Source organism: Toxotes jaculatrix, chromosome 5 (assembly GCF_017976425.1).
Source record: "Toxotes jaculatrix isolate fToxJac2 chromosome 5, fToxJac2.pri, whole genome shotgun sequence".
Classification (NCBI taxonomy): domain Eukaryota; kingdom Metazoa; phylum Chordata; class Actinopteri; family Toxotidae; genus Toxotes; species Toxotes jaculatrix.
This window is the reverse complement of record NC_054398.1, coordinates 27,686,191-27,797,616: the sequence shown is the minus strand read 5'-3', so window position 1 is coordinate 27,797,616 and position 111,426 is coordinate 27,686,191. Positions and strand designations below refer to the sequence as shown.

Here is a 111,426-nt window from a genome sequence, read left to right as displayed (position 1 = left end):
AAGGCTTCAAGGCGACTCTTGCTTTTAATGCTGGGGTATCAGCAGGGGCTATCTGGACTCATGGTCCCTTCTTTTTGCTCCTCTTTCTTTCCTTGGTTCCTTTTCCAGTTTTCCTTCTACCATCATATTATATTTTATTATTCCCCGTTTTTATTTCACTCCTTCTTTTTTCCTGCTTCTTTTCCATTTTCTCTTCTTCTTAGATTTATTTCGTTTTTCTTTCCCTCATAACTTTACATTCAAACGTCGACTCTTTTCTCTCAGTTCATTTTCCTCCCGCTTTGATAGTTTGATAGAAATAATATAAATAAATAAATAAATAAATAAATAAATGATTAAATAAAGAAATAAAACAATAAGAAATAATAACAGGTTATTGTGGTGTCTGTAGTATTCGTTGCGGTGTCGTGTGGAGGAAGTGAGGCCGGTGTGGTCGCGGGCTGTGGGCGGTGCACAGCTTCAGTCTGGCGGCTTCCCCTCAGTCAGTCAGTCGGTGTGGAGGAGAGCGGACGGAGAGGAGCGTCGCACCGGGACCCAGGATCTGTACTACACATACACAGCGGCAAGTGCACAACCGACCGACCAACCGACCGACCGATCGGCAGGCAGGAGCGGAACAGAGCGGAGCAGCATGGACCTGTGAGGGCGGAGGGGCCGACCGGGACCTGCTCCCCAAAAAATCACTGATTTGTTTATTATTACCGCGTCTGCGAGCTGTTCCCCCCCAACATGGAGACCAGAGGCTGCTGCTGGCTGCTCCTGGCTGCTCACCTCATCTTCATCTGCCCACAAGGTAAGACTGTCAGTCACACTTTGTCCGCACGGGACACAGAAAGCTTTAAATCTCCTCTGTGGTTCGGATTTTATTCTAACTGCGTGGTTTTCAACTTGCTGCGCCAAGTTGACGGTGATTGCGCAGCAGCGTCAGGTGAGCAGGGAGGTGAGCTGCGCCCGAAACTAACCGAAGCAGGAGAAGAAGCGTGTACTTTGTGTATTTGTGTTTTCGTTAGAATGAAAAACCCTTCTGCTCTGTTGTATCATCAGCAGCAGTGAAGCTGCAGTGCGTAACGCGTTGTGCGTCTTTGGAAACACCGAATCAAACGAACCCAACACGTTTGGTTTTTGAACAGATTTCTGGGGTGGCTCGGATCTCTGTGCTCCCTCTGTGGATGATCACACTCCAGCTCTGGTGGGATCGCAGATTAAAACGTTGAGAGTCGCAGCGCGTCACATATCAGCTCCAAACCCGAGCTGTCAAGCATGAAAAGAGAAGTTTGGACACGGTAGTCTGACTGGCTTATTAAGAGTGTCAGAAGCTCCATATCTGGCAACAACAACAGCAGTAATCCTATAATGCACCTCAGAGACAGAAACTATCCCTGAGAAAACCCATAAACAAACAGACATCTGTTTAATTTCCCCTCCTGAAGCGTTTCATAGAAACTTACAGTGATTCAGGAGAACCATATTAAACAGGTAAAGTTAATGTGACTGTAAACTCAGGCCCTGAGGTCTCTGATCTGATCTCTGATTTGTGATGCTGTTGTGTTGGAGCTCAGTCTGTCAGTCGGATCCCGTGGGAGTAAAATCAGCTTGTTTCAGGTTTAGGTGGTGTCTGTTTGGACTGTGGGGACTGTTCCAACCTGCCTGCTCACAAAAATGAAGGGACGCAGGTTTGAAAGGAAGCTGAAGCTCTCAGCCCAGCCGGGAGTTTTCAGGTCGCAGGTTTTCCTTCCAGCCAGCAAGCCAATGCTCAACATGTCCTGCTGTTCTTCTGGAAAAAAAAAATCAGAATCTGAGTATCTGATCTAAACTTTCAGAAGTTTTTGATTCAGTAAGCAGCTCTGGGGCTGAGCCTGAGCTATAATGGCAGGAAAAGCCACAAGGCGTCCTCAAATTAAAGGTCATTTTCTAAGCATCTAAACACAGTGGGCAGAACTTTTCTAAAACGTGTTGTTGGTGAGATTTCACCATGACATAGAATGTAATGTGATTACTGTGTTACAGTCTAAAATTCAGTATCATTGTAGTTACTAATTCCAGTGACTTTGTGTGATCAGCCTGCTTGTTGTAGGGTCTGATGGTTCAATATCATTGTGGCCTTTCATAGCTTCTACATTAAGGGGAGAAATGATATATTTCATATATAATTTATTACTATTATTTACTTGTAGTGCTCTTAGCTGGCTTTGCTAACACCTGGTGTGTTAATATCAGCGTGGCTAACGTTAACATTGATGGTCAGTAAATCTCTCCAGAATGTAAAGTGGCTGCTTGTTAAACCACAGTGTGAAACCACAGTGACGTGGTGTCTGGATGTGGCTGCTGTGGAGTTTGTTTGACAGATGTGGTTTTGATGGAACCAGTTACTTTCGCTTTTGAGTGATTGTTAAAGTAACATGATCTTTTTTTTTTTTAATAACTTGATCAACGGAGTAAAACTGTGATGATTCATTACTAATGATCTCTGCATCTTATTTAGCTTCTGGCTTTTCTTGTCACTCTGATGCATTATTCCTTTTCTGGACCAGAGAACAGAGCAGATATGATAACTGGTAAATCTTTAAAACAAACTGTGGTAAACTAACGAGCTCATTAACGACTTGTTTGAGAACCAGTGGTTGCCAATCAGGTGCGAATAAGCGGATTTAGGAAATAAAGCGTGTAAGAATTCAGCCACAAAGCAGGAGCTGACCCGTTACCACATGTTCAGAGCACATGCTTCCTCTGGAGTTTCTTAGACGCCTGAATGAGTCGGTGAAACCCGTCTCATAGAAGGTCCATTTAGTAGCTGCTCTGGAGCTGTCAGTCATATCACATGATCTCCTTTAGCAGATGGGGTTTGTCCAGTTAATTTCCGTTTCATTCATTCTGGCTGTTCTGTCAGTGATGTGTTTTTGCAGGTGGACGATGAACAGCTCTGTATCACAGGTAATATTATACCCTGTATCAGCTTCTGTTAACACGTCACTGAAGCTACATGATGCTGCACTGAGGGAAATATCCAAACCTAGGAATGTGTTTTTTTTAAGTTCACTTACTACGTTAAAAACTAGAAATACTCTTCGTGTCTCGTGCATCGTGTCATTTAGCTAAATGCAGCGGACATATTTGGCATCTTTGAAAACGTAGCGATCTCTGCCAGGAAGATGAATTTCAGTGGGATCTGTGAATTTTTTTTTTTTTTTTTGTTTTTTTTTAAATCACACAGTGAAGGTTTGTAATAATGGGCAGGGCTTAGGAGCTTTAAGAAGTCAGTGGAGATGAATCAGGATTTGTCACCATAAGTCTGAGCCCTGGAAGGGGTTTCCAGCTCTTATCCTTTGGTTTGCCCTCCCAGCCGTACGGTACGGTCGCAGCGTGCCAGAGAGGACACTGATCTGCTTGGCTGAATCTTTTCGGGGGGTGAGACATGAAACAAAGATTAGGGGGAGAAGCTGGTCGGAGCCAGTTTTAGAGATGTGAAACCTTTTGTGGCCGGGCCAGTGAGCCTGGATCTGTGCTGGATGGTTCGGTACCTGCAGAAAGCCTCCGGGCTCCCTCACGCCCCCTCCCTTTTCATTTGGGCTGTTTTTAAATGAAGCTTTGATGAAATGTCGCGGCACAAAGGAGGTGCCAGTTCGCTGAGGAGGCAGCACAGGAATGGTTGATGGTGGAAGAAAAGACACATGAGGAGAAAACTCAGCACCATCTGTCCTCCCAAATGATATTTGTGAATGGGCAGTGCCAGCCGTGCCCTGCGCTCCGTCTGGGCTCGTGGAGTCTCCGGGCCTCTTGTTGTCTAACAGGGAGTCTGTGGACAGATGGCTGTCTCAGTCAGGCAGTCTGTCAGTCAAAGACATGCAGGGGGCCACCGTGGATGCGGTGTCCACCAAAACCACCACAGACACTGAGATGCCAAAATGCGACGAATAGTGTTTATTGTCTGTCGTTGTTAAAAGAGAGACACATCTTTTCAAATCCATGTAAAAACAAAGCTCACATGCTCATATGTACACTGGAAGTGTTACTGCTCACTGTAAGTGTTCCAGTAATTCTCTCATAATGAGATTCCAGTGTAAGTTCTAGGGGACAGCACCCATGGTCCTTGTCTTTAAGCAGTTGGAGTCAGAAAAATCCGATGTTTCTTTACACAGGTACAGAATCATCTGCATCAAACTCATACTGGCCGACAGACTGGACTGTATGATGTCAGTGTGATGGTCAGTATGAACAGGAGGAACCTGGTTCAGTGTTCATGTGGACAACATGAAAAAAATTGTGAATCATCTCAGCAGCAGATTTCCATGTACTGTGGACGTTCGTGCTCCTCAGAGGATCAATCCTCATGACTTTAGTAACCTCCTGACTTTTTTCCTACCGTCAGTATCAGGACAAATTTGTACTTGGTTGAAAGAATGGTTGAAAGAGTCAAACGATCACATTTCCTGTCTAAGACCAGACCATGTTCACAGAGTCCAGAGAGCTCATGTTCACCAGGTTAGAGGTGCTTTGGTTTTTACTCTTATAGGTTCCTTTATCTTGCACATTAGAATCATAGGTAACTGCCACAATTTTAAAAGAAGAGTAGAATTATGACTCATGTAAAACCTGCTAGAGTAAGAAAACTATGATGGTTAGAATTTGTTGAAATTATTAATTTATTGTCTGTTTGTTAGTGATTTTATTGATGATGGTTTAGGTGTTTATCGTGTTGGTTTGTGGTTGTATGATGTCGCACATCAATGACCTCAGTGGCCTTCTCTGTGACCGTCGCTGTGTGTGATTTGCAAAGTGAACGTATATTTTCCTCAAACAGCTTCAGCTCTTTGTGTTTGATTCGTGGATTTGTGAGGTGCGAATCATCGGCTTGTTGAAAAGATGTAAAACAAAGATTTGATTTGTGCTGAGGTGGATTGTGACTCTGAGCAGATGTTCAGTGTCAAGTTTCAGATCTCGACAGATTTTAATTCTCAGGGATTCAAACATGTTTCACACCCATCGTACTCTGATCCAGAGAATTAAATACAGTAAATAAAGCTCATTTGGATTCTGTTAGTTGTTTGGGGAAAGACACAAACAAGGCTGTGGTCACCTCAGACAACCTCTTCTTTCCTCAGTCTTTCCTCTCCTTTACATTCATGTCTTTATTTCCTCCTGTTTCCCACCATCCTCTCCCTTTTTGTCTCTTTTCTTTCCTCCACGTTATCCTTCCATCTCCGTCCAAATCAGCTTCAGCCGGGCAGACGTCCCTCGCTGCCCCACTGGTAGTCTGGAAAAAAAAAAAAAAAAAAAGCAGATTTCCAGTCATGGCAGCCGGGGTATTTGATGACCAGATTAGCGGGTATTAGGCTCAACAGCATTCACTCAGGCATACACAGGGGCCACTGGTTTGAATCCTCCAGAGTCGCCCCTCTTTTTCTCTCCGCTGGCCCTCGGCTGAATGCGGGCTGGGGTTACGTGGGGAAACAACCAGCCGGGTCCTCGGCAGAGGTCAGCTAAGGAGGCCCGTCCATCCTGTGCCGCCTCCTCAGGCCCGGCCCGGTGAATTATGCTGTCAGAGGGGAGATTTGTTTTGTAACAGTAGGAAAGGGGGGCAACTACAGAAAGAAGGGAGGTGTAAGGGGGTAGATTGAGGAGGGGAGTGGTGGGGTGGGGTGGGGTGCAGAGCAGCAGAGAAAAGAATAGGGGTGTGGGGTGGATTCAGGGGGAGAGCATTTAAGCGTGACGCATGATGGCACTGCGATTTGTCCCAGTGGCGGCGGCAGTGAGGAGGAGAGGACGCTGTCACACTGTGAAGCTGGAGCAGAAGTGTGGGAGCGCAGTGTGTTGGGGGGTGTACACACACACACACACACACACATTCTTCCTGCGACACCTCGAGGTTGGAGGCCTCACAGAGCGATGGAGCGCAGGTTAAGCAGCACTCCTGCCTTCATTAGTCTTCGTTAACATCCCCAGCCTCGTTACACCCCCACCCCCCACCCTCACCCCCCCGGATCTCACTGTGTCTCCCATCTCTGTTCTCAGGCCTCCGTTCCCCTCAACACTGTAAAAAAACGCCCGTCCTAACAAGTCGTTTGGTCCCAGTTCGTGAGTGAGTCTCTCAGTTTGCTCCACAGCCGATGGATCATGTGAAGCACAAGCTGCCAAACGAGAACGAGAAAAAGGCTAAAACTTAGAAAACTATGACTGAAATCAGGAACTGTCTGGTTTGAAATCTGGCCAACTTTCAGAGACAGCTTTCGGTGCCTGGGAGTTTTCATTACTCTGTTTTAGTTAAGATCAATACAGGTTTGATAACCAGCCCTAAAAAGAACAGAGCAGTTTAAGGTGATTTCCTCATCCACCCATACATCACTGTTCACATCACTTTACAGTAAGTGCAGGAAACACAGATAAATGGTTTTTTTTTTTTTTTAGAAAATAAAAATGTTTCAGACACTCAGCTTTAGCTTTCTGTGAATTCTTAATCTACTGCAGCAGCTTATTTGGATATTTTTCTTATTTTTACTGTTTATGGTAAAGTTTCCAGACTCTTCACATGTCAGTGAGTCTCTAATTGAATGTGTCTTAAATAAAATGAAGCAAAAAAATGTACAAATCCAGGAAACACATCATTTCTTTTTGTTCAAAGAATTTTTTTGGACCAGTTGTCAGAAAATTTGTGGAGCACATTTTCAGAAACAAGTGAAATGAAGTTTTAGGCTGCCTTTCTTTTCCCTCCATTCATTTTCCACTTAATTAAATTTAGACAAAGCATTTAAGCATAAAAAGAAGATGACTGAAATGTTCTGTTTTTTATGGCTGCATAGTTAAATCAGATGCATTTATTCTGGATGTTACTGAAACTACCATTTAAAATCCAGCTCTGCAGGTTTAAACAACATGAGATTGTAAAGATGAAAAAGTTCAGCAGAGTTTAGGAAAATAAGATTTTTAGTTGAACATGTTAAGACTGAGATTTTTTTTGCAGTGCATTTCCTCAGGGCTGGATTTCTTTTCTTTTTTTTTTTTTGTTTCTCACTCTTCAATCTTCTTTAACATTTTTTCTGTCCAGCTCCTTTTTCCTTTTTCTTTCCTCGGCTCTTAATCTCTCATTTTCTCTCGTCCTTTCACAACTCCTGTGTGCTGCTGCTGCACATCTTCCGTCACCCTGTTGTCCCACATCTCTCCCCTTTTAAAGCCTCATGCCTTCATCCTTCTACTGTCTGCCACCCCCCCACCCCACTCTCCTCCTGCAGCTCCCCCTCCTCCTCAACCTCCCTTAATGTTTTTTTTTAAATCCTCCTCCTCATTTGTCTCCCCTCTCGTTTCTGGGCGGGTGAGGGATGAGGGGAGTCGAGGGTGGGTTTTTTGGTTAGCCAACCATCTTGTCTCTGCTGGTGTCCGCCTGGCGCTCTGCCACCACTGTCACCCACCCCTCCTCTTCCTCCTCCTCCTCCTCCTCCTCCTCAGTGCCCACCGCCGCTCTGGACGCTGTAATGGATGACGGGGCAGATCCGGGTGGCCCGCAGTGCCTCTGAAAGGGGGGCCAGTCACACCAGGGCCCATTGCAGTGGAGAACAAGTGGAGCCCCCGCAGAGTAGCTGGTGGAGAGCCATTTGATTTGTCCTCCACTTTTCTCCTTGTTTTCTCCACTCCTCAGCTGCCTGCGAGTGTGTGGTCTCTGTTCGATCCTGGATGTTCGATGGCCCTCGTCTCTCAACCAGCTGAATGTGAAATCCTCAAAAAGTGACGCAGAAAAAGGCCAGCGATAAAAGGCCTGCGTGGAGGACGCGGGTCGGTCAAAGTGCTCTGCAGCAAAAAAGGCCTATTCGCTCTTTTTCTTCCCCATTCACCGGCCGGTGGAGGGGATCTAAGCAGGTGTGGAGGCGCTTTAGGCAGATGTTGTGTGCACAAAAGGATTTGATGGGCCTCAACAAGGCTTTTCAAGTATTTACAGAACATTTACATTTCAGGCATCAGGCTGATCCTCTTATCCAGATCAGCCTCCATTGAGTGCAGGGGGAGAATGAGCTTAAATTCCTCGATCGCCGACATTACAAGCTAACAGTAGCAGGGGGTCGAGCTGGACAGCACCGTGTCACGACTCCAGAGGCTCTAAAGAACAAAAAGAGCTGAGTATAGAAGCAGATATGTTCCTGGGTTTTCTTTTTTTTTTTCATGCTACAATGAGAAAAACTGAACAGGAAAATTTTACACAGCGTTAATTGGTTTTAACTTATCAACCAAGAAAAAAAGAACATAGACTGAAATAAATGATCTGATCACACGTCCTGTAGGCCTTGAGCTGCATGATTGCCCCATCGCAGTCATGTGTTTACCCAATATTCACTCTCCTTTTACTTCCGGTTTGGTCTTCACCAACTCTGCTGCTGCTGCTGGAAACTCTGAGACTGACCCAGACAGTAAATGTGCCAATACAGTCAGACAGAAGAATAACAAGCTGCTGCTCAGAGCGACAGCAAGTTGGACACTGTCCTTTAATCTGCTGTAGAAAAATCCACCATCTCTCCAATATAAAATGAGTTTTTTAAAAATAGTATAGAGGGAGAAAACCACAGGAAAAACACATTTATCATGAAAATCAACTAAACGTCTGTATCAACAAACCTAAATGAAGACGACAGTGTCTAAACAGAAAAGAATCTTCCCTTTGTCTCAGTCTCATCAGGTCTCAGGTGGGTCAGTACTGAAGATAAATACCTGCAGACTCAGCAGAGGTCAGCTGTCAGTTTGACCTGCAGCCTCAGACTCGCTCGGCTCTGAGCAGATGTTTACCCCAGAGGCTCCCGCTCCTCCTCAGCTCCGAGGAAAATCTGGCCTCCTCCTGGTCAGACTGGTTCTGTACCTGTCTGCTCCTCAGACTGAGGCCTCAGGATGTGTTGGCACACCTGAGCCGAGGTTTCGTCTGCAGGGAGAGGCATGTGAAAGTTGTCAAAGGACAATTACAGCAGTTACATCTAAGTGAAAGCAGATAGGAAGTGACTGTTTTTTTTCACACTGTCACCCAACACAGCTGAAATTGATTTGGGATGAAACCAAAGCTGATAACTGCCAGATGTGCAGTTATACCCCCAGATGTTTTCAACAGCCATATTGTTGTTGTTATCCTCCTTTTGAGATAAGTGGTCAGTTAAAAAAAAAATCCAATTGAAAGCCACAGTGATTGTGTGTGTGAGGTGCTGTTCATTGCACTGCCACTGACTGAGGGTGGTGCTGTATGAAAGGCCGGGGTTCATTCTCTGGGGAGCAGGAATGCAATCAGGAATTTTCACTGAAAGTTTGTGTTTGATAGTATTTGTGTAGTTGAAACTTTATTCAGATGGGGGCAGCAAAGGGGACTGATTTTACAGGTCAGGTTGCATTGTGGGTAATGTAGGCGCTGTGTGCTTATTAAACTACATTACTAAAGTGATAAATAAACCATCAGAATAGTTGCTGATTTATTTTCTGTCGATTGATCAGCGATAATCAGTAAATCAGCTTATTGTGAGACTGTTCAGTGAGATTCACAGCCACTGTAATTCCCTCTGTACATGCAGCAGACGGCTGTCTTCCACATCTCTTCGTGTTAGTGTCTGGTTGACTGGTACAGTAGCCCAGGGTGGGTACTGGGGATGCTGGGTGGGAGGTGGTGGGATGGGAGGCAGCTGGTGGTGGTCATGAACAGCGGGAGGTCGGCACGAAACGGCTCCTGCCAAGCTGCTGCATCTGGGCTGACGGGAGCTGATGCAGAGGAGATGTTTGTTAGAGACAAAGTACAGAAACAGTGCATCTCAATAATATGTATTTTTAATAAAACAAAGAAGAGTTTTACTTAAATGTAAAAAAATAAATGCTCTATTTGTTTCTTTCATCCTGTGCTATACAAGTAGTTTGAGTTTTTAGTTTAGAGTAAAAATCAGAAATCTGTGATTTTTATTTTGTGTTTGATGCCTCAACCCACAAGCTATTAAAGATATTCAGATAATGATAAAGGAAACGTCAGCCATCATTAGTTTACACGACTAACAGGGAAAATCCAGCAGAAGTGTGTCAAGGTTAACGAAGGACAAAGTGTAAAATCCATAATTTCCTCTGTGTCCCGCCCCCCTGCTGCTCATTTCAATTAGGTCATTCCTCAAAATAGTCACGCATCCCCAAGGCACCATCACAAAATGTCTGCCTGTTAATGAGCCGCGATCGTGCTGATGGTGTTCGCCTGGCTGCACCGGAGCAGAGCGGTGGACTCACACAGGTGAAAAAGCGATTAGCGTTTGGCTGCAGACGTGCTGAGAGGACAGGTGAAGGGTTGTCTGGACAGAGGACGCACTCTGTCTTCTTACTTATTATCCTCTCGTGGTTCAGAAAACCATTGGTCTCAGTTTATTTCTGCCAATAGGAAAAGAAAAATCTCTTTTCTCTCTGTAACCTCTGCTGCAAAACTCAGCTGTTAACAAATGGAAATCACTGTATTTCACAGACCATCCTGTCACTGCCTCGGACTGATGTCAAAGTTTTATTGATTTGAAATTTGTGATCCGGCTCAGTCGGTGCTGAACCTTGTAAAAGTTCAAGTTCATCTGTCGCTTGAACATGAATCCACACGTGTAACTGAACGAAGCGTCTTCTCTGCGGGGGCCAGTCAGCTTTCATCAGAACGTGACCCTTCAGAAGGGATGTCCCAGTCAGGTTTTTATGGCCTCGATCCGGATCTGAGCCCTTCAGTCTTGGGTATATGTTGATTCTAATCCAATAATTATATTTACCTGAACATTGATTAAATTTGTATCTGATAAACTGAAATATCAGCTGTAGCTAATTGATCTATACAGAGAAGATTAGCATGGCCCCTGCGCAAGGATGACATGCAAATTCGTGAAGTGTTCTTGATGCAATTTCCCCACTGTGGGACTAATAAAGGTATTTTATCTTATCTTACACACCTTATTTTTCTTGATCCACATACTGAAGCTGCACATTTGTGTACAGCAAAAAAGGAATCGGATTTTCTTCAGCTTTTCTCTGCTTCTTTCCTAAGTTTCATTTCTGTGGATGATGAATCGTTCAGGTCTATTCTTCAGTCAAACACAGAGTGTTTTAAACTTTTGGTTCATTCATGGAGATGGTGATATCCGAGTTTGAAGAGTCGCTGTCGAGTCGGCCTGGTGGTCTGAGTGACAGTGAGGAGTCTACATATCAGAAATCTGTTGAAGTACAAGGACCTGGTGGTGGATTGTGTCTGTACCTTCCTGCTCTGCTGCTGGTGTGTGAAAGTCTCTGTGTTCACAGTGAAGGTGACGCTGAGAGCAAGGCCTGCTGGGAAGGCGAGAGCAGTGACGCTCAGCTGAGGCCATGCTCGGCTGTTACTCTCAAGGATTTACAGTAGGTGAAGGTTTGAAACCAGAGCGAGGTCAGGCTGTTTGGAGGGAAGTGGACCGCGTGGGTTCTCACACAGTGAGAGGACGGTGGACGTGATGCAGACACTCAGTTGATTGATGTTGACTTTGCTCAAGTTTGATTTTGTTTGAGTGTTTAGATCTAAAGGTGTCCCCCAAACTTTTCTCTGTGCACTTTCAGACCGGGGTTCAGGAAAAGGATCACGGCTGGTCCTTAATGACTTGTTCTACCAGTCTGAAAATGGTTATTCTCCTTCCAGCAGAGCGTTTCTGTCATTGTGTCTATGGCTGAATGAATCCAGGTCTGTGGCTCTGTGTGAACACTGATGGTGTTTGGATCTGTCTCTGTACATCTCAGCCGTGTTGGCTTTTCACTGATGCAGAATTTAAAAAAAAAAAAAACAATTAAAGAAATGAATCAAAGCAGCAGTGAATAAATCTTAGAGCCAATCAGGCTTGTAACAAAGTAAAGCTGATTCTGGACTGTGTATGTTTGTATTTTTTACTGTTTAGTTAAACAAGCAATTTGAATTCATCTTCTTTGGTTTATGGAAATTATGGTGCATGTCTTTCACCATAGTTTCAGCCCTACAGTTATTGGACTGATGCTGCTTTTACTTCATGTTAGAAAAAGGTAAAGAACCAAACGTTTCTCTAAGCTTTTGTGTTTATAATTTTATGATTTAATAAACTTTCATAAGTTACAAGAAGGAAATCACTTGTAGCTGCATCACAACTGTTTTCCATTTGTTTTCCACCTTTTTGGTTTTTATGTATGAAGTCAAATCATCCATAACCCTGAACGTTATCCATTATAATGCGGTAAAAATTTAAAATGCGAGCTTACACTGCCAGTGTGTGTGGATTTGTTCACTGTTTACTGCCTGTTTTCCCTGTTTGGCAGCTTGTAAATACTACATGACTTGAATGCAGCTCTATAATCCTCAAATTCATTCAGTAAATAGTCTTTTTCTAACCTTAACTCTCACTACACGTTACAGATATCATTCATTCTCATCTTAAGCTAGAGACGAATTGTAAATGCAACTGTAAAAGGTCTGTAATATAAGTAATGGTTCTTTACATACACACACACACACACACACACACACACACACACACTTCCTCTCTCATTGTCCTTCCTGTGGGATACAGCTTTGGCACTCTCCTTCGTCCATTCAGCCCCAGTGTTTAATTAAGTTGTTTTTCTGTTAGAGGAGCTTTTCTCTGGGCCTCTGACAAACTGTTTCGTCACCGTGTGTACGATTAGATTAGAAACACGTCTGCTGGAGCCAAAGCTGCTCCGCTCGGATCAGATGCTTTATGCTTGAGGAAATGTGGGTGAAGAAGGAAACTCGCTGCTGCTCCACGGGTGTTCAGGTATTCACTCTGGTAACCTGCAGAAAAAAACATGTACTGTGTTCACTACACAGCACAACTTCTGGGAATCACCAGAGTCCATAGTATTCTTCCTCTTGGGACCATGAAGGTCTGAACACAATTTGAAACTTTACATTTCTGACCTGTCTTCAGTAGACTGAGGAGGGGAGTCAGAAAGTGCAGGGAGACGGACTCAACCACTGTTGGGTTTTTTGTGGGGGGGCTCAGTGACAAGAAGAAAAATATAGAATAGCATCAAACTAATGTTTCAAAAAGATCCAGTGCAGGGTGTTTGGCTCACTCAGGACCCTGGTGAATAGTTTTGGTAGCTGACCATGACCTTTGACCTCCCTGCGAAGGAGGGAAAAAACAATTTTCTACTGTCACTAAAGAGCATTTTTTCTGCTTCACACACTGGATCCTTGTCATGAAAATCTCTTGTTGTCCACACATTTTAATCTGCTGTGAGACTGAACCTGTTGTTAGTGTTCACAGAGGTTTTGTTAGCTGATGAAACGCTGCAGATTTCCATGTTAAGACCGTGCATGCTGACTTTGTTGTGAGGACTGTCATGCTAGACACTCTGCTGATGTCCAGTTAGTGTGAATGCGTCTGTATCCACAATCACAATGACGACAAAGACTTTTGCGGTGCTGTCAAACAAACTTACCCTTTAACTGATTTCCCTAATAAAGAAAATCAGTAAGTGTCTTTATTGTGTCATGCCTCGAGCAACCATGTTCAGAGTTTAAGCTTCGCTCAGCAGCAAGTCATAGTTAAAGGAGTCTGTGATGTTTCTGTTTCATTGCTGCAATAGGAAATGTTGAGCAGTTAGCAGTAACACAATACAGCTCTGATACGGCTGCAGGAGAGGGAACAGTAACAGTAAGAGGCTGTCAGTGAGATCCAGTGACAGACCCTAACGATGGATTTCATGCTGCCTCCTTTATATGGAGGTAATTAGATGATGGAAAAATATGGGATGGCTATTTTCTTTAAAAACCATAGACAGGTCTGAAGTTTGGGTCAGTACGTGTTATTTATCCATATCTTGGATTTTCAGTGACAGATGAATTTGTTCCTTTTCAGAATGTCTTTTCCTCTTTGAGGTGAAGGATATAATCTGCAGGCTTAAACAGACCAAACACATCTGGACTATTGGTGGTTTGGACATGATTATAGGGAAAGTTTAAAAGGCCACAGGAGGGAGCGTATGTGATTTATAAGAGCTGAGGTTCACCAGTCTCCTCTGAAATACACGCCGCTGCTTTGTTCTCTGATTGATGCAAACATCAGCCACACGCTACAAACATTTAGCACTCCCAAATGTTTTTCTTTAAATTTAATTTGCTGCTGTGCCAAGATATAATAAATCATTATTTATGTTCTGCTCTGCAGAAACATAAGCAGGCTGAGGCTGGCATAGCTCACAGCAAAGGCTTTAAATAAATAAAACCTCTCCGTGATCGCTGTGTTGGAGCCGTCCCTCTCTCAGGTTCCCTTTAAATCTTCCTCTTCCTGTAAACAAGTCGCTGTGAGTGGGAGCTCTTTGTTTAAAAATCCCGGTCGCTCTCTGAGGGTTTGGAGCCGCTGGCTGTGGAGGTGACGGCCGGGCAGACGAACAGAAACAGAGGCAGTTTGAAGGTCTGGGCAGCGAGTTTTGTTTGAGATTGATGCAGCAGCAGAGGCTGGCACACAGTGAACAGTGGGCAGGTACCCAGCAGACATTTAGAGGTTGTTCATACATTTGTCAGGGCTCTGTAGACGGAGCAAAAGTTGAGACAACACCTGCAGTCTTCCAGAGCTGAAATCAGGACATGAACAGTTGTCTGATTAGTTTCCAAAAGATGTTTTAATTTCCTCTCCTGAGGTTTCTGAGCTTTTCCAAATATCTGGTGGACGGCTCAGTTCTGTTCATGTTCCCCAGATGATGAATCCTGTTGACATTGGTGATCCTCTGACTTTCTCTCTAGTGCCACCAGGGGGTCCTTTAGATGTTGTTGTTGTTGTTTTATTTGTAGAAAAATAAGCGAGAAACAGCAAAACTGTGTCTGAGACACTGGAACGACTCTGTTCCATCTGTAGAAATGTTCATATGGATAAATGTGCAGTGTGTTTGTCACTGTGTGTGTTACTAATGCGTGGTAATACAGGAATGACTGATCAATGACTTGATAATAGTGAACATGGGGTTCAGTGTAATGGGTTTGTTGAATCATTTACGAAATACTGATATTTATTCAAGTTGCAATGTATTTATTTTATAATAGTTTTCATTTTTTTCAAATTGTTTAGTATCTGTTTGTATGTTGGACGTGAACAACACACATTGCCATATACATTTGTAAATCTTATCATATTTATTTGTGGATCATGTCTTTACTGAGACTAATTTCTCTCCGTATTTGTCAACTTATTGAAACAACAGCTCTTAAATCAACATGTTCCGTCAATGGACGAGACAAATGTGAAGTTAACTGGTCCGTGTCGACTGAAAGCGATGGGACTGATGTGATACTCGCTGCTGATTGGTCGGAGCAGGAGACGAAACCTGCTGTATTGTTGAGCCGAAGCGGAGCAGACTGTAAACTAACATGGAGGCTCACTGAGAGTTTGGCTGCAGCCCAGAGTGATGGAAACTGTAGACGGTCAGATCCATTATTCATCAGCTCTGCCCCCTGGGACTGATCATTTGTTTCTGACTACAGATACAGGTTACATAGTACACACACACACACACACACAATGCTGAGAGTGTTGTTGAGTCTTATCACAGTTCAGTGCAGTGAAGCTGGTGTTGGAAGATGTTGACCAGAGACATTAAACTGTAGTTGGACATTAATTGTGTTGACTGAGCCCAAGCACAACCTGGTAGACTCACAGCATCAGGCCTATGTTTTATTTTCCCAACACATTAGGGAGCAGGAAGGTGAACAGATGCTTTAGTGCATTAAAAGAGTGAAACCACAAACATTAAGGGGAAAGCTTCAAACCCAGAAATACAACAGATACAAAAGTATATGCAACAAGAGATAAAAATAAAACATCTTTTTTTATGAGGGACAGGAGTGACGGACATCTACAGTGCTCCAGAAACACTTCAAATGCTGTATTGATTGTTCTGAACGGAAATCTGCTGTACTCCTGGAGACCTGACAAAGCTGATGTTCTGTTTTAAGAAATCAGAAAGATCTTTTCCAGATTTCACCAAACAGCAGGAGTGGTTGACTGCAGATGTCTGAAATTAGATCACACTGTTGTAATAAACCGGTTTTCTACTGGGTTTGAATCTAATCAAACTGGAGATTTGTCAGGGCTCTGTGTAAACACTCTCCAGCGCCAACCACCTGCTGGACTCTGCACGGTTAAATACAAATAAATATCTCACATTGCTTTGTTTCTCCTGTTTTAGTTTTGAGGAGAAAAAAATGTTTTAATAATCAGTGATTTACCAAAGAGGATGTTCTTAGTCATATTTTCAGCGGAGTTCCTGGAGTCTGTTTTCCCACCTTCATTCCTGGCGTTCATGTGAAATCATCCCCTCTGCAGCTCTGCTTCTTTCATGCTTCAGCCTTTTAGGGCTGATGGTCTCAGCCTGTAGATAATCCACAGCTTTTGTTCTTTGCCATTTATAGTTAAAAGGGAAAGATGAGAGCGGCTGATCGATGAGGACAACATCAACCCAGACCCCGAGGCCCCTGTTCAGCTGATGAGTTTAGTTCTCCCCTGTGTTAACGCTCACAGCAGCCGTTTGAGGGGATTTTTAGGTAGAGCGGACTTTTCATTTGTCTAATGCCTGCAGCGCTGTGACGAGGCGCTTTGATTTCCTGTTGGTGGTCTTACAGTGGACTTCTCATTTTTTGTGGAGGATCTGCTGTGTGTAAATCTAGCAGGAACACTTTGATGAATCACTATCTGCCGCCTGAGCCTCACAAAGGCCAAACTCAAAGCCAGCTTGGAAATGTAGCTGCAAAAAGCATTTTAGTTGTTTTCAGGCAGGAGATTAGAGGCACATTTACAGAGGCAGAGAGCAGGAACCACAGAAACTGTGAAGAAAAAAGGGTTTGAAGTATGAAGACTCTGTATAAGCTGTAAAACCTTGATTTTATGCCTGTTTGGGCTGATCATCAGTCGCTGTCACAGACCAACATCCTAAAAAAAAGACTGAGATACTGTATGTTATGCTGAGACAATCTAAAAGGGACAGGGAAAACACAAAATACGTTTCTTCTGCTCCCTTTCCATTTGATCAAATGCACAACTTTAATCAATGCAAACAATCTAAATTCATCACTGTATGTGTGACAGAAGTCTGAGAGGGATCAGTCCACGAGTCTGGAGGGTGGACATCTGGATTCAGCCGCACTTTGCTGACCCCGTCCATCCACTTTAATCTCCTCCCTATGAGGTTTTCGCTCTCAGAGAGAACTCTTCCTTTGCTCCTGAAGCAGCTTTTACTCACAGGAAGTTTAAGACAAACTCTAGAGATCATAGATGGATAAAACCCACAGTCCAGCCTTGTTTTTAGCAGCTGATGGAGTCGTGAGTCGTGTTCTGAATGGATCTACAGACTCGACGAGCTGCATCAGTTCTTTGTTCAGATGCTCAGAGGAGATTTACACTTCTTTAACTAATGAGAGGGCCAGAAGTGGACGAAAGGAGGTTTGGACTCGTACAGTAGCTTCAGTGGACATGTTATGACAGCAGTGGTTTTCTGCTCTGTGGTTTTTCTCTCAGTCTGCTGACAGACCAGGCCTGTGGTCAAACCTCTGAAGTGTAAAACACTCCAGCTGTTCAGACTCATCGTCCCATCCACAGGGCCAATGACTGCCCTGAGTTCAGCCTGCCAGGTAGAGCTTACTCCCTCCAACAGTGGTTAAAACCTGTAACGACGCATTTTGCGTAGATCCTTTTGGCTTAAAAGTTTTGCCTGTTAGACTCAACTCAGGTAAAACCACTCTATTCAGGAAAATATAATATTAAACTTAACAAAAACAATCAAGGACCTCAAGGGTGCAGGTTTCAGACAAGTCATAGGTCCCTCGGCTCCTCAGGTTCAACTCAGGTTGTTGGATTTGTATCAAACTTCTTTTTTTCTTGGTGTGAAATGTGGCGTCTGACTCTCTATCATTACATCTCTTTCTGTGGTCTGCTGACCCGTTTTACAGCCTCTTTCACTCTGACAAAGCTTCAGTAACATTTGGCACAAATCCTGTGAGAGTACACACCCGGTCTGTTTTGGAAAATGAATCTCACATCCCTGTAACGCCACACTACTGGTGGCTCTGGAGTCAGTGCACCACTTTGATCCAGATTGAAATATCTCAACAACCATTGGAAGGTTTACCATGAAATTGTTCATGTCCTGGCACGGAATAAATTGTAATGACTTTTCTGATCCTCTGACTTCTCATTTAGCAGCATCATCAGGTCCAGTACTTTCGACCAAATGCCCCCAAACTTTCCACTAACCAGTTAAGGCAAAATGCATCACTCTACCATCAAAACCAGTAATAACCTAACCTCAACACGATGCAGTGATTGTCAGGTTAATAAAGCTTCTGTTCCTGCTGAACATTGGCCTAATCAAACCATGCATATCAGCTCAGAGACCAAAAAGGCGACTAAAGTGTAAAGGATTATCTACCTACAGGAAGATTTAGGTCCCTGCAACCTGATTTCCATAGAAATGAGAAATTAAACCAATGGCTGCCTGGAAGGAAGGAAATTAACTCGCTGTGTCTGGAAAATGTGGAGTTAAAGAGCTAAAACATGCCGGCCTACACTGGTATGGTGCCACCAGAAATGAAAGCCCAGCACATCCACAGATTAACCTGCCGTACCCTTCCAATCTTAATGGTTGGTATTACTTAAACCAGCCCCCACCCTCCTCAGACGCTGGTCTCCCTGGCATCAGGAGAAGCAGGGCAGAGATTCGGGTGGATGTTGGGGGGTGGGGTCGTCACACATTCTGGCATGGGCACCAGTTCTCACCCCCACAGCCTGTGGACGTCCTGGCTCTCCCAGGGCTCGGCTAATCCTCTTATTCAGCGTCCGGCTGGAGGCAGCAGGACTCCCACAGACCGGAGCGCAGAGCCGTCCACTCTCCGCTGAATAAACACACTGACACAGTTGTGGTCTTTTTCTCTCTGTACAGACGCTGAGCAAGAGTTCTCCATAGAATCTATTCTACTCATTCACTCCTTTCCAGTAGAGCATAAGCATGTACCCCCACCCCCACCCCCACCCCCCCTTCTACCCTGAAGACATGAATTACACCCACACCCCTCCTCCTCAATCACCCTCCCATCTTCACTTCCTCCTCTCCGTTGGTCTTAAATCAGCTTTTCTCTCCTTGGCTCTTCTTGTTACTGATTTCACTCCTTTTGCAAAACCTAATTTCTCCAATAAATCAATGCCAGATCATCAACATGACCAAACATTGGCTGCGTCCTGTAGCGTAACGTCATTTGGTGCCCGTGGCACAAAGATTCCCAAACCAAAAGCAGCAGACCGTTAAAGTACCATCAACATACACCGGAGTAAATCTGTGAAGGTCCCTGTCACACCCCCATCAACAATCAATAGATTTCTGATCGAATGAGGGCAGCAAGTGAACAGTGCGGCTTTGGACTTTGGACCGGCCTGAGATCGGAGTCGCCGGTTCGATCCCCTGGTGCTTTACTAGGCAGCCCCCTGCCACAGCGTCTCTAGTGCGTGCTTGCGTGTGTGTTTCGTTCACTAGGTGGGTAAAATGCAGAGAATAATCAATTTCCCCAGTTTCAGGGATAATAAAAGTAATAAACTTAAACTTAAATGTAGGTCAGTTATTAAGATGTAGAAATACGCTGCATGAATAAAGGAAAACAAGCAAATATAACACTAAGATCGTGAAGCCCAGTATGTTTTTAAAACCCAAATAAATAAATACGTGAAAGTAGGTCAGTAGTACAAGAAGTAACCAGTCTGTCATCACAACCTTTGAGCTTTTAGCAGTAAAACATCGAGCAGCTGTTGAGATATTTCACTTTGGATCAAAGTGGTGGACGGACCAGTTGTCATATCTGCAGAGTCAAGCCAGTTGCATGGTTTAAAGCTGCTGGAATTTACAGCATTGAATATTTTTATCATAAGTGAACACACAGTGGCTGGTTGGTATAAAAGTGCTGTGTGTGTGTGACTAGATGGAAGTAATGTGACACTGCAGCCTGCAGGGGACATTTTTATGTAGTTTTCACGTTAACATCTAAGCACAGGTGCTCTGTGTCAGAATGAGCAGGTGTTTTCTTTGTAGTCAGTGTCACAAAAGGTTTCCAGCTCAACTCATGTGTCAGGTATTGTCACGACGCCGGTGTGGTCTGTAACTGAAACCTGCAGCGTTTGATGTGTACATGTCGGAGGAGTCGTGTTTGTCCTGCAGCACAGAGACGAAATGGTGGAGTGAAGCATCACAGAAAACTTTTTTTTTTAAATGTTTTTCAATGTTCAGAAAGTCCAAAATTGCTGGAAAAGTCTCGGAATTTAGTTAAAAAACCAAATGCTGTTGCTCTTAAAGAAAAAAAGGGGTTAAGATCTTCATACTTGCAGTAAAACCAACTTAACACTGGTTGGGTCGTGTACAGCGGAGTCACCTGAAACGTTCACATCGCTGCACATGGTTGACTCTTAAAGAAGCGGCACTGAAGGCGGACGACAGCCGGAGCGTGGAGGGGAAAGATGAGCTCAGGTGATAATCCTGTGAAAACTCAACACTGACACCTGAGTGAGCACAGACACAGATAAAGGATTACAACAACTATGAGGATTTAAACCACAAACTGATCCATTTAGAGAAGAAAAACTGACCAAAACATGCTCACACCAGATGATTTTCCACCACGCACCACTGTGACTGAGCCATGCTGATGTACTGTTCAGGAAGCAGGCAGGTGTTTCATGTCAGAGCTGCTGTTTACACTGGTTTCCATTCCCACCTTAACAGAGACAGAGCTCAGAGCTTCCTGTCTGTCCTGACCCACCTGACTCCAAGCTCCGAGGTCACAGAGCGAGAAACTTCTGCCACTCGTGGTGTTGTTTCACACAGAAACCGCTGCTTTGATCCAGACTGAAACATCTGGATGGACAGATTCATGCTCCCTTCAGGGTGAACCACACACGCTTTAGTGACCCTTTCATTTTTCATGTAGCGCCATCACCAGGTTTTAATTTGTCCAGTAGTTTGATTTATGACCGGATACCTCCACACACAACGAAAACTCCCTTCAGCCTCAGCTTCACTTTACGGGAAGCAGCTGTGAAACAGTGAAATCAGTGGCTGACAAAGAGTTAGTAGAATAACAGAAAGAGAGGATTCACACAGATCAGTAATGTGTTTATCAAGTAAACACAGAGAAAAAGACTTATCCTAACAGAAAGTCTAAACCTAAAATCTTTAGACATGACTGTGCTGCTCTGCTCACCTTTCTAACATTTTCTATAAGAAAATGAACTGGACTGTTAAAATATCTGCTCTAAATCTTTATTGGCATTTCACAATCATACTTTGTACAAAAGTACAACGAAATTATATCTTGCGTAAAAGAGGAAATTACATCCTGATGGTGATGTTAGAAGAAAGGTCACTGGGTCACTAGGATCATTAGAGGTCATCCGTTGACGAACATGAACATGTATTTCATGACAGTCTTTCCAGATATTTTTCTGTGGATCAAAGTGTCTGCGAGAAAGATGAACGACGTCCATCCTGAGGTGTTAACAATGCAGAAACATCCTCACCTCAGAGCGGGGTGGGGGCAATAAAAGCTGCTTGTTACTTGAACTTCTCCCCTTTAACCTTTAAACTAGAGGTCATGACCCTGCCACAGCCTGAGTGTTAGAGGTCAGCGATTAAGTGAAAGCAGCAGAGTGAATAACGCCACCAGAGTCAGGCGACTGCAAAGACACATCAGGACAAGAAAAACGAACGGCCGTATTGTTTCTTTATTGCTGCTTTCTGAAGGAGACGAGCTGCGGCTGGTCGGCAAGAGATGTAACACTGAGCTGGAATGCGTTGCAGTAAATCACATTCATTCTCTTCTTACGGTCATGCAGTGATTCATGGGAAAGTGACAGGGAGCGAGTTTCTGCCTCATCAGGAGGTTTAGTTCCACTTTGGCGCTCTGTCAGTCTTTTATTCCTCAGAAACAGAAGGTTAGAGTCCTCGCTGCTGGGCTTCGATCATGTTTCCACATTTCAGCCTTGTGTAGATTCAGGAATGAAACTTACTGCACTTTAACTAAAATGAAATGGACGACTGAACCGTCCCGAGATGTTCCACTGGACCAGAGGAACAAGAAGAGCTTTATTCTCTCAGAGGACAGACTCCATCTCCATCACTGTAACTCACTGCTACTGAGTGTTATGGTTAGGCCATAAGTGATTTTTCTTTTATTGGTGGAATTATTTTCTGATTATATCATATGACACTGTTGTGTAATTGCAAATTCAACTAACACACTGTGTCCTGTGATGTCTGTTAATGTGGAAAGTCAGTCCATGTGATGTTAATATCCTGCAGGAAGTTTTAAAACTCAATCAAATCCAAACTTTCAAAGTGATTGTGATCTCGTCTCTACTCATAAACACTTAATCTAAAGCAGATAATCTGGTTTTAAAGCAGTCAGATTACTGGCAGCCTGCCAGGAAAACACCTGCTTTACATGAGAATTTTACGTCTTCGTTACCGTAACGCTAACGTCTTCGTACCGAGGAGCTGAACTGAATGAAGTCCCTGTCCTACAGGCAACGTCTTCAATCTGCAGACCGTCAAACATGTAATCCTGGATTAGACCGCTATCATCTTGAGCTCAGAGGGAATAAACACCACACAGCAGGACACCTCATCTCCTAATTTACTGAGGACTAATACTGAACAGACCACAACCAGGTTGGGTCATGGAATTTAATCTGGAAAGGAGGCTGTAAACCCTCAGAGAGATTCTGACAGTATGAATTCCTTGGTTTAATGAAGTTGTGAGTTCATGTGGAGCATTCATGTCTTCCTGAGATTGCGTGGTATGTGTCTTTGTGCATACTGATTTTGTGGATTTTGTTATGATTGTTATAGAACATGACAAAGGACTGATCTTGAAAATTAGCCAGGCCGCTAACACTGGCATTTTTTAAAAAATGTTGATTGTTGTGTGAACATGACAAAAATCTTCATAAAGGAAATGAAAAGTCTCGGCCCCAAATTGTTGATGCAAAGTTGGAAAACACTTTTGTGTTACTGTATGCTGCAGCGTTACAGGAGACCAGACCTCCAGGTCTAGTGGATTATGTTTTGAACTTTGGCAGCTGCCCATAAAACTTAATGCAGAAAGGTGCTTGAGAAAATCTTTACATAAAAACACGCGCTCAGGCGTCTCCACTGTAGTAAAATACGTTTAGTGTACACTGAACATGTTTTGTAATAAATCTCATGCATGAATTCTCAACATTTTTCTCAGCACTGTGACAGCTCATCAACACACACCTCATCATTTCACTTTATTTCCTCTTTGTGTCATGTGACCTCAGCTCGCTGCTCTGTGATGGTAATGAGGTGTTGTGTTCTAACAAATCCACTTCATTAACGTGACAGGTGCCTGGACAGCCGCTCAGGTTAATGATGTCACCTCCTGACTGGATCTCATTACACTCATGACTGAGAGCCAGAGCGGTCCGAGTCAGTGAGCGAGGTCCAGAGGAAGCCAGTCAGGCAGAGGGACTCTGATGATCAGTGAGGTGTACGCTGTGGATATGGCATCAATCCTCTAGACTGTGGAGAAAAACTGATTGTGGCCCCTCTGTAGCCCACCTTGACCCAAATATAGACCCACAAAACATGGACATAAAAGAGGCCAAATGGTGCGAATGGCACCAAATTACAGTTCATCACTGACCCATGAGGGACCCACACAGACATGTTGGCTGTTACAGGAAGCAAGTTTTACAAAATCTGCTTTTAAGCAACTGAGAATTGAAAACATAAGGCTGCTTTATGTATGAGATCCAGCAGTTAAATTTAAAAAAAAATCATTTGCATTTAACACTTTTATTCAATCGACTTAGAAGTGAGGGACGACAAGAGATGGAAGAGATGGGTCTTCAGAGATTCTTGAAGGCAGAGAGGGACGCCTCTGCTCTGATGGCTTTCTGTGGCTCGTTCCATCATCAGAGAACCACAAGCGAGAACAGTCTGGACTGAGACACAGTGGCTGAAAACGAGCACAAGCCTGAATGAGTAGCTGTAGATGGGTACAGACACAGAAGTCACTCTTTGGTTCAGGTATTTGGTTCAGGTATTTTGTAAAAGTGGTGCAAAGATGCAACATGGTCAGAGAAGGACAGATGACAAACAAGGTCACTTTTACAGTTGTGAGTGAATCACTGACCCTCTGCAGCTTCAGGTTTGATCGTCTGAGTGGAACAGAGCCCATGGTGGTTTTCAGCTGCAGGACTGCTGAAAGTACATGTTGGTGCTTGTGGTTTTGTTTGGCAGACGCTCAGTGAAACCTCAGCAATGACTGTGTGTAAAGCGGCAAATCAAATAAAATCTAACCAGTTATAAAAACACTGACAGGCAAATTGTAAAATCCATTAAAGTCCAACCCACTAATGAATCTGTCAGCTCAGGATTTTTGTCTCACAGCATCGATTCTGTAAAACTTTTTACAGCCTCACAGCACTTGAAGCTCTGATCTGTGAACTTCATCTTAAGTAACATAACTGAAATAAGCAGTGAGTCATTGTTGCCTGTATTTATAGAAAAAAAAAGGCTGTGTTGAAGCCAAACTTGGTGCCTTATTTTATGAACCACAGACACTTAGCTCTTCTCTCTCTCTAGACAGACACTAACAGATGAAATTTAAATGAAATATTATGTTGCAGCAGTAAACGGGTTTTGAGGATTTACCCACTAAACATTAGATGTCTGATGTTGGACGTCTAACCACAACCCCACTTGGACGTCAATATGCAGTTCAACATTTGAACGTCGGACTAGGTAACTTTTTTTGGACGTCATGTGGACGTCTAAGAAAGGTGCAGGAAATTGACATTGTTAATTAATGTAATTTTTTAATGACAAATATCAACATTGTTATCAACATGATTAATGAATATGAATATAGATTATTTGTCATTAAACATTATTTGCTATTCTTTATTTATTAAGTACATGATATTTTGTTATTTTACATTTTCTGTTTTTTCCTCTACTGGTTTATTTTATTTTATTTATTTTTAATTAATTAATTAATTAATTTATTTATCTATCTATCTATGGATCTATTCATGTTTTTATTAATTTATTTATTTGGAAATGCAACTTCTAGGCTTCAGAAAATAATTTTATGGTACGTAAAAGCCATGATTTTATTACCTCAAAACACATTCAGTTCAGCACTTTAATTTTTATTGTTTTAAATTTCTGTTGTTGTATATTTGTTGTGGTACAGACCCAAGCAAGGTGGAATGTGTAATTTATGTTATTATTTTTTACATTTATTTTTTTTTTTTTCTATCACTGGTAGATGTTGTCTATCACTGGTAGATGTTGTCTATCACTGGCAGATGTTGACTATCACTTTCATTTAGTTTTGGCAGACAAAAGTAAAGCATGTTGGCTTCAAGTGATGCACAACATTGAAGCAATGTCCACATGCAAGCCATTAAATTCATGTTCCTTGTTTTTACTGGTAGTTGGCAGGAAATTCAACAGAAGTCAAAAGCTGTATTAGTGACATGTTTGTGCCAGTGATTAGCAAAAATAAAGATGGAAATAAATGAGTGGGGATTGAATTGTGATTTATTGTAAACCTCTGTGTATAACTGAAGTCCTATATGTTTCCAGAAGGTGGAGGACCTGTTTCCTGTACCAGTTAATTTTCCTGTAGCTTCGTTGGCTCAGCAGCAGGTTTAAACTTAAAATGCATTACACCTTTGTATGCGTTTCCAGTTGTCACCACCTGCTGAGACAGTCAAATGAAGCTATAGGAAAATGAATTGGAACAATGTGCCGCCTTCTGAAATGGGACTATAGTTATTCACAGTCTAGAAGCAGTATTAAAAATGAGTTTAAATTAGACGTAGAAAAAATGTGCACAACAACCACAATTAGACGTTTGGTAGACGTCGGGAAAAAGACGTCTGGCGTCACAGTCTGCACCTTCAGGGGACCAAAATTGAATGTGTAAAAACGACGTCAAAAAGACGCCATTTGGATGTGTCTTTGCGCAGTGGGTACAGGATTCAGCAGAGAAATTATACACTTTAAGTATAAAGACAACATCTGATGTAACACATAATTTATCATTATCTGTCATTATAAACATGTTTAAATCTTTCTCCCTCTCTTACAGCTGAAGGATATGCTTACAGGAACCAACGCAAGTTCTCAGAAGACATCGACTGGTCGTACGCAGGTGAGTGAAGTTTATCCAAAGCTCTGCAGGCTTTGGCTTTTCAGCAGTGGATTAATCCACATGTGGTGATGTAGGACTCTGTCAAACCTGTGTGTGTGTGTTCAGTTGTTTTTGGAAACAGTGGAGCTCTATGGCTCAGAGGAGTCATTTATCAGGCTGTGATACACATTACAGGTTAATAGGAGACATTCACTGTTGTTTTCAGTCTATTTATGTTGATTCTAAGAAAAATCTGAAATATCACATCGTACAGAGACGTGTCTCTAAAACTTTAAACTAATCTGATAAACCTCCTGACAAATTTATGTTCGAATCAAAAGCATTTTTAACCAACAGGGACAAAGGACATATCTTGATTTCAGCTCAGAGACTACATGGACCTGTGATGCTCAGAATGTGGTTTCAGGACATTGCTGGGCTTCCAGTCTTTCATATCAGACAGTCGATTAACAGGTCGGTGAAGTTGTTGGGCTTCAGAGGAAATTATTACTGTGTGAATCATCCAATTAACAGTTAAAGAAAATAGAACAACTACATGATGTGACTGAAGGAACAGTATTTAACAGAGGTCTCAGAACCCTGGTGGACAACACTTTTCATAGGGAAGTATCAAAGCAGTAACACACACACACAGTGTTGTTACACATTAGGTTCCATCTCACAGTCAGAAAGCTCCTCATGCCTCAGATATTTACTCAGCTTGTGTGTTTGTTGATTCCACTTTCATTCTGCTAACCAGCAGACTAACAGGATCTTGTTTCCTGTTTGCGTGTACATGCATGTGTGAGTGTGTGTGTTTGTGTATTTGAGTGAAATAAGTGTGTGTGTGCTGGAGTGTGATGTGCTGGCTGCAGCTCCACTGATGGTCAGAGAGGACTTTAATGTTTCTGCTTTGATGTGATTCAATAGATGCTGAACTCAGATCTGCAAAAACTACTATGTCAACTGTGTGTGTGTGTGTGTGTGACTGTACTTCAAAGAATAAACTCATTGATTCTGAATGAAAGTGAAGGGGTTCATGAAGCTTTTGAGCATTTACCTACAAGAAAATATGGATGCAGATTATCAACATGACTCGTTTACTATTTCCTTTAATACTGATGCTGATACTGAGTCTGATCCAATACTTATCTTTTCTATCTAAGTGCTGTAGATGCTAAATTAATGGCCCACCTCATAAACTTCATGGAAATCCATCCAGTAGTTGTTGAGATATTTCATTCCAAACTCCAAAATGTAAACTTCATGGAGGAAAAACCAGGAGGTCTGATTTTCTTCTCTGAGCTTTACAGACCCGTGTTTCTCTACTGTGAAATAGCCTGAAACATTTCTCCTGACATGGAGCAGAGGCAGGTTCACAGCAGACTCTGTTCATTCTCCAGTTCTTGTCAGTGGGGAGATGAACTATTTTGCCAAAAGTGTGTGGACACCCTTTAGTGTCTCCTGGTCTGTGTCTGTTTGCTGGTCCAGTGCCAGTGAATGTAAATCTTAGTGCTTAAAGTAAAAGTACAGAAGCATTATCAGTAAAATAAAAGTTCTTTCTTTGCAGTAAACTGTTTCCTCTGACTGAGCTCTGATTCTCTCAGATTTTATCAGATCATTAATCCAGAGTCATTAATGATTCAGCACCATTTCACTGTTGTAACTGCTCCAGGTGGAGCTGGCTAACTATAAACAGGTAGATAGTTTACAGTTGTTCCTAACCTGGGAGTTGTGCTGTGTCCCTCCCATCTTTCTTCAAATTCTTATAATATCATAAATTCTTATATACTCATATACACATATTCTTAATCCAGACTTTGCTCAGACTCATAAAACTTTATTTAAAACTGTAGTGTAGATCACAGATTCCACAGATTCCAAACATGTCAGGCTGAAGTTTGTATAAACTGATGCAGAAAACATGTAAAGGTCTTAGAGTAATAATAATATAAATAACACAGAGCCTCAGTGAATACAGAATCATTTATACTGTTTGTGTTATCTACTGACATAATGTGGAAACTGATTCTAACTTTTTATAGCTGCTTAAGGGGAAAGTGGATGTAAATATTTAGATTTCAAGAGGTAAATGTAACCGCCCAGTTAGCTCAGTTGGACTCAATCTCTCGGGGTTGTGGGTTTAAACCCAACTCTATGGGCCCACCACCTGTGAGAGGTGCTGTAGGACCTCGGTTCATTGTGGACTGGGTGGCAGTTGCCCCTGTGACCTGGGCCTGGACCCAGATAAGTTGGGTAAATGAGGTAGATGAGGTAAATGTACATTTATAAACCTTTTTAAAAGCACAATAAAGAAGAAAGTCATTTAACCTGTGAGTGAGGCATTGTGTGTGTGTGTGTGTGTGTGTGTGTGTGTGTGTGTGTGTGTGTGTGTGTGTGTGTGTGTGTGTGAGTGACTGAGTGCGTGACTCTGTGTGTGTTTTCCATTGACATGCTAATATCCGTCCTGACCCAGAAGCCTGTCTGACCTGGTTGTGCTCTTTGTGCTCTGAAGGAAGATGCTCTTGTAGCCAATCAAGGCGAGAACAGGCGGTCATGTGACCACTGATGTACCTTCTCACAAACACAAACACCAGCTGGCTGAAACAACACCACAACACATAATTATCACGACAGAGTGAATTAGCTGCAAACATCTGCAAGATGACTGAGACAGTTCATCAGTGAACGTGACTTACTTCCTGTTAGAGTCTGTTTCAGAAGAGAAAGAATGTGGATGAAAACTGTTACGGAGCTGGGGTAATAATTGTCCAAGAAATAAATTTATGAAGAAAAACAAAAAGTTTTTATATCATTAAAGATCCACATTGCATCACTTTTCAGGGTTGGGTCAACCTTTATGACTTTCCTGAGAATGGAAACATGGTGTCATGGTAACTTTTTGGGCTCCGTTGTTTTTGTTAAATTTAAATTTTATTGTTTAAAATTAAAAAAATAAAATTAAAATTAAAAATTCCTGAGAATGGAAACGTGGTCTCACCTTTTTGGGCTCCGTTTTTATTAAATGCATCTGAAAAACGTTCACTGTCACTGTATTTCATTGTTTCCCTAAAACAGATAAATCACAATTAGCATTTGAAGTTTCTCACAGTACAGAATTATTCATTTGTTGTTCAGGCCACATATATAACACGCACATAGCAAAATGAAAAGACATTTCAGTAGGCAGGATGATGCTAAAACTCTAACACGACAAATAAATACCACAAAAAAGCAAACAAGATCAAAGTAAAAACCAAATGTTAAAAGTTAAAATCAAAGTTTTAAAAAAGTGCATTGAAAACATGGCTGGTGCAGCACACATGGCCTTTAAATTAAAAAAATATTCTCTCACAGTCACAATCTCCTGAATGTGACTGTCAGTCTCACAGATGTGGAGTGAACTCTGAGCAGATGTGAACAGATCCACACGCTGCAGTCTCGGCAGCTGGATTTGTGAACAGAACGTGGACTGTTTTTGATTGCACTTCACATGCTGCACAGATTATTGCTCCAATAAAAGTGAAACAAAAAGCCTGAGGCTGTAGATCAGTTTGACATGAAAATGAGTTGCTGGATTAAACCTTGGTTCAGTCCGAGGTGCAGCTGACACACTCATGAGTGAATGAATGAATGAACATGTTTGTGGGGGATCATTTGTATTCCTGGCTGTAACACTTACCGTACTGTATTTATGTCATCCATCATGTTGGCCTGTTCTGTGAGTGTGAGCGTACAGAGGAAACCTGATGCTGAACTCTACCTGTGAGCAGCAGTTGTTAGTAGAACGCTGCAGGCTTTTCAGAAAACATCAGCCTGAACACTGAAAAACCTTTGACTTTGACCTCGGAGGAGAAAATGTGAGCTGACATTAGCGTTAAAGTCACCGCGCAGCAGAACAGCTGCAGGTTATTAGCTTGTTAGCTCTTAGCTAGCTCTCCCAGAGCAGCACACCTGTGAGTGGTCATTGCATAATTAGTAAGAGAAGTCTGCACTTTATCAACTTGTCCAACTCATGCAGTCACAATATCATGAGTACTTTAAAACAGCTCTGCTATAAATTCTACCTGTACAAAGTTTATAATGTCAAATGTGTAACTTTAACTATATGTTTATTAAGAGGTCACTGTGCAGGTGTATCTAATAAAGTGGCTTATGGGGGAGGCAAGGGCAAAATTTCCACTGGGAAAATTCTTCTTCTGTTAAAACTCACTGTGCATAAGTATTAACTACAGAAAGGGGATTGTTGAGACATAAAAAGGTGATAAGATAAGGAAGCAGTCGTAAATTATATTATAAAATAAACACAATTATAGTTTGGCGCCTGGAGTCAGGTGATGGATAAGGAGAGCTGTGTTGTCCACAGCAGTATTAGCAGGATGTGGTACAGTTCTTGCATCAGATCAGTGTGAATAACACTTCTCATTTCTTTTTTGCTTCTCAGGAACATTAAACCAAAACAACTGGGCCAAGAAGTTTCCATCCTGCAGCAACGCCAAGCAGTCTCCCATCAACATCGAGGAGAACCTGGCCCAGGTGAAGCTGCAGTACCAAAAGCTGCAGTTTGACGGCTGGGAGAGTCCGACCACCGACGGGACAACCATCAAGAATGACGGCAAGACTGGTGAGAACAAACACCTGTTTCAACGTCTAAATTTCAATTTGCAAAACTAATAACGTGTGACAGCCTCAGCTGTTAGCAAAGGTTTGCATGCCAACATGTTAAACTTTATAGCATCACTATGTTAGCAATGTCACTGTGAGCGTGTTAAGTTTTTTTTGTTTGTTTACATGAACTTCAGGGTTTAAAGAGGAAATTTCGCAACATCATCATGAATTGTCCCTTTTATGTAAAAGTAAAATGAAAAAAGTTTTTTCCTAATATGTGAGTCACTGGACATACGTGCCTACTATATCATAAAAACGTATGATATCGCAGGCATGTATGTCCTTTTAAAAGCTGTTTTTTGAAAGGAGAGAAACATCAGTCCCGACCTCCATCACTCAAACTACAGCCATCTATTTCCTTACTTCCTTATTAACCCCCACCCCTCCCATGACATTTTCTCCCAGACAGACACTGAGGGTCTTTTCTCATACAGTGATGTCCTATTGTACAGGATACAGTTACCAGTTTCTTATTTGACAGGATTGAGAGCCTTTTATATATTTCCTGTCTCTAAGTGGTGTGAAACACAATAACCTACAGTGTGCATTCAGTGTAATTGTTGAGTGAAATTGTAGACAAGAGGGATCCCGCCTCGCCTTTCAAAAAGCTCCAAACAGACGAATCCAATGCTTCTTAGCAACGGGACTCTCAGCGAAATAAGAAGCACTCTGTTGTAGTTGTTGTTCGGCCGCCAGCTGCACCAAAGGCTTTCATTAATGGAGATGTTTGGTGGACAATCTGAGCACGGTTCAGGCCGACAGTACTTAAACCTGTTTTTATCAGCGCACAAATGGGCCCAGTGTAGGTTCAAGGTGCAGACTGCCATCCATACACACTCTTTACAAAGCTCCCGGGCACTCAGGAGCATACTCTGCTGCAAATGGAAGATTTCAATTTTAGAAAAAGAGGTAACGGATGCTGCGTGTGGATCAATTCATGCTTTTGATTCGGTGCAAACAAACTTTTCAGCACAAGTTAATCAGCGACAAGTTGAGTCAATATTTGCCCTCCCTCAAGGGGAAATTAGATTTCAGACGGGGGTTAAAAGAAAACACAATAGAACATAAGACACACACACACAGACCACAGACAAAAAAGAGGACATGAACGAGGCAAACCACACGCAGATCAAAGTGTAAGAAGAGAAGAAAAACCAAGCAAAAGCAAACAGAGTCCTTAAAGTGTGCAGAGCCTTCAGCAGATTGATCAGTGCATTCACATGAAAAATATATATTATCTGTACAAAACAATAGTCGCACGGCCGTTCTGTTTAGAAGGTGGGCTGAGATGTACAGTACAGGTCAGAAGATGAAAGGACCGTATAATGCTCCACGGTTATTACACCATCAAAAAAGGTTTCGATCCTCGAGGGGACCTTTTGTCAAGTCCAACAAAAGCCAGCCTGAAGAAGATCCCCTTAACGACTGATGCTTGACAGTCCTGTAAAGGTGTTGGTGGAGTATTATGTGGTGTAGACTCTCTTATCTTTTGATCTTCTGTACCTTTTATAATCCATCATTTTCTCTGAGAGGTTTGGCTTTGTCGTGTTTGAGTCTTCAAAGCTTTAGCAGCAGTTGACAGATTTGATCTGAGCAGTGAAGTTTGTTTGCAGACGATAAAAAAACAAAACACACAAAGTACATTGCATTTAGTTTCACATACATGATCGTGGTTGTGTCCTTTCTCTTTTCAGTGGCGGTGGATGTGGATGGAGAGTTTTATGTCAGTGGAGGAGGCCTCAGGTCAAAGTTCAAGGTCGGACGCATCACCTTCCACTGGGGGCGCTGCAACGCGTCTTCAGACGGCTCCGAACACAGTCTGGATGGAGTCAAATACCCTCTAGAGGTGAGACATTCAAATCAGTGGTGGAGGAAGTAGAACGTTCTTATACAACACTATAAATATACTTCATTACAAGTAGAAATCCTGCATTACTTAAATATGTCAGTATAATCGCAATAATGTACTTGAAGTAATAAAAGTAAAGTTCAGAGGAACTGCCCTGTAACTGCTGTCATTATTATTATTGTTATGATTATTAATAATCATAACAATAATAACAATAAATATTCTTTGTCTAATTTAACATATTTAAACATTCACATTCACTGTTTTCTCCCACAGATGCAGATCTACTGTTACGAGGCTCATCGGTTTGAGTCTTTAGATGAAACCATCAAGGCCGGAGGCAGAATCACGGCACTCGCTGTGCTGTTTGAGGTGTGTGTGTGAATGTGTGTGAGAGAGAAAGAGACTGTGTGTTATTCTGTGCATAAGATTTGTTTAAAAAGCTCTATTCTGATACTCACTCAGACTTTAAAGTTTGAGAGTTGGTGCTCATTCCACAAAACGTCTGATCTGAGAAGCTTTTCTGCAATTCTAAAAGTTGGCAGAAAATGACTTTATTGATGAGCAGAAGATAAAAACAGTCGGACTGAGGGAATGAATCAAAGTCTTTTGCGTGAAACCACCCGGACGCTGTAGTAGTGCCTCAGCTAGTACCCTGCGTTTGAACAGTCTGATTTATATTTTTGTCTCAGGATCACTGCTGAGCTCTTGTCTGTGTTTTCGTATTCAATGCCAGGGTTCGTACCCAGCGTCGTGCATGCTTTCTGTCTTTCTGCTTTGTGCACTCGCGTTGCCTCCGGCTGCGTTGGCATGTTTGAACCGACAGAGGCCATGTTGGAACGAAGCTCAGAAAAACGTCTGATGTGAAGCTGCAGGCTGGTGTGTGTGTGTTGTCTGTGTGTTTAGGGCTGCAGTTTGGGTGGAGAGCAGGGTGGGAAAACTACAAACCAGCACATAAAAGCTGGTAAATTTTGTTTTTGTGCTCTGCCAGCAGCCATGGCAGGTAACTGGCCCTTTGTTTGGACTTTTTTAACTCTCCAGAATTCATGTTGAGGGTCGTCTGGTGGCCTGATGCCCCTTCTTTTCCCTCTGCACTTTGTCTCTCCTTAAGAAATAAATAAAAACACAAACTTTAAAAAAAAGTTTTACTTTTGTTTTGCTGAACACTGCAGGTATTACAGTCCTTAATCTTCAGCTCTCAGAAATGTTTATGTATCTGGAGAAGTTGAATGCATAGAGCACTCCAATGGATTTCTGAAGTGATTTCTTGTCAGACTGGTTTAGGTGATGAACGCCCACTTTAATGTTTTGGATCTGACATCAAAGTCTGTCACTGTTCCAGTAAAGTATGTTGATTACCTCCGGGCCTGTCATTGTGCCGTTAAAGCCAGTGCGGTGGAATCCACAGGAGCCCACAGCATTTCTGCTACAACCCAAACAAATAATTAGAATGCAGCTTCCTCTAACAACGCAGTGATTCCTACAACCAGGGGTTCTCGAAGTTGCGGTTGTCAGTAGGTCTGTTAAAAGATTGTAGAGTAACTTAAATTAAAAAAAAAAAAAATTAGCAAGCAGTGAGGGCTAAACAGCCAAAAGTAATTAGTTAATCCATCCATGTAAGTTTTACTGCTTATCAGGGTCCAGGTGTCATTAATTTAATACATTTTATCATTAGGAATTCATCATACTTTGATTATTTTAAAATACATTTAATGTTGTATTAAATTTCATTGTTCAGTCATATTTTCCACCAGAGTCAGGTCTGTTTGAAGATTTCTGACCTGCCGATGTTGAACCCGGACTGTCTGTAACTCATTTCATTATGGGTATAGGGCATTTCATTATGAACAGTTTCCATTCATCAATGAAAAAAATAGACTGTATGACATAATTATGTTGATTTTCTCTTCACAGACGACGGTTGAAGACAATGAGAACTACGCAGCCATCATTGACAGTATCAACAGTGTCAGCAGATACGGTAGGTCAGCTTCTTTGTGTCCTGTTTGTTCTCTTGCTTCTTCTTCTTCTTTTGTGTTTATTCACGTTATATTGTCTGCGGTCCAGGAAAGAGCGCTGGGGTTTTGCCCTTCACCCTCCGAGGTCTCCTGCCGAACTACACAGACAAATATTTCATCTACAACGGCTCTCTGACCACGCCGCCCTGCAGCGAGATCGTGGAGTGGATCGTCTTCAAGAACACGGTGGCCATCTCTGACGAACAGGTAAGAAGTGTATTATGTTAGGTATTCATGTTCTAATTTGGACCATTTTGTTTTGCAAAGATTTACTTGGTTTTACTGAAAAATTGGTGTAAATGTAGAGTAAACAGGGGCCATAGAGGATGTTGTGCTCAATCAGTCAGTCACCTGATAAGATCAATGCAGATTTTAGATGACGATTTAAACGTTTACCTCTGTCATTAAAGAAGTGACCCTTCATTTGTGAAGTAGCATCATTATTTCCCCCAAAGCTCAACGATATCTTTAATTAATTAAAATGAAATAATTTCTTCTGATGTTAGTGGAGACGCTCTTCATGACTGACGATGTGGTTAAACTCCTGTAAAATACTGCTGAAAATCCTGAAACGTGTCAGATGAAACACACGTGGGGTCTAAAATGTGAGGCCATAAAAAACGTGTAGGATATTCAGACTTATAAACCAGGGCCGATTGAGCATTCCTAGCAACTGCGTCACCACATGACGAAAAAAATGTTGACAAAGATGGATTACCTGCACAATGTCAAAAAAATCCTCTGCTACATAGAATTAAAACGGGAACCAGAGGCTGCTAAAGCTAAACCTGAAAAACAGTCAGCAGTAATGGAAAGAATATGCACGGACAGAAACCATGCGTGACCACCCGTGTGGTCCTTTGAGAACCAGACGTCAGCTTTAGAGCTTTTGTTCAAGATGAAAAGACAAGAGACACGAATAGAGAAACGTCCGTAAACAACCTTTTAGAAACGTGTTCAAGGAGCTGAAAGGAGGAATTATCATACCAGAGCTCAGGAAACACTCGATGATGGGTGAGGCAGAGAAACAGCAGGCTGCTGTCAGCAATCCTGCAGAGAGTGTGTGTCAGTGTGTGTGTGACTGACTGCCCTCAGGCCAAACATGATTGACAGCCATACAGAGGCAGTCATTACATCAAACAAATATTGGCTCACAAAAGATCTTTACGGTATTTAAGCTGAAACACGCGGAGACACACACACACACACACACACACACACACACACACACACACACTTCAGCAAACATGAAAACACACACAAAAGCTTTTCTACAAAAAGGTTTCCATGTGACGCCCGCTGAGTCTCTGACATGATCTTCAACCACACACACTGACTCTGAACACACAGCTGTCATAAAGAAGGAACCCTCACACATGCACACACACACATTTGTCCTGCTACACTTGTGAAAACCCTTTACATGCAGACAACACACACTTTCTATACAGTTAGAAATGTACAACTTCTGTCATGACACTGTCAAATCAAAGGTGTGAAAACACCGTAACATAAAAGTACACGTTTTCATATTGTTTATTGTTTTTTTGTCTTTTTTATGAATCCTAATTACATGAAATAGGCTCTTCTTTTCTACACTTCCACTCATAAATACATCTATAAAACACATGTAATTCTATCAAAGAAAAAGATTAAGTCATCACAGCTGTGATAATGGAGGCAGATGTCCCTCTTCCACCTTGTATCTTAGCCGTTCCAGGACTTCCAGGGTTTCCAGGTCCCTCCAGACCTCTGTGACATGTCTCAGCCGGTCTACATTCCAGCTCAGCTCCGGCTGCCAGAGCTTAATAGTTTAAAGTCACGACTTTAACAAGCACAAATGGCCTTAATGGACTCGAAGCCTAACTCTGCTGCAGTGTCAACTGTGTGTGAGTCAGTTGATGAGTGTTGTGTAACCAGAGGGAAGTGACTCACCTGAGCAGGTACAGAGGCAGACCATTCACTTCGCCCTGCTCAGAGAACTGCTGTAGAGACGCTGAGAGTCATTCACCCGGACACGTTTGTCAGGTCTGACAGACACGGAGTATGTGTTTTATTTTTTGAAATTAATATCACATATATATGTTTTATATGGAAGTCATCATTTCATGGGAGGCCATGTTCTCAGATACGCACGTTGTAGTTGTCAGTTTATTAGATACACTCACTAAAACTGAAGCAGTCTAATGCAACAGTCCTGGAGAAAAACCTCTTCCATTAAGTTTTTTTTTTTTAATTAAGTAGCTTCAGTAGTTACAGGCAGCTGATTTCAATTCTTTTTTCTGCAGCTTAAAATTCAAGTGTTGTTGATAAAACATATTATTCTTCTTAGCCTTATCAAACGGTTGAGTAAAAAACTCATTTACTGTTTTCAGGACAGAAGCCACTGTAATCGCAACAACACTCACCTCCTCAATTGATAAGTCTAATAATCATTGTGATTGATATCAGGCTGCAGGTCACGTTTAGTTTTAGTTCCCTCAGTCTGACTCACCGCTGTTACTCAGAGTGTTGTTTGTTGACGTTGTTGTGTTATTGTGTCGCTGTGGCTCCTGTGTGCAGCTGGAGATGTTCTGCGAGGTGATGACGATGCAGCAGGCCGGATACGCGATGCTGATGGACTACCTGCAGAACAACTACAGGGAGCAGCAGCAGCAGTTCATGGGACAGGTGTTCTCCTCCTACACTGGCATCGAGGAGGTGCTCACACCAGGTACGTCTCCAAAGTCCTACACTTTTCCTGTCTGTGCTGTGAGTCTGTCACCAGCAACACAGGCTGCTGCCACGCTACAGGCCCCACGAGGCTGTAATGTTCATCAGAAAACAGCTGTGGATGGATGAAAAGTGCTGCATGTGCCCAGTACCCTCAGCCCTTCTTTGATGACATATTTTAACTGCAACAGCTCACAAACATCATGTATTGTGGGTAATGTAGGCAACAGGTTTTTGACAAGGAAGAAGAATGAATGGAATGAAAAAGATGATGTCTCTGCTTCTGCTGCATCGATTTTTATCCTTTCTACATTGAATACATATAAAATAAAAGACAAATACAAATATACAAATGTTAAGAATCGAAAAAATATTTTCATATCTTTTAGTGTAGTATAAATTCTGTTCAGCTCACTTGCTAAACCACCTTATGAACTCCACTGTGAAAAAGTTCTACACAGAGATATTCAGGTGATGAACAGTCTCATGAGCATTTCTGAGTCTCTGCTGTAGGACGACGCTCATTAATGTTCCTCATTAACACCACATCTCACCTGGCTCACCTCAGTTTGACTCCAGTATGAAAATACAGGTTCATGCTAATTAAGTAAAGTCTAAATGGATCAGACAAGTGATGGATAAAAAAAGAGATGAGAATAGAACCAGTGACCTAAATGAAATCTCAGTGACAGAGAGAAAGCGGGTCGACGTGGATAACCATTGATTTTCACGCTGCACGCTAGTTGTACTCGATAATTAGTAATGAAGTGTATTGATCAATGGTTTTTATGGAGGGCGAGTTCTGGTGGTAGAGACAAGGGGATCATTTGCTGTTTGAACTGAAGAGTATTTTAGTCTATAAACAACTCAGATGCTCCACTGTCAAAATTTACCTGCAAATATTGTTTGTAAGCCTGATTTTTATTGTCCCTGGAGACAGTTACAGTTTCAAAAGTTTACAAAAAGCGTATGTTATAGAAAAGTCATTTCTGGGAGTCATGGTTACGGATGCATTAATAGTGGACTGGGATCCCACTGAGAGTGCATGTGTACGAGGTCCATCACCACTGTCCACAGCACGACTTGGAAAAATTATGGTCATTTAATGTTGAAATGAGGAGCTAGATGTTCTGTGTGTTTAGATAAAAGAGGAATCCGAATGTAAAGAACATCTAACAGTGTTGAGGGTTTTTCTGGAGACTGCAGTGCGATTGCCTCTCATGCACTTTTAAATGTGGGTCTGTCTGTGAAGATGAGCTGATGCTTGTTAGTCCAAATGATTTTAATTATGGTTCATTTAACTACAGTCACTCAACGGTACAGTGAAACTGCCCTGAATCAAAGTTTCTGATGGGGTTTGTTCTCCTGGTTCGTTCTGCCCTCTAGTGGTTGAAGCCACCGATGTCACCCTCCTCCTTTAAACCCACTTAGTCTTTGTCAGTGTTAATAGTGGAGAACATGCGCCTCTGATTGCTGGTAAAACTGGTTTGTATATGCATGTTCACCACAGATTTTATTGCCTATATAGCAACTGACACATTACCTGACATTTTCACTCAGAGGATAAAGGTCAAAGGGTGAAGCTGGAGAGAGCAGAGGTTTTAGGTTCAGCTCAGAGATGCGTCGGTGTTTGGAAAGACAGAGCCTCCTCCTGTCTATTGTCATCGTTCCTCAGCCTGTTTTAATCTGTGTTAATCCCAGACCTCTGAGTGTCTGTCATCTGCATTATCTCTGCTCCTGTAATCTCAACTCTGACCCAGAATCACACTCAGGCTGCAGGAGATGACAGACAGGGATAACTTAATGAGCCTCCATCAGCCCCCATTTGACTTCTAACTCTTATTTGTCCTTTTCTAAATGACTGTTAAATAGTTTTCCTTATTAATTTCCTATTTCGGATTTGGATTTCCATGTCTGTGTGGTGTGTGGTAAGTGCAAGACAGGTTTGAGTAAATAGTTCAACAAACCAGAAGAAGCCAGAAAAAAGTCTTTATAGAATTATTTAAGCATTAATAATTTGTTGTTGTGTGTGTGTTTCTGTCAGTCTGCAGCTCAGAGCCCGAGAACATCCAGGCGGCGCCCTACAACCTCAGCAGCCTGCTGGTGACGTGGGAGCGGCCACGGGCGGTGTACGACACCAGCATCGAGAAATATTCTGTCAGCTACCGACTGGCTAACCTGGAAAATTCTGTCCCCTCTGAATACCTGACTGATGGAGACCAGGATGTGGTGAGAGAGAGAGAGTCCACGAGTATCATCTTATCAATAACCATTTCCTCAAAGTCAGCAGTCTACCACCTCTATCAAGCCTGAATTAGCAGCTCTGTCCAAGTTGCTCTCTGAATAGCATCAAGAATTATTGAGAAATACTGCTGGGAAAGCCCTGGAAAAATAATGTAATAGTAAAAAATAGTTCAGTCCTACTGGTTTTCCAACATACTTTCAAATTGTGAATTGTGAAACAGATATTAAACAGTATTCAGTGTAGGATTAAAAAGTCTTAAATTAAAAGTAAAAGTTTTAAATTTAACTCTGGAAATTGAACATCTTCCATTTATCACCATGCATCATCATTGCAATTTGATCTCATGTTTTTCAGTATGCTTTCACTTATTCTAGGTTACCATCACACCCAGTCCTCACCACACCCATGACACCATCCTTTCCATTAATGCTTGTGTCATTCCTTCTCCCACCACCAGGGAGCGATACTCGACGATCTGTTAGCCAACACCAGCTACATGGTCCAGGTGGTGGCAGTCTGCTCCAATGGTCTGTACGGACGTATGAGTGACCTGCTGACAGTCGACATGCCCGCCGACGACCCCGGTAAGAGTGACCGTGCACAAGTCCCGAGTGTAGAGTCCGGCCGATGAACTGAACAGATGTTTCCCACTATGCAGCAGTTGGATTGAAATATGGAGCAATACGACTTTTAAAAAGGATGGAAGCTAGTTCCCAACAGGAAAAAAACAAATCAATTATTGTAAAAAAAACAACAATCAAACAAACTCATGGTTTGTCAAAGTTATCAGTCAGAATTACAACATAGTCAAATTAATGGCGAAATAAGTTAAAATTATGAGATAGAATTTAATAAGTAGAATTTTTAGTGGAAGTGGTGAAGTAGTAACAAACAGTGAATCTTAATTTAGTATTAATTTATGTTAGAATATCTCGTAAATTTAGTTTGTAAAAAAATCTAAATTTTGACTTACTCTCATAATTCTAACTCTAAAGTCATAAATTTGACTTATCTTATTATTATGACTAAATATTGTATAGGTGTGTGAGTAAGTCAAAATTTAACTTTAAAATTTAGAAAATTTTGGCTTGTTAACTAATTCTGATTATTCTCATAATTGTGACACACAATGTTTAAATCTTGAAAAAAATCAACTTTGAATCATTTTGATTTCGTGTCTAGTAATTTTGACTTGAGTGTTTATATTCTTTTCCTGGTAAAATGGGCTTCTGGACAGTAATGCCAGAAAACAAAAACATCTCAGTAACCGAACACTTAGACCAACAGGCTTTACGTCCTCAGAATCCACTGAGAAAATGATTGTCAGTCTGGTCTCTGCGTGGCCAGTACAGGGCTAAGTCCAGGACGTATTTAACCTAGCTTAGCACAAAGACTGGAAGCAGGGGGAAACTGCTAGCCTTGCTACAATAAAAAGTGATAAATACACCTTGTACAAATTACCAATTCACTGTATGTGGAAACACAGTCACTGTCTGAATTGACAGGAGAGATTCATGCTAAAGGTTACTGTTAATGGTTCAGTTAAATTCACTTCTGCTTCCTTTTCTGGTCGATATGTTTTATCTCCAGCCTCATTTCTGTTGTTTTAGAAACATTTCCATCCTCCCACTCATCCTCCCTCTGAACCCTGAACAATGCTTTGTTGTTTTTCTGCCTCTTTATCTCACTCTTCGCCCTCCCTACGCTTCACTCTGGGGTATACTTACATTTTCTCGTTTGTGAGGATTTAATCACACACACATGTAGAGCTTTTGTTTGACTCATCTTTTCCTGTGTTTTTAACTGCTTCTCTGTGAACTCTTCAAATGTGTTGTCTCTACATTTTTCCACATTTCTACGACGAAAGAACACACTTGGTTTGGGGTCATTTCCTCTGTCTCTTCATGTCACATGGAAAGACAAAGTCTCATCTCTGTTTTGTCTTCATTTTGTGGCGTCTGTTCCTTCTGCATCTCACAGTAAGAGAAATGTTTGCATGTCTGCAGCAACATTTTGTGGATTGGAATGGCAATCACCATAACATTGTATTATAACTGAGATTTATATTAAATAAACTAAAATGTCTTGTTACAAAGAAAAAATAATCCCCTGCATCCTATTTCAGTGTCAGCTCGCATGAATGAGTGATATTCTGCAACGTTCAGTAAGTTTACGTGACTGATTGAATGTGAGACCATTGTCTGGTTAAGCTAACGGCACCTAAGCGGCACCTAACGTCCCACCTTAAAAAATTGATGTATTCTGGTTATAAACATGTTTGAAGTTTGTCATTCCACAAAGGTCATATTTTAAAAATAACAAACACAAGATACCATGATGGTAGTTGATAAAGGCTTCACTCAAAGTGGTTATATAATTATATAAAAATTATAAGGTTAGCTTAATGCTGCAGCAACTTGGCCACCTTAATAATAATAATAATAATAATAGCTAGGTTTATGTCTGTAACCGTTAGCCAATGGAACAGTTGGTTAATCCACAGAAAATATATTTTAAAATGTTTTAGGAAAAATTCTTCACATTTTCTTTTTTTTTTTTTTAATTTAAAGACTATTTTTTTCCTATCAGAGAACCTATTAAATACTTAGTTTAGATTTATCATTAATCATTGAGTAATTCCACATGAGCCCATAGATTAATCTTAGATTTGTAATTAAAACATGTTATGATTATATAATATTTTATAGAAAGAAATTGAATTCACTTGAATGGTAAAGTGGTCTCAGTCTTTTGGACCCCACTGTATATAATATATACTATATGTAAAGTGAAAAAAGTTATAATCAGTTAACTTTCTGTTGATTCCCAAATTAATTAATTGACTGATAAGTTCTAATTTCTAAATTAAATCTTCTTCATGTCATTCGGATTTTATTCATTCTTCTGAGCATCAGGAGCTTTCCACTGATAAATTTGTTTTCAAGCAAAATGTCCCTCAGTCTCCCCCCAAAAAACCCTCATCTCCTTCAAACCCAGTTCATTAAACTTGTAAAACCTCACCTCATGCTTCACAAACCAGTTTGATCTGGTCTCCATGATGTGTCACTTAGCCTCAGACAGGTAAGAGCCACACCTGCCCCTGACATGTCCACTGTGTGCTGTGCGTCTGAGCTCGGTCAACAAGTGGCATTTGCAAATAACCCTGTTTGTGAGTTTGTTTTATCCCTCTTTGGTGACAGATGGGCAGAGTTTGAATACCAACCAAAACTTTTAGATAATCAGAGGAAAGTAGTTAAAAGTTGTCTGGTCAAATTCCTGTCTTTGGCTCGTCTAGTTTTATAAGGAGGATGAAACAAAGTTTAGTTGCAAATGCTTTTTGCTCAAGGTTTTCTGTGTTTGCTTGTGTCTTTGGGGGAAACCCATGCATGAAAGTTCAAATTTGCCTGATGTGTTGCATGCAAGTGTTCATCCCCATTTGGTATTCTCGTGATCTTAAAGCCAAGACGCTGCTTAAAGTGGTGTGTACAAACTTTCCCTCTTGTCCACTTTCTCCATTTCACACATTTACATCCATCAAGAACTACACATTCACTTTCATATTTCCTTATCAAGTTTTTGTAGGTGTAACAACATGAAAATAGAGATTTATTTTAATTTCTGAAGTATTCGGAAACAGTGTCCTACATTTTTTTTCCTTTTCCTCTCCGTGATGTTCTCATCACATTGTTTTCAAATTGTTTTACCCTTTTGTCATGTCTGTTTTTTCATATTGTTTTTCCGGTACATTTGCCTACATACAAGTACACAACCATATGAAAACACAACATGAATACAACCCAGAGAACTGTAAAACCAAACTAGGCAAGAATTAGATTCTATAGCCCAGGAGGACATTTTGTAAGAGTTATTTTAGTCCTTGAGGAACTAATGATGCAACCTGTGCCTTTTTCCAGAAAATGCATTGGATCCAGTTTCAGATGAATTTGATGATGAGGTAAGGAAACTTTTTTCCTCAGAAAAATGCATGTTATTGTGTAGTTACAACTATTGCTGTTAGTCATTGCTGTCTTCCTGTCACCAACAGGACAGCTATGAACCCGATATGTCCTGGAATGTCCCAGCCGAGGATTATGATCCAACCTTGATTCCTGCAAATTCGCCGCAAACCACGACTTTTGGATCACCTCTTTTACCTCTACCTGGCATGAGAACCACAACAGTGGAGACGGGTCAGAGAAGAACCACCACTGATCCAGTTCCCACCGTCAGATCCACTCAGTCTGGCCAACTGAGTAACTCAGACGAGACAGCACACCGCAGTACCTCCACAGAGCCACCAGAGGTCACCCTGACACCAGAAACCAGAGGAGATGCTGACTTCAGTGGCAAAGCTCCCTCTACGCCCTTATACTTCGATACAAAGACGGACAGTGTCCTTGGAGGCATCATTCCAGAAGGTGGTGTTAATACCACTACTCCTACATTCACTGGTGACATGAGCAGCACAACAACATCATCATCCTTCATCCAGGCTGAGACTGACCAAGGCATGGGGAGTCCCATAAACGAAGACGCCACCCCTGAACGTGGAGGTCTTCCAGAAATCCACACTACGACCTCCCAGCCTTCCTCCTCGAGTGAAGCTGGTCCACGTAGTCCCACGAGTCCCAGCATGCCTAATTTTTCGCCCGGTACGACCTCTGTCAGGTTGAGTGATGTTCTCTTGCAGCCCGCAAAGCCAATGTCCAATGGTGAGCGCCCCTCTGTCCTCCCCTCTTCTTCCTCCTCCTCCTTCACCTCCTCCCCTCTTTGTGACACCATGGACCCCAACACTGCCCCCTCCACCTGCTTGCATGACCCTCCTTCCTCGTCTTGGCCTGTGTTGTCTGCCTCTGCAATGGACTCCCAGCATGCTGCTAATGTACGGCTGTCTAGCAAAGACCCAGCTTCTCCTTCAACCCACATGCTCACTGCCTCCACCCTGCCTCGCCTCCCTCACCCCTCGCACCCCCTGTCTGGTTGGGAGACTGACCCCGTCTTCCCCGGTGTCGAGTTTGATGATAGTGATAGCGATGGTGATTTGATGTCTGGGTCTTCGTCTTCGTCGGTTTCTTCAGGTGACCCCTTAGTGTTTAGCGATACCCCTCCTCTCCAAACAATGCCAGATTTGTCTGGCACCACCGTCGCTGCCGAGCTGTCTAAATCGTCCTGGGATCCGTCACTCTCAACAGTGTCTCTGTCTCTAAGCCCCACCCTTCAGCCTTCAGTTCTGCTTTCTAGTGACTTCACCCTCTCTGGCACAACACCGGGCTTATCCCACTCTTTCTTAGCAGGGTTTGAGGACTCAAGGTATGCTACAGGGAGCACTATAGAGTCTTTTCTCCCTGAAGTCAGCGGTGATGGATTTCCATTAGCTAGCAATGTGGACGCCATGTGTGGCTGTTCTCTGGAGCTATCGGCGTCCTCATCCTGGTTGCATGCCTCTCCTCATGTCCCCCTGCCATCTTCAGCCTGGGACTCTGCTAGCTTAGAACTTTACTCTAGTGTCGGCCTCCTTTCGGCTTCTGGTGTTGGTATAGATGACCTCTATTCTCTATCTGTGGTGGATTCTGATGGTCTGTCCTCAGACCAGCCTCTGCTCTCACATAGCGCTATCTCTCCCTCATCGTCCTCTCTATACTCCCACCTTGTCCAAGCCACCCACAGTGACCTGCCCGTTTCTGTTGCAGCCACAGCGTCTGGCGTCAGGGATTCCTGGTTCTCTGTGTCAAATGGGATCTCCACCCTCCCATCCTCACCCACAGCCTCCCCCTTCACCCCCACCCCAGAGGGACAGGTGTTAGACACTAGCAGCAGTGCCTCCGGGTCAGCCCTATTCCCTGATTCCCAGGAGGGCATAGATCAGGAGTGGGAAAGGGGTCAGAGCTCAGCCTCAGGAGAGAACGCACTCCCTTATTCAACCAAATTCACTAACACCATTCCCCCGTCTACAACCTTGGAGTCCGGCCAGAGCCCAGATGATTTAGACGAACGCTCCTCAGCATTCTATTTTGAAAGCGAGAGTGGCAGTGCCATTACCTCGGAGGTAGGAAGCACTGCAGCTCCAACCACTTTTACGGTAACCTCGACTTCACCCTGGTCGCTGGGTGGGGAGGAGGAGAGCGGCTCAGGGCAGGGTGAAAGCCTGTATGACAACGAGACGTCCTCTGACTTCAGTATCTCCGAGCGCACGGAAAAAGAGTTGGAGGAAGAGGATCCAGTCGCAGGTAAAAAAAAAAAAAAAAAGCTGCAAAATGCCAAGGGATCGGGAAAAGTTCTGGACATCCAAAAGATGACTAATCCACCATCTGTCAACAACAAAACTACATCTCTTTTTTTTTTTTTTTTTGTCTGTGAAAGCGAAAGTAGGAAAATTTGTCACAGTCACCAACAGGATCCCATAACGTCATTGAATCACTATCTTCATCATCATTTGAGGCTCTTTAATTTTAGCACCATTCACCCATCCGTTTCTAAACCGCTCATTCTCCTTATAAAGGGTGAAAACCTATCCCAGCATGCATCTGGTGGAATGTCTGGTAGGGAGACCATGTCAATCACAGAGTTCAGTGCTCTTTTCTACCTGCGTGTTTAGTTTCTCTAAAAAGTGAGGCAAGTACAAGCGACCATTTACCAGCAGTTTCTTCACTAATTTTAATGCCCTTATTATGTAAGAAAGTAAAAAAGAAATGTATCATTTCATCTTATTTATATATAAAAAAAATTGCATATTATGGTACATGGTTTGCAAGAGAGACCTGAGTCCAGCATGTAGAAAGAAAAACAAACATATCCAGAACAAAACAACAGCACCACTTCTTTATTCTGATTTAGTTATAGCAATTCAGTGTTTAAAGGAATTTAAAAAAGAAATACTATTTAAATGAGAAGGTGGGCATCATCCATTAAATGCTGCACTGTGATCTGTCCAGAGGATGCATGGTTAATGTATACCAAGAGAATATTTATAATCGCATTCACATAGTGATGTCAAAAAACTCAAATCTTATCTTATCTAAATCTCTATATGAGAAGTTCAGTTCCAACTTAGTGTCAGACAGAGATTCTGTCTAAATGTTACCGGACATGTCCAGCAGAGTGCAGCAGAGCTCTACTGTCTTCTATTGTTTCAGCCACCATCCACATCTACACTGTCTCTGACTACGCTTCAAATCTTCATTAAACAGATCAAATTCATGAAGCTTTCAGAGATAAATTTAATTAAAGATTGTCTAAAGTGTCTGATCGATCTGAATAAGACTGAATAAGACTCCTGCTATCAGTGTAATGGCAGCACAGATCCTGATGTGAGCGTTTTAAAGAATCATACAGGTGAATTTGCAAACTGTACCTCACTAACTTTAACATTAACTTTACTTCACAATACCTCTGGATGTTTTATTACATATGCAGTTTTAGATTGAAATCAATTTTTAGATTTGTAATCAACCGGGGAAGGTATATCTTAAATATTAAAGAGCATATTGTGGTGTTTTTGTATCATTAAGTACTCATTTTTGTGTATCCTTACACAAAAGTGAGTGTGGAAATTTAAAAGTTGCTGAAGGTAGAAAATCCATCACAGTCAAACACCTGCCTTTATGTTTTTGTGTAGTTACTTTAAAGTAGCACGATGATACTTCCTTAAATACTCTTTGAGTTGGCGTGTTCAAGGACGCTCAGAGTTTTGAGTGTTTTCATATTTTTATTTTTTCAATATTATGCATATTAATTTTTTACTGCTTGCTGTTTGGTCCTCTGCGCTGAATGCTATGCTTCTGGGCATGTTTTGATTGTCAGAGCATCTTTGAAAGCACAACATGACAAAGACTGAACTTTAATGAATGAAAATTAAACAGAGAATCATTCACTGTGATGGATTATCTGTCTGCAGCAAGTTTCAAATCTCTTTAAGTTGATCCTTCATCAGAAACAAAGGGGTGAGAATAGAGGGTGTCATGTGTTGTACAAATGCTAAAACCCTTTGAGGCAGATTTATGATTTGTCCTTTCAGGCTGTATAAATGATGATGAACACAGAAGAAGAGGCCTGGTGTTCACTGTGCCACACTTTTTATGAATCCTTGAAGAGATTCAAGAATCTTGAAGATAAAAAAAAGTGATAACAATAAAAAAAAAATTAAAAAAAAAGAGAAAAGAAAAGAAAGGAAAAAGAAACCATTCTTCAAGCAGTTGTAGGCAGAGCCAGGGGTGAAGCCTTTATTTAATCTTAAAAGTTCCTCAGATTATAGATAAAATTGTGTGTCTGGGACTGATCTGAAATCAGTGGCTGCCTGGAAGGAAGGAAATCAGTCTAAAAACTGATGGTATTATTTTGGTCCATTACTATAGGATCCTACCTTTCCCAGTGTATTTCCATATCTGTGCCCCTGACGTTCTGACAGCCAGATGTACAGTAACAGAACTCCATCCTCACCATTTAGTTCAGCTTCAGCATTTAATTTAAAATCTTTTCACAGGGAACTCTGAGTAGAAGTTTTACGTCCTTAATTCTTGTCAGGTCATCTTTGGCTCCTCAGTCTCTTCATCGAAACCAATAACCTTTCCCATCTTCTGTCCGGGCTTTTTCTTTTCTTTGACCATTATCATCCCCTTGTGTGTCCAGGATTTTTGAGAGGCAGACAAAGTTGGATGTTGGGTGGATGATAACTGAATGAATGGGTTTTACTCTGAGTGTGCAGAGTGTGTGAGAGTAGAAAGCACGCAGCAGGCTCTTTATGAACTAGCCAGCAGGGCAGACCCAGCCATTCATGGCTGAACTCAGTCAGTTTGTGCAAAACAGGTAAGTTCTGACTAACAGCCTCCCAGTCAAGGTTAATCCACACTAGTGTTTTCCTCACTGGTTATCAAATGATAAAGGGAGGATTCAGCAGCAGCGGCTCAGTGAGGTCAGGTTCAGCCACCAGGTTTTCATTTCCCATTATTCAACTACAATTATGCTGTTTGATTGATTCCAGCTCAGCTTTGTTTGTGAGCTGAGCTGGAGTTTGCAGTACGTTCTCGCTTGATCTGTGATGGACTTTTGATTATGAGCCTTTGTGCGTCTCTGTGTTTCTTTCAAGTGGTTTGAATGTGATGAGTTTTGTGTTTGCGCAGTAGGCGGCTGAATGTGAATGGTTGTACATTGTGTTTCAGCACTGGGCTGTTAATACGGTTCATGTTTCTCTCTGAAGTGTATTATTAGAGATCTGAGAGCGTTGGAGTTTTAGTTCTGCAAACAGTTCAAGGAGGCCAAACTGCTCTGGAGGCAGGAATGAGCTCAGTGGTTGAGTTAAACCTGAGTCATCTCAGGTCCAGATACTAGGTACCAGGGACCATTGCTAAATGTGGACTCATCAAGATGACTAAAGAAAGGTATTTTCCTCAAAATACACCTGGTGCATTCATTCATCAGAAGCCCTTCTGTACTCTTCAAGGACTAAGCTCAGTCACAAATCATATTAAAAACTTGATAAATCATTAAGCATGTCATGTAAAAAAAAATGTGTTGTAATCATTTTCTCAAGAATGTGTTGATCTAAAACCAAACATAGTCAAATTCTTCTGTAGACTTCCAACTCTCAATCCAGCAAGACTGCATATACCAAACAAGTGCTAATGGTTTGCTCCAGTTCATTACAGCTCAGGTCTTATAAGAAAAACCTTTATTAGTCCCTCAGTGGGGAAATTGCATTATTTTAGCATCTGTGGTTTCCTCTGCTAAAAGACACGTAGACACTTTGAAGTGTGAAGCCCAGTGGGGAAAAAAAACAACTGGTAAAAGAGAAATCAGGAAGTGAAGAGTGAACTCTAACATCTGAACACTACATGTTCACTCGAAGTAATAAGAAATGGTTGAAATAACAAAAATATGTGTAGAAGCTAAAAGTAGTGGATAAATGTTGAAATACACAGGTTAAAGTAATAAATACTTGGATAAATAAATGAAATAAAAGTAATAGTTGGGAGACACAGAACAGTAATGGATAAATGGTTGAACTGTCCGTTTATATGCTTGTCTAATTAATAGTGTTAAATGACATCCAGTTTAAATTCCTTTCCAGTGTGCACATTAAAAACAGGCTGGTGTCAGTGAAAGTGTACGTTTCATCTGACGTAGCTGTGGAGCTACACCAGACGAAAGAAGGTTGGGAGTCTACGGCTGGTATACTACATGTGTCTTTGACTCTGCCGACTGAGGTTGAGTTAATTGAATTTCTGCAGCCAGAGCAGCTTTTCCTCTGGGAAACACAGTGACAGTGAAACCTCCGGTGTGCAGCACAACAGGTGATGGCTCTGATTCCTTCTGTCGCTCTGCAGTAGCTTTACCTTCTGTCCTCTGCTGTCTCCTCTCTGCAGATGCCAGTAACAGCAGCCACGAGTCGAGGGTCGGTTCGATCAGGGAAAGAGAGAGGAAGGCTGTGGTTCCCCTGGCCGTCATCTCCACCCTCACCGTTGTCGGCCTCATCGTCCTCATCAGTATCCTCATCTACTGGAGGTCAGTACTGCTGGTGAATTTAAAGCTTTTATTTGATGGTTTTGGAGATTAGAGGACAGGGGAAGTCCAGGAGATCTTTTAGCTCTTTCACACTGGTTGTTTACTTCAGTCAGGCTGTCGCACCTTCACCTGCCCGAACATCTGATGTTCATCTAATTTTTAATTTTACGTTGGAAATTTGCTTAGTATTTTGGTCAGTTCATGTTCCTTGTCCTTATTTAAATTTGTATATGATTACATTAAAACCTCAAACTTCTCCTACATACGCCACGTTTCCCAGAACAGGTGGGAAACAGACACTTTGCTGATTTAAAGGATACACAAAGCGATTGTGTACTGTGGGCAGCACCAGGGATTTACTCTGGGGGGGCTTAATTATTTAATGGAAGGGCTACAGACTTAGTAGATCATACATGAACAAAGGGCCAACACGTGGCATTTGAAAGTCGCATGATGATTCAAAAGTACTGCAGCACTTTCAGAACAGTACAATCAGTCTTTGGTGAAAGGAGCCTTAGATTTATCTGTAAACAACATTTACAGATGAGTGTTTCAAACCTGGACCTGATCAGCCTATAACCTGCTTTCCGTGCAGGTCTTCACGACTCATTGTTGAATTTTTTTCTCTCTCTCTCTCTCTCTCTCTCTCTCTCTCTCTCTCTCTCTCTCTCTCTCTCTCTCTCTCTCTCTCTCTCAAACCTGGACCTGATCAGCCTATAACCTGCTTTCCGTGCAGGTCTTCACGACTCATTGTTGAATTTCTCTCTCTCTCTCTCTCTCTCTCTCTCTCTCTCTCTCTCTCTCTCTCTCTCTCTCTCTCTCTCTGCAACCTTTGGTTACCTGTTACACTTTTCTTTGTGTTTGCCCTGAGAGTGGTTTTCATGTACATTTGTAAAACCCTTCCTTGTCCTTGCAACAAATTTAGGTCAGAAAGTGCTTTTTTTTTTCTAACTCCCATCCTTTTCCTGTGGAGCGTCAGAACTTTCCAGATGCATCTTGTTTTGGTTTTTTAAAAATCCATTTAGTATCATCACAAAAACTTATCGAAAAATATAGTTTAGCCACCACGTCCTCAGTGAAGGGCCAATCAGATCGTCCAGATCACTGCTCGAACAATCCTGCAGCAACACCCTGTTTTTAGTATTGATTTCTGTGTGTATAGACATGAATAATCACACACACACACATCTCCTCCGACTGGAAGCTCGCCCCTCCACCTCCACCTCCACCTCCTGCCCTGTCACCTCATCATATCTCATATATTATGGGGAGTGAAGTGGTGAGACTCAGAAGACTCATCTTTGTCTGGGGAGCTTAATATTCTCAAACACGAGCTCAGTGCTGAGTGTTTTTATTAGTGTGTGTGTGTGTGTGTGTGTGTGTTTGCTTACCAACGTCCCCTTCACACACAATGCCTCCTGTGTTGTGTCGTTTATGTGAGCTGCCGGCCGACTGAATGAAGCCTTTCAGCTGCCGCCGCTGCTCTGCGTTTGACAGTGGAGTGTTTTTGATTCCTCCCGTCTGACCTTGACAGATGCTGTTTTTCGTTTTTTTATTGAGATGTATGAAATTCTGACAACAGTTTCTTGGAACAGTTTAAAAGTCATTTTATGCTCATTCAGGGCATAAACCCAAAGGTTTATTTTCTTCTTGTGCTGAAAATCTGAAAGCATCTCCTCTGTGTAGTAGTAAGAAGCCCTGCTGCCCACTCAGACTGTGAAATAACCAACTTCAGCAATCCGATCAAGGACACGCTGTAAACACTTTTAGTCATATTTTTCACAGACTGTACATTTCTCATCTGCTGAGCTGGAGGCTCAACATATTGTTCTTGTTTTGCGCCTTTCTTGTTGTTATGTCTCCAAGATTGAGCAGTGCTAAAATGGTAATAATCTGGGGAGCAGGGGGGATTAATCCTCGGTGAAGGATGTACCTTGGCTGCAGCGTCCACTCAGCGAGCCCATCCAGAGAGGGTCGGGGGATGGAAAAGGACATCCGCCTGATTATGTTGGACAGAAGGAATCGTGTCAGCGTCTTGTAGGGCGAGCGGCAGGAGGCCAAACTGCACTAATCCTGCTGGTGTTGTGTCCTTTTTCTTTCCCTCGTGACAACACGGTGCTCATTTGGACACTTCTGCTGTGCATTTGAGGTCAAGCAGCTTGAGGGACTTTACAACAAGCTGAGAGATGCACTGCAAATTAGCGTGAAGCTCAATAGTTTTTAAAGGCAGCTTTCTGTCCAGGACACATGGATCCATCTCTGAATGGGCCTCCCGGGCACCCAGAACCCCTGTTCCACTGAGACTCAAACACGAAGAGACATAAAACAACTACAGAGAGATGCAAAAATGACCATGAAGAGACACAACACAACAATAACGAGAAATGAAGGGTTTCGGAGAGAGACTGTGATGACACAGAAGTACGAAGAGACACAAAGTGATCGTTACCACGTGCAGATTTAACCCAATCAAAAGCATCATTAATATCAGAGTCCAATGGATATTTGACAGTAGAACAGGTATTCCTAGAAATGTCACTGCAGGTTAGTTTGAATTCTTTGCACCTGCAGAAAATTTTCATCAAGAGAATCCAGTTAGTGAAACTGTTCGGTGCCAAAATATTTGCCTAAAACTGTGAGACTGTGTGAGTGTGTTTGCTAATGAGCAGCAGCTGATTCCTTTTCTAGGTTAAAGGACTCGCTGAGCTCCTTACATCCCACATCATTATAATCAGATTAAGTAGTTTCAGTCTCAGAAGATAAACAAGTAAAAGACACTAAGTTGGCCAATGAACAGCAGCAGAATTACATCTTTTGATTTTAATAACTTAAGCTAATGCGTCTCACAACATCGGAAACCATCTGTCTGACGGTGAACTTTGCGTTGCCCCGAAGAAGTTTTAATGGCAAAATCCAACATGCTCTGAAGGAGAGCTGAAACTAGAGATGCAACTGACAATTAGTCACTATCAATTAATCTGCCAGTTATTGTAATTTTTTTGATTCATCAGTTAATGCTGCCCCTCATAATCTCACTGAGTCGAAAGAGACAAAGGCTGAAATCAGAGAATATTTGATTTTGATTCACTGTTTTTGAAAAATTACTTAAATGATTAATTGATGATCAAAATATCTGCAGATTATTTTTCAGTCGACTAATCTGTTGCTGACCTGCCGATGGCGCTAAATGGAAACTCAGAGGATCACCACAGTTCTTTCTGTTCGTCCTGAGGGGAACATGAATGTTTACATCAAATTTCATGGTCATCCATCCTATAGTTGTTTAGATATTTCAGTTTCTGGACCAAACGGCATCGCCGTGCCTCGAGCCGCTCTGCAGCTCTGACACAGAGTTGGCCAAAGTGTTTTCCTGCTACACGCCTCGTAACCCGTTTTTTTTTACCTCATAATCCGAGGCAAGAAAAACCAGCCTTTACTTTCTTCCATGTTTGTTTCAGTGTTTCTTCTGTTCGCTCTGACTTTTTGTTTGAGTTTCTTTTCAAAGGAGACTGAGGTTATTGTGATCATGAGGCCTGATAAACAGCTGCCTTTTTATTTGACTTGTTTATATGCTTGTACGCTAAATTACGTACAAGCATATTCAATGGATATTATCTTGTTCAGGAGATGAGTGTTCAACTAATCCAGCGTTCAGCTGATAAATAAAGATCCACTGAGAGAATAACTGTTTGTGTTTCTGTCTCTCAGAGCCGTTTCTCCAAAGCATCCTTCTCTAATCTCAGAACTCAACCCTGTGCGTGTGTGTCTGGGTGTGTGTATGTGTGTTTGTCAGTGGTAATCCCTGCTTGTTTCTGGCTGAGACAACACAGGTTGATCAGAGATGATCTCATCCGTTTAAAAATGTGTTAAGGATTAACAGAACATCTTTTTTCCTGTGTTTTTGGGCCGATTACTCCGTGTTCTCCAAAATCTGGGCTAACGCAGAGTCGCATGAAAACAAAAGCATTTTCAGCTCCTCAGATTCAGTGTCGTTGGTTTGGTCTTTTATTTTTTTCCCCCTTTAGTTTTCCTGCCCAACAGAACCCTTTGTATTCACTGTTTGTTTTTTTTCTGTTCAGGTTTTTCAGCCTTGTTTTCTACACAAGATAATTTGTCTTTATTTCAGTAAGTTTCCCTGATGTAAGCGTTTGTCTTTTCAGTTTAAGGTGATAAGAATTAGTTTCTCTATATTTATGTTAAACATATTGATATTGATTTTTTTTTTTTCTGTAATTTTCTGGACTTTCACAGAAACATTCAGAGAATAAATGTGGAAACTTTATTGATCCCCAAACCAAACATCTGATGTCTAAAAGACATTTGTCTTTTTAATCAAAATTGTATGTTTTGTGTGCAGGACCTGTTTTCAGACGGCTCACTTCTACATCGACGAAAGCTCATCACCCAGAGTCATCGCTTCACCGTCCATAGCTGCATTAACATCTGGTAACACTCGCGCATGCACACACACACACGTTTCTATACTTGCTGGCATGTTATATCCCACAGCACCTTAAACTAAACTTAAAACCTTTACCCCAAAATCAAGCTTAAACAGTAAAACTTACTCTTAGAATTTACTCTTAAATATATTCTTTACTCACTGAAATTCTAAAATATCTTCAGTTTATCAAAATGTTCACTTGTTCTCCAAAACGTCCTGCATTTCTAAAATGTCCTCTCCTTCCAAATGTTCACTGTCTTCCAGACGAGCAGACGGCTTTTCCAGTCAGAGACTTTGTCAAACACGTCGCTGAACTTCACGACACTCAGGGCTTCCAACGAGAGTTCGAGGTCTGAAAACATTTTCAGTCCAGCTGAAACTCAGATGCAGTTTTTGGCGAATATTTCTTTACAGCCTGACTGTGGTGTGTGTGTGTGTGTGTGTGTGTTTGTGATTGTCGTCATGTCGTCTGCATGCTGCTTGTTAACCTGTGATGATGTCACATGTACTGGCTTGATGCAGGGCTGCAACATTACATGATTATTTTTATTAATAATCATCATCATCAGTTGGAGGGTGTTGCAGTCCTGGCTCAGCTTTTTGCGGAGCCTCCATCCATGGACGTGAGCCGTGAGTCTGTTGTCTTTTGTCTGTGGACCTTCAGTAGAACAGACGGTTATCAGGCCTCAGACATCATGACTCCAGTCACTTCATGAATCAAAGCTCCATTTTGTTTTGTTCTGAAACTGCCACTAAAGCAAAAATCAACACAAAGACAACAAGGCTACAGAGGAGTGGACAGGAGGGGACTGATATTGACCGTGATGATGGTGATTATGATGATGGTATTTTGTTGTCGCACAGAGGTGGAGGTTTCCTTAAAATCCTTTACTGCAGCGACAGTATCAACAGGAAAATTCGTCCAAAGTAAAAGTTGTGACAGTGAAGAACATGAAGAAATGAAGGAAAAATATGTAAAGAGGAGGAGCAGACTTTTACTTCTCCTTTTCTTTGGGTTGATTTTCCCTTTGTGTTGGCAGGAGCATGAGCTGTACTGTGAGATGAATTAGTTTTATTAGTGTTTTTTTTTGTGTTGTCTTGTAATTTGTATTTTTGCACCTCTTTGGTTGACTGTGTTGTCACGGAAACGTCCTGGCTGCCTGCTGCTCCCTCACCCTCATCATTAGATACTGAAGGAGAGCTACGAGGTAAGACGCTCTCCTCCTGACGTCTTTATTCACTGACGCCGCTGCACACGACGTAGCTGTGGTTTTGTCCTCGTCCTCTAATGAAAAGTGTTTCTGGTAATGTGAAAAAGGTGGATGTACAGAGCGTGGGTGTGTTATAAGACAAGGGGATCCCAGAACCCCCACAAAGTCTGAGGAGGTCTTGAATTTGATTTTTACTAGGACAAACATAAAATTCTCGGATTATTAGAACAGTTGCAGATTAATTTTCTGTTGATTGACCGGTCGATTAATCAATCATTGCAGCTCTAGTCCTCTGAACACAAGATTTTATCTGAAGGTACCAAGGTCAAGTAATTAAACAAAACATTTTGATGATTCTGTGTTAAAAACAGACACAGGAAAGAAACTTATTATGGTGAGTGAAAGCTGCCAAAATTAGCTCTGTAAAGTTGTAGTCCTTTTTGTAAAGGTAAAGTTTACATTGTTTAATTTCAGTATTTTGCTAAGTTTATATGTGATTTTTCTCCATATTATTATTATTATGGTGATTGCTTTAAAACATATCAGCCAACCCTGAGAAAAATGCTTTCTGGACCTCTGAGGATTTTTTTTCTGTTGCTGCAGTTCTGTGTTTGACCACCAGTAGTAAAACTACAGTCTTAAAACATCCACGGAAGAAGTGGTGAAGTTAGTGGCTTTAAAATCAGAAGCTTGTGTGTTCAGCGTATTATCAGATATTTTTACCGGTCCATGCAGATGGTTTTAGTTTAATTAGTAGAGGTTTTAAAATCTCTGCCTTCTGTAGAAAGTTGGAATTTGACAACTTTTGATGGCTTCTTTTATCAAAAGAAAAAAGAAATTACTAGACTGTGTGTGTGTGTGTGAGTGAGTGAGTGAGTGAGTGAGTGAGTGAGTGAATCACTTCTTTAAGGGGTTTAAGCTTTACTTTGTGTGTGTGTTTTCAGGAGGTGCAGGTGTGCACAGTGGACATGGGGCTGACGACTGACAGCTCCAACCATCCTGACAACAGGACTAAAAACAGATACAGCAACATCCTGGCCTGTGAGCGCACACGCACAGACACACACACACACACACACTGTGTGACAGGTTTTTCTAACATCACTGCTTGGTTTGATCTTTTGAACACAAAGATGCTGCCACAGATATTTCAGTTTGCAGTGAAAAACAGATCATTCTGACTAAATCAGGTGTGGATGGTTGGATGGATGATGGATGGATGGATGGATGGATAACTTTATTAATCCCAGAGGAAAACAGCAGCATTACAGCAGCAACTAGAAGGTAAAAAAACAAAAGTTAAATTACGGACAATATCCAAACAAAAGTAAATAACCTATAAAAAATAGAATAAAATAGAAATAAAATAGAAAACCATAAACGGCCTATACTATGTGCTGAATAAACCTTGTACAATCATAGAAGAACTAAAATACATTGAGGGTTAGTGCAGGTTAGTGCAGTTGTAGAGTAAGATGCAGGATTGTCCAGTTCACACGTGGTAAAAACACAGACCGACAGTGAGAAAAATCGAACCTAACACCAGACTTCTGTTTAATTTAAAAAGAAACCAAAGTGTTTTCCTCACTGATCTGATCTCGTTCTCTGTGTTAACCCTCAGATGATCACAGCCGGGTGCGGCTCTCGCAGGCTGATAAAGACGGAAGGACGAGAGATTACATCAACGCAAACTATGTGGATGTAAGAAACTTTGTTTAAGCAGTTTTTTCAGTTTCATTTCTAATCTCCACACACGCTGAGGCCTTCATCTTCAACCCAAGGCTCGTTTCTGAGAATCGAATCTGTTAAACACACTGTCAAAACGTATTTTTATTCTCAATTTTTATTTTTATTCTCACCGTTTCCTTCTTGTCTTCCTAAACCAAAGTCCTATTTCTAAACCTATTCATGAGGCTTGCTGTTGTTAGCGAGAATCTGCGTAGCTCTCCATTATGCTTGTCACCGCACCATTAAAATCTCATTTCCAGTGTCTTGTTGTTCCGTGAAAGGCAGAGGAGACACAAAAAAAAAAACCCCCGCGGCAGTCACGGCCTCTCTGGAGAGCCAAGCGTGCAGGTTATAAAGTTGGTAAAAGCACGTTGAGGATCTCTCCAGCTCGCACTTTTGTCTGCGTCTCACAGTATGAAGGCAACTTCAGGCTGTCAGTCATGTGAAGGTTATCAAACTATTAAAGTGAGTGATTGAATGCTGTCCTCTGCTGAAAACTTGTGACACAAGCCGACGCGTTGGATTTCATCCTGCTCTTAACTTTAGAGTTAAAAAAAAAAATGTTATTATCCTTGATGAGTTTTATTTGATATGGCAATTTATTTTCAAATGTGAGGGCCTCTGCAGCAGTCCCTTTTTCTGGCCCGTAACCTCCCAAAATTGCTTTGAATAAGAGTCGTCGGATTGTGTGACTGTAGTTTTTAAAGGGTCCTCTAAAGAACAGTGGAACACTGCTCCCACAACAGATTTTTACTTTCAAAGTTTGAAAACTTTAATCAAACTCCCAAATTTAAGCGACTAAATGAAGTAAACTAGAGAAAAGTCCATTCCTGTATATTTGAAATACTGTGGGTGTGCTGTGCCTAATGAGATTAACATGTTCAGTTCACTTGTTGTCTGAATGAATTTAATGTATCTGAGGGAAGCTGGTTGTGAAATCAGCCAAGCTATTCCTTTGTACAGGCTCCGTATAGTTGTCCAGTCAGGACATGAGGGTCAGCAGCACTGTTTCAGGGACATGAGCTGGTCCACCACCTTCACACTGAAATGTCTCCGCAACTACTGAATGAACTGCAGTGAAATGTTGTCGAGACATTCATGGTTGCCAGAGGATGGATCCCACAGACTTTGGGGATCCCTTGACTTTTCATCTAGCGCCACCATGAGGCTGATATTTGTTTTATTTAGTTAAATGGATTTCCATAAAAGTTGGTAAATCCATACGTGTTCTTCTCGTGATGAAAGGTACTTTGCCTGGTGACACTTTGACTCGCCCTCTAGCGCCACCATCAGGTCAAACTTTTAATTTGTTTGCTGTGTGTCCTCAGAGTTTTAAAAAGACCAGGTCGTACATCGCCGCTCAGGGTCCTCTGAGGTCCAGCACCGAGGACTTCTGGAGGATGATCTGGGAGCAAAACGTTGGCGTCGTCGTCATGATCACGAACCTGGTGGAGAAAGGACGAGTGAGTGACAGGATCTCTAATTTAATCACAGTCTGAAATAAAATGTGTTTGTGAGGTGAAATAGCTCTGGACAAATAACAAACTGCTTCTGATTTTGAGACACTTTGGAGTCAAGTTAACCACGTACAAGCTGATTTTAGATTTGAATTTGAATCAAGGCTTAATTTTTATTTTCATTCTCAGACGTGTGTGTGATGTGTTGACTGTCTCCTCAGAGAAAGTGCGATCAGTACTGGCCGTCAGAGGTGCAGGAGGAGTACGGCAGCTTCCTGGTGACAGTGAAAAGCAGCAGAGTCCTCGCCTACTACACCCAGAGGACCTTCATCGTCAGGAACACCCACGCCAAAAAGGTCAGAGAAACCAGGGGGTGGGATCACAGAGTGTCTGCAGGTGCACGTGAAGGACCAGCAGGGAAACTAGGAAATATCTGACAGGTGTTAACATCAGAAAGTAATGTTCATGTACAGTGTTTTATAAACCATTAAATATTCATTGAAATGCTGAAAAGGGATAATGTATTTATATAAATAGCATCTTGCATACGTGAAATGTTAGAGGCTGTTTTATTAATAATCAGTAACATGAAAGTTATTTTCAGGTGATTAGTTAAAACTGCATTTTAACTATGCATTAACATTATACATTAGTATATAATTAAATTTTCCACTTCATAATTCATTTTAAACGAATTAAATACTGAACTGATTGAAATTTAAATTCTCTGTACTACTTTAAAAAAAATGCTTTTAAATCACTTTAATGTTACGCATTAATTTTTTGGTTGTTACATTTCATATGTCAGTCACTGAGCTGACTCAGTAATATTACACAGCCATACTGAAACCTATAGGTCATATCAGACCGTGACAGAAAAACTGTGTAGATTTATTTATGCAACAATTCCTTTTACTGCTGTTTATTCAGTTTTTCATTTGTCAGAGGAATACCATTATCAATCGATACTCACAACTCATCAGATTCAGAATCAGTTTTTTTTAGCCAAGTATGTGAAGCATACAAAGAATGTGTCTGCTCCACAAATTAAACGTACAAGAATAAGACTAAGAATGGGAAGTATTTAATAATAAATCATGAAATTAAACTTTTAATTTTTTTATTTAAAGGCAATTCATTATTAATCACAGCAGCTCCCAAAAACAGGAAGAAAAGAAAAAAATGAATCATATATAAATTCTAAAAGAGAGAATAATCTTTTTGTACAATTGTTCGGTCCACCTGCAGGGCTCACAGAAGGGACGGAGCAACGAGCGGACGGTGACACAGTACCATTACACCCAGTGGCCCGACATGGGCGTCCCAGAGTTCGCCCTCCCGCTTCTTAGCTTCGTCCGCAAGTCGTCCAGGGCCAGAACAGACGGCATGGGGCCGGTGGTGGTGCACTGCAGGTGAGATCCCATAAAACTAGATGAGATCAAGTTCAGTTTCACACATATGTCAACATACAGCAACACAAAATGTTGGAGCGCAACGTAACAGGTACAAACACCACACAGTTTCACATGAGCAGCAATAGTAATAGTAACTAATAGTATTAACAAATAAATTCCACACAGAACATTGTAAGAAGCTTTGTTTCCTTTTTTCTACTTGATTTTTTTGGTTTTACTTTATATTTGGACAATTTAAAAAAATACACAAAATGACAAAGACAACAAACAACAAACAACACGCACAGAAAGAGGCAGAAACCCCAGAAAACCCCAGTGGGCCTCAAACTAATGTTAAAATTTTGGAACTTTTAAAAAAGCACAGAATTAACACACAGAAAATCTTTTTTTTCCATGTTGCTGTGCAGCGCCGGCGTCGGCCGGACAGGGACCTACATCGTCCTGGACAGCATGCTGAAGCAGATGAGAGACGAAGGCACTGTCAACATCACAGCTTTCCTCAGACACATCCGCATGCAGAGGAACTACCTGGTCCAGACAGAGGTCAGAGGTCAACCTTGAGTCTCTCACACACACACACACATTTTCAGCCATGAAATCAGGACAATCCTGACTGAAGTATCTGATATTTAATGAGGCTAACTACAGCTCTGTCCGTCTCCTCTCCACAGGAACAGTATGTTTTTATCCACGATGCCTTGGTGGAAGCCATCTTGTCTGGAGAGACAGAGGTGGCGGCGACTCGGCTGCACAGGTACGTGGACGAGCTGCTGATCCCGGGGCCTGCTGGGAGGACGCGCCTGGACAAACAGTTCAAGGTGAGCAGCTCACTGGTTACTGCACTCTGTGACCTTTAATGACTCATTCAGACAAAATCTCAGATGTATTCAGTGCTGAATTATACTGTATAATTACACTGCTCTCTACTCTAGAATATATATTAAATGTCTAATTAGATCAAATGATTTTAAAAACCCAACATTACAGTAAGACAAATGCAGAACTTCATTTTAAAATGTTAAAAATTTTATTCAGAGATTATTGTGCTGTATAAACCACACAGCTCAACAGAATGGTTCAGTGCTGATTCTTCAGTCACAGACAGATGTTGTGTGTTTTTTCCACAGCTGGTTTGTCACTCGGCAGTGAAGCAGTGCGACTACTCTGCAGCTCTGCAGGTCTGCAACCGCAGCAAGAACAGAAACTGCTCTGTGATACCTGGTGAGCCCGACACGTTGGCCAGCTAAGAAAGTTTCATTTGCTTCTGCAGCTGCAGGCTATAAGGGGAAAAATCCTACATGAGTCTCAGACAGGTTTGAGAAATAAACTCCCATCTTCTGTCTGTCTGTGCAGTTGAGAGGTCACGAGTGCGTCTGTCTACATCGGCGGGGGAAACGTCGGACTACATAAATGCGTCGTACATCACAGTAAGAAATAATTAGATCATCCTAATATATATATTATCATGAAATTTGCCATTCTGCATAATGAGTACTTTAACTTTTGGCACTATAAGTACATTTTGATGCCAATATTTTAAACTGCCACTGATCAGTTTAATCATCATCTCCTCCCCGGTGTGGGTGGGATATTTGTTCCTCACTAAGCAGCTGCACTTCATTAATAACACGATATTTTGTTTTTTGTTTAAGATGTTGATGATAATGATTATAATAATAATTTAATAAAAAAAACAACAGCATCCTAATGAAATGAAATGGTTTTGTTCCTGTAGGGTTACAGGCAGAACAGCGAGTTCATCGTTACCCAGAATCCTCTGCCTGGCACCGTAAAGGACTTCTGGAGGATGATATGGGACCACAACGCCCAGGTCATCGTGTCGCTGCCGGGGACACCAGCATGTGGGGTGAGGGAGCTGTGCTTTTAAAAAAGATTTCTGAAAGAATTTGGTGTTCACTGGTGTCAGCTTCTCAAATAGGAAGTGTTGTGACCTCACCTTAATGGTTTCCTGTAGCGTTGCTGTTGTTGGGTTAGAGTGAGATGTAATCGTCTGCTTACTTCCTGTGTCATCAGGTGGAGGAGGAGGAGGAGGCGGACTTGCATGCCTTCTGGCCCCGCAAAGGGCAGCCAATCAGCTACGAGATGTTCACTGTCACTCAGAGGAGCCACGATAACATCTGTCTGGCCAACGAGGACATGCTGGTGGTCCTGGAGTACGTTCTGGAAGCCACGCAGGTTAGTGCAGCCTGAAACAGGACAACTTCACTTCGACCACAAAATTGTTAAAGCTGATTTGTTTAGATGGTACTTTATTAAAAAAAAGGGGCTCAACAGAATGATTCAGGACTACATGTGCAACCTAAGAGCAGCACAAACTGAATCAGCTGATTAGCAATATTTTCATGAAACGTTTTGATCTTCAGGTCAAACTTTACCCCCACTACTAGTAAGGCTGTAGACTGTTATACCACATTTTCCTACCATGTTCCTTTGCATTGTCTCTTACAACACACTCTTAGTCACCAGTTAAGCTCAGTTATTTTCCAGCTGAAATCGTCTTTTTCCTAAACACTCCAGATTTTAAGAGGCTGTCAAACAAAAAGCTGAAGCTCACTCTTATGAATTGTCGTCACTGACGTTCCACTCCCTCTTCTCCTCGTTTCGACAGGACGACTATGTTTTGGAGGTGAAACACTACCGTGCCCCCCGCTGGCCGAACCCAGACAGTCCCATCAGCAACATCTTTGAACTGCTCAACCTGGTGAAAGAGGACAGCACAGCCAAGGATGGCCCGACTGTGGTCCACGATGAGTAAGATCGTATCTGACTGACCAATGTTACCATTAGAATTCTTTTTTTTTTTCAGATTCTTATTCAGAGTAGGAGAGAATGTTTCACGGTGAAAATCTTTTTGGTTTTTTTTTCCAGTGTGGGTGGAATCACAGCAGGAACATTCTGCGCTCTACTGTCCCTGACTCGCCAGCTGGAGGCTGAAGGTTCAGTCGATGTCTTCCAAGTAGCCAAACTGACAAACCTCATGAGACCAGGAGTCTTCAGCGACATCGTAAGGGTTTTGTCTGTCTCTCAATACGGTGATGAGATATTCATGGTGTCGTATCTGTACACTAGAGCACCAAACTTGAGACTTCGACACAGAGCAGGAACAGGTTTCGTCAGAAAATCTGCCTTTGGTTCTGACTAATCACTGGTTACCTGTCGTTGCTTTAAAGGAGCAGTACCAGTTCCTGTACAAAGCCATGCTGAGTCTCATCGGGACGCAAGAAGACGAGAAAACCTTCCAGTCCTCCGACATCAATGGTACCATCGTGGTGGGAACTGCCAGCACCGCAGAGAGCCTTGAATCCCTGGTGTAACTGCCCAAAAGAAAAAAAAAAACAAAACAAAACAAAAAAAAAACACACAAAGAACTTTTGCAAATGAGCAGCAGCATTTGATCCTTCCTCTTCAACCAACAGAACTTCTCCTGATGCCAGAGTCATGCTACAGCTACTAAATAAAAAATCCTTGTCATTCAGGACTGTATGTGTTGTAGTTTGGGGCTGGCATGTACCGAACGGTTTCTTCTTTGCTGGATCTGGACTCCCTACGGTTTTGTAATTGTGCCTTTTTGTATTTTTCACCCTGTACGTCTAACTTTGATACAAGCTGTAGACTAACTGTCCAACGTTTTAACTCTCTATTGTCCTGAGAAGTTTCACTCGACTAACAAACTTTTCCTAAACCTTTGTATTTATTGGCACTGAGCCAAATGGGAAAAAAAGGGAAAACGGCATCTTTTTACATCAAAAATACATCAATATTTTGTTAGCTTGTCTTTTATAGAGCTTGTGCACTGAACTCCTCTGTAAATACCATCACAACAGTAGCAGCAGTGTGCTATTGAAGTCAAATATAAAACAAGGGCCTGGAATAATAAAATAATAATAATCTAATGTAAATAATATTATAGTAATCACCTCGATGGACCAAATTTCTATTTATACTTTTAGATTTTTATATTTTACCATTTTTAGTGCATTCAAATGTTACGGTTTAATTCTAATTGCTTAGTTGGAGAACATTAATGCTTTTATATTCAGGATTTTGTAACAGACTAAATGGGATGCATGGGGTATTGACATTATTTTTAGCTGAACATGAAACACTGCTGGATTCTTAGGTAGGGGATTAAATAAGTGAAACACCAAAGAAAGAGCCTGTTGGACTGTTTTGTTCCCGTGTCCTTTAGGAAAAAGGTTGAAAAATCTAAACTGCGACTTCAGAAGGCCACTACCAACTAAACTTCACAAAGAGAAGAAGAAAATGTTTTTCCAAATATTTCATATTGTTTTCAAAGATTTGTCTAGAGCCATTTTACCAAGTACACTTAATATGGGCTCAAAACCTGCTGGGTATTAGTGCATACTATGGAATTTCAAAGTGGCTGATGGTTTAAATCTGTGCCATGACTGTAGCTTCACCAGTAGCAGCACTTTATCCAAAGTGACTTACTCAATCACCAACCTCACAGATGACCATCAGCAAGGAGGTCAGAGGTCACAACGTCCAGACAAAAGATGGAGCAAACACCCCTGTGAGGAGGGGGGAGAGAGTTGTTAATGAAACAAACACAGAAACTGAGAAAATATAGACATGGTCTATGGTCTGCCCGACCTGTGGATTATATATTTTCCCTTTATGGAGTCATGCTTTAATCCCTGCACTGAACCGGTTATTCCAGTTGATTTCCCATGTGTTAATCCGGACTAAGACTCTGCAAGAAACGCGTCTTTTCAGGACAGAAAATAGGTCAAGTGTCCAGACATCATCTTGACCGCCGGCCGCATCCACACCTTCATTTGCATTTTTGACTTTTCATAATTACGTGCCCAATTATCCCCTGCTTGGTGGCTTAGTTTGCATGGCTGCCTCCAGACTGAGAGGAAGCAAAAGGGCAGATTGTCTTTTTTCAGAGGAGCTGAGCTGGAGACCCAGAAGACATCAGAACATGATCCACAGAATGTTGAGGAAGAGACAACAATGTCTGTATTTTCCAGGGAACAGGTCTTTTTTTTCCTCTGGAAAAAAAAAGCGGTGGTACTCATGAGGCCAAAAACAGCCAGAGAACGACCTCGGCTTAATTTATTTATAGGTAAAGGGAAGACAAGTTCATTTATATAGCACCATTCAGACACAAAGCAATTCAAGCTGCTTCACCAAGGCAAATATCAAGGGGCTGACATTTCAAGATGTCGCCTTGGCCTCAGTACTTTGACACTTTATACACTAAATGATTAATCTGTCAATCAAACAGTGGCAGCCCCTGATAAATCTCTCGGGGGGGGGGCAATTGTTGTGATGATGGCTAAGATGACCCGTATTAAATGGGTAAAATAACCAAAGTCACTTTACAATGTTACACTGCATTGTATAATTTGGTTTTCCTGGTCAACTTTCCTGTTCAACCACGAGCTAGATGGCAGCATTAGACATGAATTGTACATACTATACAATATTTTTATACAGCTACATCAAGTTCATAGTTAATTTCTTGAGTACAATTATGTTGGCTCGACGATGAAATACTTCCACTGTGGCCATCAACAGATACACTGTCATCTACTAGTTTGCCTCATTTCTACCTCTGAAAGTGAAAACAGACCTGCTTTACAATTAATCACAACAATCCCATTGTCTTCATCTGACAACATATTATTTTAGGTGCAGCAGTTGTTTCCATGAATGAAATCAATGTTGGCATAACCTACTATTTACTCTATATACAGTCACCATCACAGGAACCATGGCAACACACATAAGAGAAAGATGCCATATTGAAAATCACACTAAAATCAAACCATCACAGAGCATATTCAATATATACAGTGATATTCAGCTGGCAATGTGCAATCAATACAACTATTTACAATTCAACATTTAGAGAGTACAATAACAAGGCCGTTTCTAAGTGCTCGTCAAACACCGCATCTAGCGACGCCGCTAAGTCCACCAGACCACGAAAAATCCCAGGGTTGCTGGACCCCTCGATTTCATCCTTTCTTCCAAGTCTAACTCAAACACGCCACAGAATCTGACACAGTCAATATGGCGGTTCTTGCTCACCTGGCTCTCATTCAACTGTGTGGTGAACTCTTGGTTAACTCTTCCAAAAGACCACAGTTTCAGGCAGCTGTCCATATGCATCTTTGATGGTTCATGTTTTCTCACCTTCTCACAGAGATGGTGCATGTCGGTGTCTGTGTTTCCATCCGGGGGCAGGGGTAGAACAGTGCGTTAGCTACTTATCATTGTGCTAGCCATGTTTTCCGCTCATACCAGCTCCGTGAGAATCCGTGGCTGCAGGTTTTCCCCGCCTTTGCAGACACCTGCTTGATATTTAAATTTGGCCTGGGTGGTCCTAATTCTTTGATAGCAAATTTATCTTCATTGCTCTGACGACAGAATGGTAATTCCCGCAGTGGAGTGGATGGAGTTACTCCGTTGAGTTGCAACGCTAGCCATGTTGTAGTGATGTGTCTGTCACGAATGAAACGGCTCTTAGAGCCGGCTCTTTGAAGTGAACGACGGGAGCCGTTTTGTTTTTTTTGTTTTTTTCATTTTCTCTTTTTTCTTCAAGCCGCACGTGATTGATCAATATGTATTTCCGCAGAGTAGAGGGGGGAGGGGCGGTAGTTACACTGACAGCAGCAGTAGCACATGAACAGGAGAGCAGGAGGGGCAGAGAGATAGAGACCCAGGGGCTACAAGAAAAGACAACATCGATGCATTAGAAAGGTATAGTTAAGAAAATGAGTGACACCAGGAAAAGAAGCAAAATCTGGAACCATTTCAATTATATTGATAATACAAAGGTAGAGTGTAGAGTGTGGAAGAAAAGAATTTCATATAGAACCAACTCCACAAACAACCTGCACAGGCACCTGAGAATTGTTTGTTTAAAATTTGTTTAAAAGAAAAAAGCTGAAAGTTTAATATTGTTTAAAGTTGAATGGTAAATAATTGTTTTTTGTATTTTTTATAATTTATTTTTATGTGGAGTAAATGAAGGCTTATTTATATAATAAACATATATAAATAAAAAATACATTAGTAATTCATTTTGTACATATTTTTAATTTATTGCTGATAGTAAATTAAATAGTATGGCCTCAAAATATGCCAAAAAATGCAAAGAAATATTTTAACCAAAATATAACAAACTTTGATCCATAAAAGAAGTCAACCTAACAGAACTACACTGAAGAAAATACAAACTCAAGTAACTGAACAGACCAACCGACAAAAGACAAACAGACCTACCCACTGAACAACAAAGGACACATATATAATGGTTGATCAGGCCATTATCCTTACAAAAAGGGGGATTTACAAACAACAAACACAGCAATAAACTCAACAACAGAAAACAAAACCAGACAATCAGCCTGTCATATCTTTATATCTTTGTATATCTTTAACTACTAACTAAACAATCTAAATCAACAACTAACAGTCTAAAGAAATAATCAACTATACAAACTAAATCCCTAATTTCCCCCCATGATGTGGCATCCACTTGGTCCAGCCCAATTTGGCCGCTCCCTCCATATAATGGCTGCACTTCTGCGGGCGGCCCCTTTTGGACCCAGCCTCACAGGACACCACTCAGCAACACCAGCAGCAACAGCACTCTCTGCACTGGTAACTCAAACAAACCAAAATTAGAATAAACCATTTAAACAAAGAAAAGAGTTGACTGTACAAAAGTTAACTAAATGTGCGTGCCACAAATAGAACCAATTGTACTATCAAATAAGGATAAATAAAAGATAAAAAAATTTTTATAACATAATAATTTACACAGTTTAAATTTATAATTTACACAGTAAATGGGATTTGTTTAATACAATACACACACTTTATAGAATAGAATAGAATGTCTTTTCTATAAAGTGTGTGTATTGTATTAAACAAATCCCATTTACTGTGTAGGTGCAGAGGGTACCGACATTGCCATGTGTTGTGTGGTCACAGATGTGGCCATCACAGGCCTCAAAATGTTATAAAAATGGTCATAGTATAGTAAGGCTTCAAAATAGGCCAAAAACCTCATACTTTAGTATGTCCTCAAAATGCCAAAAAAAATGGTTCTAGTATAGTAAGGCTTCAAAATAGGCCAAAAAAACTCATACTTTAGTATGGTGTCAAAATAAGCCAAAAAACGTCATAGTATAGTAAAGCTTCAGAATAGGCCAAAAAAACTCATACTTTAGTATAGCCTCAAAATGTCATAAAAATGGTCATAGTATAGTAAGGCTTCAAAATAGGCCAAAAAAACTCATACTTTAGTATAGCCTCAAAATGTCATAAAAATGGTCCTAGTATAGTATGGCTTCAAAATAGGCCCAAAAAAACTCATACTTTAGTATGGCCTCAAAATGTCATAAAAATGGTCCTAGTATAGGAAGGCTTCAAAATAGGCCAAATAAACTCATACTTTAGTATGGCCTCAAAATGTCATAAAAATGGTCATAGTATAGTAAGGCTTCAAAATAGGCCAAAAAAACTCATACTTTAGTATGGCCTCAAAATGTCATAAAAATGGTCATACTATAGTAAGGCTTCAAAATAGGCCAAAAAAACTCATACTTTAGTATGGCCTCAAAATGTCATAAAAATGGTCATAGTATAGTAAGGCTTCAAAATAGGCCAAAAAAACTCATACTTTAGTATGGCCTCAAAATGTCATAAAAATGGTCATAGTATAGTAAGGTTTCCAAATAGGCCAAAAAAACTCATACTTTAGTATGGCCTCAATATGTCATGAAGTTGGTGTTTAGGGTTGTTCCGGAGTCCCCAGAAAGTGTTTAGGAGCACGTTTCAGAGCCTTAGGAGTGGTTTGGACCCCCCTTTTTGTGGTACTTTTTGTCAAGCTGAAGTTGGTGTTTAGGGTTGTTAAGAGTGTACAGGGCATGGAGTTTTAACCAGGGTCTGACTGATCCTCAGGGGATGAGCATTTGAAGTTCCCCCATATAAGTGAGTTGGGAGAGTGAAAATTTGCATGTGAGAGGCCAAAAGTGTTCCTCCAGAAAGTGTTTAGGAGCATGTTTCAGAGCCTTAGGAATGGTTTGGACCCCTCTTTTTGTGGTACTTTTTGTCAAGCTGAAGTTGGTGTTTAGGTTTGTTAAGAGTGTACATGGCTTGGTGTTTTAACCAGGGTCAGCTTTGATCGATCCTCAGAGGAGCAAGATAGAGACATGGGACGTTGTCCAACCCCCCCATTTGTGTGTACCCCGAGTCCAACGGTACCACCCTTGAGTCTCTAGGACTTAGGGTTCCGGAGTTATGAGCATTTGAAGATCCCCCATATAGGTGAGTTGGGAGAGTGAAAATTTGGGGTTTTAACCCTTTTAAACCTGCCATAGAACCAAATCCGCCAGAACATATTTTACATTTTTACCTGCTGTGGTGCCACATATTTTTCTAAATACAGAGATGTCTTAGGTGTATCCCTCAAAATTAGAAATATAAAAAAGTTGCACAAAATAATTTTAAACCACAATAAATTTGAGTGTATTCAATTGCTAGTTTTTGAGATACACTCAAATTTATAAACTAAGACAAAAACAAAATGAACACCCGATATCTGGATTATACTAGTTTTATTGTGTGCGCTGTTTATGGATTTTTTGCGACTTTTTACTGGATTTCTGCACACCCACTCGTGGAAGAGAACAGCTCTCCGAGACATGTTTAAAGTTTGATATGTAAGTGTTACTCCTCCGGTTTAATATGCAAAAAGAAATATTGCTTTATCTTATGTGGTTGCAGTTTTACCGGCATTTAAAAATTGATATGCAAAAGAGATCGCCGCCGCTTCCGTCGGTTTAACCCCCTTAAAGATCGCCGGCGCTCTTTAAGGGTACCACCCTTGAGTCTCTAGGACTTAGGGTTCCGGAGTTATGAGCATTTGAAGTTCCCCCATATAAGTGAGTTGGGAGAGTGAAAATTTGTCTGTGAGAAGCCAAAAGTTTTCCTCCAGAAAGTGTTTAGGAGCACGTTTCAGAGCCTTAGGAGTGGTTTGGACCCCTCTTTTTGTGGTACTTTTTGTCAAGCTGAAGTTGGTGTTTAGGGTTGTTGAGAGTGTACATGGCTTGGTGTTTTAACCAGGGTCAGCTTTGACCGATCCTCAGGGGAGAAAGATAGAGACATGGGACCTTGTCCTACCCCCCCATTTGTGTGTACCCCGAGTCCAACGGTACCACCCTTGAGTCTCTAGGACTTAGGGTTCCGGAGTTATGAGCATTTGAAGTTCCCCCATATAAGTGAGTTGGGAGAGTGAAAATTTGGGGTTTTAACCAGGGTCAGCTTTGACCGATCCTCAGGGGAGAAAGATAGAGACATGGGACCTTGTCCTACCCCCCCCCCCCCCATTTGTGTGTACCCAGAGTCCAACGGTACCACCCTTGAGTCTCTAGGACTTAGGGTTCCGGAGATATAAGCATTTGAAGATCCTCCATATAAGTGAGTTGGGAGAGTGAAAATTTGCCTAAGGGTGAGAGGCCAAAAGTGTTCCTCCAGAAAGTTTTTAGGAGCACACTTCAGAGCCTTAGGAGTGGTTTGGACCCCTCTTTTTGTGGTACTTTTTGTCAAGCTGAAGTTGGTGCTTAGGGTTGTTGAGAGTGTACATGGCTTGGTGTTTTAACGAGGGTCAGCTTTGACCGATCCTCAGGGGAGAAAGATAGAGACATGGGACCTTGTCCTACCCCCCCCATTTGTGTGTACCCCGAGTCCAACGGTACCACCCTTGAGTCTCTAGGACTTAGGGTTCCGGAGTTATGAGCATTTGAAGATCCTCCATATAAGTGAGTTGGGAGAGTGAAAATTTGGGGTTTTAACCAGGGTCAGCTTTGACCGATCCTCAGGGGAGAAAGATAGAGACATGGGACCTTGTCCTACCCCCCCATTTGTGTGTACCCAGAGTCCAACGGTACCACCCTTGAGTCTCTAGGACTTAGGGTTCCGGAGTTATAAGCATTTGAAGATCCCCCATATAAGTGAGTTGGGAGAGTGAAAATTTGCCTAAGGGTGAAAGGCCAAAAGTGTTCCTCCAGAAAGTGTTTAGGAGCACGTTTCAGAGCCTTAGGAGTGGTTTGGAACCCTCTTTTTGTGGTACTTTTTGTCAAGCTGAAGTTCTTGTTTAGGGTTGTTGAGAGGGTACATGGCTTGGTGTTTTAACCAGGGTCAGCTTTGACCGATCCTCAGGGGAGAAAGATATAGACATGGGACCTTGTCCTACCCCCCCATTTGTGTGTACCCCGAGTCCAACGGTACCACCCTTGAGTCTCTAGGACTTAGGGTTCCGGAGTTATGAGCATTTGAAGATTCCCCCATATAAGTGAGTTGGGAGAGTGAAAATTTGGGGTTTTAACCAGGGTCAGCTTTGACCGATCCTCAGGGGAGAAAGATAGAGACATGGGACCTTGTCCTACCCCCCCATTTGTGTGTACCCCGAGTCCAACGGTACCACCCTTGAGTCTCTAGGACTTAGGGTTCCGGAGTTATGAGCATTTGAAGATCCTCCATATAAGTGAGTTGGGAGAGTGAAAATTTGGGGTTTTAACCAGGGTCAGCTTTGACCGATCCTCAGGGGAGAAAGATAGAGACATGGGACCTTGTCCTACCCCCCCATTTGTGTGTACCCCGAGTCCAACGGTACCACCCTTGAGTCTCTAGGACTTAGGGTTCCGGAGTTATGAGCATTTGAAGATCCCCCATATAAGTGAGTTGGGAGAGTTAAAATTTGTCTAAGTGTGAGAGGTAGGGGCGGAGCCAGGGGGTGGCCATGGCCACGGCCACCATAGATTGATCTTCGGCCACCCTCCCACCACCGATTTACCGGCTTTTTTGGCGAAACCATTTCTGTACATCGGTGTTCCCACAGGGACGCAATTCAACAGTGCACCTCTAATGATTAGATCTCCACCAGAACAGATGGTGGCAGTAATGCACTTAACCTGAATGTCAACTACCAATAGATTTGCAGGAGAAGAAGTAATTATTGAAGTTCACCTGGGGTTCCCCTCTCATTATCTATGCACTGTTTACTTGCATTACCAGTGAAGAAGAGTGGACTTTTCCCCGTTTCCAGAAGTCGGAGGTAAGTTTGATTTACTATGTGTGAAATGTTTATTGTCTTAATGTAGGCTATGAATAACTTGGCTATGCTGGGGCTGAAACAGATATGGCAAAGTTTGCTAATTGAGGCTGTTAACAGTATGAAAGTCGAAACAGTTTCACCGTGTCACTGCTATTGAAAAAAAAAACAGTTACTACATGGCAGTCACTGCCTGTATAAGTGAGTGAGTGACTAAGAAACACCATTAAATCAGCCACCCCTGTGTAAGCAATGGTCTCAGTCTGGCCACCCCTATGAAAATTGTCTGGCTTCGCCGCTGGTGAGAGGCCAAAAGTTTTCCTCCAGAAAGTGTTTAGGAGCCCGTTTCAGAGCCTTAGGAGTGGTTATGACCCCTCTTTTTTTGGTACTTTTTGTCAAGCTGAAGTTGGTGTTTAGGGTTGTTAAGAGTGTACATGGCTTGGTGTTTTAACCAGGGTCAGCTTTGACCGATCCTCAGGGGAGAAAGATAGAGACATGGGACCTTGTCCTACCCCCCCATTTGTGTGTACCCAGAGTCCAACGGTACCACCCTTGAGTCTCTAGGACTTAGGGTTCCGGAGTTATAAGCATTTGAAAATCCCCCATATAAGTGAGTTGGGAGAGTGAAAATTTGCCTAAGGGTGAGAGGCCAAAAGTGTTCCTCCAGATAGTGTTTAGGAGAACGTTTCAGAGCCTTAGGAGTGGTTTGGACCCCTCTTTTTGTGGTACTTTTTGTCAAGCTGAAGTTGGTGTTTAGGGTTGTTGAGAGTGTACATGGTTTGGTGTTTTAACCAGGGTCAGCTTTGACCGATCCTCAGGGGAGAAAGATAGAGACATGGGACCTTGTCCTACCCCCCCATTTGTGTGTACCCCGAGTCCAACGGTACCACCCTTGAGTCTCTAGGACTTAGGGTTCCAGAGTTATGAGCATTTGAAGATCCCCCATATAAGTGAGTTGGGAGAGTGAAAATTTGGGGTTTTAACCAGGGTCAGCTTTGACCGATCCTCAGGGGAGAAAGATAGAGACATGGGACCTTGTCCTACCCCCCATTTGTGTGTACCCCGAGTCCAACGGTACCACCCTTGAGTCTCTAGGACTTACGGTTCCGGAGTTATGAGCATTTGAAGTTCCCCCATATAAGTGAGTTGGGAGAGTGAAAATTTGCCTAAGGGTGAGAGGCCAAAAGTGTTCCTCCAGAAAGTGTTTAGGAGCACGTTTCAGAGCCTTAGGAGTTGTTTGGACCCCTCTTTTTGTGGTACTTTTTGTCAAGCTGAAGTTGGTGTTTAGGGTTGTTGAGAGTGTACATGGCTTGGTGTTTTAACCAGGGTCAGCTTTGACCGATCCTTAGGGGAGAAAGATAGAGACATGGGACCTTGTCCTACCCCCCCCCCCCCCCTCCCCATTTGTGTGTACCCCGAGTCAAACGGTACCACCCTTGAGTCTCTAGGACTTACGGTTCCGGAGTTATGAGCATTTGAAGTTCCCCCATATAAGTGAGTTGGGAGAGTGAAAATTTGGGGTTTTAACCAGGGTCAGCTTTGACCGATCCTCAGGGGAGAAAGATAGAGACATGGGACCTTGTCCTACCCCCCCATTTGTGTGTACCCAGAGTCCAACGGTACCACCCTTGAGTCTCTAGGACTTAGGGTTCCGGAGTTATGAGCATTTGAAGATCCTCCATATAAGTGAGTTGGGAGAGTGAAAATTTGGGGTTTTAACCAGGGTCAGCTTTGACCGATCCTCATGGGAGAAAGATAGAGACATGGGACCTTGTCCTACCCCCCCCATTTGTGTGTACCCAGAGTCCAACGGTACCACCCTTGAGTCTCTAGGACTTAGGGTTCCAGAGTTATGAGCATTTGAAGATCCCCCATATAAGTGAGTTGGGAGAGTGAAAATTTGGGGTTTTAACCAGGGTCAGCTTTGACCGATCCTCAGGGGAGAAAGATAGAGACATGGGACCTTGTCCTACCCCCCATTTGTGTGTACCCCGAGTCCAACGGTACCACCCTTGAGTCTCTAGGACTTACGGTTCCGGAGTTATGAGCATTTGAAGTTCCCCCATATAAGTGAGTTGGGAGAGTGAAAATTTGCCTAAGGGTGAGAGGCCAAAAGTGTTCCTCCAGAAAGTGTTTAGGAGCACGTTTCAGAGCCTTAGGAGTTGTTTGGACCCCTCTTTTTGTGGTACTTTTTGTCAAGCTGAAGTTGGTGTTTAGGGTTGTTGAGAGTGTACATGGCTTGGTGTTTTAACCAGGGTCAGCTTTGACCGATCCTTAGGGGAGAAAGATAGAGACATGGGACCTTGTCCTACCCCCCCCCCCCCCCTCCCCATTTGTGTGTACCCCGAGTCAAACGGTACCACCCTTGAGTCTCTAGGACTTACGGTTCCGGAGTTATGAGCATTTGAAGTTCCCCCATATAAGTGAGTTGGGAGAGTGAAAATTTGGGGTTTTAACCAGGGTCAGCTTTGACCAATCCTCAGGGGAGAAAGATAGAGACATGGGACCTTGTCCTACCCCCCCATTTGTGTGTACCCAGAGTCCAACGGTACCACCCTTGAGTCTCTAGGACTTAGGGTTCCGGAGTTATGAGCATTTGAAGATCCTCCATATAAGTGAGTTGGGAGAGTGAAAATTTGGGGTTTTAACCAGGGTCAGCTTTGACCGATCCTCATGGGAGAAAGATAGAGACATGGGACCTTGTCCTACCCCCCCCATTTGTGTGTACCCCGAGTCCAACGGTACCACCCTTGAGTCTCTAGGACTTAGGGTTCCGGAGTTATGAGCATTTGAAGTTCCGCCATATAAGTGAGTTGGGAGAGTGAAAATTTGCCTAAGGGTGAGAGGCCAAAAGTGTTCCTCCAGAAAGTGTTTAGGAGCCCGTTTCAGAGCCTTAGGAGTGGTTTGGACCCCTCTTTTTGTGGGGAGAAAGATAGAGACATGGGACCTTGTCCTACCCCCCCATTTGTGTGTACCCCGAGTCCAACGGTACCACCCTTGAGTCTCTAGGACTTAGGGTTCCGGAGTTATGAGCATTTGAAGATCCTCCATATAAGTGAGTTGGGAGAGTGAAAATTTGGGGTTTTAACCAGGGTCAGCTTTGACCGATCCTCAGGGGAGAAAGATAGAGACATGGGACCTTGTCCTACCCCCCCATTTGTGTGTACCCCGAGTCCAACGGTACCACCCTTGAGTCTCTAGGACTTAGGGTTCTGGAGTTATGAGCATTTGAAGATCCCCCATATAAGTGAGTTGGGAGAGTGAAAATTTGGGGTTTTAACCAGTGTCAGCTTTGACCGATCCTCAGGGGAGAAAGATAGAGACATGGGACCTTGTCCTACCCCCCCATTTGTGTGTACCCCGAGTCCAACGGTACCACCCTTGAGTCTCTAGGACTTAGGGTTCCAGAGTTATGAGCATTTGAAGTTCCCCCATATAAGTGAGTTGGGAGAGTGAAAATTTGCATAAGGGTGAGAGGCCAAAAGTGTTCCTCCAGAAAGTGTTTAGGAGCACGTTTCAGAGCCTTAGGAGTGGTTTGGACCCCTCTTTTTGTGGGGAGAAAGATAGAGACATGGGACCTTGTCCTACGCCCCCATTTGTGTGTACCCCGAGTCCAACGGTACCACCCTTGAGTCTCTAGGACTTAGGGTTCCGGAGTTATGAGCATTTGAAGTTCCCCCATATAAGTGAGTTGGGAGAGTGAAAATTTGCCTAAGGGTGAGAGGCCAAAAGTGTTCCTCCAGAAAGTGTTTAGGAGCACCTTTCAGGGCCTTAGGAGTGGTTTGGACCCCTCTTTTTGTGGTACTTTTTGTCAAGCTGAAGTTGGTGTTTAGGGTTGTTGAGAGTGTACATGGCTTGGTGTTTTAACCAGGGTCAGCTTTGACCGATCCTCAGGGGAGAAAGATAGAGACATGGGACCTTGTCCTACCCCCCCATTTGTGTGTACCTCGAGTCCAACGGTACCACCCTTGAGTCTCTAGGACTTAGGGTTCCGGAGTTATGAGCATTTGAAGATCCCCCATATAAGTGAGTTGGGAGAGTGAAAATTTGGGGTTTTAACCAGGGTCAGCTTTGACCGATCCTCAGGGGAGAAAGATAGAGACATGGGACCTTGTCCTATCCCCCCATTTGTGTGTACCCCGAGTCCAACGGTACCACCCTTGAGTCTCTAGGACTTAGGGTTCCGGAGTTATGAGCATTTGAAGATCCCCCATATAAGTGAGTTGGGAGAGTGAAAATTTGCCTAAGGGTGAGAGGCCAAAAGTGTTCCTCCAGAAAGTGTTTAGGAGCACGTTTCAGAGCCTTAGGAGTGGTTTGGACCCCTCTTTTTGTGGTACTTTTTGTCAAGCTGAAGTTGGTGTTTAGGGTTGTTGAGAGTGTACATGGCTTGGTGTTTTAACCAGGGTCAGCTTTGACCGATCCTTAGGGGAGAAAGATAGAGACATGGGACCTTGTCCTACCCCTCCATTTGTGTGTACCTCGAGTCCAACGGTACCACCCTTGAGTCTCTAGGACTTAGGGTTCCGGAGTTATGAGCATTTGAAGATCCCCCATATAAGTGAGTTGGGAGAGTGAAAATTTGCCTAAGGGTGAGAGGCCAAAAGTGTTCCTCCAGAAAGTGTTTAGGAGCACGTTTCAGAGCCTTAGGAGTGGTTTGGACCCCTCTTTTTGTGGTACTTTTTGTCAAGCTGAAGTTGGTGTTTAGGGTTGTTGAGAGTGTACATGGCTTGGTGTTTTAACCAGGGTCAGCTTTGACCGATCCTTAGGGGAGAAAGATAGAGACATGGGACCTTGTCCTACCCCCCATTTGTGTGTACCCCGAGTCCAACGGTACCACCCTTGAGTCTCTAGGACTTACGGTTCCGGAGTTATGAGCATTTGAAGTTCCCCCATATAAGTGAGTTGGGAGAGTGAAAATTTGGGGTTTTAACCAGGGTCAGCTTTGACCGATCCTCAGGGGAGAAAGATAAAGTCATGGGACCTTGTCCTACCCCCCCATTTGTGTGTACCCCGAGTCCAACGGTACCACCCTTGAGTCTCTAGGACTTAGGGTTCCGGAGTTATGAGCATTTGAAGTTTCCCCCATATAAGTGAGTTGGGAGAGTGAAAATTTGCCTAAGGGTGAGAGGCCAAAAGTGTTCCTCCAGAAAGTGTTTAGGAGCACGTTTCAGATCCTTAGGAGTTGTTTGGACCCCTCTTTTTGTGGTACTTTTTGTCAAGCTGAAGTTGGTGTTTAGGGTTGTTGAGAGTGTACATGGCTTGGTGTTTTAACCAGGGTCAGCTTTGACCGATCCTCAGGGGAGAAAGATAGAGACATGGGACCTTGTCCTACCCCGCCATTTGTGTGTACCCCGAGTCCAACGGTACCACCCTTGAGTCTCTAGGACTTAGGGTTCCAGAGTTATGAGCATTTGAAGATCCCCCATATAAGTGAGTTGGGAGAGTGAAAATTTGGGGTTTTAACCAGGGTCAGCTTTGACCGATCCTCAGGGGAGAAAGATAGAGACATGGGACCTTGTCCTACCCCCCATTTGTGTGTACCCCGAGTCCAACGGTACCACCCTTGAGTCTCTAGGACTTAGGGTTCCGGAGTTATGAGCATTTGAAGTTCCCCCATATAAGTGAGTTGGGAGAGTGAAAATTTGCCTAAGGGTGAGAGGCCAAAAGTGTTCCTCCAGAAAGTTTTTAGGAGCACCTTTCAGAGCCTTAGGAGTGGTTTGGACCCCTCTTTTTGTAGTACTTTTTGTCAAGCTGAAATTGGTGTTTAGGGTTGTTGAGAGTGTACATGGCTTGGTGTTATAACCAGGGTCAGCTTTGACCGATCCTCAGGGGAGAAAGATACAGACATGGGACCTTGTCCTACCCCCCCATTTGTGTGTACCCCGAGTCCAACGGTACCACCCTTGAGTCTCTAGGACTTAGGGTTCCGGAGTTATGAGCATTTGAAGATCCCCCATATAAGTGAGTTGGGAGAGTGAAAATTTGGGGTTTTAACCAGGGTCAGCTTTGACCGATCCTTAGGGGAGAAAGATAGAGACATGGGACCTTGTCCTACCCCCCCATTTGTGTGTACCCCGAGTCCAACGGTACCACCCTTGAGTCTCTAGGACTTAGGGTTCCGGAGTTATGAGCATTTGAAGTTCCCCCATATAAGTGAGTTGGGAGAGTGAAAATTTGCCTAAGGGTGAGAGGCCAAAAGTGTTCCTCCAGAAAGTGTTTAGGAGCACGTTTCAGAGCCTTAGGAGTTGTTTGGACCTCTCTTTTTGTGGTACTTTTTGTCAAGCTGAAGTTGGTGTTTAGGGTTGTTGAGAGTGTACATGGCTTGGTGTTTTAACCAGGGTCAGCTTTGACCGATCCTCAGGGGAGAAAGATAGAGACATGGGACCTTGTCCTACCCCCCCCCATTTGTGTGTACCTCGAGTCCAACGGTACCACCCTTGAGTCTCCAGGACTTACGGTTCCAGAGTTATGAGCATTTGAAGATCCCCCATATAAGTGAGTTGGGAGAGTGAAAATTTGGGGTTTTAACCAGGGTCAGCTTTGACCGATCCTCAGGGGAGAAAGATAGAGACATGGGACCTTATCCTACCCCCCCATTTGTGTGTACCCCGAGTCCAACGGTACCACCCTTGAGTCTCTAGGACTTAGGGTTCCGGAGTTATGAGCATTTGAAGATCCCCCATATAAGTGACTTGGGAGAGTTAAAATTTGTCTAAGTGTGAGAGGTAGGGGCGGAGCCAGGGGGTGGCCACGGCCACGGCCACCATAGATTGATCTTCGGCCACCCTCCCACCACCGATTTACCGGCTTTTTTGGCGAAACCATTTCTGTACATCGGTGTTCCCACAGGGACGCAATTCAACAGTGCACCTCTAACGATTAGATCTCCACCAGAACAGATGGTGGCAGTAATGCACTTAACCTGAATGTCAACTACCAACAGAATTGCAGGAGAAGAAGTAATTATTGAAGTTCACCTGGGGTTCCCCTCTCATTATCTATGCACTGTTTACTTGCATTACCAGTGAAGAAGAGTGGACTTTTCCCCGTTTCCAGAAGTCGGAGGTAAGTTTGATTTACTATGTGTGAAATGTTTATTGTCTTAATGTAGGCTATGAATAACTTGGCTATGCTGGGGTTGAAACAGATATGGCAAAGTTTGCTAATTGAGGCTGTTAACAGTATGAAAGTCGAAACAGTTTCACCGTATCACTGCTATTGAAAAAAAAAACAGTTACTACATGGCAGTCACTGCCTGTATAAGTGAGTGAGTGACTAAGAAACACCATTAAATCAGCCACCCCTGTGTAAGCAATGGTCTCAGTCTGGCCACCCCTATGAAAATTGTCTGGCTTCGCCGCTGGTGAGAGGCCAAAAGTTTTCCTCCAGAAAGTGTTTAGGAGCACGTTTCAGAGCCTTAGGAGTGGTTTGGACCCCACTTTTTGTGGTACTTTTTGTCAAGCTGAAGTTGGTGTTAAGGGTTGTTGAGAGTGTACATGGCTTGGTGTTTTAACCAGGGTCAGCTTTGACCGATCCTCAGGGGAGAAAGATAGAGACATGGGACCTTGTCCTACCCCCCCCATTTGTGTGTACCCCGAGTCCAACAGTACCACCCTTGAGTCTCTAGGACTTAGGGTTCCGGAGTTATGAGCATTTGAAGTTCCCCCATATAAGTGAGTTGGGAGAGTGAAAACTTGCCTAAGGGTGAGAGGCCAAAAGTGTTCCTCCAGAAAGTGTTTAGGAGCACGTTTCAGAGCCTTAGGAGTGGTTTGGACCCCTCTTTTTGTGGTACTTTTTGTCAAGCTGAAGTTGGTGTTAAGGGTTGTTGAGAGTGTACATGGCTTGGTGTTTTAACCAGGGTCAGCTTTGACCGATCCTCAGGGGAGAAAGATAGAGACATGGGACCTTGTCCTACCCCCCCATTTGTGTGTACCCCGAGTCCAACGGTACCACCCTTGAGTCTCTAGGACTTAGGGTTCCGGAGTTATGAGCATTTGAAGTTCCCCCATATAAGTGAGTTGGGAGAGTGAAAATTTGCTTAAGGGTGAGAGGCCAAAAGTGTTCCTCCAGAAAGTGTTTAGGAGCCCGTTTCAGAGCCTTAGGAGTGCTTATGACCCCTCTTTTTGTGGTACTTTTTGTCAAGCTGAAGTTGGTGTTAAGGGTTGTTGAGAGTGTACATGGCTTGGTGTTTTAACCAGGGTCAGCTTTGACCGATCCTCAGGGGAGAAAGATAGAGACATGGGACCTTGTCCTACCCCCCCATTTGTGTGTACCCCGAGTCCAACGGTACCACCCTTGAGTCTCTAGGACTTAGGGTTCCGGAGTTATGAGCATTTGAAGTTCCCCCATATAAGTGAGTTGGGAGAGTGAAAATTTGGGGTTTTAACCAGGGTCAGCTTTGACCGATCCTCAGGGGAGAAAGATAGAGACATGGGACCTTGTCCTACCCCCCCATTTGTGTGTACCCAGAGTCCAACGGTACCACCCTTGAGTGTCTAGGACTTAGGGTTCCGGAGTTATAAGCATTTGAAGATCCTCCATATAAGTGAGTTGGGAGAGTGAAAATTTGCCTAAGGGTGAGAGGCCAAAAGTGTTCCTCCAGAAAGTGTTTAGGAGCACGTTTCAGAGCCTTAGGAGTGGTTTGGACCCCTCTTTTTGTGGTACTTTTTGTCAAACTGAAGTTGGTGTTTAGGGTTGTTGAGAGTGTACATGGCTTGGTGTTTTAACCAGGGTCAGCTTTGACCGATCCTCAGGGGAGAAAGATAGAGACATGGGACCTTGTCCGGCCCCCCCCATTTGTGTGTACCCCGAGTCCAGCGGTACCACCCTTGAGTTTCTAGGACTTAGGGTTCTGGAGTTATGAGCATTTGAAGATCCCCCATATAAGTGATTTGGGACAGTGAAAATTTGCCTGTGAGAGGCCAAAAGTGTTCCTCCAGAAAGTGTTTAGGAGCCCGTTTCAGAGCCTTAGGAGTGGTTATGACCCCTCTTTTTGTGGTACTTTTTGTCAAGCTGAAGTTGGTGTTTAGGGTTGTTGAGAGTGTACATGGCTTGGTGTTATAACCAGGGTCAGCTTTGACCGATCCTCAGGGGAGAAAGATAGAGACATGGGACCTTGTCCCACCCTCCCCATTTGTGTGTACCCCGAGTCCAACGGTACCACCCTTGAGTCTCTAGGACTTAGGGTTCCGGAGTTATGAGCATTTGAAGATCCCCCATATAAGTGAGTTGGGAGAGTGAAAATTTGCCTAAGGGTGAGAGGCCAAAAGTGTTCCTCCAGAAAGTGTTTAGGAGCCCGTTTCAGAGCCTTAGGAGTGGTTTGGACCCCTCTTTTTGTGGTACTTTTTGTCAAGCTGAAGTTGGTGTTAAGGGTTGTTGAGAGTGTACATGGCTTGGTGTTTTAACCAGGGTCAGCTTTGACCGATCCTCAGGGGAGAAAGATAGAGACATGGGACCTTGTCCTACCCCCCATTTGTGTGTACCCCGAGTCCAACGGTACCACCCTTGAGTCTCTAGGACTTAGGGTTCCGGAGTTATGAGCATTTGAAGATCCCCCATATAAGTGAGTTGGGAGAGTGAAAATTTGGGGTTTTAACCAGGGTCAGCTTTGACCGATCCTCAGGGGAGAAAGATATAGACATGGGACCTTGTCCTACCCCCCCATTTGTGTGTACCCAGAGTCCAACGGTACCACCCTTGAGTCTCTAGGACTTAGGGTTCCGGAGTTATAAGCATTTGAAGATCCCCCATATAAGTGAGTTGGGAGAGTGAAAATTTACCTAAGGGTGAGAGGCCAAAAGTGTTCCTCCAGAAAGTGTTTAGGAGCCCGTTTCAGAGCCTTAGGAGTGGTTATGACCCCTCTTTTTGTGGTACTTTTTGTCAAGCTGAAGTTGGTGTTAAGGGTTGTTGAGAGTGTACATGGCTTGGTGTTTTAACCAGGGTCAGCTTTGACCGATCCTCAGGGGAGAAAGATAGAGACATGGGACCTTGTCCTACCCCCCATTTGTGTGTACCCCGAGTCCAACGGTACCACCCTTGAGTCTCTAGGACTTAGGGTTCCGGAGTTATGAGCATTTGAAGATCCCCCATATAAGTGAGTTGGGAGAGTGAAAATTTGGGGTTTTAACCAGGGTCAGCTTTGACCGATCCTCAGGGGAGAAAGATATAGACATGGGACCTTGTCCTACCCCCCCATTTGTGTGTACCCAGAGTCCAACGGTACCACCCTTGAGTCTCTAGGACTTAGGGTTCCGGAGTTATAAGCATTTGAAGATCCCCCATATAAGTGAGTTGGGAGAGTGAAAATTTGCCTAAGCGTGAGAGGCCAAAAGTGTTCCTCCAGAAAGTGTTTAGGAGCCCGTTTCAGAGCCTTAGGAGTGGTTATGACCCCTCTTTTTGTGGTACTTTTTGTCAAGCTGAAGTTGGTGTTAAGGGTTGTTGAGAGTGTACATGGCTTGGTGTTTTAACCAGGGTCAGCTTTGACCGATCCTCAGGGGAGAAAGATAGAGACATGGGACCTTGTCCTACCCCCCCATTTGTGTGTACCCCGAGTCCAACGGTACCACCCTTGAGTCTCTAGGACTTAGGGTTCCGGAGTTATGAGCATTTGAAGTTCCCCCATATAAGTGAGTTGGGAGAGTGAAAATTTGCCTAAGGGTGAGAGGCCAAAAGTGTTCCTCCAGAAAGTGTTTAGGAGCCCGTTTCAGAGCCTTAGGAGTGGTTATGACCCCTCTTTTTTTGGTACTTTTTGTCAAGCTGAAGTTGGTGTTAAGGGTTGTTGAGAGTGTACATGGCTTGGTGTTTTAACCAGGGTCAGCTTTGACCGATCCTCAGGGGAGAAAGATAGAGACATGGGACCTTGTCCTACCCCCCCATTTGTGTGGACCCCGAGTCCAACGGTACCACCCTTGAGTCTCTAGGACTTACGGTTCCGGAGTTATGAGCATTTGAAGTTCCCCCATATAAGTGAGTTGGGAGAGTGAAAATTTGGGGTTTTAACCAGGGTCAGCTTTCACCGATCCTCAGGGGAGAAAGATAGAGACATGGGACCTTGTCCTACCCCCCCCATTTGTGTGTACCCAGAGTCCAACGGTACCACCCTTGAGTCTCTAGGACTTAGGGTTCCGGAGTTATAAGCATTTGAAGATCCCCCATATAAGTGAGTTGGGAGAGTGAAAATTTGCCTAAGGGTGAGAGGCCAAAAGTGTTCCTCCAGAAAGTGTTTAGGAGCCCGTTTCAGAGCCTTAGGAGTGGTTATGACCCCTCTTTTTGTGGTACTTTTTGTCAAGCTGAAGTTGGTGTTAAGGGTTGTTGAGAGTGTACATGGCTTGGTGTTTTAACCAGGGTCAGCTTTGACCGATCCTCAGGGGAGAAAGATAGAGACATGGGACCTTGTCCTACCCCCCCATTTGTGTGTACCCCGAGTCCAACGGTACCACCCTTGAGTCTCTAGGACTTACGGTTCCGGAGTTATGAGCATTTGAAGTTCCCCCATATAAGTGAGTTGGGAGAATGAAAATTTGGGGTTTTAACCAGGGTCAGCTTTGACCGATCCTCAGGGGAGAAAGATAGAGACATGGGACCTTGTCCTACCCCCCCATTTGTGTGTACCCCGAGTCCAACGGTACCACACTTGAGTCTCTAGGACTTAGGGTTCCGGAGTTATGAGCATTTGAAGTTCCCCCATATAAGTGAGTTGGGAGAGTGAAAATTTGCCTAAGGGTGAGAGGCCAAAAGTGTTCCTCCAGAAAGTGTTTAGGAGCCCGTTTCAGAGCCTTAGGAGTGCTTATGACCCCTCTTTTTGTGGTACTTTTTGTCAAGCTGAAGTTGGTGTTAAGGGTTGTTGAGAGTGTACATGGCTTGGTGTTTTAACCAGGGTCAGCTTTGACCGATCCTCAGGGGAGAAAGATAGAGACATGGGACCTTGTCCTACCCCCCCATTTGTGTGTACCCCGAGTCCAACGGTACCACCCTTGAGTCTCTAGGACTTACAGTTCCGGAGTTATGAGCATTTGAAGTTCGCCCATATAAGTGAGTTGGGAGAGTGAAAATTTGGGGTTTTAACCAGGGTCAGCTTTGACCGATCCTCAGGGGAGAAAGATAGAGACATGGGACCTTGTCCTACCCCCCCATTTGTGTGTACCCAGAGTCCAACGGTACCACCCTTGAGTCTCTAGGACTTAGGGTTCCAGAGTTATAAGCATTTGAACATCCCCCATATAAGTGAGTTGGGAGAGTGAAAATTTGCCTAAGGGTGAGAGGCCAAAAGTGTTCCTCCAGAAAGTGTTTAGGAGCCCGTTTCAGAGCCTTAGGAGTGGTTATGACCCCTCTTTTTGTGGTACTTTTTATCAAGCTGAAGTTGGTGTTAAGGGTTGTTGAGAGTGTACATGGCTTGGTGTTTTAACCAGGGTCAGCTTTGACCGATCCTCAGGGGAGAAAGATGGAGACATGGGACCTTGTCCTACCCCCCCATTTGTGTGTACCCCGAGTCCAACGGTACCACCCTTGAGTCTCTAGGACTTAGGATTCCGGAGTTATGAGCATTTGAATTTCCCCCATATAAGTGAGTTGGGAGAGTGAAAATTTGGGGTTTTAACCAGGGTCAGCTTTGACCGATCCTCAGGGGAGAAAGATAGAGACATGGGACCTTGTCCTACCCCCCCATTTGTGTGTACCCCGAGTCCAACGGTACCACCCTTGAGTCTCTAGGACTTAGGGTTCCGGAGTTATGAGCATTTGAAGTTCCCCCATATAAGTGAGTTGGGAGAGTGAAAATTTGCCTAAGGGTGAGAGGCCAAAAGTGTTCCTCCAGAAAGTGTTTAGGAGCCCGTTTCAGAGCCTTAGGAGTGGTTTGGACCCCTCTTTTTGTGGTACTTTTTGTCAAGCTGAAATTGGTGTTTAGGGTTGTTGAGAGTGTACATGGCTTGGTTTTATAACCAGGGTCAGCTTTGACCGATCCTCAGGGGAGAAAGATAGAGACATGGGACCTTGTCCTACCCTCCCATTTGTGTGTACCCCGAGTCCAACGGTACCACCCTTGAGTCTCTAGGACTTAGGGTTCCGGAGTTATGAGCATTTGAAGTTCCCCCATGTAAGTGAGTTGGGAGAATGAAAATTTGGGGTTTTAACCAGGGTCAGCTTTGACCGATCCTCAGGGGAGAAAGATAGAGACATGGGACCTTGTCCCACCCCCCCATTTGTGTGTACCCCGAGTCCAACGGTACCACCCTTGAGTCTCTAGGACTTAGGGTTCCGGAGTTATGAGCATTTGAAGATCCCCCATATAAGTGAGTTGGGAGAGTGAAAATTTGCCTAAGGGTGAGAGGCCAAAAGTGTTCCTCCAGAAAGTGTTTAGGAGCCCGTTTCAGAGCCTTAGGAGTGGTTTGGACCCCTCTTTTTGTGGTACTTTTTGTCAAGCTGAAGTTGGTGTTTAGGGTTGTTGAGAGTGTACATGGCTTGGTGTTATAACCAGGGTCAGCTTTGACCGATCCTCAGGGGAGAAAGATAGAGACATGGGACCTTGTCCCACCCCCCCATTTGTGTGTACCCCGAGTCCAACGGTACCACCCTTGAGTCTCTAGGACTTAGGGTTCCGGAGTTATGAGCATTTGAAGTTCCCCCATATAAGTGAGTTGGGAGAGTGAAAATTTGGGGTTTTAACCAGGGTCAGCTTTGACCGATCCTCAGGGGAGAAAGATAGAGACATGGGACCTTGTCCCACCCCCCCATTTGTGTGTACCCCGAGTCCAACGGTACCACCCTTGAGTCTCTAGGACTTAGGGTTCCGGAGTTATGAGCATTTGAAGATCCCCCATATAAGTGAGTTGGGAGAGTGAAAATTTGCCTAAGGGTGAGAGGCCAAAAGTGTTCCTCCAGAAAGTGTTTAGGAGCCCGTTTCAGAGCCTTAGGAGTGGTTTGGACCCCTCTTTTTGTGGTACTTTTTGTCAGGCTGAAGTTGGTGTTAAGGGTTGTTGAGAGTGTACATGGCTTGGTGTTTTAACCAGGGTCAGCTTTGACCGATCCTCAGGGGAGAAAGATAGAGACATGGGACCTTGTCCTACCCCCCCATTTGTGTGTACCCCGAGTCCAACGGTACCACCCTTGAGTCTCTAGGACTTAGGGTTCCGGAGTTATGAGCATTTGAAGTTCCCCCATATAAGTGAGTTGGGAGAGTGAAAATTTGCCTAAGGGTTAGAGGCCAAAAGTGTTCCTCCAGAAAGTGTTTAGGAGCACGTTTCAGAGCCTTAGGAGTTGTTTGGATCCCTCTTTTTGTGGTACTTTTTGTCAAGCTGAAGTTGGTGTTTAGGGTTGTTGAGAGTGTACATGGCTTGGTGTTTTAACCAGGGTCAGCTTTGACCGATCCTCAGGGGAGAAAGATAGAGACATGGGACCTTGTCCTACCCCCCCATTTGTGTGTACCTCGAGTCCAACGGTACCACCCTTGAGTCTCTAGGACTTAGGGTTCCAGAGTTATGAGCATTTGAAGATCCCCCATATAAGTGAGTTGGGAGAGTGAAAATTTGGGGTTTTAACCAGGGTCAGCTTTGACCGATCCTCAGGGGAGAAAGATAGAGACATGGGACCTTGTCCTACCCCCTATTTGTGTGTACCCCGAGTCCAACGGTACCACCCTTGAGTCTCTAGGACTTACGGTTCCGGAGTTATGAGCATTTGAAGTTCCCCCATATAAGTGAGTTGGGAGAGTGAAAATTTGCCTAAGGGTGAGAGGCCAAAAGTGTTCCTCCAGAAAGTGTTTAGGAGCCCGTTTCAGAGCCTTAGGAGTGGTTTGGACCCCTCTTTTTGTGGTACTTTTTGTCAAGCTGAAGTTGGTGTTTAGGGTTGTTGAGAGTGTACATGGCTTGGTGTTATAACCAGGGTCAGCTTTGACCGATCCTCAGGGGAGAAAGATAGAGACATGGGACCTTGTCCCACCCCCCCCATTTGTGTGTACCCCGAGTCCAACGGTACCACCCTTGAGTCTCTAGGACTTAGGGTTCCAGAGTTATGAGCATTTGAAGATCCCCCATATAAGTGAGTTGGGAGAGTGAAAATTTGCCTAAGGGTGAGAGGCCAAAAGTGTTCCTCCAGAAAGTGTTTAGGAGCACGTTTCAGAGCCTTAGTAGTGGTTTGGACCCCTCTTTTTGTGTCACTTTTTGTCAAGCTGAAGTTGGTGTTAAGGGTTGTTGAGAGTATACATGGCTTGGTGTTTTAACCAGGGTCAGCTTTGACCGATCTTCAGGGGAGAAAGATGGAGACATGGGACCTTGTCCTACCCCCCCCCATTTGTGTGTACCCCGAGTCCAACGGTACCACCCTTGAGTCTCTAGGACTTAGGGTTCCAGAGTTATGAGCATTTGAAAATCCCCCATATAAGTGAGTTGGGAGAGTGAAAATTTGGGGTTTTAACCAGGGTCAGCTTTGACCGATCCTCAGGGGAGAAAGATAGAGACATGGGACCTTGTCCTACCCCCCCATTTGTGTGTACCTCGAGTCCAACGGTACCACCCTTGAGTCTCTAGGACTTAGGGTTCCAGAGTTATGAGCATTTGAAGATCCCCCATATAAGTGAGTTGGGAGAGTGAAATTTTGGGGTTTTAACCAGGGTCAGCTTTGACCGATCCTCAGGGGAGAAAGATAGAGACATGGGACCTTGTCCTACCCCCCATTTGTGTGTACCCCGAGTCCAACGGTACCACCCTTGAGTCTCTAGGACTTACGGTTCCGGAGTTATGAGCATTTGAAGTTCCCCCATATAAGTGAGTTGGGAGAGTGAAAATTTGCCTAAGGGTGAGAGGCCAAAAGTGTTCCTCCAGAAAGTGTTTAGGAGCACGTTTCAGAGCCTTAGTAGTGGTTTGGACCCCTCTTTTTGTGTCACTTTTTGTCAAGCTGAAGTTGGTGTTAAGGGTTGTTGAGAGTGTACATGGCTTGGTGTTTTAACCAGGGTCAGCTTTGACCGATCCTCAGGGGAGAAAGATGGAGACATGGGACCTTGTCCTACCCCCCCCATTTGTGTGTACCCCGAGTCCAACGGTACCACCCTTGAGTCTCTAGGACTTAGGGTTCCAGAGTTATGAGCATTTGAAAATCCCCCATATAAGTGAGTTGGGAGAGTGAAAATTTGGGGTTTTAACCAGGGTCAGCTTTGACCGATCCTCAGGGGAGAAAGATAGAGACATGGGACCTTGTCCTACCCCCCCCATTTGTGTGTACCCCGAGTCCAACGGTACCACCCTTGAGTCTCTAGGACTTAGGGTTCCGGAGTTATGAGCATTTGAATTTCCCCCATATAAGTGAGGTGGGAGAGTGAAAATTTGCCTAAGGGTGAGAGGCCAAAAGTGTTCCTCCAGAAAGTGTTTAGGAGCACGTTTCAGAGCCTTAGGAGTGGTTTGGACCCCTCTTTTTGTGGTACTTTTTGTCAAGCTGAAGATGGTGTTAAGGGTTGTTGAGAGTGTACATGGCTTGGTGTTTTAACCAGGGTCAGCTTTGACCGATCCTCAGGGGAGAAAGATAGAGACATGGGACCTTGTCCTACCCCCCCATTTGTGTGTACCCCGAGTCCAACGGTACCACCCTTGAGTCTCTAGGACTTAGGGTTCCGGAGTTATGAGCATTTGAAGATCCCCCATATAAGTGAGTTGGGAGAGTGAAAATTTGGGGTTTTAACCAGGGTCAGCTTTGACCGATCCTCAGGGGAGAAAGATAGAGACATGGGACCTTGTCCTACCCCCCCATTTGTGTGTACCCCGAGTCCAACGGTACCACCCTTGAGTCTCTAGGACTTAGGGTTCCGGAGTTATGAGCATTTGAAGTTCCCCCATATAAGTGAGTTGGGAGAGTGAAAATTTGCCGAAGGGTTAGAGGCCAAAAGTGTTCCTCCAGAAAGTGTTTAGGAGCACGTTTCAGAGCCTTAGGAGTTGTTTGGACCCCTCTTTTTGTGGTACTTTTTGTGGTACTTTTTGTCAAGCTGAAGATGGTGTTTAGGGTTGTTGAGAGTGTACATGGCTTGGTGTTTTAACCAGGGTCAGCTTTGACCAATCCTCAGGGGAGAAAGATAGAGACATGGGACCTTGTCCTACCCCCCCATTTGTGTGTACCTCGAGTCCAACGGTACCACCCTTGAGTCTCTAGGACTTAGGGTTCCAGAGTTATGAGCATTTGAAGATCCCCCATATAAGTGAGTTGGGAGAGTGAAAATTTGGGGTTTTAACCAGGGTCAGCTTTGACCGATCCTCAGGGGAGAAAGATAGAGACATGGGACCTTGTCCTACCCCCCATTTGTGTGTACCCCGAGTCCAACGGTACCACCCTTGAGTCTCTAGGACTTACGGTTCCGGAGTTATGAGCATTTGAAGTTCCCCCATATAAGTGAGTTGGGAGAGTGAAAATTTGCCTAAGGGTGAGAGGCCAAAAGTGTTCCTCCAGAAAGAGTTTAGGAGCCCGTTTCAGAGCCTTAGGAGTGGTTTGGACCCCTCTTTTTGTGGTACTTTTTGTCAAGCTGAAGTTGGTGTTTAGGGTTGTTGAGAGTGTACATGGCTTGGTGTTATAACCAGGGTCAGCTTTGACCGATCCTCAGGGGAGAAAGATAGAGACATGGGACCTTGTCCCACCCCCCCATTTGTGTGTACCCCGAGTCCAACGGTACCACCCTTGAGTCTCTAGGACTTAGGGTTCCGGAGTTATGAGCATTTGAAGTTCCCCCATGTAAGTGAGTTGGGAGAATGAAAATTTGGGGTTTTAACCAGGGTCAGCTTTGACCGATCCTCAGGGGAGAAAGATAGAGACATGGGACCTTGTCCTACCCCCCCATTTGTGTGTACCTCGAGTCCAAAGGTACCACCCTTGAGTCTCTAGGACTTAGGGTTCCAGAGTTATGAGCATTTGAAGATCCCCCATATAAGTGAGTTGGGAGAGTGAAAATTTGGGGTTTTAACCAGGGTCAGCTTTGACCGATCCTCAGGGGAGAAAGATAGAGACATGGGACCTTGTCCTACCCCCCCATTTGTGTGTACCCCGAGTCCAACGGTACCACCCTTGAGTCTCTAGGACTTAGGGTTCCGGAGTTATGAGCATTTGAAGTTCCCCCATATAAGTGAGTTGGGAGAGTGAAAATTTGCCTAAGGGTTAGAGGCCAAAAGTGTTCCTCCAGAAAGTGTTTAGGAGCACGTTTCAGAGCCTTAGGAGTTGTTTGGACCCCTCTTTTTGTGGTACTTTTTGTCAAGCTGAAGTTGGTGTTTAGGGTTGTTGAGAGTGTACATGGCTTGGTGTTTTAACCAGGGTCAGCTTTGACCGATCCTCAGGGGAGAAAGATAGAGACATGGGACCTTGTCCTACCCCCCCATTTGTGTGTATCTCGAGTCCAACGGTACCACCCTTGAGTCTCTAGGACTTAGGGTTCCAGAGTTATGAGCATTTGAAGATCCCCCATATAAGTGAGTTGGGAGAGTGAAAATTTGGGGTTTTAACCAGGGTCAGCTTTGACCGATCCTCAGGGGAGAAAGATAGAGACATGGGACCTTGTCCTACCCCCCATTTGTGTGTACCCCGAGTCCAACGGTACCACCCTTGAGTCTCTAGGACTTACGGTTCCGGAGTTATGAGCATTTGAAGTTCCCCCATATAAGTGAGTTGGGAGAGTGAAAATTTGCCTAAGGGTGAGAGGCCAAAAGTGTTCCTCCAGAAAGTGTTTAGGAGCCCGTTTCAGAGCCTTAGGAGTGGTTTGGACCCCTCTTTTTGTGGTACTTTTTGTCAAGCTGAAGTTGGTGTTTAGGGTTGTTGAGAGTGTACATGGCTTGGTGTTATAACCAGGGTCAGCTTTGACCGTTCCTCAGGGGAGAAAGATAGAGACATGGGACCTTGTCCCACCCCCCCATTTGTGTGTACCCCGAGTCCAACGGTACCACCCTTGAGTCTCTAGGACTTAGGGTTCCAGAGTTATGAGCATTTGAAGATCCCCCATATAAGTGAGTTGGGAGAGTGAAAATTTGGGGTTTTAACCAGGGTCAGCTTTGATCGATCCTCAGGGGAGAAAGATAGAGACATGGGACCTTGTCCTACCCCCCCATTTGTGTGTACCCCGAGTCCAACGGTACCACCCTTGAGTCTCTAGGACTTAGGGTTCCGGAGTTATGAGCATTTGAATTTCCCCCATATAAGTGAGTTGGGAGAGTGAAAATTTGCCTAAGGGTTAGAGGCCAAAAGTGTTCCTCCAGAAAGTGTTTAGGAGCACGTTTCAGAGCCTTAGGAGTTGTTTGGACCCCTCTTTTTGTGGTACTTTTTGTCAAGCTGAAGTTGGTGTTTAGGGTTGTTGAGAGTGTACATGGCTTGGTGTTTTAACCAGGGTCAGCTTTGACCGATCCTCAGGGGAGAAAGATAGAGACATGGGACCTTGTCCTACCCCCCCATTTGTGTGTACCTCGAGTCCAACGGTACCACCCTTGAGTCTCTAGGACTTAGGGTTCCAGAGTTATGAGCATTTGAAGATCCCCCATATAAGTGAGTTGGGAGAGTGAAAATTTGGGGTTTTAACCAGGGTCAGCTTTGACCGATCCTCAGGGGAGAAAGATAGAGACATGGGACCTTGTCCTACCCCCCCATTTGTGTGTACCCCGAGTCCAACGGTACCACCCTTGAGTCTCTAGGACTTACGGTTCCGGAGTTATGAGCATTTGAAGTTCCCCCATATAAGTGAGTTGGGAGAGTGAAAATTTGCCTAAGGGTGAGAGGCCAAAAGTGTTCCTCCAGAAAGTGTTTAGGAGCCCGTTTCAGAGCCTTAGGAGTGGTTTGGACCCCTCTTTTTGTGGTACTTTTTGTCAAGCTGAAGTTGGTGTTTAGGGTTGTTGAGAGTGTACATGGCTTGGTGTTATAACCAGGGTCAGCTTTGACCGATCCTCAGGGGAGAAAGATAGAGACATGGGACCTTGTCCCACCCCCCCATTTGTGTGTACCCCGAGTCCAACGGTACCACCCTTGAGTCTCTAGGACTTAGGGTTCCAGAGTTATGAGCATTTGAAGATCCCCCATATAAGTGAGTTGGGAGAGTGAAAATTTGGGGTTTTAACCAGGGTCAGCTTTGACCGATCCTCAGGGGAGAAAGATAGAGACATGGAACCTTGTCCTACCCCCCCATTTGTGTGTACCCCGAGTCCAACGGTACCACCCTTGAGTCTCTAGGACTTAGGGTTCCGGAGTTATGAGCATTTGAATTTCCCCCATATAAGTGAGGTGGGAGAGTGAAAATTTGCCTAAGGGTGAGAGGCCAAAAGTGTTCCTCCAGAAAGTGTTTAGGAGCACGTTTCAGAGCCTTAGGAGTGGTTTGGACCCCTCTTTTTGTGGTACTTTTTGTCAAGCTGAAGATGGTGTTAAGGTTTGTTGAGAGTGTACATGGCTTGGTGTTTTAACCAGGGTCAGCTTTGACCGATCCTCAGGGGAGAAAGATAGAGACATGGGACCTTGTCCTACCCCCCCATTTGTGTGTACCCCGAGTCCAACGGTACCACCCTTGAGTCTCTAGGACTTAGGGTTCCGGAGTTATGAGCATTTGAAGTTCCCCCATATAAGTGAGTTGTGAGAGTGAAAATTTGCCTAAGGGTGAGAGGCCAAAAGTGTTCCTCCAGAAAGTGTTTAGGAGCACGTTTCAGAGCCTTAGGAGTGGTTTGGACCCCTCTTTTTGTGGTACTTTTTGTCAAGCTGAAGTTGGTGTTAAGGGTTGTTGAGAGTGTACATGGCTTAGTGTTTTAACCAGGGTCAGCTTTGACCGATCCTCAGGGGAGAAAGATAGAGACATGGGACCTTGTCCTACCCCCCCCCCCCCCCCCCCCCATTTGTGTGTACCCCGAGTCCAACAGTACCACCCTTGAGTCTCTAGGACTTACGGTTCCGGAGTTATGAGCATTTGAAGTTCCCCCATGTAAGTGAGTTGGGAGAGTGAAAATTTGGGGTTTTAACCAGGGTCAGCTTTGACCGATCCTCAGGGGAGAAAGATAGAGACATGGGACCTTGTCCTACCCCCCCATTTGTGTGCACCCCGAGTCCAACGGTACCACCCTTGAGTCTCTAGGACTTAGGGTTCCGGAGTTATGAGCATTTGAAGTTTCCCCCTTATAAGTGAGTTGGGAGAGTGAAAATTTGCCTAAGGGTGAGAGGCCAAAAGTGTTCCTCCAGAAAGTGTTTAGGAGCACGTTTCAGAGCCTTAGGAGTTGTTTGGACCCCTCTTTTTGTGGTACTTTTTGTCAAGCTGAAGTTGGTGTTTAGGGTTGTTGAGAGTGTACATGGCTTGGTGTTTTAACCAGGGTCAGCTTTGACCGATCCTCAGGGGAGAAAGATAGAGACATGGGACCTTGTCCTACCCCCCCATTTGTGTGTACCTCGAGTCCAAAGGTACCACCCTTGAGTCTCTAGGACTTAGGGTTCCAGAGTTATGAGCATTTGAAGATCCCCCATATAAGTGAGTTGGGAGAGTGAAAATTTGGGGTTTTAACCAGGGTCAGCTTTGACCGATCCTCAGGGGAGAAAGATAGAGACATGGGACCTTGTCCTACCCCCCCATTTGTGTGTACCCCCGAGTCCAACGGTACCACCCTTGAGTCTCTAGGACTTAGGGTTCCGGAGTTATGAGCATTTGAAGTTCCCCCATATAAGTGAGTTGTGAGAGTGAAAATTTGCCTAAGGGTGAGAGGCCAAAAGTGTTCCTCCAGAAAGTGTTTAGGAGCACGTTTCAGAGCCTTAGGAGTGGTTTGGACCCCTCTTTTTGTGGTACTTTTTGTCAAGCTGAAGTTGGTGTTAAGGGTTGTTGAGAGTGTACATGGCTTAGTGTTTTAACCAGGGTCAGCTTTGACCGATCCTCAGGGGAGAAAGATAGAGACATGGGACCTTGTCCTACCCCCCCCCCCCCCCCCCCCCCCCATTTGTGTGTACCCCGAGTCCAACAGTACCACCCTTGAGTCTCTAGGACTTACGGTTCCGGAGCTATGAGCATTTGAAGTTCCCCCATGTAAGTGAGTTGGGAGAGTGAAAATTTGGGGTTTTAACCAGGGTCAGCTTTGACCGATCCTCAGGGGAGAAAGATAGAGACATGGGACCTTGTCCTACCCCCCCATTTGTGTGCACCCCGAGTCCAACGGTACCACCCTTGAGTCTCTAGGACTTAGGGTTCCGGAGTTATGAGCATTTGAAGTTTCCCCCTTATAAGTGAGTTGGGAGAGTGAAAATTTGCCTAAGGGTGAGAGGCCAAAAGTGTTCCTCCAGAAAGTGTTTAGGAGCACGTTTCAGAGCCTTAGGAGTTGTTTGGACCCCTCTTTTTGTGGTACTTTTTGTCAAGCTGAAGTTGGTGTTTAGGGTTGTTGAGAGTGTACATGGCTTGGTGTTTTAACCAGGGTCAGCTTTGACCGATCCTCAGGGGAGAAAGATAGAGACATGGGACCTTGTCCTACCCCCCCATTTGTGTGTACCTCGAGTCCAACGGTACCACCCTTGAGTCTCTAGGACTTAGGGTTCCAGAGTTATGAGCATTTGAAGATCCCCCATATAAGTGAGTTGGGAGAGTGAAAATTTGGGGTTTTAACCAGGGTCAGCTTTGACCGATCCTCAGGGGAGAAAGATAGAGACATGGGACCTTGTCCTACCCCCCCATTTGTGTGTACCCCGAGTCCAACGGTACCACCCTTGAGTCTCTAGGACTTAGGGTTCCGGAGTTATGAGCATTTGAAGTTCCCCCATATAAGTGAGTTGGGAGAGTGAAAATTTGCCTAAGGGTTAGAGGCCAAAAGTGTTCCTCCAGAAAGTGTTTAGGAGCACGTTTCAGAGCCTTAGGAGTTGTTTGGACCCCTCTTTTTGTGGTACTTTTTGTCAAGCTGAAGTTGGTGTTTAGGGTTGTTGAGAGTGTACATGGCTTGGTGTTTTAACCAGGGTCAGCTTTGACCGATCCTCAGGGGAGAAAGATAGAGACATGGGACCTTGTCCTACCCCCCCATTTGTGTGTACCTCGAGTCCAACGGTACCACCCTTGAGTCTCTAGGACTTAGGGTTCCAGAGTTATGAGCATTTGAAGATCCCCCATATAAGTGAGTTGGGAGAGTGAAAATTTGGGGTTTTAACCAGGGTCAGCTTTGACCGATCCTCAGGGGAGAAAGATAGAGACATGGGACCTTGTCCTACCCCCCATTTGTGTGTACCCCGAGTCCAACGGTACCACCCTTGAGTCTCTAGGACTTACGGTTCCGGAGTTATGAGCATTTGAAGTTCCCCCATATAAGTGAGTTGGGAGAGTGAAAATTTGCCTAAGGGTGAGAGGCCAAAAGTGTTCCTCCAGAAAGTGTTTAGGAGCCCGTTTCAGAGCCTTAGGAGTGGTTTGGACCCCTCTTTTTGTGGTACTTTTTGTCAAGCTGAAGTTGGTGTTTAGGGTTGTTGAGAGTGTACATGGCTTGGTGTTATAACCAGGGTCAGCTTTGACCGATCCTCAGGGGAGAAAGATAGAGACATGGGACCTTGTCCCACCCCCCCATTTGTGTGTACCCCGAGTCCAACGGTACCACCCTTGAGTCTCTAGGACTTAGGGTTCCAGAGTTATGAGCATTTGAAGATCCCCCATATAAGTGAGTTGGGAGAGTGAAAATTTGGGGTTTTAACCAGGGTCAGCTTTGATCGATCCTCAGGGGAGAAAGATAGAGACATGGGACCTTGTTCTACCCCCCCATTTGTGTGTACCCCGAGTCCAACGGTACCACCCTTGAGTCTCTAGGACTTAGGGTTCCGGAGTTATGAGCATTTGAAGTTCCCCCATATAAGTGAGTTGGGAGAGTGAAAATTTGCCTAAGGGTTAGAGGCCAAAAGTGTTCCTCCAGAAAGTGTTTAGGAGCACGTTTCAGAGCCTTAGGAGTTGTTTGGACCCCTCTTTTTGTGGTACTTTTTGTCAAGCTGAAGTTGGTGTTTAGGGTTGTTGAGAGTGTACATGGCTTGGTGTTTTAACCAGGGTCAGCTTTGACCGATCCTCAGGGGAGAAAGATAGAGACATGGGACCTTGTCCTACCCCCCCATTTGTGTGTACCTCGAGTCCAACGGTACCACCCTTGAGTCTCTAGGACTTAGGCTTCCAGAGTTATGAGCATTTGAAGATCCCCCATATAAGTGAGTTGGGAGAGTGAAAATTTGGGGTTTTAACCAGGGTCAGCTTTGACCGATCCTCAGGGGAGAAAGATAGAGACATGGGACCTTGTCCTACCCCCCCATTTGTGTGTACCCCGAGTCCAACGGTACCACCCTTGAGTCTCTAGGACTTACGGTTCCGGAGTTATGAGCATTTGAAGTTCCCCCATATAAGTGAGTTGGGAGAGTGAAAATTTGCCTAAGGGTGAGAGGCCAAAAGTGTTCCTCCAGAAAGTGTTTAGGAGCCCGTTTCAGAGCCTTAGGAGTGGTTTGGACCCCTCTTTTTGTGGTACTTTTTGTCAAGCTGAAGTTGGTGTTTAGGGTTGTTGAGAGTGTACATGGCTTGGTGTTATAACCAGGGTCAGCTTTGACCGATCCTCAGGGGAGAAAGATAGAGACATGGGACCTTGTCCCACCCCCCCATTTGTGTGTACCCCGAGTCCAACGGTACCACCCTTGAGTCTCTAGGACTTAGGGTTCCAGAGTTATGAGCATTTGAAGATCCCCCATATAAGTGAGTTGGGAGAGTGAAAATTTGGGGTTTTAACCAGGGTCAGCTTTGATCGATCCTCAGGGGAGAAAGATAGAGACATGGGACCTTGTCCTACCCCCCCATTTGTGTGTACCCCGAGTCCAACGGTACCACCCTTGAGTCTCTAGGACTTAGGGTTTCGGAGTTATGAGCATTTGAAGTTCCCCCATATAAGTGAGTTGGGAGAGTGAAAATTTGCCTAAGGGTTAGAGGCCAAAAGTGTTCCTCCAGAAAGTGTTTAGGAGCACGTTTCAGAGCCTTAGGAGTTGTTTGGACCCCTCTTTTTGTGGTACTTTTTGTCAAGCTGAAGTTGGTGTTTAGGGTTGTTGAGAGTGTACATGGCTTGGTGTTTTAACCAGGGTCAGCTTTGACCGATCCTCAGGGGAGAAAGATAGAGACATGGGACCTTGTCCTACCCCCCCATTTGTGTGTACCTCGAGTCCAACGGTACCACCCTTGAGTCTCTAGGACTTAGGGTTCCAGAGTTATGAGCATTTGAAGATCCCCCATATAAGTGAGTTGGGAGAGTGAAAATTTGGGGTTTTAACCAGGGTCAGCTTTGACCGATCCTCAGGGGAGAAAGATAGAGACATGGGACCTTGTCCTACCCCCCCATTTGTGTGTACCCCGAGTCCAACGGTACCACCCTTGAGTCTCTAGGACTTACGGTTCCGGAGTTATGAGCATTTGAATTCCCCCATTTAAGTGAGTTGGGAGAGTGAAAATTTGCCTAAGGGTGAGAGGCCAAAAGTGTTCCTCCAGAAAGTGTTTAGGAGCCCGTTTCAGAGCCTTAGGAGTGGTTTGGACCCCTCTTTTTGTGGTACTTTTTGTCAAGCTGAAGTTGGTGTTTAGGGTTGTTGAGAGTGTACATGGCTTGGTGTTATAACCAGGGTCAGCTTTGACCGATCCTCAGGGGAGAAAGATAGAGACATGGGACCTTGTCCCACCCCCCCATTTGTGTGTACCCCGAGTCCAACGGTACCACCCTTGAGTCTCTAGGACTTAGGGTTCCAGAGTTATGAGCATTTGAAGATCCCCCATATAAGTGAGTTGGGAGAGTGAAAATTTGGGGTTTTAACCAGGGTCAGCTTTGACCGATCCTCAGGGGAGAAAGATAGAGACATGGGACCTTGTCCTACCCCCCCATTTGTGTGTACCCCGAGTCCAACGGTACCACCCTTGAGTCTCTAGGACTTAGGGTTCCGGAGTTATGAGCATTTGAAGTTCCCCCATATAAGTGAGTTGGGAGAGTGAAAATTTGCCTAAGGGTTAGAGGCCAAAAGTGTTCCTCCAGAAAGTGTTTAGGAGCACGTTTCCGAGCCTTAGGAGTTGTTTGGACCCCTCTTTTTGTGGTACTTTTTGTCAAGCTGAAGATGGTGTTTAGGGTTGTTGAGAGTGTACATGGCTTGGTGTTTTAACCAGGGTCAGCTTTGACCAATCCTCAGGGGAGAAAGATAGAGACATGGGACCTTGTCCTACCCCCCCATTTGTGTGTACCTCGAGTCCAACGGTACCACCCTTGAGTCTCTAGGACTTAGGGTTCCAGAGTTATGAGCATTTGAAGATCCCCCATATAAGTGAGTTGGGAGAGTGAAAATTTGGGGTTTTAACCAGGGTCAGCTTTGACCGATCCTCAGGGGAGAAAGATAGAGACATGGGACCTTGTCCTACCCCCCATTTGTGTGTACCCCGAGTTCAACGGTACCACCCTTGAGTCTCTAGGACTTACGGTTCCGGAGTTATGAGCATTTGAAGTTCCCCCATATAAGTGAGTTGGGAGAGTGAAAATTTGCCTAAGGGTGAGAGGCCAAAAGTGTTCCTCCAGAAAGTGTTTAGGAGCCCGTTTCAGAGCCTTAGGAGTGGTTTGGACCCCTCTTTTTGTGGTACTTTTTGTCAAGCTGAAGTTGGTGTTTAGGGTTGTTGAGAGTGTACATGGCTTGGTGTTATAACCAGGGTCAGCTTTGACCGATCCTCAGGGGAGAAAGATAGAGACATGGGACCTTGTCCCACCCCCCCCATTTGTGTGTACCCCGAGTCCAACGGTACCACCCTTGAGTCTCTAGGACTTAGGGTTCCAGAGTTATGAGCATTTGAAGATCCCCCATATAAGTGAGTTGGGAGAGTGAAAATTTGGGGTTTTAACCAGGGTCAGCTTTGACCGATCCTCAGGGGAGAAAGATAGAGACATGGGACCTTGTCCTACCCCCCCATTTGTGTGTACCCCGAGTCCAACGGTACCACCCTTGAGTCTCTAGGACTTAGGGTTTCGGAGTTATGAGCATTTGAAGTTCCCCCATATAAGTGAGTTGGGAGAGTGAAAATTTGCCTAAGGGTTAGAGGCCAAAAGTGTTCCTCCAGAAAGTGTTTAGGAGCACGTTTCAGAGCCTTAGGAGTTGTTTGGACCCCTCTTTTTGTGGTACTTTTTGTCAAGCTGAAGTTGGTGTTTAGGGTTGTTGAGAGTGTACATGGCTTGGTGTTTTAACCAGGGTCAGCTTTGACCGATCCTCAGGGGAGAAAGATAGAGACATGGGACCTTGTCCTACCCCCCCATTTGTGTGTACCTCGAGTCCAACGGTACCACCCTTGAGTCTCTAGGACTTAGGGTTCCAGAGTTATGAGCATTTGAAGATCCCCCATATAAGTGAGTTGGGAGAGTGAAAATTTGGGGTTTTAACCAGGGTCAGCTTTGACCGATCCTCAGGGGAGAAAGATAGAGACATGGGACCTTGTCCTACCCCCCCATTTGTGTGTACCCCGAGTCCAACGGTACCACACTTGAGTCTCTAGGACTTACGGTTCCGGAGTTATGAGCATTTGAAGTTCCCCCATATAAGTGAGTTGGGAGAGTGAAAATTTGCCTAAGGGTGAGAGGCCAAAAGTGTTCCTCCAGAAAGTGTTTAGGAGCCCGTTTCAGAGCCTTAGGAGTGGTTTGGACCCCTCTTTTTGTGGTACTTTTTGTCAAGCTGAAGTTGGTGTTTAGGGTTGTTGAGAGTGTACATGGCTTGGTGTTATAACCAGGGTCAGCTTTGACCGATCCTCAGGGGAGAAAGATAGAGACATGGGACCTTGTCCCACCCCCCCATTTGTGTGTACCCCGAGTCCAACGGTACCACCCTTGAGTCTCTAGGACTTAGGGTTCCAGAGTTATGAGCATTTGAAGATCCCCCATATAAGTGAGTTGGGAGAGTGAAAATTTGGGGTTTTAACCAGGGTCAGCTTTGACCGATCCTCAGGGGAGAAAGATAGAGACATGGGACCTTGTCCTACCCCCCCATTTGTGTGTACCCCGAGTCCAACGGTACCACCCTTGAGTCTCTAGGACTTAGGGTTCCGGAGTTATGAGCATTTGAAGTTCCCCCATATAAGTGAGTTGGGAGAGTGAAAATTTGCCTAAGGGTTAGAGGCCAAAAGTGTTCCTCCAGAAAGTGTTTAGGAGCACGTTTCCGAGCCTTAGGAGTTGTTTGGACCCCTCTTTTTGTGGTACTTTTTGTCAAGCTGAAGATGGTGTTTAGGGTTGTTGAGAGTGTACATGGCTTGGTGTTTTAACCAGGGTCAGCTTTGACCAATCCTCAGGGGAGAAAGATAGAGACATGGGACCTTGTCCTACCCCCCCATTTGTGTGTACCTCGAGTCCAACGGTACCACCCTTGAGTCTCTAGGACTTAGGGTTCCAGAGTTATGAGCATTTGAAGATCCCCCATATAAGTGAGTTGGGAGAGTGAAAATTTGGGGTTTTAACCAGGGTCAGCTTTGACCGATCCTCAGGGGAGAAAGATAGAGACATGGGACCTTGTCCTACCCCCCATTTGTGTGTACCCCGAGTTCAACGGTACCACCCTTGAGTCTCTAGGACTTACGGTTCCGGAGTTATGAGCATTTGAAGTTCCCCCATATAAGTGAGTTGGGAGAGTGAAAATTTGCCTAAGGGTGAGAGGCCAAAAGTGTTCCTCCAGAAAGTGTTTAGGAGCCCGTTTCAGAGCCTTAGGAGTGGTTTGGACCCCTCTTTTTGTGGTACTTTTTGTCAAGCTGAAGTTGGTGTTTAGGGTTGTTGAGAGTGTACATGGCTTGGTGTTATAACCAGGGTCAGCTTTGACCGATCCTCAGGGGAGAAAGATAGAGACATGGGACCTTGTCCCACCCCCCCCATTTGTGTGTACCCCGAGTCCAACGGTACCACCCTTGAGTCTCTAGGACTTAGGGTTCCAGAGTTATGAGCATTTGAAGATCCCCCATATAAGTGAGTTGGGAGAGTGAAAATTTGGGGTTTTAACCAGGGTCAGCTTTGACCGATCCTCAGGGGAGAAAGATAGAGACATGGGACCTTGTCCTACCCCCCCATTTGTGTGTACCCCGAGTCCAACGGTACCACCCTTGAGTCTCTAGGACTTAGGGTTCCGGAGTTATGAGCATTTGAAGTTCCCCCATATAAGTGAGTTGGGAGAGTGAAAATTTGCCTAAGGGTTAGAGGCCAAAAGTGTTCCTCCAGAAAGTGTTTAGGAGCACGTTTCAGAGCCTTAGGAGTTGTTTGGACCCCTCTTTTTGTGGTACTTTTTGTCAAGCTGAAGTTGGTGTTTAGGGTTGTTGAGAGTGTACATGGCTTGGTGTTTTAACCAGGGTCAGCTTTGACCGATCCTCAGGGGAGAAAGATAGAGACATGGGACCTTGTCCTACCCCCCCATTTGTGTGTACCTCGAGTCCAACGGTACCACCCTTGAGTCTCTAGGACTTAGGGTTCCAGAGTTATGAGCATTTGAAGATCCCCCATATAAGTGAGTTGGGAGAGTGAAAATTTGGGGTTTTAACCAGGGTCAGCTTTGACCGATCCTCAGGGGAGAAAGATAGAGACATGGGACCTTGTCCTACCCCCCCATTTGTGTGTACCCCGAGTCCAACGGTACCACCCTTGAGTCTCTAGGACTTATGGTTCCGGAGTTATGAGCATTTGAAGTTCCCCCATATAAGTGAGTTGGGAGAGTGAAAATTTGCCTAAGGGTGAGAGGCCAAAAGTGTTCCTCCAGAAAGTGTTTAGGAGCCCGTTTCAGAGCCTTAGGAGTGGTTTGGACCCCTCTTTTTGTGGTACTTTTTGTCAAGCTGAAGTTGGTGTTTAGGGTTGTTGAGAGTGTACATGGCTTGGTGTTATAACCAGGGTCAGCTTTGACCGATCCTCAGGGGAGAAAGATAGAGACATGGGACCTTGTCCCACCCCCCCATTTGTGTGTACCCCGAGTCCAACGGTACCACCCTTGAGTCTCTAGGACTTAGGGTTCCAGAGTTATGAGCATTTGAAGATCCCCCATATAGGTGAGTTGGGAGAGTGAAAATTTGGGGTTTTAACCAGGGTCAGCTTTGACCGATCCTCAGGGGAGAAAGATAGAGACATGGGACCTTGTCCTACCCCCCCATTTGTGTGTACCCCGAGTCCAACGGTACCACCCTTGAGTCTCTAGGACTTAGGGTTCCGGAGTTATGAGCATTTGAAGTTCCCCCATATAAGTGAGTTGGGAGAGTGAAAATTTGCCTAAGGGTTAGAGGCCAAAAGTGTTCCTCCAGAAAGTGTTTAGGAGCACGTTTCAGAGCCTTAGGAGTGGTTTGGACCCCTCTTTTTGTGGTACTTTTTGTCAAGCTGAAGTTGGTGTTTAGGGTTGTTGAGAGTGTACATGGCTTGGTGTTTTAACCAGGGTCAGCTTTGACCGATCCTCAGGGGAGAAAGATAGAGACATGGGACCTTGTCCTACCCCCCCATTTGTGTGTACCTCGAGTCCAACGGTACCACCCTTGAGTCTCTAGGACTTAGGGTTCCAGAGTTATGAGCATTTGAAGATCCCCCATATAAGTTAGTTGGGAGAGTGAAAATTTGGGGTTTTAACCAGGGTCAGCTTTGACCGATCCTCAGGGGAGAAAGATAGAGACATGGGACCTTGTCCTACCCCCCATTTGTGTGTACCCCGAGTCCAATGGTACCACCCTTGAGTCTCTAGGACTTACGGTTCCGGAGTTATGAGCATTTGAAGTTCCCCCATATAAGTGATTTGGGAGAGTGAAAATTTGCCTAAGGGTGAGAGGCCAAAAGTGTTCCTCCAGAAAGTTTTTAGGAGCACCTTTCAGAGCCTTAGGAGTGGTTTGGACCCCTCTTTTTGTAGTACTTTTTGTCAAGCTGAAATTGGTGTTTAGGGTTGTCGAGAGTGTACATGGCTTGGTGTTATAACCAGGGTCAGCTTTGACCGATCCTCAGGGGAGAAAGATAGAGACATGGGACCTTGTCCTACCCCCCATTTGTGTGTACCCCGAGTCCAACGGTACCACCCTTGAGTCTCTAGGACTTACGGTTCCGGAGTTATGAGCATTTGAAGTTCCCCCATATAAGTGAGTTGGGAGAGTGAAAATTTGCCTAAGGGTGAGAGGCCAAAAGTGTTCCTCCAGAAAGAGTTTAGGAGCCCGTTTCAGAGCCTTAGGAGTGGTTTGGACCCCTCTTTTTGTGGTACTTTTTGTCAAGCTGAAGTTGGTGTTTAGGGTTGTTGAGAGTGTACATGGCTTGGTGTTATAACCAGGGTCAGCTTTGACCGATCCTCAGGGGAGAAAGATAGAGACATGGGACCTTGTCCCACCCCCCCATTTGTGTGTACCCCGAGTCCAACGGTACCACCCTTGAGTCTCTAGGACTTAGGGTTCCGGAGTTATGAGCATTTGAAGTTCCCCCATGTAAGTGAGTTGGGAGAATGAAAATTTGGGGTTTTAACCAGGGTCAGCTTTGACCGATCCTCAGGGGAGAAAGATAGAGACATGGGACCTTGTCCTACCCCCCCATTTGTGTGTACCCCGAGTCCAACGGTACCACCCTTGAGTCTCTAGGACTTAGGGTTCCGGAGTTATGAGCATTTGAAGATCCCCCATATAAGTGAGTTGGGAGAGTGAAAATTTGCCTAAGGGTTAGAGGCCAAAAGTGTTCCTCCAGAAAGTGTTTAGGAGCACGTTTCAGAGCCTTAGGAGTTGTTTGGACCCCTCTTTTTGTGGTACTTTTTGTCAAGCTGAAGTTGGTGTTTAGGGTTGTTGAGAGTGTACATGGCTTGGTGTTATAACCAGGGTCAGCTTTGACCGATCCTCAGGGGAGAAAGATAGAGACATGGGACCTTGTCCTACCCCCCCATTTGTGTGTACCTCGAGTCCAACGGTACCACCCTTGAGTCTCTAGGACTTAGGGTTCCGGAGTTATGAGCATTTGAAGTTCCCCCATGTAAGTGAGTTGGGAGAATGAAAATTTGGGGTTTTAACCAGGGTCAGCTTTGACCGATCCTCAGGGGAGAAAGATAGAGACATGGGACCTTGTCCTACCCCCCCATTTGTGTGTACCCCGAGTCCAACGGTACCACCCTTGAGTCTCTAGGACTTAGGGTTCCGGAGTTATGAGCATTTGAAGATCCCCCATATAAGTGAGTTGGGAGAGTGAAAATTTGCCTAAGGGTGAGAGGCCAAAAGTGTTCCTCCAGAAAGTGTTTAGGAGCACGTTTCAGAGCCTTAGGAGTTGTTTGGACCCCTCTTTTTGTGGTACTTTTTGTCAAGCTGAAGTTGGTGTTTAGGGTTGTTGAGAGTGTACATGGCTTGGTGTTTTAACCAGGGTCAGCTTTGACCGATCCTCAGGGGAGAAAGATAGAGACATGGGACCTTGTCCTACCCCCCCCATTTGTGTGTACCTCGAGTCCAACGGTACCACCCTTGAGTCTCTAGGACTTAGGGTTCCAGAGTTATGAGCATTTGAAGATCCCCCATATAAGTGAGTTGGGAGAGTGAAAATTTGGGGTTTTAACCAGGGTCAGCTTTGACCGATCCTCAGGGGAGAAAGATAGAGACATGGAACCTTGTCCTACCCCCCCATTTGTGTGTACCCCGAGTCCAACGGTACCACACTTGAGTCTCTAGGACTTAGGGTTCCGGAGTTATGAGCATTTGAATTTCCCCCATATAAGTGAGGTGGGAGAGTGAAAATTTGCCTAAGGGTGAGAGGCCAAAAGTGTTCCTCCAGAAAGTGTTTAGGAGCACGTTTCAGAGCCTTAGGAGTGGTTTGGACCCCTCTTTTTGTGGTACTTTTTGTCAAGCTGAAGATGGTGTTAAGGTTTGTTGAGAGTGTACATGGCTTGGTGTTTTAACCAGGGTCAGCTTTGACCGATCCTCAGGGGAGAAAGATAGAGACATGGGACCTTGTCCTACCCCCCCCATTTGTGTGTACCCCGAGTCCAACGGTACCACCCTTGAGTCTCTAGGACTTAGGGTTCCGGAGTTATGAGCATTTGAAGTTCCCCCATATAAGTGAGTTGTGAGAGTGAAAATTTGCCTAAGGGTGAGAGGCCAAAAGTGTTCCTCCAGAAAGTGTTTAGGAGCACGTTTCAGAGCCTTAGGAGTGGTTTGGACCCCTCTTTTTGTGGTACTTTTTGTCAAGCTGAAGTTGGTGTTAAGGGTTGTTGAGAGTGTACATGGCTTAGTGTTTTAACCAGGGTCAGCTTTGACCGATCCTCAGGGGAGAAAGATAGAGACATGGGACCTTGTCCTACCCCCCCCCCCCCCCCCCCCCCCCCCATTTGTGTGTACCCCGAGTCCAACAGTACCACCCTTGAGTCTCTAGGACTTACGGTTCCGGAGTTATGAGCATTTGAAGTTCCCCCATGTAAGTGAGTTGGGAGAGTGAAAATTTGGGGTTTTAACCAGGGTCAGCTTTGACCGATCCTCAGGGGAGAAAGATAGAGACATGGGACCTTGTCCTACCCCCCCATTTGTGTGCACCCCGAGTCCAACGGTACCACCCTTGAGTCTCTAGGACTTAGGGTTCCGGAGTTATGAGCATTTGAAGTTTCCCCCTTATAAGTGAGTTGGGAGAGTGAAAATTTGCCTAAGGGTGAGAGGCCAAAAGTGTTCCTCCAGAAAGTGTTTAGGAGCACGTTTCAGAGCCTTAGGAGTTGTTTGGACCCCTCTTTTTGTGGTACTTTTTGTCAAGCTGAAGTTGGTGTTTAGGGTTGTTGAGAGTGTACATGGCTTGGTGTTTTAACCAGGGTCAGCTTTGACCGATCCTCAGGGGAGAAAGATAGAGACATGGGACCTTGTCCTACCCCCCCATTTGTGTGTACCTCGAGTCCAAAGGTACCACCCTTGAGTCTCTAGGACTTAGGGTTCCAGAGTTATGAGCATTTGAAGATCCCCCATATAAGTGAGTTGGGAGAGTGAAAATTTGGGGTTTTAACCAGGGTCAGCTTTGACCGATCCTCAGGGGAGAAAGATAGAGACATGGGACCTTGTCCTACCCCCCCATTTGTGTGTACCCCGAGTCCAACGGTACCACCCTTGAGTCTCTAGGACTTAGGGTTCCGGAGTTATGAGCATTTGAAGTTCCCCCATATAAGTGAGTTGGGAGAGTGAAAATTTGCCTAAGGGTTAGAGGCCAAAAGTGTTCCTCCAGAAAGTGTTTAGGAGCACGTTTCAGAGCCTTAGGAGTTGTTTGGACCCCTCTTTTTGTGGTACTTTTTGTCAAGCTGAAGTTGGTGTTTAGGGTTGTTGAGAGTGTACATGGCTTGGTGTTTTAACCAGGGTCAGCTTTGACCGATCCTCAGGGGAGAAAGATAGAGACATGGGACCTTGTCCTACCCCCCCCCATTTGTGTGTACCTCGAGTCCAACGGTACCACCCTTGAGTCTCTAGGACTTAGGGTTCCAGAGTTATGAGCATTTGAAGATCCCCCATATAAGTGAGTTGGGAGAGTGAAAATTTGGGGTTTTAACCAGGGTCAGCTTTGACCGATCCTCAGGGGAGAAAGATAGAGACATGGGACCTTGTCCTACCCCCCCATTTGTGTGTACCCCGAGTCCAACGGTACCACCCTTGAGTCTCTAGGACTTACGGTTCCGGAGTTATGAGCATTTGAAGTTCCCCCATATAAGTGAGTTGGGAGAGTGAAAATTTGCCTAAGGGTGAGAGGCCAAAAGTGTTCCTCCAGAAAGTGTTTAGGAGCCCGTTTCAGAGCCTTAGGAGTGGTTTGGACCCCTCTTTTTGTGGTACTTTTTGTCAAGCTGAAGTTGGTGTTTAGGGTTGTTGAGAGTGTACATGGCTTGGTGTTATAACCAGGGTCAGCTTTGACCGATCCTCAGGGGAGAAAGATAGAGACATGGGACCTTGTCCCACCCCCCCATTTGTGTGTACCCCGAGTCCAACGGTACCACCCTTGAGTCTCTAGGACTTAGGGTTCCAGAGTTATGAGCATTTGAAGATCCCCCATATAAGTGAGTTGGGAGAGTGAAAATTTGGGGTTTTAACCAGGGTCAGCTTTGATCGATCCTCAGGGGAGAAAGATAGAGACATGGGACCTTGTCCTACCCCCCCATTTGTGTGTACCCCGAGTCCAACGGTACCACCCTTGAGTCTCTAGGACTTAGGGTTTCGGAGTTATGAGCATTTGAAGTTCCCCCATATAAGTGAGTTGGGAGAGTGAAAATTTGCCTAAGGGTTAGAGGCCAAAACTGTTCCTCCAGAAAGTGTTTAGGAGCACGTTTCAGAGCCTTAGGAGTTGTTTGGACCCCTCTTTTTGTGGTACTTTTTGTCAAGCTGAAGTTGGTGTTTAGGGTTGTTGAGAGTGTACATGGCTTGGTGTTTTAACCAGGGTCAGCTTTGACCGATCCTCAGGGGAGAAAGATAGAGACATGGGACCTTGTCCTACCCCCCCATTTGTGTGTACCTCGAGTCCAACGGTACCACCCTTGAGTCTCTAGGACTTAGGGTTCCAGAGTTATGAGCATTTGAAGATCCCCCATATAAGTGAGTTGGGAGAGTGAAAATTTGGGGTTTTAACCAGGGTCAGCTTTGACCGATCCTCAGGGGAGAAAGATAGAGACATGGGACCTTGTCCTACCCCCCATTTGTGTGTACCCCGAGTCCAACGGTACCACCCTTGAGTCTCTAGGACTTACGGTTCCGGAGTTATGAGCATTTGAAGTTCCCCCATATAAGTGAGTTGGGAGAGTGAAAATTTGCCTAAGGGTGAGAGGCCAAAAGTGTTCCTCCAGAAAGTGTTTAGGAGCCCGTTTCAGAGCCTTAGGAGTTGTTTGGACCCCTCTTTTTGTGGTACTTTTTGTCAAGCTGAAGTTGGTGTTTAGGGTTGTTGAGAGTGTACATGGCTTGGTGTTATAACCAGGGTCAGCTTTGACCGATCCTCAGGGGAGAAAGATAGAGACATGGTACCTTGTCCCACCCCCCGCCCCCATTTGTGTGTACCCCGAGTCCAACTGTACCACCCTTGAGTTTCTAGGACTTAGGGTTCCGGAGTTATGAGCATTTGAAGATCCCCCATATAAGTGAGTTGGGAGAGTGAAAATTTGGGGTTTTAACCAGGGTCAGCTTTGACCGGTCCTCAGGGGAGAAAGATAGAGACATGGGACCTTGTCCTACCCCCCCCCCCCCCCCCCCCCCCCCATTTGTGTGTACCCCGAGTCCAACTGTACCACCCTTGAGTTTCTAGGACTTAGGGTTCCGGAGTTATGAGCATTTGAAGATCCCCCATATAAGTGAGTTGGGAGAGTGAAAATTTGGGGTTTTAACCAGGGTCAGCTTTGACCGGTCCTCAGGGGAGAAAGATAGAGACATGGGACCTTGTCCTACCACCCCATTTGTGTGTACCCCGAGTCCAACGGTACCACCCTTGAGTCTCTAGGACTTAGGGTTCCGGAGTTATGAGCATTTGAAGTTCCCCCATATAAGTGAGTTGGGAGAGTGAAAATTTGCCTAAGGGTGAGAGGCCAAAAGTGTTCCTCCAGAAAGTGTTTAGGAGCCCGTTTCAGAGCCTTAGGAGTGGTTTGGACCCCTCTTTTTGTGGTACTTTTTGTCAAGCTGAAGTTGGTGTTTAGGGTTGTTGAGAGTGTATATGGCTTGGTGTTATAACCAGGGTCAGCTTTGACCGATCATCAGGGGAGAAAGATAGAGACATGGGACCTTGTCCCACCCTCCCATTTGTGTGTACCCCGAGTCCAACGGTACCACCCTTGAGTCTCTAGGACTTAGGGTTCCGGAGTTATGAGCATTTGAAGTTCCCCCATATAAGTGAGTTGGGAGAGTGAAAATTTGCCTAAGGGTTAGAGGCCAAAAGTGTTCCTCCAGAAAGTGTTTAGGAGCACGTTTCAGAGCCTTAGGAGTGGTTTGGACCCCTCTTTTTGTGGTACTTTTTGTCAAGCTGAAGTTGGTGTTTAGGGTTGTTGAGAGTGTACATGGCTTGGTGTTTTAACCAGGGTCAGCTTTGACCGATCCTCAGGGGAGAAAGATAGAGACATGGGACCTTGTCCTACCCCCCCCATTTGTGTGTACCTCGAGTCCAACGGTACCACCCTTGAGTCTCTAGGACTTAGGGTTCCAGAGTTATGAGCATTTGAAGATCCCCCATATAAGTGAGTTGGGAGAGTGAAAATTTGGGGTTTTAACCAGGGTCAGCTTTGACCGATCCTCAGGGGAGAAAGATAGAGACATGAGACCTTGTCCTACCCCCCATTTGTGTGTACCCCGAGTCCAATGGTACCACCCTTGAGTCTCTAGGACTTACGGTTCCGGAGTTATGAGCATTTGAAGTTCCCCCATATAAGTGAGTTGGGAGAGTGAAAATTTGCCTAAGGGTGAGAGGCCAAAAGTGTTCCTCCAGAAAGTTTTTAGGAGCACCTTTCAGAGCCTTAGGAGTGGTTTGGACCCCTCTTTTTGTAGTACTTTTTGTCAAGCTGAAATTGGTGTTTAGGGTTGTCGAGAGTGTACATGGCTTGGTGTTATAACCAGGGTCAGCTTTGACCGATCCTCAGGGGAGAAAGATAGAGACATGGGACCTTGTCCTACCCTCCCATTTGTGTGTACCCCGAGTCCAACGGTACCACCCATGAGTCTCTAGGACTTAGGGTTCCGGAGTTATGAGCATTTGAAGATCCCCCATATAAGTGAGTTGGGAGAGTGAAAATTTGCCTAAGGGTGAGAGGCCAAAAGTGTTCCTCCAGAAAGTGTTTAGGAGCACGTTTCAGAGCCTTAGGAGTGGTTTGGACCCCTCTTTTTGTGGTACTTTTTGTCAAGCTGAAGTTGGTGTTTAGGGTTGTTGAGAGTGTACATGGCTTGGTGTTTTAACCAGGGTCAGCTTTGACCGATCCTCAGGGGAGAAAGATAGAGACATGGGACCTTGTCCTACCCCCCCATTTGTGTGTACCCCGAGTCCAACGGTACCACCCTTGAGTCTCTAGGACTTAGGGTTCCGGAGTTATGAGCATTTGAAGTTCCCCCATATAAGTGAGTTGGGAGAGTGAAAATTTGGGGTTTTAACCAGGGTCAGCTTTGACCGATCCTCAGGGGAGAAAGATAGAGACATGGGACCTTGTCCTACCCCCCCATTTGTGTGTACCCCGAGTCCAACGGTACCACCCTTGAGTCTCTAGGACTTAGGGTTCCGGAGTTATGAGCATTTGAAGTTCCCCCATATAAGTGAGTTGGGAGAGTGAAAATTTGGGGTTTTAACCAGGGTCAGCTTTGACCGATCCTCAGGGGAGAAAGATAGAGACATGGGACCTTGTCCTACCCCCCATTTGTGTGTACCCCGAGTCCAACGGTACCACCCTTGAGTCTCTAGGACTTAGGGTTCCGGAGTTATGAGCATTTGAATTTCCCCCATATAAGTGAGTTGGGAGAGTGAAAATTTGGTGTTTTAACCAGGGTCAGCTTTGACCGATCCTCAGGGGAGAAAGATAGAGACATGGGACCTTGTCCCCCCCCCCCCCCCCCCCCCCCCCCCATTTGTGTGTACCCCGAGTCCAACAGTACCACCCTTGAGTCTCTAGGACTTAGGGTTCCGGAGTTATGAGCATTTGAAGATCCCCCATATAAGTGAGTTGGGAGAGTGAAAATTTGCCTAAGGGTGAGAGGCCAAAAGTGTTCCTCCAGAAAGTGTTTAGGAGCCCGTTTCAGAGCCTTAGGAGTGGTTTGGACCCCTCTTTTTGTGGTACTTTTGTCAAGCTGAAGTTGGTGTTAAGGGTTGTTGAGAGTGTACATGGCTTGGTGTTTTAACCAGGGTCAGCTTTGACCGATCCTCAGGGGAGAAAGATAGAGACATGGGACCTTGTCCTACCCCCCCATTTGTGTGTACCCCGAGTCCAACGGTACCACCCTTGAGTCTCTAGGTCTTAGGGTTCCGGAGTTATGAGCATTTGAAGTTCCCCCCATATAAGTGAGTTGGGAGAGT

At 44.1% G+C, this 111,426-nt stretch overlaps 1 protein-coding gene and 1 non-coding gene across 6 annotated transcripts; both read left to right on the top strand.

Moving 5' to 3' along the window:
* The first annotated feature begins 520 nt into the window (after positions 1-520).
* Positions 521-63,816, top strand: ptprz1a (protein tyrosine phosphatase receptor type Z1a). 5 transcript variants are annotated; one of them, XM_041038878.1, is made up of 31 exons: positions 524-793; positions 26,126-26,188; positions 30,612-30,791; positions 32,530-32,681; positions 32,961-33,056; positions 34,599-34,665; positions 34,752-34,909; positions 37,265-37,415; positions 39,459-39,643; positions 40,117-40,243; positions 43,574-43,614; positions 43,705-44,311; positions 45,350-45,886; positions 50,018-50,156; positions 54,514-54,602; positions 54,865-54,950; positions 55,788-55,808; positions 56,756-56,852; positions 57,433-57,512; positions 58,868-59,002; positions 59,218-59,352; positions 60,245-60,408; positions 60,819-60,954; positions 61,083-61,229; positions 61,539-61,632; positions 61,765-61,838; positions 62,147-62,278; positions 62,446-62,607; positions 63,041-63,183; positions 63,301-63,436; positions 63,603-63,816. In XM_041038878.1, the coding sequence occupies exons 1-31, from the start codon at positions 730-732 to the stop codon at positions 63,744-63,746; spliced, it is 4,542 nt and encodes a 1,513-aa protein (XP_040894812.1). In that variant the 5' UTR covers positions 524-729; the 3' UTR covers positions 63,747-63,816. The 5 variants fall into 5 exon arrangements, with proteins under 5 accessions (XP_040894810.1, XP_040894812.1, XP_040894811.1 ...); XM_041038877.1 differs by having other exon boundaries at positions 43,705-44,371; XM_041038876.1 differs by having other exon boundaries at positions 521-793; positions 43,705-45,886.
* LOC121182759 lies at positions 10,757-10,862 on the top strand. The gene has a single exon (XR_005894158.1). It is a non-coding gene; the product is annotated as a U6 spliceosomal RNA (small nuclear RNA).
* Positions 63,817-111,426: the final 47,610 nt, after the last annotated feature.

What these genes read in the sequence shown, in the direction of transcription:
- ptprz1a (XM_041038876.1), top strand. Translation starts at nt 730, where the DNA reads ATGGAGACCAGAGGCTGCTGCTGGCTGCTCCTGGCTGCTCACCTCATC. An exon ending in GAGTCAAATACCCTCTAGAG is followed by an intron (nt 32,682 to 32,960) that starts GTGAGACATTCA and finishes TTTCTCCCACAG; the next exon opens with ATGCAGATCTACTGTTACGA. An exon ending in ACTACCTGGTCCAGACAGAG is followed by an intron (nt 60,955 to 61,082) that starts GTCAGAGGTCAA and finishes TCCTCTCCACAG; the next exon opens with GAACAGTATGTTTTTATCCA.